The 144179-nt window shown below is 40.3% G+C and overlaps 4 protein-coding genes and 1 long non-coding RNA gene across 8 annotated transcripts; 4 read left to right on the top strand and 1 right to left on the bottom strand.

The window, feature by feature from the left end:
• Positions 1 to 37364: 37364 nt before the first annotated feature.
• LOC134063100 (interferon-induced protein 44-like) lies at positions 37365 to 44771 on the bottom strand. 2 transcript variants are annotated; one of them, XM_062518860.1, is made up of 9 exons: positions 44718 to 44771; positions 44020 to 44103; positions 43559 to 43613; positions 43259 to 43292; positions 42489 to 42687; positions 40708 to 40860; positions 40366 to 40579; positions 39929 to 40029; positions 37365 to 39467 (listed from the first exon to the last, which is right to left on the bottom strand). In XM_062518860.1, the coding sequence occupies exons 3-9, from the start codon at positions 43599 to 43601 to the stop codon at positions 39261 to 39263; spliced, it is 951 nt and encodes a 316-aa protein (XP_062374844.1). In that variant the 5' UTR covers positions 43602 to 43613; positions 44020 to 44103; positions 44718 to 44771; the 3' UTR covers positions 37365 to 39260. The 2 variants fall into 2 exon arrangements, with proteins under 2 accessions (XP_062374844.1, XP_062374834.1); XM_062518850.1 differs by lacking the exons at positions 44020 to 44103; positions 44718 to 44771 and having other exon boundaries at positions 43559 to 43738.
• A 2212-nt stretch (positions 44772 to 46983) lies between these two features.
• LOC134079129 (uncharacterized) lies at positions 46984 to 75153 on the top strand. The gene is made up of 17 exons (XM_062535347.1): positions 46984 to 47120; positions 47412 to 47543; positions 47715 to 47805; positions 52385 to 52441; positions 52612 to 52645; positions 56456 to 56654; positions 58973 to 59125; positions 59401 to 59614; positions 59710 to 59814; positions 60562 to 60680; positions 67278 to 67368; positions 67474 to 67513; positions 70782 to 70980; positions 71112 to 71261; positions 71390 to 71591; positions 71773 to 71873; positions 74570 to 75153. Exons 2-17 carry the CDS (start codon positions 47454 to 47456, stop codon positions 74729 to 74731), a joined length of 2007 nt encoding a protein of 668 aa, XP_062391331.1. The 5' UTR covers positions 46984 to 47120; positions 47412 to 47453; the 3' UTR covers positions 74732 to 75153.
• A 6326-nt stretch (positions 75154 to 81479) lies between these two features.
• Positions 81480 to 87000, top strand: LOC134082066 (uncharacterized). Its single transcript, XR_009939558.1, has 4 exons — positions 81480 to 81594; positions 83716 to 83749; positions 84041 to 84220; positions 84729 to 87000. It is a non-coding gene; the product is annotated as an uncharacterized LOC134082066 (long non-coding RNA).
• Positions 87001 to 88395: 1395 nt separating this feature from the next.
• Positions 88396 to 95567, top strand: LOC134082012 (interferon-induced protein 44-like). The gene is made up of 8 exons (XM_062537648.1): positions 88396 to 88467; positions 89677 to 89734; positions 90209 to 90245; positions 91146 to 91344; positions 92284 to 92436; positions 92699 to 92906; positions 93947 to 94047; positions 94464 to 95567. Exons 2-8 carry the CDS (start codon positions 89689 to 89691, stop codon positions 94638 to 94640), a joined length of 921 nt encoding a protein of 306 aa, XP_062393632.1. The 5' UTR covers positions 88396 to 88467; positions 89677 to 89688; the 3' UTR covers positions 94641 to 95567.
• Positions 95568 to 97909: 2342 nt separating this feature from the next.
• Positions 97910 to 107316, top strand: LOC134082024 (interferon-induced protein 44-like). 3 transcript variants are annotated; one of them, XM_062537662.1, is made up of 8 exons: positions 97910 to 97942; positions 101434 to 101482; positions 102109 to 102142; positions 102296 to 102494; positions 102656 to 102805; positions 102931 to 103102; positions 103306 to 103406; positions 104663 to 107316. In XM_062537662.1, exons 2-8 carry the CDS (start codon positions 101440 to 101442, stop codon positions 104864 to 104866), a joined length of 903 nt encoding a protein of 300 aa, XP_062393646.1. In that variant the 5' UTR covers positions 97910 to 97942; positions 101434 to 101439; the 3' UTR covers positions 104867 to 107316. The 3 variants fall into 3 exon arrangements, with proteins under 3 accessions (XP_062393646.1, XP_062393640.1, XP_062393655.1); XM_062537656.1 differs by lacking the exon at positions 97910 to 97942 and adding an exon at positions 97952 to 98235; XM_062537671.1 differs by lacking the exon at positions 97910 to 97942 and adding an exon at positions 97952 to 98235 and having other exon boundaries at positions 102277 to 102494.
• The last annotated feature ends 36863 nt before the right edge of the window (positions 107317 to 144179 follow it).

Here is a 144179-nt window from a genome sequence, read left to right as displayed (position 1 = left end):
AGCATTTTTAGCATAACTGCTAGAAATCATCAACTAAATTAGCTAATCAACCTCTTTAGCATAGTTAGCATGGTTAGCATTGTTAGCATTTTTGCATTTACTGCTTAAAATCATTAGCCAGGTTAGCTAATCTGGTAATCAGGTTAGCTAATTAAATTTTAAATTGTCTATCTTCGCACCATCAACTTTCAAAAACTATGAAACCACCATGTCTACCCTAGCAACACCTTAGTAACCATATCTACATGATTTATCTGTACATTTTTGCATTTTCATGCACTCGTAATTTCCTTGGAATTACATTCTCTAGTTATTATTCTTCTAACGCACGCAATTCAGCTTGAACCGTTTAACGTAGAAACTTCATTCAAACTGTGTTACGAAGGTCTTGCTTAGGACATCAGCGCAATGTATTTTTTAACTTTGTAACTTTTATACTTTTTGAACTATTAAATAAAAACTATTAACAATTTCCCCATAGACTTAACATTGCTCATTATGACATCACGGCAGCAATTAGAATCTTACGCCAGGTGGCCAGTCCAGGTGCAGCAGCTCTCTCTCTCTCTCTCTCAGGCTTCATACACTGGCTCTCTTGAGACTACATTTTCTGTTCCCCTGTATCAACTGTATCAACATAAGTCTTCCTAATTCCATCCAACTTTCTATCCATTCATCTTCTTCAAACCATTCACTCATCCACCCATTCTAAACAGTCTGCCTATCAACATCAATTAGACGATCTACATTCAACTTTTAAACAATCTACTCTGTCTCAGGCTTTAAGCATACACTCTGGCTCTCTTAAGACTAGCCAGTTAAATTGATTACACCTGTATCTGTATCCACTACTCTCAGTAGAGAGCTGTGTCTCTCCACTCTACAAGAATATAAGGCACATTCCATCCAACTTTCTATCCATTCATCTTCTTCAGACCATTCACTCATCCACCCATTAAACTGTCTATCAACATCCATTAAACTCTCTGTCTATCAACATTAATTAGACTATCTACATTCTATTAAATTATTTACTCTGTCTCAGACTTTAAGCATATACTCTGGCTCTCGTAAGACTAGCCAGTTAAATTGATTACACCTGTATCAACTGTCAGTTTCTCTGGCTTTAAGCATACAATCTCTCTGAAGACTACATATCCTGTTAACTGTTCCCTCTGTCCACAACTGTTTCAAAATAAAAGTCCTCACTGTAATAATACACTATTAAATCATTTAACCATTGAAACTACTCAACTATTTAACTGTTCAACCATTCCAACTGTCAGTTATCATCAACTATGCCTCCAGTCAACTACATGAAACCTCAATGTACCTAGCAACCATTAAAATTAAGCATTTATGACCGTTTCCATAGCAACCAACATGATTATACTGCAGTAACTTCTTGTTTCCTGATAGTGGCCACCATGGATACCCTAGCAACAAATGTTTCAAAATAAAAGTCCTCACTAGCAAGTTATCTAGTTAGCATGGTAAGCATTGTTAGCATAGCTAGCATTTTTAACATAACTGCAAAAAATCATCAACTAAGTTAGCTTATCAACCTGGTTAGCATCGTTACCAATTCTAGCATTGTTAGCATAGTTAGCATTTTTAGCATTACTGCTAGAAATCATCGGTTAAGTTAGCTAGTCAACCTGGTTGGCATTGTTAGTAAAGTTAGCATTGCTAGCATAATTAGCATTTTTAGCACAACTGCTAGAAATCATTAGCTAAGTTAGCTAATCAACATTTTAACATGAATAGAAATCATTAGTTAAGTTAGAACTGGAATGTTTTAGCTTTAAACTGTCTACCTTCACACTATCAACTCTCTGTAAACTATGCAACCACCATGTTTACCCAAGCTACACCTTAGTAACCATATCTACATTATCTATCTTTTTTTTGCATTTTCATGCACTGGTAATTCCTTGGAATTACATTTCTAGTTATTCTTCTTCTAACGCACGCAATTCAGCTTGAACCGTTTAACGTAGAAACTTCATTCAAACTGTGTTACGAAGGTCTTGCTTAGGACATCAGCGCAATGTATTTTTTAACTTTGTAACTTTTATACTTTTTAAACTATAAATTAAAAACTATTAACAATTTCCCCATAGACTTAACATTGCTCATTATGACATCACGGCAGCAATTAGAATGTTACCCCAGCTGGTCAGCCACCTGGGCACCAACTGTCAGTTTCTCTCAGGCTCCTCTCTGAAGACTACATATTCTGTTCCCCTGTATCCTCTGCGCACAACAATATCAAAATAAGTCCTCCTAATTCCATCCAACTTTATATCCATTCATCTTCTTCAAACCATTCACTCATCCACCCATTCTAAACAGTCTGCCTATCAACAACATCAATTAGACGCTCTACATTGAACTTTTAAACAATCTACTCTGTCTCAGGCTGGCTCTCTTAAGACTAGCCAGTTAAATTGATTACACCTGTATCTGTATCCACTACTCTCAGTAGAGAGCTGTGTCTCTCCATTCTACAAGAATATAAGGCACATTCCATCTAACATTCTATCCATTCCTCTTCTTCAGACCATTCACTCATCCACCCATTAAACTGTCTATCAACATCTATTAAACAATCTGTCTATCAACATCCATTAAACTCTCTGTCTATCAACATTAATTAGACTATCTACATTCAACTTTTAAATTATTTACTCTGTCTCAGGCTTTAAGAGTAGCCTACTCTGGCTCTCTTAAGACTAGCCAGTTAAATTGATTACACCTGTGTCAACTACTCTCAGAGAGCTGTATCAGTGTCTCTCTTAACAAGAATATAAGGCACATTCCATCCAACCTTCTATCCATTCATCTTCTTCAGACCATTCACTCATCCACCCATTAAACTGTCAATCAATATCTATTAAACAATCTGCCTATCAACATCCATTAAACATTCTGTCTATCAACATTAATTAGACTATCTACATACAACTTTTAAAGTATTTACTGTGGGTCCCTCTCAAGCAGCGTTTATATGTCCTCCCTCGCTCCTCGATCCTCAATGATCTACATAAAGAAAGATAGAAGAAGGGCTAGACTATCCCATTGTTGCCGCTCCATCATTCTTTATGTAGATCAGTGAGGAGCGAGAGAGGACGCGTAAACGCTATGAGAGGCACCTTCTGTCTCAGGCTTAGCATACAATCTCATTAAGACTACAGATCCTGTTTCACTACTTCCTCTGTCCACAACTGTTTCAAAATAAAGGTCCTCACTGCAATAATACACTATTAAATCATTTAACCATTGAAACTACTCAACTATTGAACTGTTCAACCATTCCAACTGTCAGTTATCATCCACTATGCCTCCAGTCAACTACATGAAACCTCCATGTACCTAGCAACCAACATAGCAACCATTAAGTGTTTATGACTGTTTCCATAGCAACCAACATAATTTTACTGCAGTAACTTCTTGTTTCCTGATAGTGGCCACCATGGATACCCTAGCAACAAATGTTTCAAAATAAAAGTCCTCACTAGCAAGTTAGCTAGTTAGCATGGTTAGCATAGTTAGCATTGTTAGCATTTTTAGCATAACTGCAAAAAATCATCAACTAAGTTAGCTAATCAACCTGGTTAGCATTGTTAGCAAATTTAGCATTGTTAGCATAGTTAGCATTTTTAGCATTACTGCTAGAAATCATCGGTTAAGTTAGCTAATCAACCTGGTTAGCATTGTTAGTAAAGTTAGCATTGCTAGCATAATTAGCATTTTTAACGTAACTGCTAGAAATCATTAGCTAAGTTAGCTAATCAACATTTTAACATGAATAGAAATCATTAGCTAAGTTAGAACTGGAATGTTTAATCTTTAAACTGTCTACCTTCACACTATCAACTCTCTGTAAACTATGCAACCACCATGTTTACCCTAGCTACACCTTAGTAACCATATCTACATTATCTATCTATTTTTGCATTTTCATGCACTGGTAATTCCTTGGAATTGCATTTCTAGTTTCATTTAAGAAAAAATTGTCTTATTTTAAGTCAATTCTTCCTGAAAATAAGAAAAAATGATCTGCCAGTGCAGTAAGTAAATTTGTCGTAAAACAAGCAAATTTATCTGCCAGTGCAGTAAGTCAATTTATCTTGATAAGACTCCTTAAAATAAGTCAAAGTCTCCTTAAATTAAGTGAAATTATCTTTTGAGAGAGCACTAGGTAAGTATTTTCATACTTAAAACAATACAAAATAGATTATTTACCTTAATATAAGATAATTACACTTGGTTAGATTTCATTTTTTGCAGTGAACGTGCTGTTGGAAAACCGAGGGGTGAAATCGCTCACCCCTCGCGAAGTTAAGTAGCTGTAACCGCCTAACTAACCTGACTTTCGCCAGATCCTGTAGTTCGCTGTCTGCTTCACACAAGGATCTGGGACTTCTCGATAGGAGATGTATTTCTGAAGGCGGGTCCTTGTAAAACATCCTCGCATGTGATTTGATAAACCACTTGCCTGTTAACACTAGAAGCGCCGGGCCGTTCTGACCCACTTATACCTAGATACATTTGACCGCTTTGACGACCTACTAGAAGCGCCGTGCTGTTGTGAACTACTTAAAGCGCGGTGAGGCGGTCAAATGACCGCTGAGTCCTTAGACTGGGACGCTGTCACTTACACATAATGATAGCTAGATGGCGCTTCGTGCACGAATCAAATTTTTTGGTCATAGATTTAGTTTGCACCAGAGCCATAGAAAGAGAGAGTTGCGACACTCTTTGATGTCGCCGCCACGATCAACAGTTCCAAAAAAAACTGTGCTGAATGGCTGAATCGCAGGAGGGTGGGATGTACTTCTGATGCTGGAAGGTGTAATCAATTAACTCATTGACTACTGACCAAGAGATTGGCTGTAAACAGTTCCAAAAGCCCCATAACGAGGAAATAGCCTGGAAAAAGCGCTGCCATTTTTTCCTATGGAGGTCTATGGGAGTGTCGCCACTCTGTTTTATCTACCGCTCTGGTTTGCACTAAAGCCATGTCTCAGACGTGACAAACCGTGTTGATAGTCTGTGGTTGTTTCATTATGACATACAGCACGTTTGAGGTAGGCTATCTGTTCATTTATTTGTGTTGTTTGAGGTAAAAACTCTGGAAGAGTTCTTGAACAAACTTTTTCGTAGTATTTTTATATAGGCCTATATATCTTTCGTTTTTAATAAATATGAATATTAGTTTTTAATATTTTGGAGATTGTTATAAAGATGATTAAATCAATGTCACACACGGTAGTTTGAGTGCAGTTAATCTACGAATAGGCTATAACATTCACCCAGCAAACAATTAACGTTCTGCTAACTTTCACTAACGTTAGCTTTTGGTTCCCCTATGGTTCGTTTTTCAACAACCTACTAATAACGTTTAGAGAACGTTATCTCCAGGTTGTCAAAACAAATAACGTTCCCCTAACGTTTTTACAACTAAAAAAAGAAACGTTATATTTTGGTTGAATCCCAGCAAGCAAATAACGTTAGCCGCTGGTTCTCCTGTGGTTAGTTTATCAGTAACCTTCTAATACCCTGGAGAGAACGTTAGCTCCAGGTTATCAAAGTTTCCCGAACGTTATTACAACTAAAGAAAAAAACGTTATATTCTGGTTGCATTTCTCTTTTCACACAACATTGCTACTTAGTTGTTTTTTGGTATCTTATTTGAATAACCATATCGGTATTCTCTGGTTATGTGCGTGGGGTTGATTATTGTTGATGAAAATCGCCCCAGTGTTTCTATGAGTTTCCAATTGAACACGGCCAGCAGCCACACTGCAAAGTCGGAATAATTTGTTGCAAAATCGACATATAGCCCTATTTCTATTCTTCCCCCCTCTGTTGGATTGATATTCGGCCGACCAGAGCCAGCCCGTCAGCTAAAGGGGCCAGCGCGAGAAGGTTGAGAAACTTCCATCTCGGGTCCGTGAGTTCTGGGGTGTTGGTGTTTTAGCAGACTCAACCTCGCTAACTTTAAGACATTTGGATAACACAATATAAAGTTACTCACGTAGGCTACTGGCTGTATGGTATCGATCACATTCTTCACATCGTTCTCCATGCACTTCCATTAAGTCCAACAGGCTTTTACAAAACACTGTACCGGGTGGAAGAGCTAGCTAGCCATAGTCCCAGGCAGGCACACAACGATTTCATGCTAACTAATCTGAGGAATAGTGTTGGATTAATCCATAATCGATTAGAGTGGCACCTGAAATGCATTCATGTTTTTAAAGCTTTATTTGTTATGAAAATATGATGAGGACTCCAATGAATTCTTTCTCAAACGTTGAGACTGCATCTTAAACAGCACAATGTTCCCGGGGGAGAATTGTTTTATATTAACACGTAGTCCAAGTTATAGCCTATGTTACTGTGCTGTTCACTCAGCCTATCCCACAATTCCCAGTCCCAATTTAAAACAAAATAAACCAAAATCCATCATAATTCTGAACCGAGGACTTTTAATGGCATACGATGCAATAAAAACAGCCAGTTTTGAATGTTGAAACAGTGTGTTAGGCTAGCGCCTGCTCTGCTTATGTTTTGATCTGACTAATCGTCTATTATAGGAAAAGACACCGTAGACAAGAAAGTATTAGACCTAACCGCATTTAAATACTTAGCTGACACGTAATAATGGTAATGAGCCGTATTCGTCGCAGTTCAGCAAGCAGTTAATGGTAAGTGAATTGATATGCGTATAATAAAATGACATTGCCTTAGTCATCAGAGACGTTCGCTCTCCCAAGTTGCAGATAGGCTGTCGCCGCAGACGGCGAGTGTACAGCGGAGCCATGCCAGGATGTCGCGATAATCCTACATATTTTTCCCCTTTACACTTTGTTGCCGGGAGGTTAGGGGAACGTTAATGCAACCAAATATAGTAAAGTTCCCTAAAGGGTAGGAGAACGTTCTGCTAACCAAAATAAACAACCAGAAAAAAACGTTGTATTTTCGTCAAGAAAACTTTCCTGGGGAACCTTGTGGCAACTTTCGCAACTTTCAGGCAACGTTTTCCTAACCAGGAAAAAAACGTTCTAAAAACGTTCTCCTAACCAGAAATTGTTAGCTGGGCAGTTATCGGCTGAAAATAATCAAGTTGTTGCACGTAGTCCGTCAGAACGATCCAATAATATCACGTTTTACACATGCAGTTTAATAAAAACAACTATCTAATCGTAAATTGTTTTTGAACAACAGTTGTAACCGGCAGCTTTAGACCTTTGGACTCCTTTTAGGGGAGTCTAACAACAAAGTCTACCTCCCTGCCCCCACTGAAGTTTCGCTTGCCGTGAATGTTTTGGCCAAAACTTTGAATTTCAGCTGAACATATTTTTTGCACACGTTGGCTGTGTAAAAATCTTGTAGGGATCTTGTAGGGTCTAGCTACCTCGGAGGGGGCAAAGCCATCGATATCTCAGATATCGATGGCTTTGGGAGGGGGGAGATAGAGCTATGCTGAGCAGGCATAGGCGCGAGAATGATGAGTGAAAGATATTCTCCGTTTTGCGAATGTTTCGATGTCTGCTGAAAAAAAGCTATAGGCCTTTCACGCTAACTTCTATGTGAATTCGTGATTCGGGATTGAGACACACATTTTCACTTCGTATGGCGACAGGGCTGTAGCCCACTGGTTAGAGCTTCGGCCTGTAAATCCAGGGGTTGCTGGTTCGATCTTCGACCTGTTCATGGCTGAAGTTCTTTTGAACAATTCTATGCTTTTCTATTCACACAACTAGACGCACGCTGGCGAATTCGAACATTCTGAAACGCGCATAGGCTATGCGATGAAACATGATTGGGCATTCTTCCACGAGTTGCCTAAAGTAAACAGCCAGCCTACAGATATGCAGGCAGGGGACAGAGAGGTGTGGGGGTGGGGAGGCAGTTAATTGTCCTCAATGCCTAGCCTAGACGAGTGTATGGAGGAGGGGGAATGATCGGTTTCCAATAGGCTATGTTTGTAATGATAGTGTGTTATAATGTAGGCTATAGACCCCGTAGCCATTTGCTTTGAGAATAACGGCTGGCTGATGAAGTTTAGTGGCTGGCTAGCTGGCTCAGCTAAAACTTAAATGCTGTTGCAGCCGCCAAAGTTTTCATGCCTGATAATGGCTTTAGTTGCCACTTCATGTCTACAACACATGCAACTGAGTCCTGTGTAGCCTATCGTAGCAACGAGCACAATAGCCTACTGATGTGGTGTATCCAGTGGGAGTCGTTTATAGGCTATCGTTTACTTTTCGCGTGTGTCTCTATGATATAATTATTTTTAGATGCAGAAAGTCTAACAGGCTTAGCCAAAGTTTGTCAGATGGCGGCTCAATTTGGTTTAGAAAATTATTGGCTGGAAATTATTTTTCGTTACTGGTAAACAGTATTGTGATTCATCCGTTTATTTCAGATAGATTGTTATTAAAAACCATTAACAAAAAATAATTGTTCATCGACGTTGAAAATCGGTCAATGTTTCCAGTCAGTATGAGCTACAATATTTCACTTCTACCGGGTTGCGAACCCAGATCTCTGGCGTAGCAGCCAGGGGCGTTAATGCTGCGCCACTTTATATTGTGTATATACTGTAAGAAGATAGGTGTTTGAAGTTAATTAACTCAGTCAGTCCAGCAAATATGTATGTAAGAAAATACTCATACTAGTCTGAGCTTTAAAAGATAGCCTAAATAGAATATAAGATACAACTATGAATGTATGTAGGCATACGCGCCCTATGTACATAAATAGGCTACGACGAAAATATTTTTTACACATGTAGGCCTGCCTAATAGAACAACGTTCTCAAAACAAACTCACATTTTACCACTGTAAATCGCCTCCATAGACTATGCCATGTAAATGAAAAATAGTTATTAAAATAAATCACATAGGCTATATAATACATATTGCACATATATCAACTATATGTTTTATGGTAAAATATTATTCTCATGCCCGACTGACAGGAAACCCTTGCGACATCTGCTGTGAGAAAAGAGAATGGCAGCCTGGACAAACATGGCCGAACGCGAGACAACATGGTGTTGTCACATAAGTGAGCGCAAAATAGCTCTAAACTAGCTTGTACCGGTGTGCTTTTGATCATGTAAAAATTCTGGGTTAACGTAGGGTCCTGGAATTTAATCGAGTGAAAATATTTTTTTTTTGTTTGTAATCACTGCGGTCAAATGACCGCAGCCCGGCAGTTCTAGGTATATCTAGTTCAAACCTACACGGCGCTTCTAGTAATACGCGTCAGTGGTCAAATGACTGGCGCTTGGCGCTTGAACGACGTGCTAGGCTTCTTCAAGCTCTTGCCAAACCCGGTCGGAAGAAGAGTAAAAACATCCTTGCCACCAATAAATGTCTCCAAACTATTCTCTGTTAATCTTTTAAAGAATGAATACTCGATAGATTCGACAAAACGGTTGAAATAGCAGAATCAATGTCAGCACAAGACTCCTCGCTGCGTGCCGCCATTGTTATTTGAATCAAACACTCGCTTCGGCGCTCCTGATTGGTTGCTCATTTTTTTATCACTGGAAGGGGTTTGGATTGCCCTTGCGTCCAGACCCTTGTGTGGAGCTCAGCGAAACGCCTCTGGTGGAGCATGGCGGAACTACAAGGGTCTGGCGAGAGTCAGGCTACCGCCTAACGTAACACTATCGTGTCTGAAGTTATCATATTGAGCACACCCTTGACTGTGAAACTGCGTGTTTCCCCAAGAACTGTTTTCTGCTTAACTGCCTGATATATCCACGTCTGTGTATGCACGGCATTTACTGTGAACCTGCGTGATTTGCAACGAACTGTTCGGATGCTTGTGCCTGCTCTGACATAATATCCCCTGAGACTGTGTAGCCACTATATTGAGCACGCCACTGACTGTAAAACTGTGTCTCAACTAAGAACTGCCTCTCGACATAATATCCCCCGAACTGCATAGCTACTATAGTAAGCACGCTATTGACTGAACCTGAGTGTTGTCTCATTAAGAACTGTTCTCTGCTTGTCTGTTAATATCTCCGACTGTGTAGCTATATAGCGCACGCCATAGACTTTGCACTTGTTATTGCTCCGCCCCTTCGACTGTCCCTGTCATACTCCAGCAGCTTGGCCCTTCCTCTAATTCGTTCACGCCGGGACTGGACAGCGTGGAACTCAACAGCCCAGCCCCTTTGGTGACAGCCTATAGTGACATGTGTGTTAAACACTGTGTAACCCCACTGTGAAGTATGGACATGAATTGTCCCTTGATGTGACGTGCTGTGCTGTGCTGTGCTGTGCTGTGCTGTGCTGTGTTGTGCTGTGCTGTATTGTGCTGTGTTTCCCCACGTGTGGTAACCTGTTACCCCCACCACCTGGGTTGTTGGGCACTCCACTTAACCCTGTCCACCTGTCTGTTTAGGCAGCCATTTCCATCCACGTGTGGGAGACTGGATTAAGACCTGGCCTGCTGCAGCCTCGGATGACCAATCGGTTGGGGATCCAAAAGCTACCGGACCGGGTGTAGTAGACTACACAACAACACACACACACAATCTGGGACCCTCAACTGATTGACCGAGACGGGACAATTGAAGTGGACTAACGGAGCTGGACTTTGACGCCCTTTATCACAGAAGGATATTACCTTTTTAATCGTTAGCTAAATAAAATATTGACTTTTACCTAGCTCTGGTGTCCGTGTGTGCTTGAAGGGTACAGTGGTCTCCCTGGGGTAGATTGTGGTAGAGAGGTGGCGACAGCGCCCCTTGCCTGTGACAGTTGTAAACCGCCCCTGCCCAGACATCCCCGTCAGAGACGGTTTATAAAGCGAGACAAGTCATATGAGGGTCAATTCCGGTCACCCTGTGACGTAGTGCCACTCCCATTTAGGAGGCAAACGGGAGAAATAAACCTTATCTCGGATTATGACCATTCCCTTAACCCTACATTCAGCAATGCAAGTAACGAACCCATATTCTACAAGGCACACGTCTTTCTAACATTCCCACATTGAAATCGTATTTTCCAGCGTGATAAATACATAGAAAAATAACTTTGTTCACGACCTGTCCCTCCTGACCTGACCTGTCTCCGCTAATTGCGCAGGCCACCTGTTATCAACGGCACACTGCTTCTGCTGCTTCTACACTGGTCTAAACCGATTACTCGTCACTAATCACGCCCAGATAGGAGGCGGAAGTGGGCACCATTTAATTCCATTGAAAACCCCCTTTATGATTCATCTTCCTAACTATACGATCTTTGTCCCCGTCTATCGAGTTAGGCCAGAAGGGAAGCCTGGACCTGAACGCGTACTACACCGCAACTTGATACGGCCATGTCCACACTACCCAGAGGCGACTCCCGAGGCAGGACAGGGGTCCGAGACTACACCTTCGATGCCATTGGGATGGGCCTGGGCCCCAGTGACTCCAGGCTTACCAGCCATCATACCCGACCCCGAACCAGAGGCCCGGCGCTCCCAGCGGGATAACCAGGGAAGACCGCCACAAAGGTATGGTGACTGGGCTTCCTAAAAGACGTCCTCGGGACGAGGACATATAAATGGGGGAGGGTGTCACCAGGTGGAATCGTGTGTGTGACTTTTGGTGGCTCACGTTTCCCCAAGGGAAGTATTTTTGTGTAGCACAAGATGGCAGCCTCCTATCCCCAGTACCTAACCTAATGCAATCATGGGATTCAGGTGGGCAGCGTAAGTGGGAAGCTTGTGATTGGGGCTTAACTGGGGGAAAAGTGTTCTTGTACCTGTCTGTAGTCAGATCGGGAGAAGGAACGGACCATGGAGGTATTATAAGAACTGGAGAAAGTGAACAAGTCCCGCCCCCATTCATTTCAATGGGAATGCTAGGCTAGTGAAAAGTGCCAAAATTGAACATTTTTTTCAGGCTTCAACATGGCGTTTCAAAGGGCTTGTTTCCGGTGCCATTTTACTTAGCCAATTAAGTGCCAGGTTACTGATTGACGTAAGGTACAGAAGGAGAGCTCGTGCCCACACTAAGCTTGTGTATGAGCTGAGAGTGGAACAGCCACCAATCAGCATGAGGAAAACGCAGGGAAAACGGCACCGGACATGATGTATTTCTGGAAAATGGCGACGAGGAAGTGCCTTGCTAATCGGCGAAGCTAATCAGTCAAATCCTGACCCCCTGGAACGGACGGACAAGGAGCTCTAGGAAGGAAGCGGTGACTGATGGCAGAGAACTGAAAGTTGAGCCGAGTTGGAATAACAAATTGGAACCTCCACGAAGTAGTGATGGGCGAACGAAGCCTTGTGAAGCCTCTGAAGCTTCTTCCTGATTGTATCGCAAAATGATCCGAAGCATTGAAGCATCGAAGACAACACGGTGACATCTGGTGGTCAACAGAAATGACAGCACTATGAACTCGAGGCAGCCAAATGAGGCACAGCAGAAGAGACAGATATACACATGCATGGCGTGTGATGACTGGAAATTACATACATTAATTAGAACTAGGGTATTATGTTTGAATATCATATGTTCAGCGTTTGAATTTAGGCCTACGCGTGTTCAGTTTTAACCAACTGCAGCAAGAAATGCAGCCTCCTACTGCCTATGGCAAATTGCAATATCGATTTCCTTTTTAATAAATAAAGTATAGGCCTTATACAATAAACTGCCATTGCCTACTCATAACCGAGACGCATTACAGTCTGTTATAGGATAGAACTAAAAGCTGCATTATTAGAAAAAAGTATCTCACGAACATCGTAATGTGCTTGAAATGACGGTGGAGTCGAGGTAACATAGAGGACTGTCAATCCGACGCTTCAGGTTCGATCCCAGAGAGATGCTTGGCGGAAATTTGTTATGCCACAAAAACACATTTCATTTCGAAACTTATTTAGTAACAATGATTGCTGAGTAACTTAAGACACGTAACACAGGTTTTGTTAAATTAGAGCAGTAGGCTAATACAGAGTAGGCTTGGGCTAGTGTAGCTTCTGTCGGACAAACTTTCGATTCCAGCAAAACCTTTTGGTGACACTCTAAGCTTCGCACGTCATCAGTCACATGCTTATGCAAGCTTGAGACCAACTGAAAATGAAACCTGGCGTTTTTCTAGGCTGATTTGACATGGAACTACACTCTCATCTGGCGTAATAATCAAGGCAACTTGCAAACTACTGGCACTACTACTGCTTGTTGTCTATGGGGACTATTTTCAGATGCTGCGTACAATATCACTACGCCTATGGTACGTTTGCAAGTTGCCTTGATTATTACACCAGATGAGGGTGTAGTTCCATGTCAAATCAGCCTAGAAAAACGCCAGGTTTCATTTTCAGTTTTATTGCACTTTCTAACTTGAGAGGAGACACGTTTTAAATGGGAAAATTACCAGAAATCTTAGTCACTTTTAAACATGAAGCTAGCAGGCGAGAAGCTAATGGTCTAATCCGATTCAATGATCTATGCTAGTCTGAAGCTAAAAGTTGTGTCGCCAGACTCACAGAATGGCTGGATGAACGGGAGCAAGGTAAATATCGATTGTTTTGCTCGAGGGGAGGTGGAAAATTACCGTATTTCCAAAAATGGCGGAATATCCCTTTAACTCCCTTGATTCCAACGCAGGAGACCCGGGTTCACAACTCGGCACTAGTGAAATGTTATAGCTCATATTGACTGAATTCATTGACCGTTTTTCAACGTCGACGAACAATTAGTTTTTGTTAATGGCTTTGGTAACACTTTGCGGTAAGGGTACATGAATCATCATGAATTCATACATGAATTCATTCATTATTTATGCATTACTTAATGGCTTAATATCTCATGAATCATCAGGAATTGACATGAGTTCACCATATGTCATTCATGACCTCATGCATGAACAACGCATCAACTAAAGCATTAAGTATGGTGGCTACATCATTATGAATTAATAAACATAATGTTTGTTAAGCATGATCATGATGATTTATTTTTCCGTACATGAATCATAATGAGTTCATGCATGTAAGCCTTCCTGAATTATTTGGAGATTAACTAAGCATTATTTACTATGACTGTTGGGCTTAATTTGTACAAACTCTCTAAACACACTTTCTTAAACTCTTTCTCTAAACACACATCATTATTCACCACTTTAGTTGAGGGGCCACAAACATGATGAACTCATGAGTAACTAATACCTAGTTAATCCCTTGATATTTCAAGAAGGCTTGCATGAATTCATGATAAATTATGTAGAGAAAAAAATATCATCATGATCATGCTTAATAAACTATAGTTCATAATGATGTAGCCACCATACTTAATGCTTTAATTGATGTGTTGTTGATGCATGAGGTCATGAATGATATATGGTGAACTCATGTCAATTCCTGATGATTCATGATATATTAAGACGTGAAGTAATGCACAAATTATGAATGAATTCATGTAGGGATCTGTTTAGGCTTACAGAAGACATCTTTTACTCAACATAGGCTCTTGATTTTTTCCCCCTTATTGAGATCAGTAAAAACACTCTCCGAGAAAGCAATGAAGAGAAAAGAAAATCCATCAAGGACTGAACAGCAGACCTCACAAGTTTGAAAAATAATTTTGGATCTCATATTCAGAGTTCCCTAACACCTTGTGGGGATATACAAAGATTTTTTAAATATTTTTTTCTTCAATCTGCATCACCTCTTCTTCTTAAAAACACCAATTTGACTTGTCGTATGCAAATTTTTCTTTTTCATTTTCCACCCTAAACATGGACAAAATGCACCATTGAGATCAATATGTTTCGTCCCCACCCCTGCAATTTCAGTGATTCAGTGATTTTAGTGGCACCTAGTGGTTACTCTATACAAAACATATCTCAATAGATCTCAATGGTGCATTTTTATAATGGTGCATATACTTTATTGATGCCTTGCTCAAAAGAACTTCTGCCATAGATATATAAACCGTTATATATCTATGACTTCTGCCATACACAGGTCGGGGATCGAACTAGCAACTCTTGGACGTAGGGGCTGAAACTCTAACCAGTGGGCTACAGCTCTGACTCCTCAAGATGTTAAAATGTGTGTCTCAATGCTGAATCACGAATTCACATAGAAGTTAGCTTAAATTGTAGAAACAATAGGCTTATAGCTTTTTTTCAGCAGACATCTAAACATAGCCTACACATTCGCAAACTGTTCATCATTTTTAATTAGCCTACTTCTCGCGACTATGCCTGCTCAGCATAGCTGCTCTCTCTATCTCCCTCCCACTGAGTTAGCTAGACCCAAATTAGAAAGTAGCCGCGGTAGCCTGTAAAATGCGGCATGAAATCCTGGCTACTGTGTAATTGAAACCAGACTAGGTTAGGCTCTTTGTTCCAGGTCCGATCATTTTTGGCGGCGCGAACATAGGCTACCTATTAAATGAATAGAAGTGAATTTGGGGAGTGAATTAGAACTAGCCACCCATTCATTTTAGAGCTTAGATTATCTGCCCAAACCCGAACTGCGGGTTACGGATCTCGAGATCCAACAACACCGGTGTTGGGTCGACATTTTTCATCCTTCCCCTCCCGTCGGGTCAGGCTCCCACAGAACGCATATGCCTCCGTTTTAAAATAGCCTATAAATAACATTTCTAAGTAGCATACAAAATGTAAAAACGAAATATAAAAAAATAAATACTATGAAAAAGTTGAAAGTCAAGTTTGCTAAGGTTTGTTCAAGAACTCTTCCAGAGTTTTTACCTCAAACAACACAAATAACTGAACAGATAACTCAAACGTGCTGTATGTCATAATGAAACAACCACAGACTATCAACAACACGGTATGACAAATTTATGACCAAACGATTTGATTCGTGCACAAAAAACTACTATGCCAGAAGTTATCAGCATGCGTTAAGGTTTCAGAATTACCCAGTTGCCAACATGGGACTTGACCATATTGAGTAAATCAAGGTCAAATTTCAGGTTTTCTCTATTTTGTGATGTGCTTTCATAAAATATACGATTAAAATTAAATATGAGTGCGGGGACGTAGTAAACAAATCAGAACACAACTTTGAACATCAACAATAATACATACAGTATTATTGAATGCCGCAAATGATGATTTATTAATTGTAGGCTACTAAAATTGAAGTGAGACACAAGAAGATGTGGGCTACAATATGCAGGTGGTCAGGAGTGATGATTTGGTTGCCAAGGGCAACTAGGCAACCGTTACAGTCGAGCCCTGAGAAAGACCAAAACCAAAACAGAGAAATAGAGAGATAGAGAGAGAGAGTCAGAGAGAAGAGTCAGAGAGAGAGAGAGAGAGAGAGAGAGAGGTAGAAGGAGACAGGCCTCCAGCAGCACACCAGAAGAAAACGATTGGAGGCCTGTCTCCTTCTACCTCCCCCCCCCCTCTCTCTCTCGCTCTCTCTCTTTCTCTCTCTCTCTCTCTCTCTCTCTCTCTCTCTCTGAATGTGGCTTATTTGCAGCAAATATTTTTAGAAGTGACCATCACACCAGCGTAAGGCCAGAGGCCGGTTGCAAAAAGCTTTTTCCCTTAAAATCTGAAGGCCCCCTTAAAATGAGATTGGTTGCACAAACACCTTTAAGTATTTTCCTTAACATTTTCCCTTAAGTATTTAAGGTTTTCTCCTTATCTTATAAGAAATTGCTTAAACCGTGGCACAAACAACTTTAGCCGCCTAAATAAGGGGAAAAACCTAAGTGACCTCTGAGCCTACCTGAACGTTCCGTATCACAAGGGAAAATGAACTAATACTCTCCAAAAAGTTTGAAGCTGGCTTGATGATACACATCCACAGACACACATTACATACAGTGGGGAGAATATGTATTTAATACCATGCTAAAGTTGCCTATAAAGAGGAATATAAAATCATCATTTGTCAATTGATCCTAAAGCCTTAAGTAAAAAAAATGATAAATGTCCTATGTTAAACTTCCATAGGAGCAGGAGGATTTTTAATATGTTTTCTATTTTTAAAGGCCAGCTATTTCATGGATTCAGGATATTATGTATTCTGATACAGTTCCCTTGGCATTTGGAATTAAAATAGCCCCACGTCATCACAAACCCTTCACCATAGCTAGAGATTGGCATGGTGTTTTTTCCAGTTGGCCTATTAGCCTGTTTGATTTGCATTGAGCTCAATGAGACAGTATAGCGTAATTCCAAATCAAAGTAACAGTAGTAAGCTACATACAATTATATAAATTATATGAATAATGAGAACATAATTACTCAACGAGACACTGTGAACGCCCACAGACACACTGCACTGACCTCGGCACAGCATGCACTTCCTGAACAGCCATGATTTAGCTAAACGGGGAAAAGCTTAATGACAAGACTCTCACTTCTCCTTTACCTTAAAGATTCAGAGCTGAACTAGTTCTGTAATCTACTAACAAGCAAAGACAATCTGAAAATGGAAACACCATGTTTGGAGTCACAAGCAACACGAAGAAAGACGTGTTCCAGTGTGGGGGTCACATGACACGGAATAAGCAGGAAATCAATACAAGGTCAACATTCAACCCTGTAGGTCAAACAACAATAACATAGCCTACAGATTTCTCTCACTGACTAACTACAAAAAGCATTTTAATAACCTTATAGCTGTTTGGGAAGTCATGTATATTGTAGCCTATAAGGAAGACATCAGACTCCACTTCCTGTATACAGTGCAGTATGTCTACCTTGGAAATCTCCAAACCAGCAAGTTCACACGCTTTTGTTTAGATAAATGATTCATTCATTATTATCAAATCAATGATAAATTCATCATTTTGTTGTGTAGATTTTCAACCTCAAACTACAATTGTTTCTATTTATCAACACAATAATTTAATAGACTTACCGTGTACGATCTTTTAACCACCAAAGACAAGCAACTTACTGGACTGATTAATGAGTGAACAGTGTGTTCCCATGGCAACATGTCATAAAATGTTTTACAGTTTAGATTACATTTTAGAACTAAAGTCCATGTCCCATCCTTCAGCTCATTAAGTTAAAGAAACAGTAACATGGTGTTATATGCCTGGTGAGGATGTGTTGCTTAAGAACGTCATTTATGTTTCCACTGACACCAAAGTCAGTAATCTACACAGGCACCATTGATCTGTGTTACTGTAAAGGGTGAATGTCACACAAGGCTGATCAGGGGCCTCATTTATAAACGATGCGTACGCACAAAAGAATGTGTACGCCTCGTTCTACGCAAGCTTTGGTATTTATAAAAAGTGAACTTGACGGTAAAATGTGCGCACCTCCTCGCAAGCTCTGACCCATGCGTACGCACAAAAAAGGGAAAAGCAGAAAGTGCGACCTCAGGAGGAAACAGGTACAACGACCCGAAATTGGTTCAATAATCGAAGTTTAACACAAACATAACATTGTGCAATGACGCGCATCAATGACATGCCTTAACCTAATCCTGTTTAAAATCTAAAACGTGGTTGATTGTTGTTTCGTGCGCCCGTCAAAAATTCCATCTTATTTGATGCGAGAAAGACATGTTGATAGGCTATGTATGTTTTGTTAATTATCCACTTATGGCTTTCATGCATGTTGTGTTATTTGTCAATAATACATCAAGGCTCAAACATGTTGCTTGTTAGCTTGCAAATGGTAGGCTATATACAATAAGAGGGATTTGCCAAGAGGTACCCGCCCGAATCATGCCATCCCAGTCTCGCTGCAAGTGCTGACTTGCATCGGCTTTCTTGCCACTGGCTGAATCGAGAACTGGCTGACCGGACTGAGATAGCCAACCTTCAGACGAAATTTGCCAGACGTGTTAGGAGGTGTAACTGCTTCATCACCAAACTACATCAACTTTCCTTAGACGGTGAACAGGCAAATAAAAACGCAGCAAAATCTAATTTCTCAAATGTGATCCGTACTATTGACTGCAAGCATATTGCTATAAGAGCACCGAGTGAAAATAAATGTGCCTTTGTTAACAGTAAGCATTTTCATTCCCTCAATGTCCAAGTTATATATGTGACACGGACATGTTGCTCACAAATGTTGTCGCCCGGTGGCCTGATTCATATTGAGACATACTGTAGCAGTGTTGGGCGCAGACTGAATGCTGGAGCTGTGCTCAATGGTGGCTTCTACTGTAGGTGCGAATCGTGTTTAAATCCTGTGTGTAAATCCTAAAAAAAATTGTAACAATTTTTAGACCATTTCTAAACATTCACCCTTTACTCATTCAAGTTATGTTGTAGGTGACAGTGGATATCCGCTGAAATGGTGGCTGCTCAAGCCATTTATGAACCCACAAGCAGTCAATGAAGTTGCGTTTTTTGTCTTTCCCGCTGTTTTTGGCATGTTGTGCACAGACATCAATATTCATTAAGGGCGTTTTGCTGAATATTTACAAGCAATTATGGGTGTGTCTTGAGGTACGCAAAGGTGCCGCACATGTAGAGTAGAGCTTGATTTATAAAGGGAAATTGGTGTGGAACATGCGTGTGCACGGTTTATAAATCAGAATATTTCTGTGCGCACGCACTTTCTGAGTTTTGAGCGCACAGCATCTTCTGGCGTACATCCTGCACAAAGTTTTATAAATGAGGCCCCTGGAGTCAGTCTCTCACCTACCACGTCATCAGAGTGACTCCTAGAGGCACACAGCGCTACTGATCTCAGATCTTGTGTGTGTGTGTGTGTGTGTGTGTGTGTGTGTGTGTGTGTGTGTGTGTGTGTGTGTGTCTATTAACGTTGCTAGTTGCAGCGTTTTTCAGGTTAGGAGAATAAAGAAAAGCATGTGAGAAGCACTCAAAAGATCAGTACTACACATGTGAGAATCCAGGGCTGCCAAGTTTCAGAAAATGGCAAGCGTGAGAGTTCGTCCAAATTATTTTTTTACTGTCACACTCAAAGCGTGACACTTGGCAGCTCCGATTGAAGTCGATTTTTCAAGTGTGAACTTATCAAGAAAGAGGCAAATAAATGTTACACAGCTCTGCAACAAGTATAGGACAATGATAGACTTAAGCTGGACATACACTGTGCGATTTTTTCAATCGCGGTATTCTGCTGCTGCTCATACTGTACGAGTGAATTCGCAGGGGCAGCTCACGATTCCTGTTCTCACACTACACGATCCGATGGTCGGATGCGATTTGACTGCTCACACTGTACGTCCATATGGCAACAAGTTGGACTCTTTTATCTGGAACTTTATCAGCTGTGCTGCCATGCGGCTCCGTGTTGTCTAATTGCTTTCAGTGTTGCCAGGTCACGTGAGGAGAAATACTCTGAAAATAAGCCATAATAAACACACAACCCCAAAAGGTTATAGCATCCCCTCCCCGAACCCCTTTTACATCTCTGGGGTGGTCATAGAGGAGTCTACCGTGAGAGTCGACGCAGCTGCATAGCCTATAGGATCAAAATGCCCCCTGTGTAGCGTGTAGGCGCTGCGTGCAACCAGCAACTTCACACAAAATCAAGCCCAAGTCACTTAAATTAAGCAAACTATGGCAACACCGTTTGTTTTGTTGTCCGTATCTGTGTTCGCGCATGTGTAGTGTGACAGGTTGAGGTAAATCGTCTCAAACAGTGCTTCAACAGTGCGATAGACTCACGAGGGGCGACCAGGATTTCAAACAAGTTTGATATTCTCCCGATCGATCGGGAGGTGGTCGGGAGGTGGTCGTGAGGTGGTAATCGCTTCTCGTTACCCCATGTACATGATGCGAGACGCACGACTGAGCCAAAATTCGGCCTGATCCCCAAAACAGTCGCACGACTCAAAAATCGTGGCAAAATGGGCCAAAAATCGCACAGTGTATGCCCAGCTTTAGCAGCCTTAATGTTAACTTGGAAAATCAAGGAGAAACAGCGAATCAACAGTGAACAAAATCTAGCAAGCAGGAGAAAGTTTTAAATCTAATTGTCGGAGTCGGCGCTGTTGTGTTTGAAAGATAAGTTAGAGGCGCCAAGACCCGCCTTATGTTGCTTCTGATTGGTTTATATTTCGTGATGCCTTCAGTGGTTGGTGAGATTTAGACACAAAGGACTAATGGATTGGTTATTGCTGTCAGTCAATCAGAGCTCGAACTACAGCAAGGCAATGATCAAAGTTTATCATCATGAAAAAAAAAAAATATATATAGCGCACTGAATGGGGAAATATTTTGCGTAAGAAATGTCAAGTATGGCGTGTGGTGTGAGAATGGGTCAAATTGCGTGACTGTCACGCTCAAAGCGTGAGACTTGGCAGCCCTGTGTGAGAACCTAGTTGAATTTGTAACTGTGTGAATAATGCTTGACGTTTGTCCTATTAAAAACATTCAGTTTGACCTGTATTTACTTTAACTTATTATACAGCTCTTCACAATGCAAGTAGAATGATCCATTGACTTGAATGGGATTTCCCAAAGTTCTACCGGTCATTATTTCTTGATAGAGGACTTCTGACAAAAATAATGACCGCTGTCAATGGCAACGGAGTCTGTGCTTCTAATTCAGGTCTTTCATATCACTCCGTGTTGAAATTTCGTTGAAAGTGAAAGACGGCTAGTAAGATTTTGCCAAGCAACCTCTAAAACAAATCACAAATAAATCACCTTTCGATAGATGGCCTGGCTCCTGTAGATATTTGATGTCCTCCTTCACATGAGGACAAGCCTCGTCCACTTTTGTCAAGATGACCACGAGAGGGATCTCTGAAGTGAAATAATGATAAAAATGACCTCTGTGTTTTCTGGAGACACAAGAGACTTAAGAAACAGGGCAATGCCACAGATGCATGCAATGCAACAGACATACACTAAGGATTGCATCTCAGAGTAATAGCCGGCAGGCCAACACCAGGAAATGTGCTTAAAAAAACCTTTTGATGGCATTCTTTGTTAAAAGTTGGCAACCATGCTAGAAGTTATTAGAGGGTTCTGAGGTTTCAGAATCCAGTCGTTGCCAACATCATAATTTAAGGTCAAATTTGAAGGTCAAAAGGTCAAAAACAAAGGTGAGTCTTTTTGGGGAGTTCTATTTTCATGGCATTCTTTTTAAAAAGTTGGCAACCATGCTAGAAGTAATTAGTAGAGGCTGAGGTTCCAGAATCCAGTGGTTGCCAAAATCATATTCATAATTTAAGGTCAAATGGTCGTGAAGGTGATCGGCCAAAAAACTTTGTATGCCATGTTTTTTTATTAAAATTTGGCAACTATGCCAGAAGTTATCAGCATGCGTTAAGGTTTCAGAATTACCCGGTTCCCAACATGGGACTTGACCATATTGAGTCAATCGAGGTCAAATTTCAGGTTTTCTCTATTTTGTGCTTTTCATAAAATATACGATTTTGAAATTAAATATGAGTGCGGGGACGTAGTAAACAAATCAGAACACAACTTTGAACATCAACAATAATACATACAGTATTATTGAATGCCGCAAATGATGATTTATTAATTGTAGGCTACTAAAATTGAAGTGAGACACAAGAAGATGTGGGCTACAATATGCAAGTGGTCAGGAGTGATGATTTGGTTGCCAAGGGCAACTAGGCAACCGTTACAGTCGAGCCCTGAGAAAGACCAAAACCAAAAGTGCAGGGAGAGAAAGAGCGATAGAGAGAGAAATAGAGAGACACAGAGAGAGAGAGAGAGAGGTAGAAGGAGAGAGGTCTCCAGCAGCAGACCAGAGGAAATCAAGAGACTTGATTATCTCCAAGAGCAACCTGAACTCCAAAAAACATCTAAATACACATGACCCTCCCAACTGGCCTGCAGATCGTTGGTTGGTTGGTTGGTTGGTTGGTAAAACTATAGGTGTGAGATTCACTAAAGTGTAGTTCTTAGTCTTCAATGCACAGATACACTAGCTAATGATGAAAATGACCAGACTGCTGCCCATATTACATGTATTAATTCAAGACCAAAACATGAATGTCGCGTATTCGTAGCATAAGTGAATGTTAAGTGAATGTGTAACTGAATGGTCGGAGCAAGACGCTCCGACCATTCAGTTACACATTCACTTAACATGAGTCAAATTCAAAGTGAATTCCATCATATAACAGTAGCATAGTTTCAAAACAAAAGTAGAAAAGCACTCAGAGAGCGCAGCTACCTCTGCCTGCATTGTTCCTCCTAGGATGTCATACATTTGAACCTAAACCATTCAGATCGCCACCAAGTGGCCATACCATGCCATTACACCACTAAGCTAAATACATAAACGCCTCTGGAATCCAAATGGAATTACGGATCAGTCTCAAAATGTGATCATTTCTTCCTTGAGTCATGTCCAACCTTCCCTGAAAATCATCGATATCCATCCATTACTTTTTGAGTTATCTTGCTAACAAACAGACAGACAAACAGACAGACAGACAGACGGACAGACAAATGCCGGTCCCTGATGAAAACATATACCTCCTTGGCGGAGGTAAATACGAGAAATTTAAAAGCAATATTAAATCATAATTCTGAACTAATTCTGAAATCTCTGACTTAGTACCAACAAGCGATGGCAATGTGTTAGATTCCAAACATTATGTTTGGAGTCAAAGCGACACGAGGAAAGACGTGTTCCAGTATGGGGTCACATGACACAGAGCAGGCAGGAAATCAGCACAAGAACAACATTCAACCCTTTAGGACTAACAGCAATATACATTAGATTTAGAAAGAACATACAGATTTATCTCCCTGACTAATTACAGAAAGCTTTTTTGTAACCGTACAGCTGATTATGTATTTTGTTGCTGGAATCTATGTTTAGCTTACAAAAAAGACATCACACTTGGAAAATCAGTACAAGGACGACATTTACCCTTTGGGTCAAACAGCAATAAAATACAAAAGTACAAATCTCCCTGACTACCTATGTTTGGGAATTTATGTATATTGTAGCGTACAAAGAAGACATCAGACTCCACTTCCTTATATAGTCTACCTTGACAATCTCCAAAACAACAAGTCCACATGCTTTTGTTTAAATTATTAAATATATTTTTTTATCTTATCAAAATATTTTTAGCAATGATAAATTCATCATTTTGTTTTGTACATTTTCAACCTTGAACTATAATCGTTTCTATTTAACAACAAAATGATTTAATTGTGGACTTACTGAGCGATCTTTTACCACCAAAGACAAGCAACTAGACTGGTTAATAAGTGTTGAACAGTGTGTTCTTTTGGCAACATGTCATAAAATGTTTTACAGTTCAGATAACACATCAGAGCTAAAGTCCATCATTCAGCCCTGAGTTGATTTCCTTAAAGAAACATTAACATGGTGTTCTTGCAGACATTGTTTGGGGGCATCATTAATTACATGTTTCCACCTGCTCACAGTAACATCAAACCCAGCAATCTACACAGGCACCACTGATCTGAGTTAAAAGGGTCTCAGAGGGTGAATGATAGACAAGATTTGACCTGGAGTCAGTCTCTCACCTCCCCCATCTACAGACACACAGCGCTATAATTGATCTCAGATCTACAGTGTGTGCACTCATCTCTGCACAGTTTGTATGTTATCGACATCAATACCGTCGGCAACATCAACATATATTTCTGAATTGCCATATTGAAAGAAGGTACACTCAATTTAACGCCAGAAGGAGGAGGTGAGTTTAGAATGTCATCAGAAACACCCTCCCTGTTGTCCATCCAGCTGATCTGATTAAGCAGCAGCCTTTAACGATTTACAATAAAACACTCAAGAACAACGCATCATGATGCCTGATCTGATTAGTGTATTCAGTTATGAGGGTTTAGAATTTAGCTTAAAGGGATATTCCGCCATTTTTGGAAATACGCTCATTTTCCATCTCCCCTCGAGCAAAACAATCGATATTTACCTTGTTCCCGTTCATCCAGCCATTCTGTGAGTCTGGCGATACAACTTTTAGCTTCAGCCTAGCATAGATCATTAAATCGGATTAGACCATTAGCTTCTCGCCTGCTAGCTTCATGTTTAAAAGTGACTAAGATTTCTGGTAATTTTCCCATTTAAAACTTGTCTCCTCTCAAGTTAGAAAGTGCAATAAGACCAACTGAAAATGAAACCTGGCGTTTTTCTAGGCTGATTTGACATGGAACTACACTCTCATCTGGCGTAATAATCAAGGCAACTTGCAAACTACTGGCACTACTACTGCTTGTTGTCTATGGGGACTATTTTCAGATGCTGCGTACGATATCACTGCGCCTATGGTAGGTCTGCAAGTTGCCTTGATTATTACGCCAGACGAGGGTGTAGTTCCATGTCAAATCAGCCTAGAAAAACGCCAGGTTTCATTTTCAGTTGGTCTTATTGCACTTTCTAACTTGAGAGGAGACAAGTTTTAAATGGGAAAATTACCAGAAATCTTAGTCACTTTTAAACATGAAGCTAGCAGGCGAGAAGCTAATGGTCTAATCCGATTCAATGATCTATGCAAGGCTGAAGCTAAAAGTTGTGTCGCCAGACTCACAGAATGGCTGGATGAACGGGAGCAAGGTAAATATTGATTGTTTTGCTCGAGGGGAGGTGGAAAATGAGCGTATTTCTAAAAATGGCGGAATATCCCTTTAACAAACTGTTTAGATATGTGAATTAGTGTGTTAAAACCAAATGAAAAGTTTTCTTGGAATAAATTGAGTAGCTACAACAAAGTGTTAAGATGTCACGACAATAATGGTTAAAGTTGTTTCAAGTCACTGGTTATTTTGAGGAAAAATAGGCCTATTTGTAATATTTGGTTTTATAATGCTGTAAATTAGTTGGAAACAGTTGAAATGCAATGCCTCATTTGATGAATTCAACTTATAACTGTTGGAACAACAATACTCATGGTGTATTTGTATTATGTTTTTTTTCTATTATGGCATATGGTTTGACCATGTGAAATGTGTAAAATAAGATAAAATACAACAAACAGTAAAATGTATCGATTGTAATGTAACAATTGTATCTGATAACGAGCTGCAAGACTCCAAAAGAGGTGTGGGACACGCTAAAAGGACATTTTGACAGAGATACGTTGGCAAATAAATTGTTCCTGAAGAAAAAATATTTCAGATGTGAAATGAAGGAAGGAGAAACATTAAATGAACATTTAAAACGAATGAAGGAGCTTACTGATCAGCTAGGAGCAATAGGTGCTGTGATTGGAGAGGAAGATCAGATTGTAACACTCCTGAGGGGTATTTCACAAAAGCAGAATTAAGACATCCAAGATAATCGATAAAGCCAGGTTTGACATAGCGTTCTCTAGTCATCCTTGCTAAACTCGTTTCACTAACGCCAATCCAGGATGAACAGGAGCGTCTATGTCAAGCCAGGTGTAAGTTATTCGGGATGTGTGCGCGTTCTCGTTTCTCCCCCAAATAACTCACGGTTGGAATAAAAAAGACGCAAAAAATAGCGTCTTGCACACAAAGTTAACAACCGCTTTTGATATAGACAACAACGAGGTAAAGTTTTACTTTTTTGGATGGGGAATCATGATTATTTCTGTTACATAGCGGGAGTAGGTGTGTCAGACCAACTGAATGCAAATTTACGTATGCACCCACGTGTGAGAGCTTCCTTGTCTCGGCACGCAACGTCATTAAGAAAGCACTTGCCTCCGCAAAGATGCACAAAGTATGACTATATATGTCTTTATTCTGTCTTTAAACCAAATTAGTTGAAAACACCTTCGAAATATGTCCCCTCCACTTCCAATCAACTACTACAGTAGGCTATTCGTCAAACGTCAGTCAAAAAAAGATGCAAACAACGATTTTGTAATTAACTAGATGTACCGCAAAGCGATACACAATATGACCGCCGCTCAGTCCTGCACATTCTCTCCGCAAATATCAATCACGCTTGTGTTTCCATCGCCTACTCCATCCCTACTGCAACTTTTATGTATGTAAATGAGTGTGTGCATGTGTGCGCTTGCTTTTGTGTATGAGTGCTTCTCTGTCTAGTGTGAGTGTGTGTCTGCTTGTGTGTGTGTTTAATGTGTCTCTGAGTATATGTTCACTGTGTTCTCTGCCGTCACTGTCACTCCAATATCAGATAACACACACACACACGCACATGCGCGCGTGTGCACACACACACACACACACACACAAACACACATACACAGGCACACACTCACACACACACACTCGCGCACACGCACACACACACACACACACACACACACACTCACACACACACACACACACACACACACACACACACACAAACACACACACACAGGCACACCCAGAGAGAGAGAAAGAGAGAACACACACAGAATACACACAGATAACACAGACACAGAGAGAGAGAGAGAGAGAAAGAAAGAGAACACACACAGAACATGCACATACACACATATACACACATGCAAACACACAGATGGGCACACAGAAACGCACCCACACACTATAGTACATCACACACACACTCACTTCTCAGCTCCGGTGGTCTCACAAAATGTACTCAAAGATGTGTGTGTGTGTGTGTGTGTAGGTGTGTGTGTGTGTGTGTGTGTAAGGGTGTATGTGTGCATGCGTGTGGGCGTGTTTGTGCATGTGTTTGTATAATGTTTTATGTACATGTGTGTATGTAGTGGTGCGTGTGTGTGTAGGTATGCGTGTGTGTGTGTGTATTTATGTGTGTGTGTGTGTGTGTGTGTTCCTGCATGTTTGTTGCACCCAGAGCAACCATTCTCTTTTAAAACATATTTGGAAACTAGTTGATTAAAGGTTTCTAATGGTGTCACCTATATGTTTCTAGGACAAAAACTAGCAGAGATTGAGATGTTTGGAACAGTTTTTGAAATCCCCAGGGGGGGATTTAGACTCCAGATAATACCACCATCTACTGGCCGATGGGTATACAGTCCTGAATGTACACATAAATCCATTTATTTTATAGCCCCCCATGGATGAAATTCCACAAAACTTGGCATACTCCCAGAGGGTGTCAGGTTAATCATACACATGAAATTTGGTGCAGTTCATAACATCTCATCTGAAGATAGGGGCAATTAAAGCAATATTACATTGCATTTTCAATTTTTACGATGGGGGGGCAAATCACAAATGACTGGTTATAAGCTAAGTTGATGCAAGCTCTAGAGAACAACATACCATGAACATTTTGTCATCCTCGGTGCCACGGTTCAGGTAGTTATGTAGGAAAAACTGTCATTTTTGGGCTTCGGGCGGGGGCAGCGCGGGGGTGGAGTGACCCCCGGGGACGAAACGAAAATTTTCCATAGAACTCTACTGGGGCTACATGCCCACCAAGTTTCATGCGCTCCGGTGTTACGGTGTCCCGGGAATCGTTGACGAAAAATGACGGGAAAAAAGAATAAAAAAAAAAATAAAAAAAAAAAAACTTTGACAACAACTATATGACCGCTTCGCTAGCTACGCTAGCGGCGGTCATAATTATAAGGCCACCATAATTTAAATGATATCTAAATGGTATTGGGCAGACATTCTGTTGTGTTTTGCGAGTAAATGCAAGTAGCAAATAGTATATAAATGGAATACAGCTCTTTCAAAAATCGCATGCAAGTCTGATTTGAATGACAGCTAGCTGAACCAATCAGATAATGTAATTACCATTAGAATTAACTTATCTTGGCTGTTAGCCTGGTCGGGAGCAGGCTAGCTTCAGAGAATAAATTCCCATGGCAACTTATGTAGCATCTCTTTTGTGAAACCGAGTCAAGGGTAAGTTCATCCAGGATAACCAAAAAATCCCGGCTTAATCCCTTATCCAGGTCAGAGAATGTCTAATAAGGGGAGAAGGACCACTAGCGAAATACTTCCGCATGGTACTGCAACTAGAGGGCGATCGCGAGCAAGTGATGAATGAATGGGTGGCAATGGAGCTGAACCCCCCAGTACCACATTTGTCTTTATATAATTTTTTCTCCTGAAATTGCATTAATGCATGCGATGCAGGATAACTTGACTTGACAATTAGCTGACCAATGCAATTTTATATATGTGTTGTTATTCCTAAAAACCCTTTCAAAGTTTTCATGTCACGTGACACAAGCGAACCACTTTACGGCCATAGACCTAAAAGAAGGTTCAGCTTCACGACGGTCGTAATCGGTCGCGATTGTCGCGAGCATCCATGAGCTAAATGCTAGCATGTTACAGGGAAAACGGCCCATCCTATGAAAAGCAGAAAGGACATGAGTGACTTTTTATTTCATTTCCAGTGGAAAACCTATACTCAGGTAGCTACTACGACAATGTACATTAAGAAATGAAGTTGTCAACTGTGAAAAAAACGAGTTTTAGCCGCCTAGCTCCATATACCACAATTCATTTATCACTTGCTCGGCAGCGCCCCTAGCGGAATTTCAACAGATTGCAGGAACAATCCGGTACAATGGAGTTAATAGGAAGTGGACCGGCTCTCCCTAAAGGGGCTCTGGTCAAACAAAGGAAATTCACATCAGCAAACACAGGAGAACTCTCAGCTCTGGGTCACAAACTGGTAGGCTAACTGAGACTTTGAAATGTTTGAAATGTAAAGTTTACAACAGCCAGTTCATATGATTTGATGCTGAAAATATATGAAGTTTAAATGTGAGCTTACATGCTTTGATATGATCTGAAACAGTGTTGCTTAAAGTGTTGCTGCATTTATTTAAGTTACATTGTAAATGTTTAGTTTGTATATTCTAAAAACTATTAAGTATATTTTGATGTGAATTGATTTGATTCGTTTTACTTGCATTAAGTGCTTCAATTCATGATGTCATTTCGATTTATTTGCAGTAAAAGCTGTGAATTAAATGTGATTAGTTTAAAGTAATTAGTTTAAAATGATGTTTAAAAAGATTTAAAATGGTTTAAAGTGATTTAGTTTAAAAATGACTTTATTTAAAATAATACAATGTATATTTTGTGTTTATCTTTAAGGTTATCAACCTATCCTACTATCCTACTATCCTACATTATCCTATCAGCTAATCCAACAACTGCTATCAATAGCCTCTACTATTCCTGCTACAACTACTACTGCTACTTATGCTGCCATATCAAGTTGTATGTTGCCATATTGCCAACCATCTTGCCAACCATCTTGCCTTCTAAAATAAAGAGAAGAAAGAGGATTGAGTTGTCCCGTGCGTCCTTCAAGGTTGTGAGAGGCCTTTTTCAAGTTTGGGCAAAAGAGTTGAGAGCCAAAAACCTACATAACTTGACAATAGATGAAAAAGATTATTCTATTATTTTTTTTTAATGAAAAAAAACATGTTCAACTATCTTCTTAAACGACGATGTGTCAAACAGCCTACTATAACTAACCACCAGACACACACACACACACAGCTTACTTCAACCTCCAGACACATACAAATAGGCAGACATTTTGTGCAAGTTCATGTAAGTACATTATATTTCTCAATTATAGCCAGCATCACTCAATGCTCCCAAAACATTGCACAGTTGTTAGAAAAATGTGCTTAGATTTATGAGAACGTTTTGTGAATTGTGTCTTCATGTGAAATGTGTTTATGATATTGAAAGATTATGGCTAGATTTAGTAAATGTGTTTAGACAACTGCTCATTTGGTTTAGAGGATTGGCTTTTGTGTTTTAGCGTTTGAGAAAAACTGTAAAGGAGAACAATGCAGTTTCTTTTAACATAATCTTCTTTAATTAAAGGTATACTATGCAACGTTTTTCAGTTAATCAATTCGTTCCATACTGTTATATATGATTAAATGAGTCATTACCGGTCGAACGGTGTTTTTTTTGGCCGCTCTAGTGGTCTGTAGCGGTAAAACCACACTTGCAACTTCAGGAGACACCGGGCACGCACCCATGCTCTACTCCAGGAAGTGTCATGTAAAGTCTCATGAAAAGGCACGGCAGACTGACCGATTGAGGACTTTTGTCAAATATACACGCTAAAGCTGTAGGGGAAGCTCTGCAGAGAAATATGCAAGCATAAAATGAGCGAAAATGAAAAGTGAAAGCGAAACCGGCGATGAAATCGCCAATCCTGCATAGTATACCTTTAAACAGCTTCGTACACTCTAAACCCAAATTAGTTGTCATTACTAGATCATTGCGTGGAAACCGATTGCCTTAAACCATTCTAGTTTTGGCAAAACATAAAACTAAACATGTTAAGTTGTGTCAACAAAGAATCTTATGTGGATGCTGTAGACCAATTAAGCTACATTAGTAGTCTGTACTTAAAATCTTTAGTTCATTTGAATGATCTGTTTCAGGAATTGCAGTTGTATAGATAAACTAGATGTACCGCAAAGCGATACACAATATGACCGCCGCTCAGTCCTGCACATTCTCTCCGCAAATATCAATCACGCTTGTGTTTCCATCGCCTACTCCATCCCTACTGCAACTTTTATGTATGTAAATGAGTGTGTGCATGTGTGCGCTTGCTTTTGTGTATGAGTGCTTCTCTGTCTAGTGTGAGTGTGTGTCTGCTTGTGTGTGTGTTTAATGTGTCTCTGAGTATATGTTCACTGTGTTCTCTGCCGTCACTGTCACTCCAATATCAGATAACACACACACACACACACTCACATGCGCGCGTGTGCACACACACACACACACACACACACACAAACACACACACACAGGCACACACTCACACACACACACTCGCACACACACACACACACACACACACACACACACACACTCGCACACACACACACACACACACACACACACACACACAAACACACACACACACACACACACACACAGAGAGAGAGAGAGAAAGAGAGAACACACACAGAATACACACAGATAACACAGACACAGAGAGAAAGAGAGAGAGAGAAAGAAAGAGAACACACACAGAACATGCACATACACACATATACACACATGCAAACACACAGATGGGCACACAGAAACGCACCCACACACTATAGTACATCACACACACACTCACTTCTCAGCTCCGGTGGTCTCACAAAATGTACTCAAAGATGTGTGTGTGCATGAGTGTGTGTGTGTGTGTGTAGGTGTGTGTGTGTGTGTGTGTAAGGGTGTATGTGTGCATGCGTGTGGGCGTGTTTGTGCATGTGTTTGTATAATGTTTTATGTACATGTGTGTATGTAGTGGTGCGTGTGTGTGTAGGTATGTGTGTGTGTGTGTGTATTTATGTGTGTGTGTGTGTGTGTGTGTGTGTGTGTGTGTGTGTGTGTGTGTGTGTGTGTGTGTGTTCCTGCATGTTTGTTGCACCCAGAGCAACCATTCTCTTTTAAAACATATTTGGAAACTAGTTGATTAAAGGTTTCTAATGGTGTCACTTATATGTTTCTAGGACAAAAACTAGCAGAGATTGAGATGTTTGGAACAGTTTTTGAAATCCCCAGGGGGGGATTTAGACTCCAGATAATACCACCATCTACTGGCCGATGGGTATACAGTCCTGAATGTACACATAAATCCATTTATTTTATAGCCCCCCATGGATGAAATTCCACAAAACTTGGCTTACTCCCAGAGGGTGTCAGGTTAATCATACACATGAAATTTGGTGCAGTTCATAACATCTCATCTGAAGATATGGGCAATTAAAGCAATATTACATTGCATTTTCAATTTTTACGATGGGGGGGCAAATCACAAATGACTGGTTATAAGCTAAGTTGATGCAAGCTCTAGAGAACAACATACCATAAACATTTTGTCATCCTCGGTGCCACGGTTCAGGTAGTTATGTAGGAAAAACTGTCATTTTTGGGCTTCGGGCGGGGGCAGCGCGGGGGTGGAGTGACCCCCGGGGACGAAACGAAAATTTTCCATAGAACTCTACTGGGGCTACATGCCCACCAAGTTTCATGCGCTCCGGTGTTACGGTGTCCCGGGAATCGTTGACGAAAAATGACGGGAAAAAAGAAAAAAAAAAAAAAAAAAAAAAAAAAAAAAAAAAAAAACTTTGACAACAACTATATGACCGCTTCGCTAGCTACGCTAGCGGCGGTCATAATAAATATTATAGGTTTGAATATTAAAAAGGCTCATTAAAATAGGCTGTAGCCTACACTTAGTTCTGTATTGTTGTTTCATGTTGAGATTACTGTATTAAATTAATTGTTTTATTCAATGTTGAAGAGAAAGAATTCATCTCAATGTAGGAATGTTTTTTATTATTGATAAATTAACAACCAGCATCAAAACTCGTAAATAGTCCACATCCACTGTATCTCGCAGATGAAGAACCTATCAAACAAAAGAACACAAGAAAACAAACTGTTAGTCCATGATTGTTTACTCCGTTTAAACAAGTCTGCTAAATCATCACCATGAATGTAGCCTACTTCAGCTAACGTTAGCCAAAAGCTAACCAACGTGTGCTGCTATTGTTAGGCAACTGTCTACAGACTGAAACACCAATTTCAACGATAAAGTCTGAGTTATGCTAAATCTAAAGCAGCAAGACAAGTACATTTACACAAAAATACACGTGTTAATATTATAAACTATGATCTGCCATACACACCAATTTGAATGTTAGGGTAGCTATGAGCTAACATCTAACCGAAATACCTAGCATGCTATCAACCAAGCCAACTTTACTGGAGTTTTCTCACAGTTTGTAAGTTAATCACACAAACAAACATTTAGGTAACTATCTGTCAACTGAACAGTATTTTGGATAATTTATCATAATTTGTCACAAAGTTAATCAGAAAGTTCACCCACCATTAAATGTTGTAACAGCAGCAGATGAAGATACAGAGTGTGATGACTCAGACGTGTTTGAGTCGGGACTCGGGAAGAACGGTTGGTGGCATGGAGGGCAGAATTTTGATAAGACCCCTCCTCCGCCTTGCAAAAACATAAACTTTATAGTTGTCTACACTTAACATGATCAGTGCACTGCATATTTCTCTTAAATATTACAATCAACTAATTTGTTTTAGTTATGACGGAGAGTTTTCGCAAAACACACAAACATTAATATTAGTAATGACAACCTAAAAGATTAACGGAGTGATTATTTGCACCCGGGTGTAAATAGTGGAATGGAGGCATTTTCTTATTTGCACCCAAACCGGAAATGCGTGCTATCCAACATAGCGGGACCATCTTGGCAGGAGATGGCCTACCTAAATCTAACAAGTTAGGATTATTAAAACTATATTTGAGATGGGAAAGTGGTGCTAAATTTCCACAAACTTTATTCAGTGAACGGGTAAAGCCGTCCGTTTGCAAGCAAAATCAAGAAACACGATCTTTTAGTTTTGTTTACCGTTACCTAGCAACCCCAAGAAGTGAGTCAATAATTAGTATTCTCACATTATTTTTCAACGGTGCGCAGTGCAGCGGTAAAGTGACTGGGTTACCATGCTCGAGGTGTTGGGTTCGAATCTCAGATGATTATTGTTTTTTTTTTTGCCTGCCAAAGTACGCACCATGACTTCTTTTTTGAGTTTGTGCTTTTTGAACCTGTCAAAGATTGACTGGTTATGAGTACAGTTAAGTAGAAGTAGGCTTCAGTAGTTGTTAGAAAGGTTGTGTTTTGACTTTGAGCCCTGGAAGGCGCTTAGGCGTGGGTTAAAGGGATAGTTCGGGTTTTAAGACACGAAGTTATATGGGTTCCCTGTCAGCAACGTTGTGCATCAGCACTGACTTACCCCCCGACAGCGTCCTGTGAGCCGAGATCCAGCCGGTTTTTGATCGTTTTTGATGCCGGACTATTTTCTTCAGCAGGTTTCTGGGGTCACGAAAGTAAAGTGTTTTTCTTCTCAAAACCATATGCGTTCAACAGAGTGATATATTTGCACCACAAAAACGTTGTCCAGCTGTCAGTAGCGCGCAGTGATAGGAATCGCGAAAAATAAGTAAGTGATAACGAGGTTTGAATTTTTCCTGGACAACGTTTTTGTGGTGCAAATATATCACTCTTTTGAACGCATATGGTTTTGAGAAGAAAAACACTTTACTTTCGTGACCCCAGAAACTTGCCGGACTACTTTCTTCACCATCAAAAACCGGCTGGATCTCGGCTCACAGGACGCTGTTGCGGGGTAAGTCAGTGCTGATGCACAACGTTGCTGACGGGGAACCCATATAACTTTGTGTCTTAAAACCCGAACTATCCCTTTAAGGACGGTTAAGGTTAGGGTTAAGGTTAGGTTAAGGTTAGGGTTAAGGTTAGGTTAAGGTTAGGTTAAGGTTAGGGTTAAGGTTAGGAGTAGGATTAAGTGTTTTTAAGTCAACAGTGGCAGCGCTGCCTGGAAGACAACTCAGAAAACAACTCTTTAAAGTAGCTTGTCTTTGATGAAGCTACCACATGACCACACATTACCCTAATATTTGTATAATCACTTCCAAGTAACCCAGACATGGCAAAACAGCTAAAAACTGTTCAAAACTAAATTAGGCCTAGCCTACTGTAGAGCTGGTAAATACACAGGCCTATTGACAGAGAACATGGATGTTAGACATCGGGTGTAAATAGTATTGTTGATTATTACACTATTTACACCCGGGTGTAAATAGTAATGTTGATTATTACACTATTTACACCCGGGTGTAAATAGTAATGTTGATTATTTGCACCCGGGTGTAAATAGTAATGTTCATTATTTACACCCGGGTGCAAATAGTCTCTGCCAAAGATTAATTAGAACTAAATCTGGGTTTAGAGTGTAGTCATTAGAATGCTTGTGTGCATTTTTCTGGTGTGAATGGTGGCCTTCTCGCTTCCCCCAGTGTCAGTGTGCAGAACAAACGGGCCCCTGGACTCAGAGACGATCATGCTTGTGATGTAATGAATTGCTTTTACTGCACTACACACATACAGTACACGCCAGACACTGGCTAGAACAGTAGCAATGGAGTTTCTCAGACATTCGTCATGGCAGAGCCAGTGAAAAAAAGCAGAAAGTGAGTAAACCGATGTCAGATAATCCACCCATATTAAAAAGTATTGAACACGCCTACTAAATTTCTTACAGTTTTTCTCGGTTGTTTACACACATTTTCTTTCTTTCTTTTTTTTTTTTTTTTTTTTTTAAAGTATATTTTTTGGCTTTTTGCCTTTATTAGTACAGGACAGTGAAGTGGTATTACACACATTTTCTGAGAGCATGCCTCATACTCTCAGAACTCTACACACAAATCCCAAAACACACAATTAATGGGCAAAACCCTACAATTCTCCTGCAAAATGACACTCTACCTTCAAAACAATGTAATTTCTCCTCAAAATGGTCTTTTGTTCTCAAAAGACACACACAAACCATCATATATCAAGACATTTATATGAACCAGTTGAATACTGATGTGCTCAATGTAAAACACTATGAAGAATTGAAAACACTTCTACTCCATTCATCATAATGACTTAGGCTTTTTTTGTTCAGTGTTACACTACAAACAGTACTACAAACAGTAGATAATATGATACAGTAAGTTGATACGCTTACCCTATCAATATTTTGATATATCTCATTGTTTTCTATTATTTGTCCTTGTATTTTCTGTAATGTTATGGTGTTATTTTCTAAGACCATGTTCATGATTTCAGTTTCCTGTTCAGGAGACAGAAGCCCTTGTGTTGGTAATCGTTCAGCTGCCAAAGAAATAGTAAAATACTGTACTGTGTAGGGATACAAAGTAGGAATACTTTTCCCAAATACTTCAAACATACTTTATATTTACAGTCCTACAGAACAGCCCAAAGGCAAAACTGTACTACTGTGCTCATTGAGCTGTACTGTACTGTATTGATACACAGCACTGCAATGTTCTAATGGCTTGGATCTCATCAGAGATTATGGTCCTTGGCCTCCCTGTCCTCTTCCTCTTCCTCTCACTCCTCTGGCTCTGCCTTACCACTACTGTATACTAAAGCTCTGATTGTAAATTGTAAAACTGTGTGACAGGTGTTTGCCCATGTGATGAGTCAGTGTGGATGGTAGGGCAGTTAGCTTTAGAATTTGAATGGCAGTGTGTTCCTAGTGAAAGCAAGATATTTTCTTGATGTATGAATTTCTTCATGCGAATTGTATCACACTAGTAACAGACTGATGCACTTTATAAAAAACACTGCCATCTTTGTGTTTATTTTTTTCATATCATTTGCTCATTTTCTCAGATCTCATCTTCTGTTAAACTCAAATGTAGAATTTCTGCAGTAATCAAACAAAAGTTTTTACAGAAATAAAGAGGCAAAGTCAAATATAACAAAACAAAAGCACAAAAAAACAATTACTGGATCATTTGCAATTTAGTGTGTGTGTGTGTGTGTGTGTGTGTGTGTGTGTCCATGTGTCTGTGAGTGTGTATGTGCATGTGCACATGTGTATGTGGTGGGAGCAATAATCACACACACACACACACACACATGCAATGGAGGGGGGAGGGGGGGGGGGGGCTCTTCCATTGCCTGCAGAAGAGGCATGCGGCATGAAATAATTCCTCAATAGGATTTACATGTAGAAAGGGGCTGTAAGGGGCCAGGTATACAATTTTGATTGCAAATTTCTCAAAATGGCTTACCGGAGGCCTTTATGTTGTTAAGGTTCAGACCGATTGGTGTTCTGTTTTCTGTGCAAGTGTTTGTGTGGCATTGCGGAGAATTGACTACGCCACCCCAGGTGTTAAGAGGGAACCCAGGGATATCCCTTAGAATCAATAGGACACACAGCTTCATTGGTGAGGAGGCAGAGACATGGTTTCCCCATTACATATATTTTAATTACATAACGGCTAGACATGTACACAGACACACAGAAATCAGGACACTAATCAGGCTGTGACTTAACACGTAACCCTGCTAACGGGCGCTGTACCCCAAAAGGCAATCAAAAGTGCTCCACACAGGCACAACCACAAGGTGGACTAACAGTAGTACTAGCTACATTCAACACAGCACACGAAAAGGGGAGTGGCGACCACCACAGGAGTTCCCCCAAACAAACAGCCCAATACACCTAATTATCACACATGCAAGGACAAAACAAATACACAAACACCCAACAGGCCATTGACAAATGGCAAACAAAAGACAAACCTACACTTACACCTATACATACATACACACACACACACAGAATGCCATCAGCAGACGACAACGGGGCCAAACAGGAAGCTGGAGCCACCCGAACAGACTTCACTGGCTGCCGCTGGGGTGTCGCCGGAGGTGTGAGGAGCACAGGACAGCACATGCAACATGTGTGCGCACACGCACACACACACACACACACAAACAGTGTTGATAAAAAGCGCAGAAACAGAGCAGCCTCGTCTGTCGGCTTCCACCCGAGCTCAGGCCTACAAGAGTGGGGAACATCATTATAACGAGCCACTCAGTCACTGAAATCATAAAATAAAGCTAAAAGGAACCTACCACGTTGGTCAACATGGAGTATATATGACAAGGGAGCAGGCACCATGGGGCAGGGTGCTTCCAGCGGTCCTTGACGGACCAAAGCAGATCCAGTGCACAGGGCGAGTGAATCCAATTGCTGGCTTGCTGCAAAACAGCCATAGTGCTAGCTGACCAAATGCTATAGGGACAGAGCCCATGGAGCTGGGGTGAGAGCCATCCGGGGATCACGCATTCAAGACCCCTTCCAACTCGGGTTGTGTCTAGAAGTCAAGCGTGCACGCTGGGCAGTGTGCATTTTCCGGAAGTTACGTCAGAATAGACTGTCCGAAAGTCAAGCGCTCTCACTAGTTGGCTACTTCGTTTGGCGTGATTTCCAAGCGTGCATCGATGCATCTTTTTTGCCCTCAGGTATCCCATAATCCATTGCGCAGCGCAGGTCAAGCTCCACACGTCATGCAAATCGTCAACACACCCCCCTCCCCGAGTCAGGTGACGCCAACTAGTTAGTGCTGTCCAAATGTAGGTAGGGACGCATACTGAGGAGCAAGCTAACTAATACGCTACTGGGAAGAAGGTACTACCCAGCGTGCTTGACTTCTGGACATAACCATGGCCTCTCTTCTACCCCCTTTATAGGGATCTGAAGGCCTTTTCAGGTGCAAGCAATTAAGCACAGGGGCACAAGGAGAGCAAGTTAATTGCTACCCATTTGGAACTAAGCAGTGTGCGTCCTGCTACATATGCTTTAAAGAAAAAAAAATGAATTCATTCTTAAGATTATTTGTCCTGGTTAGATTTCTATAAAAAAAAACAAATCAACGAGTAACAAAACTAGCAAAGCCAATTGTAATATAAAGTCTTGCATTGCCATGTGTGTGTGAGAGTAAACCAAGAGAGTCTGTATCAAAACAAAAGGGTAAAAGAGAAAAAAATCCATTCATGAAGTTAATTTTTTAAATGTGCTTTTCAGACTCTTTCTTTCTTTCATCTCTGCCACGTGGTCGTTGGCGAAGGTCAGGATGTGTTTCAGTGCAGACAGCAGCAGCACGTCCATGTCCTTGTTCAGATCAATCTCCTCATGGTAGTTCTTCACTGGGAAAATGTAGTTCAGAGGAACTCCTGTATTTCCACTGCAATACTTAATCTGGAAACACACACACACACACACACACACACACACACACACACACACACACACACACACACACACACACACACACACACACACACACACACACACACACACACACAAAAAAAAAAGAGCATCCACTTAATTTGGCATTGCAACCATCATATGTACCCTAGCCACACCCTCATTACTATATCTGTATAATCTGTTTTAACTCTGTATGATATTTTACATCATATTTCCATGCACTGGTAATTCCTTGGAATACAATTTCTAGTTCAAAAGACAACCATCTTTCAATAATCTTTCCCAAAAACTTGTCAAAGTCTTCTGGTGTAAAGTTGGCTTTAGGCTCATTCAAGCGCTGCACAAATCTGGTTGAATGTGATGCATGCTGGCATTGTCTCCTCAAGATAGTGACTATAGGTAGAGAGTAAAGGTTTTGTCTAATAAGACAATGAAAGAGATATTTTCACCTTCTCACGGATCACTCTGCTTCTGTAGATCATCGTAATGTCCTTGTTTACCTCACGGCATGCCTCATCCACTTTGGACAGGATGACAACTTGAGGGATGTCTGAAACAGAAAAACTCACCAATTTAACTTTAAACATTTTCCTTCCAATTCGAAAATTAAATAGATCTGTTTGAGAGAGCTTAACCCTTTGCAGATTACCTATTTTAAATTTGAAAAAAAAAAAAACAGATTCAGCTTGACAAACTGATATTTTCATGTTTTTTGAGGGTTGAATTTTGAAGATATTAATCAACAATTCTGCATGTTGCCCTCACACTTATTAATTATATTTTATACAACTGTAATGAAAGGTGGGTCTATTTTTATTTCTGTATAATGTGGAATGTTCCTTTTAGTCTTCAGTCAGGGTTTATGGTAAAAAAAAAAATCACTTGCCCATCGTGCTGGCTTGTGCTCTGACATCTTTGATCTTTTTGATGAAGGCTTCATCCTTTTCCCGCATGACATTATTTAAAACGCTCTTGCTGTCAGCACACCAGAGGACACTACTTGCTGGAATAACAGTGACCAGACAGTGGATCTTGTCATTCAGATTTGGATCCTTATTGTACCCCTTTTCCTCCTGTTGACAAGACTTGGCAGAATTGAACTGTATAGGGGAGAAAAAAAGGGACCAATGTTCTGTAGTTAGTAGCAAGTTATGCTTAGCCAAAAAGCAAATCTACTGTACTGTATATGGGAGACATTAATAGATTGGACACCACTGTGTGTGTTTACCTTATAACCTTCTTTAATGTGACCCTCCAAGATTTTTATCAGGTCATCTGTTAGCACCCCTTCAGAATCGCCTCTTTCCTGGCCCATGGCATCATTGATGACAAATGGTAAGTAGGATCCGTATTCTCCATCTTTAATTTTGTTGGTTTTATACTGATATATAAAATGATAGCATTCGCATTGTTATAAACAGTTCACAGTAATGCCCACAAATACCACAGCTATACAATTAACAGATTGGGCCATATCTCACATCTGGCACAACACAACTGTCTGTTCATGGGTTCCATCATCTTGTGACAGTGCATATTTTTCAGCCGTGCTTTATATGCATCGTTTGCTATAGGCCAGGTTTTCCTTGGTCAGCATAATGATAAGTGAGATAAAAATGAAAATATTGTTGTAGATGTGTTTACTGTAAATGTCAACCAGTAGTGACCTCTGAATTCTCTGGTGCTGTGACCAAGATCGCAAGTGAGGTTTAGAGGGGTGATAGCCTGATCTGCGGGGACCAATCATAAACTTATCCACTTGGCACACAGGTCTGGATCGTTGGTCTGACTGGTTGAGGGACTATCCAAATGCGTTCAGAGTCATCTGAACTATGTCTGTTGATCACGCCTCTTTTGCAGTAGAAAATACAGAGCAGACTACCCAGACTAACCCTACAGTCACACAGGCTACAAGAGACAGCGACAACTCCACGAACTTGCCGTTGAGTGGGGAGGTGATTTGCGAGTGATTGACGGCTAACGATTGCTACATGCTAGCTGGCTGACCGATAGCTCGTACATACCTTCAGATATATTTTTTGGTTACAAAACCTGGCTTTTTGGATTTTAAAGTTCATATTCCTCACTAGAAGTAGCAAAATATAAGGCAACAAACCCTGATCTTACTTGTTAGTACAGAAATACTGCCTTCGATTAGTTAGCTCCGCCATCTTGGATAAAAATTTCAACTTTACTTTCAAACAAGGAACGTCACGCTGCCTTCACTCCGATTGGCAGTCGCTTTGTCGCTTCGCTCAACATTTGCATAAAATAGCCTGCTTGTCTATTCTAGCCCCGCCTTGCTCGCGACAGAGGCAAGCTTGTCGCTTGTCTCTGGCAAAAGTCTACTCCCATTGAAAATGAATGGTACTCTGTGGCTTTGTCGCTGTCTTTTGTAGCCTGTGTGACTGCAGGGTAAGTGTTACTCTGGCGGAAATTGACCAAAGGGTGTTTTGAGCGTTTTGCTCATCGCCCTTACCTAATCCACTTTTTGCAATGTTGGCAATTATCTTATGCCTGTCTTAGCCAGTGCTTGATCAAGGGAAAAATACTGTCTCCACGGCTTAGTTGATGACAAAATCACCCTTTGGTCAATTTTTTGGACAGTTGTGTGCCTGCCCGGTGTACAGTAGCATCCCTGTAAGAGCAGGCCTACTGTCCCATCTACCAGGCATCACTTCTCCCTCCCAGAGATCCTGGAGTGTGATATGTGTGTTATGTTGGTGTGACATAACGTTTTATACGTAGTTTTTTGGCGTTCAACCAAACTGTATAAAGCAGCAGTTCTCTCTGCTTGTATGGCAAAGACACAAACATATGCCCACAGACACAAACATGCAAGATGAAAAGGGCTCCGGTTTCTGTGTGTGCGCTCCCATAACTGATCTGTACAGTAAAAATACAGAGCATACTCCCCAGACCAATGCTCAACCTTAAAAGACTGAGCTTGGTCTGGTGATAGCCAGGCTAGAGGGCCGAGTAATTCAAATAGATTCAAACTTCACTCACTGTCCTTGTGCAGCTGTGTCCAGCACATGCTTCAGCTGTGGCTCCGTTGGTCATGCGCCCCTGGAAGATGGAGTCTAAGGAGTTGATGAAGCTGGACTTCCCTGCTCCCACTGGACCATGGACAAGGATACGGAGATGCTTCACATCTTCATTGCTGATATCCAGTTTCCTCAAATGGTCTTTCATCTCATCCCTTTTGCTGGACATTTACATTGATGTGTGTAAATATTGTGGACTGAGTTTTGACACTACTTGATCTACTTTTTTCATTGACACAATTATGTTCTTGCTGGAGGTTTTTAATCAATTGTTTATATGCAAAATAAATGTTTATCTTTTAAATTGACATACAAGTGACCATTTATAGGGCATAGTTTAACATTCATTTGGCATCAAACATCAGCACTCAACACACAACAAGACAAACCACAAAGCTTGCATCAGTATAGACCCTTTCGGTCTTTTCCAAAAGGGTTTCCAGTTGAAGCATTCAAAACCGTAGATACTTTGAAAGGAAAAATAACTAGCTGAGTCCTCTACAAAATGTACATTTGTCCTTAAGTCACCAATAGTATTATTGTTGTTTTATGTCCTATTGGATATGGTTTAGGAATGCTTGTTTGTTTATGCTGTTAAGAAGGTCTATAATGTGCATGGTGACACCACACACACACACACACACACACACACACACACACACACACACACACACACACACACACACACACACACACACACACACACACACACACACACACACACACACTCACCTCCATTCCAGTGTCCTCCAGGGTTCTGGCAGCACTGTGAAACACATAAATGATACTAATGATTGAAATAAGAATCACAAAACACCAAATCCTCACAATGACAGAAGTATAGTTCCCATGAACAAAACATCTGGGATTAATCAGTTTTATAGCCAGACATTGTTAATATTTCATGCTTTTGAGACAGTGTCTCATACAGTAATTTGTTCACAATGTTGGAGGAGTAGGTAAATGGTGGTTATGATTATTGTATCCACTAGGGGTGCTGGTGGTTTAGTGCAACAGGAAGTGTGCCCTTACATGGAGATCCGGAAGGGTGCTCCTTAGATTCTGATCCTCCCATGTCTGGCTGTTTCTGAAAGGGGAAAATAAGACTGCTCATGCTTACTACTTTTGATTCTTAAGGACATGAAACATTTTACAAAAGATATTAAACATATTTTACAAAATGCACAACCCTTAAGAACAACATATCATCAACTCTACTTAAGCCTACTAGTGGCACTTCTCATTTTGTGAACCTGTGGGCAATCTTCATATTTGTAATCACCTGAGCCCGTATACTCCATAAGTAGTACAGATATATAAACTGTTTGCTTTTTTTGCAAGTCCGCATGTTCAGCAGATGTGAAGCAGTTGGGCTGTATATCTAAACAACATAACCACCTATTTGGAATTATTCTGAACTTATGAACGGCTGTTACACAGCTGTCTGACGGACAATATCTTGTGTCTGAACAAAACAAAAAAACACATTCAACCTGTTAGCATTATATCTAAATCATCTGAGGGGTCGGACCTCCGTTTTGTCAGTTCCATATTGTGGAGGATGTGTTTGAAAGCAGCTGTGGAGAAATATAGAGTATAGAGAAAAGTAGATAGAAATTATGCCATCATTAGGGACCACCCTGCAGACCACCATTTAACATGGTCTGTGATGGGTTGGGGTCACGTGAGGTAGAGGATTGTTGTTACATTACTTCATCAATTTTCATCAATTTGTCTGCATAAGGGGGTTTAAACACATCATAGTGATTTTGGTCGACCCATTTTTGTTACAGCAACTAATAAAAGCACCAAGCTCAGCTGGTGAAAACATGTCTTTAAGAACCTTGATTTACAAGGCTGTCGATAGTCAGCCTAAAAAGCATCCTAGAAATGTTATGATTTACTGTATTCATTTATTTATATATATATATATATATATATATATATATATATATATATATATATATATATCAATCAATAAACTTCTGCTCCAAATCTAATATAATCCTGGGAATATTCACATGTAATTGTGGACATGGTCAGCGTTGTGAGATAGAAAATGACCAATTAATACTATCTTACAAGGTCCAACATGTTAAGGTATTTTCAGGCCACACATTTCGAAAACTAAATTTACAATGTTTTTTCGAACCCAGTAAAAAAGTTTCTTATTTACATTGTAAGAACGTACCTTTCTGTGTCAAGATATCACCTCTTAAGGTCTGCTTAGAAATGTTAGATATCCTCGCACACAAGGAAATGAATGAGCAAGAGCAGAGGGATTCCTTTGTTTAAGAATGTTATGATTTGATGTGCTGTGGCATCAGATTTCAGGGGGGTATCTTGCGCATGTTCGGTGGGACACAAGATGGCAGGGATGATAAGATGAATCCTTATCTTTATTTTCATTGCACTTGGGGGGCAGGTGTTGAATGTCGAGCTGTAGTCTGTGCATGAGGGTGGCATGTATGAGGTGGCAAAAGTATTTTTGCTGTTCACACATATGCAAATAGATGGTGTATAGGCCTACCTTGTAAAACACATCAAAGTCATTGACCTTTACTTGTAGACATATTGCTCAACAAACTCCTGACCAATGATTTAAGCGGCTGTTTGGATGTTTGTACTGTATATTGCACTATGTTTTTTATTTCATGGTTATGATTGGGTGAAGAGCTCTACAGTAGTTTCAATATGTGAAGTTGTCTTTTGTAATCTTTAGTATTATATGGGTGGTGGGCTGTTTTATGTTGAATGGAAATTACCATGAGACATCAGTTGGCAATGATTCTTGTAGTGCATTTTTTATGAATTTGTTCCTGGTTCTTTTCTCTGGGCAGCTATAGGCTAGCTTCAAGATTTGCTTAATGCATCAACATGGAAGGTGGCTGCCTGATAACCTGAGTGAAAGGCCCTCGAGGACTGTCCTGTTGGGGATGTTTTTGTTAATAATTTGTGATTTGTTAGATTTTGATTATGGCAGAAAATAGGCTATTGTAGATTGCCCACTGTGTGAAATCCCCTATAGCATGAGGAATATAACATCTCTCCAGTGTATATTTGAAATCAGTCATCTGTGTTTTACCTTTGTATTGTGTATACTCGCATCAACACTTCATTGGCGTGTCTTTGGTTCCTGCCTCTTATTTTCGTCTCTAAAAACAGGATCCAGTGACTGAATGAATGCCAACATGTCAGTTGTGGTTTGCAGCTCAGGGAAAACAGGCACAGACACTGAAGCCCTTTTCAATCTATTTTACCAACAGCGGAACTAATAAAATGGCATAAGCTAGGCTACCAAACTTAAAAAAAAAAACTTTATACAGAAGTGTCGTTACCTTTTATTTATATTAACAACTAGCTAATGCAATCCCATTTAAAGTTAGTTCCACTGATCCCATTTATATTCAGGCTGTCCTCAGTCATCTCCACAACAACACAAAATAAACATCAGACATTTTTGAAAATAGCTCACAGTTGGGCTGTTTTTAGGATCCAGTTATAGTTGTTAGTATCCTTGTCATTCAAGCAGAGAGAAATGCTGCTGCTGAACTCCATAAAATAACAAATAAACATGTCAGAACATAACACACATCAGCCTGTAAAAAAAACTCACTGTCAATCAGCTGTACCTGCGCTCACATGACACAACGTGAAAAAGTCGCAACAGGCCCTGACATGCACAGCTTAGGGAGAGAGAAATGTGATACCAGAGCACAATATCAAGTCATATCATGCATTCTTAGTCGCGCTGCTTTTTTGCATTTGTTATCTTGTGAGGATGTTTAACGCTCCTGTCAATACCTCTCCTGTGTCAATTAGACTGAAGCTGTTAAAAATCCTTTATTGGACTATCGGGGTCTTCAACTTCATTCCCGGTCATGATGATGACTATTTGTCCAGAGCAGACCCCTGCTGTGTGGCGGTGTGATTTAGCTTCTCCCATACAAATCTATGCAGCTCAGGTAGGAAACACTTACTTCTGCTGTTTATATGTGTTATTTTCTGAATAGGCACCTCAGCTGGCATTTCATCACTACTATCTTTATGCTTGTGAACATTGTGAGGCACAATTATCACTGTTGTATAGCTTTCTATCTGAACAGCCAACTCAGCAATTTCCTCGCTACTATCAAACATGTTTCTGTTTGAACAGTATTGTGGCACAATTGAGCTGACCAACATATACAAACTCATTTCTTGATATGTATCAACCAGCTGACTGTGTATGATATTGTAAATGGTTTTGGTTATGGTCGTCACAGACTCAGACACATTGAGTCCTTGCTTGTAATCATTGCCTCCCTCAGGACTGCTTTTGAGAGGACCAACTGGGGGTCTTTGACCATCAGGACCTGGAGGTGTTCACAGACAGTGCTCTGTGCCACATTAAGAACTGCATAGACACTGTCACAGTGCACAAACACATCCCAATCAGAGGCCCTGGATGACACAGGGGTCCAGCAACTAGGAGAGGAAGGAGGTGCGGGAGGTGCGGCAGGTCCAGCAACAAAGACAGGGAGGCATCAGAGAGGCGAAGGCAGACTACAGGAGGAGGATAGAGGACCACCTGAACAGTAACAACAGCAGACAGGTGTGGCAAGGAGTTCAGCGACTGGCATCTGTCTCTTCTTTTAAACATCAACCTACCAGGGACTGCAGATGGAAAATAGTCTTTGACTAAATCTGTTGTTCCAACAGACATTGGGACATGTTGATTAATGTACATTGTCCCTCTCTTAAATAAATAAATAAATAAATAAATAAATATCAGCTGTCTGGAATCTTCACAAAGATCTTCAACCAGTCCCTGGCACAGCTCATTGTTCCACCCTGCCATGCCCAAAACGGCAAAGCTTAACTGAATTTATATGTCTGTCCTTAGGCAAAGCATGGCAATATCAACTGCCCCAACTCATTCACATGAATGGGCCTGCTCATCTGTGAACTTGAGCTCCTGGAGTATGTGGGTGTGTCAGAGCCTGTTATCAGCGTTTGTATCAAGAGCAGAAAAACAGTGAGTGAATGAAAACAAGTGGAAATGAGGCCTTCACAGCCTCACAGACATGTTTAACTATCCCACTCCGCCCTCCCACTGTCAACCACCATTTCTGTATTCCCGTAACTGAACTCCAAACCACAACTTCCATGTTGGCATTTGTTCAGTAACTGCATCCTTTTTTTTCAGACAAAACATATTTATGAGAACAGGAACCGAAGACATGCCAATGAAGTGTTGATTGCCAGCACAACAACACACAGAATTCTCCAGCACAAAGGTAAGATAAGGATAACTGACATCATTAACATAAAGGCCTCAATGGAAAGAAAATAGGAATGTGTTAAAATAATAGCAGCTTGAGTGAAATCCCATTAAAATTATATAATTATGTATCTTGAGCAATTTCTTTCAAATATATTGATTGATAATGACATTCTCATTGTTAAAGGGAAGTTACAGAGTTAATCCGAGGAGCTTTTAGCTTGACGTGTTTGTTTGAATTAGCAACACAATGGTTTATTGCGCATTGCAGAGTTAATTGGAGGAGCTTCTAGCTTGACATGTTTGTTTGATTTAGCAACAAAATGGTTTATTGCGCATTGCAGTATGCACATACACCACATTAAATCCTTGTCTTATCTTTCCTGTATACTTTGCAATACTTTTGTTTATCTGTAAACACTATGGGCTCTATTATCAGGATCAAATGGGCATTGTCACTAGTCACTCACGTAAGTTTCTTTGGGGGCGGTCCTAGCGCAAAAGGCCATAATGACTGCGTGAAAAGTGAACATTGCGCTCGGCGCAAAGTGAAAAGGGGTTGTCTTAATTTAGTTAATTAGTCGTGGGTGTCTTTTGGGCGTAGCATGCAATAAACCAATTAGATTTCACGCTCTCATTCCCTTTATAAGCCTGGCGCATTGTTCAATGGTCTGTTGGTATTATCATGGTGGAGTTACCTGGGCGTCTACTCCAGAAGAGACCGACTTGCTCGTGCGTGAGGCATGGGTGGCGCGTAATGGAGGCTTGGGAAGGCTAAGCCTTCCCAACTTTTATGCTGGGAAATTGTGAAAATAATGTACATGATGTGTGAATATTATTTTCTAACACGGATAGTTCCGGTCCTTGATGATGATTGGCTGAATCGCGTTCGATGCTGTTATAAAATCCAACACAAACATACACCTTGACCGCATTTCGTTAATGCACTACCACAACTTGCACACACGTTAAAGTGGCTGCGTCTCGATGTTGCATGGCAACCATTCATATTGGCGGAAGAATGATTATCTATGAACACATCGTTACATTTGTCGTTGCTGTGCCTTTGTTTCATGAAATCAGATCGACATATTACCGGTTTAGAAAAGCAAGCTTATGACTTAAATAGATGATTTCAGAATGAACGCAGTAGCCAGAAGCCAGTTCTCACTATTGATCATTATCATTATTACATTTCCCTTGTGTGTGTGTGTGTGTGTGTGTGTATTCACACCAAATTGGCATGCCATACCGTACCCACCCAATATGCACAGCATCCCATTAGCTGCCTGACATCAGGCTATTTACAATTTTCTATTTTAAGAAAAAGTCAGTCAACACGTTATCAAAATTAACTTAATGCGCTATTGAGCTATATCCACGCGCAAATTTCGTCTGAACAGGAGAGATTACGCACGCAGGCGCGCAACTAGGCTACTTGTTGTTTTCTTTTACTCCGCTATCAGCACACAATGTGAAGCTAATTCACTAACTCAATAGCCTACTCATCATGGATATCGCAAGTTCTTTAAACAAACAAAACAGAAAGGATGGAAGATGGAGGCAGCTAGAGGAGTTATTCCAGATGCAAGGTAGACAGTTGTCAGAACGCTACAGCTGTTTAATGCAAGACGTTAAAGGTACCAGAACAAAACTAAAGGTAACTTAGCCATAGGGCTGTGTAATGTTGTCTAAATGAGCAGGTCAGTGTTAGACGTTATTGTTGTATTGCATGTGGTTGTTGTTATGCTATGTATGCAACTTTTTGCTGACCAATACACGAACCTAAAACCGAGAAACGGACAAATATTATTTAATTATATTCCAATATTATTTAATTATATTCCGGCTGCACGCTCCTGCTGATGAAAGAAGTAGGGTGTGTGCGCGCACGGTGCAGTCTTCCATATCCCCAAGCCTCAGGCGCTCATAAAATAGCCTTTCAGCTATGCGCGAGTGATTTCCGACTAGGTTTTTCCTGGTCAGTGGCGCACTTACTTTCTGCATCCATATATTAGCGACTGGCGAGCTTTGCGCCGGACCACACCTCTTCTCTTCACTGACACGCCCGTTAGGGCGCAATATCATCTCCTATTTAGAGAACGTACATTTGCGCTGGAAAAATGAAGGATGCGCTCGCAGAGAATAGTAATTATAGGTCGCGCAAGTGGCGAAAGCTCATTGCCCGGTTGGCAAAATAGGGCCCTATGGATACTATCACCAAAGTGGAAGGCTATTTTGAACTTTGTCAGTGGTTTGAAAATAGCGATTTATTTTGATGTGTACAGTACATGCCTGCACAAAAGGAAATTAGTCACTTGCACATACAGTATGTCATTGCAAAGACCATGTTCTAGTTGTGCAGGTTTATTATGATAAACACACTGGGAAATTAAAAGTTAGGCTTCATACTTATGACAGAAACATTTTCAACCTTCATCCAGTCTGATGTTGCATGTGGTTATTGGTTGTTGTTCAGTTTTGACCTGGCCTTAAGTGATATGTGTTGAAAATCAGTCACAAACTCTTTCTTCGATTAGCAATGTTTCAATTGTCCTAATCTAATGATGTAGAAAACAGAGATTTGACTGGGTGCCTCTCAACATCTCTCCTCGATCATCGATGTTCGATCCTAGAGGGGCGTTCCCACTGATCTAACTAAAACTGGATAGACTATCCCATTGTTGCCGCCCCATCATTCTTTATGTAGATCAGTGAGGATCGAGGCCTGAGGAGGGAGGGAGGATGTTTAAAAGCCGAATGAGAGGCACCTTATAACTGCTCTTCCAAGAGATCACCTGATTGTAATTCAGCTGATTGTGTGTGATGTCTTGCTGGCTCTGTAGCAGCTATTAGGCGTGTACAAGTTCAACCCCAACTGACCTCTTGCAGCAGCGAGATCTGCCGGTGACAGCAGGGGCGGGGATACAAACGCTGCTATGAAGTTGGACACTCCCTACTTTCCGTAGTCTAGACGTGACCACGTGACGAAACATGAGGCACGGACCTTTGTGGATATGAAGAGGCATCTAAACACCTGCACATACGTCAGGGATGTAAAAGCCAATTAGGGCAAAGTCCTGACGTCATGAAGGCAAGGTCTAGGCTCCGCAGTACCTAGAGAGCTGCTGCGCTGCTGCTCAGCAGCCGCCTTGCCCCGCCTTGCTCCGCCTTGCTCCCGCGATAAGTTGAGGCCATGTGATATCGACTGCAGAGCCGTAAACACGCCCATCTAGACCATCGTGGACATATTTTTAACCACGTGCATCTTGTGCTGCGCAGTTCTGCGCAGCGCTGCTCGATGCTGAACCATCACAAACTCACCTATTATATGCAGGCAGGATGTGGTTGTGCCAATCCACAGGCTTCTGTAGCATCTCACAGCAGGGGAAGATCACACATACATTTTTAGTGCCACTCAGCAATTGATGAACCAAAATATAAGAACAACTTGATTTACCGCAAAGCAGTCTCTGCGCAAAAATAAAGGCTCGTCAATTTCTTATTCTTATAATGTTATAGTTGGGGTAAGGATTAGTTCTCACTATTCCTTTGGGAATATCCTTTATGACGAGACAGTCCAGCCTCTTTTAGTTTGTTCTTTAAACTGCACAGACTAATCCTTATCCCATGTAAGGTGGCCATCATGTCAACTATGACATTAGAAGAATGGCCTCGGTTGAAGTAGTAAATTAACTAAAGAATAGCAGCGTCTTCATACATTTTAACAACAACTACCAAGAGGGAAAGTTTGATATAGCCTACACTACTGTAGATCACACTTTGGTTTATTGTACCTACCCTTTCTGTAAAAATGTACATTTCTTTCAAAACTTGTACAGTAAATTTGTTCACTCATTGTACATTTCTTTAAAAAATTGTACATTTGTTTTTAATCTTGTAAATAAGCAATTACCTCCGCCAAGGAGGTTATGTTTTCATTGGGGTTTGTTTGTTTCGTGTGGATTTGATGTGTTTTATGTGCCTCTGTGTGGATGTTCACTTGTGAGTGTGTGTGGTTAATGGGATGTGTGTGTGTGTGTGTGTGTGTGTGTGTGTGTGTGTGTGTGGGTGTGGGTAATGGGATGTGTGTGTGTGTGTGTGTGTGTGTGTGTGTGTGTGTGTGTGTGTGTGTGTGTGTGTGTGCATGCATGCGTGCGTGTACGTGTTCATGTGTGTGTGCATGCAGGTGTGTGTGTGTATGTGCATGCAGGTGTGTGTGTGTATGTGCGTGTGTATGCCTGTCTGTTTACTCTGAGTGTCTTTGTGTGCGTGTGTGTGTGTGTGTGTGTGTGTGTGTGTGTGTGTGTGAGTGTGTGCGTACCTGTCTGTCTGTATGTGTGTGTGTGTGTGTGTGTAAAACTGTAAAACTGTAAAAATTAGCATGGATTCAGAGGATGTCACAATGATCCTAAACTTCCAGTTCCACTTCGTGCAGTTTTGAGCATGTCAGCCAGAGATTTCTGTAATTAAATTTTTGCTTATGCATTTGCTCATTCATTCAAAGTGTATTAGCCTTTAAGTTTAAGTCTTAGGATCACAAATGAAACAAAAAACTGTCCTTAACCAGATTATCTAATTTCATATACCGCCAGGCATGGGAAGATCACAATCTAAGGAGCATCCTCCTCCTTCTCCTCCCTCCTCTCCACGTAAGGGCACTCTTCCTGTTAAATCACCACCACCCCTTACATTTAGGATTTATTCTTCCAACATTGTGTGCAGATTACGATTTCCTGGTTTTATTCCAAAGGCATGAAACACAATAGTTTTAGTCATTCATTAGTCATTTTCATATGTTTAATTTTCATTTGTTTCATAGTGCTGCAAAAACCCTGGAGGGAACTGGAGTGGAAGTGAGTTTACTTTCAAAGATTCAGATTAACTTACAAACCAGCAAGAACAACTTACACTGTCCTAACTGAGTGTTTCTCAAGTGTCTCAGGTTGATTCCTTTTTTTTTTAAATTAGATTGATTAAATAATGATGTGTGTGTGTGTGTGTGTGAGTGTGGCCTATTTTGTTTTGTTTGTATTAAATGGTATAGTTGATGAAAGACATGATGTAACTGAGGTGCATCTTTAATGGCTTCATGTTTACAATTGTAGATGAATGTTCCGGTGCTGCCTGAGCCTTTACTGTATGTCAACAATGAATGAAAATGAGCTTATTATCAATTTGTGCGAGTAGGCTATGCTACACACATTTCCCCCTAAACATACAGGCAATGAGCAGCCTTGAATGAATAGTTTTTTAATGTATCAGACAATACTAGGCTACTCAAGACTGCTAGTAGACTATAATTTTCAAGACAATTAGGGCAGGATTTGGGATTCGGGACAACTGCTTGTCATAACTGGTCTGAATTTTTCGGGACATCTGCTCACCCTACTCCAGTGATAAGAAAATTCAAGTTTGCAGTGATTACAAATCACTTTGCCTCTCGGTGCCTTATCGGTGTTTATTGATTGATGAGTTAACGTGATTATAACCCGTTAACTTGCCAAGCCCTAATTTTTAAACCTTTTCGGTAACACTTTACAGTACCCTCCAGAATTATTGGCACCCTTGGTAAAAGTTGACTAAAAATAGGTATAAAAATAATCTTTAGGTGATTTATTGTACTCCCACAATGAAAACAATGTGGAAAAATATACCCTGCAAGGCAAGCAAATTTATTCTGAGAAAAAGGAAAATCTCATAAAGAAATAAATATTTTTAACAAAAACAGCTTGCTCACAATTATTGGCACCCCTGAAACATATTACGTACAACATTTAACAGGAGCATTTTCCTATGTAAATGCAACGTTTTAAAGTAAATCAGAGTGTCTGTGAACTTTCAGAAGTAGTTCATGACGTTCTTTTTCACTATGGTATGAAAATGAAGTCACTCAGAGGCTAAATCCTCTAGTCATTTTTCAACATTGGAGAGACAAGAGAATACACTAAATTGAAATAAAAAGAAACTGTGTTGACATTTGTAAGTAAGAGAATGTCTATGGAAACTAGGTATTTTGTTGAAAATGCCTATATTTCCAGTTAAAATGATGAATAAAAGGTTCTAATCATCTGGAAATGTGGCAAACATGCTTGGACAAAGACCCATGGCTATTTTGCTCCCACGCACAGTATGGAGGATGGTATGATAGGCAAAAAAATCCATAAGAACCACTGTTGAGAGTTACAGACAAAGCTATCATCTTGGGGTCACCAAGTCCCCCCAAAAAATCTTCAAAAGTGACCTCACTGCTAATAGATTATTTATACAGCATGTCAGGTTAAAGCCAGTAGAGTCATTTAATGAACAATGTAAATGGCAGGAATTACTGAATGGTACCATGACATGTCTGGGAGTGTGGTCTATTGTCAGATGAAAATAAAAGTATGCTCTTTTGCTAAAAACACTTAAGGTGTCTTTGGCATACATAGAAGAATGACTATACTAAAAAGAACCCCATGCCTAATCAGAATTATGGTGGAGGGGCTGTGCTATTGTGGGGCTGTTTTAATTCCCAAAGGCCTTGGGAACCTAATTAAGGTGCATGGCATCATGAACACCAAGAAAAACCTGAACATTTTCAAAGGAAATCAAACAATCTCTGCCAAGGCCCTAAAGGTTGGTCATGATTGGATCATTCATCAGGTCAATGAACCAAAACAAATGCACAGATCAAAACAAATATGGTTTACTGAACACAAAATCAAGCTTCAGACATTGCCATAGCAGTCCCCTGATCTAAACTCCATAGAAAAACAGTGGGATGAGTCAACGAGAAGAATGCACAAGTGTGGACCTAGCAATCTGGACGATCTGGGGAGGTTTTGTAAAGATGAATGGTCTTAAATCCCTTACTTTGTATTCTCAATCTTAATGGGGTGTCAGAGAAGAATATTACATGCTGTTTTATTGACAAAGGGAGGTTTAAGAAGGTATTACAAGTAGGGGTGCCAATAATTGTGAGTGACGTGTTTTTATTAAAAACATTTATTTATTTATGAGATTTTCCTTTTTCTCAGAATAAATTTGCTTCCCTTGCAGGGTGTATTTTCCCTCATTGAGTTCATTGTGGGAGTACAATAAATCACCTAAAGATTATTTTTTAGACCTATTTTTAGTCAACTTTTACCAAGGGTGCCAATAATTCTGGAGGGTACTGTATATTAAGACACACATATTCACCATTAGTTAGCTGCTTACTAACATGTCTATTAGTAGCATATTAGCCATTTGTTAGTCATTATAAGTCACTAATTAATAGCTTATTCTGCAAGACCTTATTCTACCCTTATTAGACCCTTAATTAAGAATTTCTCCTATGTAAGCTCCTAATTACCCCTTATTCATAGTTATTAGATAAGTTGTTCCATATGAATTATGACCTTAATATGCATGCCTCAGTATGGGGCTTGTAAGGTGGTAGTACCACAAGAACAGTTATTCACCCCTAATAATACTTATCAAAGATGGTCTATTTGAATGGAATTAAACACTAAACCACCAGTGCAATAGTGTACCAATAGTGTACAAATAACTCATAATTAAGTCTTTGTAATGCCAAATATGTTCCCTATTCTAAAGTTGGGTCATTGTTCACATCTAATTCACAATTAATTTGGCACTTATTAACCCCCATGTGTTCCCTAAACTAAAGTTGCCTCCTATTCACACTTATTGACTGTATTACAGCACGCAGTAGGCTACACAACAAGCAGACAGCCAAGTTGGCACAAATAAAAAGAATATCTCTTTCATAATGAATAGGAGATAGTGAGAAAGGCAAACCTGGATGCATGTGTATGCTAACTTTCTTGGCTCCTGAGTGATCAAAAGTCTCAACCTCAAAACATTTTTTTTAAAGTATAGGGTCACATGGTAAAAAAGACATCCGGTGTGAATCAATCTATAGCTCTGCTGTTTGAGGTCACAGACTCAGAATGAGAAAATTTGATTTAACAAAGACCTATAGTTAACAGGCAGCTAACACTAACAGAACGGGGCATAGAGACTCGCTTTCAGTTTGATTTACCTATGCCCCATTCAGTTAGTGTTAGTTGTGGGTTTGCTATTTGGTCTACTGTATGTTGTATCAAATTTTCTGTTCTTTCCCCTACGGACAGCACTTTACTCTTCCCTACTGACCTCAAACAGCAGAGCTAATTGTGAATTAATTGTGAACAAAGATCCAACTTTAGAATAGGGAACATATTTGGCATTACAAAGACTTTTAGTTATTTGTACACTATTAGAACTTGTGGTTTAGTGTCTAGTTCAATTTAAGTATTATTAGGGGTGAATAACTGTTCTTGTGGTACTACCACCTTACAAGCTCCATACTGAGCCATGCATATTTAAGTCATAATTCATATGCAACAACTTACTTAATAACTATGAATAAGGGGTAATTAGGAGTTTACATAGGGGGAATTCTTAATTAAGAGTCTAGTAAGGGTAGAATAAGGTCTTGCAGAATAAGGTATTAATAAGTGACTTATAATGACTAACAAATGGCTAATATGCTACTAATACATATGTTAGTAAGCAGCTAACTAATGGTGAATATGTGTGTCTTAATATAAAGTGTTACCACATTTTCTGTTGAAATAGCGTACTGACTGAGACGTCATGTAACATACAGTAATGAATTAAAATGTTTAAATGCACAGCAAAAGGGATGAGCTGATAGACCATTTAAGAAGATTTCAGATCAGCAACCCAGATGTGAAGCATCTCCGTATCCTGGTCTATGGTCCAGTGGGAGCAGGGAAGTCCAGCTTCATCAACTCCATCGACTCCATCTTCCAGGGCCGGATGACCAGTGGAGCCATAGCTGAAGCATGTGCTGGACACAGCTTCACAAGGATCGTGAGTGATGTTCATGATATTTCATTTAAAGGAACACTTCACTGTTTTTTCATATTAAACTATGTTATTTCCTTTATATTACTAAGACGAGTGCACTTTCAGTTTCCCTTTGGAGTGAGGATATTACTAACTTCATCTCTATTTGGATCCTAATGAATGAACTGGGCTAGCTAAGTGCTATCAAAGCGCCAGAGCCAGTGAGTGCACACATTGAAATGTGAGAGGTATGTATCAACTCGTCTTAGTTAAGGGAATAACGTAGTTTAATATGAAAGAAAAAACGGTGAAGTGTTCCTTTAATGTGTCAAGTCTAGAATATGGGAAAAGTTCATTTAAATAGGGGTAACATGTTACGTAATTATAGAAATCATACTTTTAACACTTGGAGGTCCGGGCCTTTTCAGGCACTTTGAGGCAGTCAGGAAGTTTTTTATCTAACTAAAAACATCCATGCAAAAGTGGCACATATGGTTACATTCTGATTATATGGGAGTAAAGTGGATGTAATGAAATTACTTTTTATTATAATTCAGTGTAAACACAACTATTTAAAAACGATTTTCAAAGGTTAAAGGTCAAAGGTAAAAAAAGACACTATAGATATATCGAGCTAAGACTTTTGAAGTTTGAACCTTGAAAACAACGGTGTTGGCTCCATATAAGTAAAAAGAACATTCAAAAATGTTATGCAGATTTACTACAAATTGGAAAAAAGTCAGGCTAAATGGGTCACTTAGTGAGTGTCTCTTCAAATGCAAATTAAGTTGAATGGGCATTTTGAATGGGCCTGCTGCAGGTGAGAGGACTGAAATCCTAGGATTTTCTTTTATTGTTTTAGTGGCATTGATACATTCTCTTTTAAACATATATATTTGAAAACTAGTTGATTAAAAGTTTCAAATGGTGTCACTTATATGTTTCTAGGACAAAAACTAGCAGAGATTGAGATGTGTGTTTGGAACAGTTTTTCAAATCCCCAGGGGGGGATTTATGTCTCTTTTCGACTGCCAAACTAGTCCGATTCTACACGGTACGGTACAGTGCGGCTCTACACGGCACAGCACGGTACCAGTACTATTTGCCTTTCCACCTAAACCGTGACCTGGAAGTGGGTGGAGTCGGCGGGGTTCCCACTGACGTGACGTCGGTTTCAGGCCACTAGAAGTTGTCACGCCACAGTCAGTTAAAAGTGAACACAACTGTGGAAACTTTCTCTCTTAATAAGCAGTAACCGCATACAAACACAATTGTGATTCTAATGTTACTGTCTAAAATCATCCATGATACCAATGAATCATTATATAGGACACGGAATGAATAATTTAATTAGTCTGTGAACCGAGCTGGCTAGAACTAGCTCGCGAACGCTAGCTTAAAAAGCTAACAAGTGAATGGCATAATGGCAATACAGCAATGTGCTACCAGGTTACTAACAGTTGAGGGACTTTGCTTAAACTGAATATACTGTTGCAAGTTCACTTGCGTATAAACTACCCATTTTAACTAACGTCACTATAATGTTATTCAGGTAATTGTCACTTCAGAGACATTACACTTCTCCGTTTAAAATGTTACCTTAGCTAGGAGGCTAGCTAGCTCGCTAGTAACCAGACAGTAACTGGCAGCAGAATTGTCTGATATTAAGTTATTTTCTTAACAAATCCATGCACTGACAATTACACTAGGCGACCATGTTAGGACACCGCACACAGTCGTTAAAACGATCGACCATCTGTGCAACAAACTGCGTCCAGCTAGGTCTCATTCTAACTGCAGTTCAAATGGCATGCTAATCGCGATTAGCATTTCGCTGCTAGTTGGTTTTAACTTTGCAGAGCTGTTTTAATACTGATTGCAAGGCAGTGAAAGGTAGGCTAATTAAATGCATGGTCCTAGCGGAATGAGTGGAGAGTGTCCTGTGTTACTATTATCGTTTATCGCAACTCATTGAGCTAGCAGTCAAGCACTGCATAGATAAAACTGGTGGCTCTGGTCAAGATCCCCGAGCTTCCTTGCGCATAACGTAATTTATCTGACCAATCAGTGGACAGCACTGTTCACGTGACATTTTAGTATCGACTAGTCCCGAGTAGACCCACCTCTGAGAAGGTACTAAAAATAGTAACTGCTCCACCCGCTAATCCGCAGTCGAAATGCTCCCAAACAAGGTAGAGTCGCACCGAGCCGTACCGTACCGTTACGAAAATGCCCAGTTGAAAGACGCTATTAGACTCCAGAGGGTTAAATGTAGCTAAAGTATTTGTGGATGTTATTGTGAATTGGTTTAAATTAATGATAATGTTTATTATACGTTTAAGTATAAGACCCACAAAATCAAAGATGGAGAATATGGATCCCATTTACCATTCGTCATCAGTGATGTTATGGGTCTGGAAAGAGGAGATTCTGAAGGGGTGCAAACAAAAGACCTCACAAAGATCTTGAAGGGTCACACCAAAGAAGGTTATGTGGTAATACACACACACTCGCACACACACTCGCACACACACACACACACACACGCACACACACACGCACACACACACGCACACACACACACACACACACACACACACACACACACACACACACACACACACACACACACACACACACACACACACACACACACACACACACACACACACATGCCATAACTACAGAAGAAGGGACAAAACATACTAATGACTTAAGTGAATGACAAAGAATCAGTAATACCAGATGTCGCTCTCTTGTCCACCTTCAGTTCTATCCACCACCACGTCTACCGGAGAAGGACAAAGATTACAACAAAGCTCCAGGTCTGAGTGACAGGATTCACTGTCTGGTCAGCGTCATTCCTGCAGACACCCTCCTCTGGTGTGCTGACAGCAGTAAAATTTCTGACCATGCCATGCGGGAAAAGGATGAAGCCTTCATCCAAAAGATGAAAGATGTCAGAGCATATGCCAGCATGATTGGCAAGTGTTACACAACAGACAATCAGCTTTTATCAAACATCAGTTTAATTTCTTATAAAATTTCTTATAAAATGTCTTATATATTTTTGTTTCAGGCATCCCTCAAATTGCCATCCTGTCAAAAGTGGATGAGGCATGTCCTGAGGTCCAGAATGACATTAAGATGATCTACAGAAGCAAAATCATCCGGGAGAAGGTTTGTATATCTTTCACAATTAAGTCAGCACAGCTAACACTGGCCTTATACCATGCAATTTTCAAGCAATTTCACAGTTGGAGACTGAATTCAGAATGAAATCGTTTTACGGGAGTCACAGCATGCTTCCTTTATCTAGCTAATTTAATCTAAGGTTGCAATCCTAGCAGTCAGACCAAGTCAGCCGTTTTCTAATCTTGGCATTACGACAATATATATAATAGACCTACAAGTCTAACCAGGGTGAGACCCCATTTATCTCCCATTAATGTCTTATCAATCGCTTGTCATGATAATAACAAAAAAGCCCACCAATACTGTATACACAAAAAAAGTTAACTAATTGTGAATTGTATGCCCACAGCTGAACCACAAGCGCAGTTGAATGTTAACTGATTGCGACATTAAAAATAAGCAGTTTAGCGATCATACATGATAATGAGATCTCAACAAGGCTCTCCCAGGCTGACAAACTACGCTCTAATGCAGCCTGGGAGAATGCTTTATAAGGGGCAGTGATACAAGTTCACAAGAGCTGAGATGCCAAAACTCTTCTTTGCACTCAGACCAGAACCGTTCACAAACAAGGTCATCTGTAATTGACACTATTTCCTGAACTTTCTTTCTTTTTGTAGTGCTTAACAATGCTGTGTGTGTGTGTGTGTGTGTGTGTGTGTGTGTGTGTATGTATTTCTTAAGATTAAACTTTGTAGTTTTAATGTGGGAGTTCCCCAATACTGCATCTTCCCAGTGAAGAACTACCATGAGGAGAATCGTCTGAACGATGATATGGATGTGCTGCTGCTGTCTGCATTGAAAGAGATCCTGAACTTCGCCAATGACCATGTGGCAGAGATGAAAAGAGAAGAGGTCTGAAAATCCCATTAGAAAATTACTACCATCACTTTATGATGTCTTCCAACGTCATGCTTTTAAAAACATTGTTCTGTCTTGTTCTGATACTCTGTGTTCTATACATTATTCCACTTATTTTAGGGCTTCTTGCCAAAATGAGAAAATAAACTCCTCCATAGTTGCAACTAGCTTTGTTCACCTTAATTGGTTAATCTGCCAACCCGGGTATCAAAACACCAGCTGTGTGATAAATGATGAAATGATGAGCTCCATATTGCCACCTACAGGCCATTGGAAGGAATGACACACAGGAGCCTATGACAAGAACACAGAGCAAACGTCAGCAGTAAGAGTAGATGTGATGGACCGACTAGCAGGTGAACTATAAATAGCTGTGTCAGGTAGCTAGCATTGCTACAACTAAAATGCTGAGCTGTGTTTTTACTCAGGGTTTTAGGTATTTAGTTTAGTTTAGTTTATTTGAATTTCAGCCATTATTGCAGGTTCATAAGGACACACAAACAGCTGTCATCATAAACACTGAATTACAATATGCTGTTACAATAAATACATTCATTAAAAAACATTATATACATAAGCTAAAATATGTCAAATAGGCGACATCTGCAATCCATTGTCATTTTAGAGTCCATTTAAGAGTCCACACATGTATGGGATTGATGATTTTTTGTATCTCTCGGTTCTGCATGTAAGAATGGACAGTTTATTTGAATTTCTTGTTTTCCGATCAGTTAGCGTTTCTCTAAGGGGAGGTAGCCAGTCTCTGTAGCTGGACTTCATCAGCTTTTTGGCAAAGCCCAGACATAGTTGAGTGCGCCTTTCTGTTAATGTGCACAGTCCAAGGGTAGTAAGGGCCTCTGGGTACCCCGAGTACCTCCGACCAAGGATAATTTTACAAGCCCGTTTCTGGATACTTTCTAGTACCTTTTCTTGTGCTGTTGTCAGTGAGCTGTGCCATACCGGGGCAGCATATTCCAGCACAGGCCTCACATAGCCTGTAAAGATGGATACCAATTCAGAGTCCAGGACTCCAAATTTCTTCAGACGTCGAAGGGCAAAGAGCTTCCTATTGGCTGAAGTGAGCATATGGTTCACTTGACTATCCCACTTTAAGTTCTGTTGGATGGTGACCCCCAGGACTTTAACTGTTTCAGAGCTGTCTAGGGTGTTCTGATCAATGAGCAGAGCTGGCAGAGCAGGAGGGTTTCTCATATGGGTGACATGGACAACTTTACATTTCTTCGGGTTGAGTTTCATTTTGTGGTCTTTGACCCAGATGTCAAGGTCATTTAGGGTCTCTTGGAGACTACAGGGCTGCTGGGGTGTCCAAGACTGGGCCAAGGTCATGTCGTCCACATATTTCCAGTGGTGTTTTACATCATTGAGGGCACTGTTTATCAGTGCTAAGAAAATAATTGGCCCCAGTACAGTTCCCTGTGCAACCCCACATGTTGGATATTCCCATTCAGAGAAATGCCCATGGTAGCGTACTCTCTGACGACGGTCAGTCATGAAGTTGCAGATCCATGGAATCAAGGCAGGCGTCACATTGAGCTTCAAGAGGCACTGCACTGCAGATGTGTGATCCACAGCATCAAAGGCCTTTGCAAAATCAGTTGTAATTAGGGTGCAGACTGAGCCCGGCTTGTCACATGTCTTGTAGGCAAAGTCCATCAAACTGACCAAGTAGTGTGTTGTGGAGCAATTCTGTCTGCTGCCAAACTGCATTGCGTCTAGGTCTGGTGCAATGTCACTCATGATCCAATTTGAAGCAAACTGTTCACATAACTTGGCCAGTTGGGCTGTTAGTGAAATTGGCCTCAGTTCATCAATATTTGGTGGAGAGGTTTTGGGGATAGGTACCACAACAGCCTCCTTCCACTGACTAGGGACCACCCCTTCAGTGAAGGACTGGTTAATAATATCACAGAAAGGGATGCTGATCTCACATGCAAACTCCTTCAGTAAGCTTTGTGGAATCCCATCTGGCCCAGGGGATTTGTGGCAGTTGATGGTGGACAGTTTCCTATGCACATCCCACACTGGTATGGTAGGCAATGGAAGTGATGGCAAAAAAGCAGGTAGAGCCGAGTAGTCAAGAGGTGGGAGGGATTGTGATACTCTTACAAATGTTGTGTTTATTGCATTAGCAATTGTCACAAAGTCATTGGGGTTGATCTCAGGGGCATTTATTCTATCTTCCTTTTTCACAGTTTTGTACATTGATTTAATTCTGTTATGCCAAATTCTTGGGGTGGCTTTATCCATGCCTTCCACTTTAGACTTGTAGAAGTGTTTCTTTGCTTTATGTATCTCTTTTTGTACCTTGTTTCTGTAGAACCTGACCAGGGCACTTGATTTCCCAGTCTTAAAAGCTTTCTGTCTCTGGTGGATCAAGTGTTTGATTTTGGGGGTGATCCATGGTTTATCCGAGTTATATAGTTTCACTGTCTTCATTGGGAAGTGTCTGTCTATTTTTGGTAATATGGTATTATAGAAAGCATTTGTTTTTCCCTCAGTACTAACCGCTTCTTTCACTTCGTGCCATGGATGTGAAGTAATCCACCTGCCAAATTCAGTCAAGCCAGGCTCTTTTATAGGACGCACAACCCTTTTTGTGCACTCAGGGGAGGATCTTAGCTTTGCTTTTGGGCGCCAGAGAACACAGTTGTGGTCACTGGAGCTGACGGGAGGGAGAATGTCAGGCTTCTCATACGACGCCTTCATGTTGGTAATAATCATGTCAAGGATGGCTTCACCTCTGGTCTTGCTCTGAACGACCTGGCAGAGATTGTTATCAAGGCAGATGTTATGCACTTTGAGGTGATTGAAATCCCCAAGGATTGCTAGTCCAATGTCTGGATATTTTGTACGGAGTAGGTCAAGTGAGGTTATTAAGTGTTCAATTAGCTCATCTTGATGTGGTGATTGTGGTGGAGAATACAATGCACAAACTGCAATGGAAGATATGTGTCGTGGGAGCTTCTGGGGTCTCACTCTTAGCCATAAGCATTCTAGATGGTCAGGCACACTGATAAAGGTGAGAGGATATGTTGAGATGTTGTCCCTGATGTACAGTGCTACACCTCCACCACGACGAGTAGTTCGGCATTTGGAAAACAAGGTATAGCCATCAATGTCCAACATATCCAGAGGCATGTGGGGAGCAAACCAAGTTTCAGAGATTGCAGCCACATCTATATGATTTTTAGTCAAGATGGGCTGTAACTCATCAATTTTGTTCACAAGGGATCTGGGATTTGACATGAAGAAAGTTGGTAACATGCTGGGATTGGTTTGTCCATTGTAGACTGTCTTTACTCTGATTAGGTTTGATTGTGATTTGTCCATAGTTATCCAGGATTCAACCCGTGGTCTTATGTGGTCACATCTTCTATTAACAACAGTTCTAATCTTGCGCATGGTATTCTTACCCCCTCTACATCCTCGTTTCTTCTTTGATGTCCGTTGCACCCCCTCTTGGCTTAGTATCTTTTTCAGCTGTGGGTTTTCCAGAGAACATTGTCTTAGGCTCTTAAGAAATTCCATGGTATATCTCTGAACAGGTGGCATTTCTTCTGTTTCATTAAGAAAACAACAATACTGTGATTAAACTGATCCTTAGGAAATTGCCAGTTAAGCACTCTGTCACTATCCAACGGATTGCAGATTTAAAAAGAGATATTTAGTGGATTCTAGTTCCGCTTCTCAGTGCACAAACACACAAGGCAGCCATCTTGGGGCGCCATCTGAGTACGACACGACGCCATCTGAGTACGACACCACGCCATCTGAGTACGACACGTAATCAGTGTTTTAGTAGAATAGACTTTTCTGCTTGGTTAAACTTCATGATGATTCTAATAAACAGGGTAATTTGAATGATGATTGTTTGTGTCCAGTATTCATGTCATTACCTGTTAAAATATAACAGCAGTACGAGCATTGAGAATAGCCGAATGGCTGAAACGTCTGCACACCCAGTAAAAGAGTTTTTTCTTCAGCAAAGACTTTGTCTATATTTTTTCAGAGTGCGAACCCTCACTACCATTTCAAAATATAACAGCAACAAATTATTTGTCACAAAGCAATACTGGTTCATCTTATTATTGTTCCCAGAAGTGGGTACCTTCTGCTGCACAAACACTAAACCACACGGTGCTTCCTGCCAGCACCACTTCCTGTCTAAGAAAGTCTATCTGTCTCTGCAAGTTGTTGGCATTCAGACTCAGTAGCCTACACAGTGATAAAAACACAGATCTACTCTTCTCACAAAGGTAGGACAAACACAGATCATACTTTAATACGGTTTCCAGGTGTACTGGCATGCATGCAAAACAATGAAACATATACAGGCTGTGTCATGAAAATACTACTGTACTACTACACTACTATATATATATATATATATGTGTGTGTGCGTGTGTAATATATATATATATATATACAGTGACTATTTGTTGCTAAGACTTGGACTGCTGTTGAGCCCTTGTCCTCTTGCCAGCATGTGAAGTATGAAGCCAATGGCTGTGTCAGGTTATTTAGTGCATTTTGATATCACTTCATCCTAACCGTGAGAGTGAATAAAGCTCAATCGCATTCCGTAATTAAGTTATTTATTTTACAACATGTTATTTATGTGTTTGTTTGTGTATTCATCAACTTTCAAATCAATTAAGCTGACCATGCATTCATTTTAACAGCAACATTTGTTTATCTGAGTCAGTGACTCCTCTGTTTGTATATGGTTGTTTTGAGTGTTTGATCTTGATTGTCGATGAGGAAAGCCATCAAGATGCACAAATATCCTGTTTGTCGTGCCCATCTGTTATACCTCTATTTCACCAATCCCTACTAGGGGGCGCTTGGGTTCACCTGGCTCAAGGGTGGAATGACACAAAAAGGCCACCTAACCACACTCAGCGGATATTTTACGAAAAGTCATTGATTACGTTAATGAAATATTGAGATACGTCAAGAATGGTCAGAATGCAAGTCAGAATGTGGACATGTGTGCAAATGAAATCCAGGGAGAGCCGTAAATTCAGATATATTTGCTTCATCCACTGCCAACACTCTAGTGCAGGTCAGACAAAGAGTATGCTGACCTGATTTCCTCAAAAGAGAGAGACATTCAAAGGAGAGCCATCAGCCCTCTACAGCATATATAGACAGATGAATGCCAGCCACAAGCCCACACAGTCCTCCCTTGAGAGCTCCACATCCCCATCTAGAGGCCATCGGAGGGGGTGACACACAATAGCAAGAGCAAATGCCGGTCACAAAAGTAGGCATGACGGACCCAACACAGACTAGCAGAGTAAAGTTATTGTTGCTTTAGTACCTAGACCAAGCCTGAAATGCTGGGCTGAGTTTTTAGAGAATCAGTGTCTTACAATGGACTTCTATTTGGGTGATAGAAGAACTCTGCTTCCTGTTTCCATAAAGCATAATGATTATTCTAATGAACAGAGAAATTGGAATTTGGTATTAGACATGAGTGAATACTGTGTGTGTTTCCCTATTACAGCAATAAAACATTTGTCACAAAGTGATACTGGCCGATTTTAATATAGTTTGTTCACACAAGCGCATACCTGGTACAGCACAAACACTAAACCACAAGCTGCTTTGTGCCAGCCACCACTTCCTGTCTATGAAAAAACTATTTCATGTAAATCGCTGTGTATTTTTTTCCCAACTGGTAACACATCTCTTCATGGATTTGATAGTGGATCTGAAGTTTGTATTCATGTCATTACTGTATCTTTTGGTCTACACTCTGTTTTCAGGAGTTAAACCGCTGAATTTTGCATCTATGGTGCTTTCTGTTTGTCCTTTACTTTCTTGAATTGTAACGGAGCAATGCCATCCATAATGTTTGCCATTTTTACATCAAAGTGATCCAATAAGTCTTCTACTGAGTTTGACAGTTGGTAGACGTCTATGAAAGTGCTTGCTGAAAGAGAGCACTTGTCTGATCATTTATGATTCTCCATTTTACCATAATAGATCTGTTTTGAGTGTGTGAGGTCATAGACACACCAAAGAACACGCAGAAATGATCAGATAAGGCCAAGTCTTTAACAGCTGTAGAGACAGTGAGTCCCTTTGTGATGACAAGGTCGAGGGTATGGCCAACAGAGTGTGTTGGCCCCTGCGAAAGTTGCCATGAATTGTCATTGCCATGAAGCTCCTCTGAGGTGTGTCATTTGCCAATAAAGTAATTGACTTAAGTCTGATGAATTTGTACTCCTCTATGGTGTGAGATTTGAACTGGTTGTGCACGTATTGAGGCTATTTATTACAGTTTTTTTCAGTCGCTTTGGTACATTTCTCGAATCATCCTTGAGATTTGCTAAACAGTAAGTGCATTTCTCAAAACTATTTGTACAGATAGCAAAACACCATGGATTACCTGCAAAATCCAGTTTCTTACAGTGTACTCTGGAGGGATGTTCTAGCTGAACACACACACACACACACACACACACACACACACACACACACACACACACACACACACACACACACACACACACACACACACACACACACACAGGCACACTGTACAATCTGATCAGTTGATATAGACACAATTCACTGTGTTTTACTCTGCAGGGGAAAATGGGGCTTTTCTTTTCCAACCAACTACCACCACCTGCTGATCCAGAATCTCCATGTAAGTCCCCATCCAAACATATTCACAAAAAAAACATGTACATGTACACTGGACTCAACACAAACCATGTTGCAACTGTTTACACACGTTTTCCGTGTCTTTCAGTGATGGACAATAGCTGGTGTGAAGTAAACTGGGAACAAAAGTAGTGTATAATCTTCACTGTCTATTCTTCTTTGATCCTTAAAGGTGTTCTAAGCGATGTTATACCATTAAAAACACGTACTTTTTTGTCACTTACAGCAAACGCTTTATTCGGTACCGGTCTGTTCTCTGAACACTCTGTAAAAAACACAGTCTCTGTGGACAGCAGGGGATCAAGACCGTGTAGGTTAGCTTCGGCATGTAAGCATGCGCCATTTTCAAGTATGGCGCTGCATGGAGCATTTAGAACCAGCTCAGTGCACGAAAATCCGTGTTGGGCACAAGATTTTGATAGTGACATCTAGTGGACAAATGAATGGACTGCTTGTGAAATTAAAAGAAAACTATGCAGGTTTGTTTAAGCTTAATTAACAATGACTTAACAGCCATTGGAATGGTTATGTGACTTTCCGGGTTGAATGGTGGCCATCTGTGACTTGCAACTTTGGTCTGGCGGGCCGCCAGCCTCAGAGTCAGAAAGTCTTGCGATCTCATGACAAATTGGCACCAGCTAGAACAAGGTGGTGATGGAGTTTCTCAGACAAAACAAAGAAGACAGCAAGTAAACCGTTGCCAGAGGACCAGGGAAAAAGAAAACAGTAGGCTGACCGAGTGAGGAGTGTCATAAAATCTATATACCCTGAAGCTAAAGGATTACACATTTTGTATTGTAATCTGGGCTGATTTTAGTCACTTGATCTTTGTCTGTGGTAATGGTAATGGTGTTTGACAGACACTTTGTCCAAAGTGACATACAAATAACAACAATACAACAGCTCAATTTAACAGTAAACTATTTAAAAGTTGGAAATACTATATTAAAGAGGATAGCAATAACAAACAACAATGTCAATTCAATCAATAGCTTAATGAAAATAACTAAATACTATAATATACAAACCATAATGCATAAAGAAATGCTTAATGAACTAAGTGCATGTTGAACAGATATGTGACTCTCCATGGTAAAACCAGTTGCTTGTCGCAACAGACGTTTCTGAGAAAAATGAGAAAAAAGTTCTGACGTTTCTGAGAAAAATTTATGTCACTTGTGCTAAAATCGTGTATTTTTTAGTGTGTATGTTTTGAAACAGTGGGAGTCTACACTGTACGGCCGTGAATACATTTCGCCGAAAAACTGACCTTTTCTAGTCTAAAAACGTGAGTTTCTTGAGGTGAGAAAGTTAGAGGAAGCAGGAAGTAAGAGGCGTCTCGTTTTTGCCGCTCTATTCTAATATTTACGGTAAATGCACTCATTGACAACCACCAAGCCATCCGCGTGCTGTGTCGTTGATACAAGTACCGTAAATTTTGTAATAGCGGCGACCTTACAAAGCGTTCGTGAGTGTTGAGCCGACGGTTAACTTTAGAGTAGTGTTGCCACCTGTCCCGGTTTCACCTGATTGTCCCGGTTTTTAATGGTCTGTCCAGGGGGAAAATAATATTCTCCCGGGACATTGAATGTCCTGGTTTTTTTATGTTGTCCAAACTACGGCCCGCCACGCACTTTAATGCAACCCGCCGAGCATGCATTAGTTTATCATAGATCTGGCCTGCCACACTTAGGTTATCATTGGTTGTTCGCTATTTCTTTCCAGCAAAGACGTTGTGGTTAACATTACTGCAAACTGCTTTACCCTCTTCTTAGAGAACGTTTAAAATGTCAATATCAAAACAGCATGTTACGTACAGCCTACTCGTTGAAATATCTATTGCAGCAATTCTAATTTGCGTTATGTTAGCCTACTCATAACGTAATTGAGAACGCGTTTGAGCGCGCACGAAAGGGAGAGAGAGCGCCAGCTGGCTTGTCATTGTTGATAACTGATATCTCATTTTTATAAGAAACGTTTAAAAGAAAACTGTGAAGAGTAGTACTCCGAGCATTGTAAATTGTGAGCGCCACTGACTGTCAAGAGCCTTAAAGTGGCAGTGCACCATTTATAAATGAATTAAACAGAATCATAATAACCGCATTTAACCAAATTACTTTGTCATTATTATCTATATCATTTGAATACTATATTCATATAGCCTATATAATAATAATATATATTGGACAACCCAATCTATATGATGCGTAAAATTAACCTTTTACCTGTGCCCACCAAATCAGCCAAAATAATAAAGATTAGACATATTATTGAAAGCAATTAACCCTTGCAGATGAATACTATTACAATTATATTACTAATAAAAACAAAATAATATAAAATAATAATATCATAGTAATAATATTAGTAAACACATCTGTTTCGCTGCAGTGAGACAATTTTTGTCATGGGTAGATGTGTGAAGGTCCCACTGCTTATAAGTAAAAGGCTTGATTGGGTTGGCAAAATGTCCAGGATTTTGGTCAGACATAGGTGGCAACCCTACTTCAGAGGCAGATTTTTCCGTTTTTCTCTTGGCATGACAGGATGAACTCAACTCCTTTGAATGTTTATATTTCAGTAATATGACGTTCAAGTCATTAGATATAGGTATCGTTTTGAAGGTTGATTATACCCCTTCATGAAAACGTAATAACTATGATTTTGAAAATGTGGACAATGTGACTGATTTCGCCGTGGAAGGTCACATATGTATTTAGACCCCAATTGAAAGACCCAACACTGTCAGAGGAAAGGAGAGCACTGGGCATCTCATTCCACCAACAAGGAACCACTGAGGAAAACACAGCCATAGAGGAGTCTTACAGGAGAATTACCGCTCTGCAACTTTCAACATTTTAGCCAAGAGACAAACAGGAAGGGGGTCTACAGGACCAGGCTGTGGGAGCTGATTCTGCATGTTGCCTGTGCAGGGGCCTCTATAAGCCCCACTGTAGGTGTTGTGGCTACTCACTCACTCACTTGTCCATATCTTGGGGGAATATTCAATGTACATGGTTTAGGTACAAATCTTGTGTAAGTTACTTCAGAGTAAGTGGTTAACAATAGAAAAACTCTATTGCCTCCTTCTCCTAATGAAACAATGACATACTGTATGGTTGTTGTTGTATGAGGTTTACCACTGACATTACCCGGATTTGTCTCTAAACCAAGTACTTGGAATACCCACCTGGACCATAAAAACAGAACAAACTGTTCCAGCCAATCACCAATGAGATGCGCGTTTCAATTGCATGGGAGGGATGGGGAGGGAGTAAGCTTACCCAACATCGCTTAGAACACTTTAAATGCACCTATATGAATTTGTTAAAAATGTACCACATATTCTGCTGCATACATTCATACTTAGACAAAATTATTATTTTATATATATAGTCAAACCATGATGAAGGACAGTTTGAGGACACTTCAAATTAGGAACCCTGAAGTTCAGCATCTCCGGATCCTTGTTGTTGGCCCTGCTGGAGCCGGAAAATCCAGCTTCATCCATTCTATGCGAAGCATCCTGCAGAACCAGATGCTCAACTCGGCTCTCACAGTTGCATCAACCTCAGTTGAAAGCTTCACAACAACCGTGAGACGAGTTATATACATTGAGTGTAGTATAGATGAAATTACTGACTTAAATCAAGGGGCGCTATTGATCATTACATTGTTAGCAAAATGCACAACAGTATTGCCATCTTATGTGTGTCTCGCTATTAGTACACCACCAGCAGATTTGAAGATGATCGTGGAAGGCCTTTTCCATTTGTTACCAGTGATGTCATGGGCCTGGAGCCTGGAAAGGTTGCTGGAGTCCAGCCTGAGGACATTGTCAACACTTTGAGAGGTCACATCAAAGAGGGCTACACGGTAAAACTACAGACAAAAGGACAGACAAACACTTCCGAAAAGAGACACACTTCCTAAAATGTTTAATGTCTCTCTCTCTCTCTCTCTCTCTCTCTCTCTCTCTCTCTCTCTCTCTCTCTCTCTCGTAGTTTAATCCCAGAAAACCATGCTCAGAAAGAGATACAACATACTGGAATAGCAACCCAAGTTTGAGTGACATGGTTCACTGCTTGGTGTTTGTCATGTCAGAAGAACACTTCATCTTAAATTGCAGCACTGATCAAAACACAAATGCTCACAACATACTTTTCCAGAGGCTAGAAGAAATTCGACGAAAAGCTTCCGATTTGAGTGAGTATCTGATAATACACTTATTCTTTCTCATAAGTCTGAAATGTAATGCTATTTCGTGTATATTGCATTAATCAACAGTGTTCCTTTTATTGCAGTTTCTTGGACTCTTAATAGAGATAATCATAATGTATGAGCTTGTTAATTGCGATTAATACTATGAGTTATCATTTTACTTCAGTGATCCCTCAAATAGCCATCTTGACAAAAGTGGATGTGGCTTGTCCTACTGTGAAGAAAGACATCAAACTGATCTACAAGAGCAAGTCAATCTTCCGAAAGGTCATTCTCTATGTGTTCTCTCTGCAAAATACATTTTGAGTATTAACCCCACCTCCTTGGTGTAACAGGTTCACCCAAGGAAGAAATGATAACATTTTGGAAGTGATCCGTATCACTGTCTTCTGGATCCAGGAGGCGTTAACGTTTTTTGCTTGGCAGTGTAATGGCATGGTATGGCCACGTGGTGGCGATCTGAATAGTTCAGGTTAAAATGTATGACAACCAAGGAAGAGGTAGGCTACAGTTTTTTACAATCGCTTTGCAACTATTTTCAGAACCTTGATGTCATTTTTCACAACTCTAGATACAAAATTCACAACCAATGATCAAAATGCACATTTTTCAAAACTCTAACCCTTTTCTCAATTGCTTGGATACAATATGCATACAACTTGGATCATTTGTTCATTCAACAAAACGCACCTGTTCAATATGATACAACTTAACATCAAAGTACTACTATTTCAAAAAGCAATTCACACATTACATTTCGAATGAGTGTCTATTCATTTCCTTACAATGATCTAACTATCAATTGATACAACTGCCCAAAATGATAAGTAACTGTTGCATTACTCTAGTCTTAATGCGTAGTTGTATGGAAACAGACACACAATCTTCCATGTTTACTGCAAATCATGAAAGTTTCAAGATACTGTTGTGTATGAACGTGGAGCATGAACCAATTAGACTAGAATATCCATGGATGTAGCCTAATATTTTACAGTATATCTTTATATACGTAAAATAAAACATATATATTTTTTTTTTTTTTTTTATTATTATTTTTTTGGGCTTTTTATGCCTTTTAATTGGATAGGACAGTAGAGAGAATGACAGGAAGTGAGTGGGAGAGAGAGTCGGGGTGGGATCCGGAAAGGACCACGGGGTGGGAATCGAACCCGGGTCGCCGGCGTACGGTGCAGGTGCCCCAGCCAGTTGCGCCACTGCCGGGGCCAAACATATATTTTTTACAGTATATTTTATCTTTTCATCAGGCTGTCTTCTCTTTTCTATTCCATAGCTAATTCAAATAAACCTATGTTGTGATTGCACTGTTTTGCATCAATATATTACAAACTTTGTTTGATGATTCCACTTTGTCAGTAGTATTCTGTCTACTACTGCAGTAGTTTTACAGAGATGTGTTTACTGTACTGTACATGTAGTCCCATAATGAAACCTGTATCACCTATTTTGTTCTACAATATCTAATGATTGTACGAACAATGACACAATGAAACTATGGGTTGCTTGTGTGTGGGTGATCTATAGTTATGTTTCAGTGGTATTTCACAGTAAATTTGTTTTTTGAACCAATGATTGTGCAAGTGCAAGATGTCTTTGAAGATGTGAATGCACAATCCAATGTTTTGAACATTAGACAGCCTGTGTTACAAGTGATAACCGTTGTGAGTTTTGTATTTAGAGTTGTGAAAAATGACATCAAGGTTCTGAAAATAGTTGCAAAGCGATTGTAAAAAACTGTAATAACAAATGTTATCTACTTGCATCCTGATCATTGTGTCCTTAAATATAGAGTTAGAGGGACAATAGGCCTACATGGTGTCAGAAGCTCATAACTCACGACAGTCTAGAGGCACAGATATCGTGCTAGAGATTTTTTTTGCTGTGGAGGAGTGAAAATGAGTGATCTGTGGAGCAACAGAGCAGCTCTCTCTCTCTCTCAGGCTTTAAGCATACAATCTCATTAAGACTACAGATCCTGTTTCATACTTCCTTTGTCCACAACTGTTTCAAAATAAAAGTCCTCACTGCAATAATACACTATTAAATCATTTAACCATTGAAAATACTCAACTATTTAACTGTTCAACCATTCCAACTGTCAGTTATCATCAACTATGCCTCCAGTCAACTACATGAAACCTCCACCTACCTAGCAACCAACATAGCAACCATTAAATTAAGCTTTTATGACAGTTTCCATAGCAACCAACATGATTATACTGCAGTAACTTCTTGTTTCCTGATAGTGGCCACCATGGATACCCTAGCAACAAATGTTTCAAAATAAAAGTCCTCACTAGCAAGTTAGCTAGTTAGCATAGTTAGCATTGTTAGCATAGTTAGCATTTTTAGCATAACTGCAAAAAATCATCAACTAAGTTAGCTAATCAACCTGGTTAGCATTGTTAGCAAATTTAGCATTGTTAGCATAGTTAGCATTTTTAGCATTACTGCTAGAAATCATCGGTTAAGTTAGCTAATCAACCTGGTTAGCATTGTTAGTAAAGTTAGCATTGCTAGCGTAATTAGCATTTTTAGCGTAACTGCTAGAAATCATTAGCTAAGTTAGCTAATCAACATTTTAACATAAATAGAAATCATTAGTTAAGTTAGAACTGGAATGTTTCATCTTTAAACTGTCTACCTTCACACTATCAACTCTCTGTAAACTATGCAACCACCATGTTTACCCTAGCTACACCTTAGTAACCATATCTACATTATCTATCTATTTTTGCATTTTCATGCACTGGTAATTCCTTGGAATTGCATTTCTAGTTCCTTTAACTGCCATATAGTCATATTGTGTGTGTGTGTGTGTGTGTGTGTGTGTGTGTGTGTGTGTCTGTCTCTGTGTCTGTGTCTGTGTCTGTGTCTGTGTCTGTGTCTGTGTGTCTGTGTGTCTGTGTTTGTGTGTGTATGTACTGTATGTGTCTGTGTTTTAGGCACAAGCATGTAGTCATGCCTTAGGAGTCCCTATGAGCTGCATCTTCCCAGTGAAGAACTACCATATGGAGAAACAGCTCAACCCTGATGTGGATGCTGTGCTGCTGTTCACACTGGGAGAGATCCTGAGATTTGCCAATGCCTGTGAAGGACATCAATAAGCATGAGGAGAAGACGTCAGGAGAAGAGGCATGAACTCTCTCACTGACTTGGCAGTGGGGGAGGACCAATGTAGCACTGGCACACAGTAAACCCTGTAGATTTGTGGTCCATGTAATAATTCCTTATATTGAAATTAGCCTGTGTCCTGTATGAATCACACAGCTAAATGCGTACAATATATATATATATTCTTTTAACAAAGCATTTTTTGGGGGTAATCGTGGTGATTTTATATTACCTACAGTACTACCATGCTAGTGTTTATCAAGTTATAATCTTGCTATCATGATCAACAAATAAACATGTTTGTCTTTTTTGTTCTGCTTGTATTATGCATTTGAGCCAGCACAATTCAGGGAAATTAACATCACTCCTCTTGTAGACCTCTTGATAAAGATCACAATTACATTTTTTTACAAGATATTGCTGTCTCTCCGTCTCTTATTCAAATACATTGTGTTCTCTGCCAAAATATAATATCGGGCAGAAATATGGCATCCGTCTCTTGAAAGTGACATAAATGGTAACTTTGAATTATGCCTTGGATTGCTTAGACTACTCCCACCATGTACCTCTCTCAAATGATATCCTTCTCTCTCCATTCCCTCTCATCTTGTGATGTTAACCATGTTACTTTGCAATGCGATAACAAATAGCCTAGACATTTTTAGTAAAGTAGTGCAGCCTAGTAGCCTGGAAAACCAGCGCCAACTGCTGGACGGCAAAATGTTTTGCCTGCATTTGGGTCTGGCCTCGGACCACTGTACATTTTGAAAACACTGCCCTGAATCTGGCAGATGGCAACTAAACCAATCACAACGCAGAGATGTGTTTTGAATCAACGCGGGCGGGGCAGAGGGCTCTGGGGCGGGGTTTTGAGGGAGTGACGACAGAGTGTTGGCCTATAGGCACAGACACGGTTTGAAAGACAACGGGTTGTGCTCATCAACAATGTTCCATTGTATCCATTCATCGGAGCCAGACTAAATTAGACATCCAATCCATTTAAGCTGGTTTATCAGGCTAGCAGCCTAGTGAACAGTGTTTACTGGCCATGACGGATGTGCCCCCACCGACTCAATTGACTGATTGATTGATTGAGGAGTGGTACACCTGCAGCCTAGCCTGACGAGCCAGACCCACATCAAGATGTAGGGTCTGGACACTCACCGTAGACAGGGCTCAATCGGAGGGGTGGGATAAACAGTTGTCTTTCAAATTCCCTCCCCGCAATAGGATAACGCTAAACGAATCATCTTCTTGTTTTCAAGTAGCAGCAGGATGCGTAACCTTCCCTCTCCACGCAATAGGACAACGCTAAACGAATCATCTTCTTGTTTTCAAATAACAGGATGCGTTACCGTCGCAACCTCTGGTCGCATGTCAGTCACCATTATGTTAAGCCCTGTGATTGGCCCGCTGGTGCTGGGGGTTCTCAGCTCCCTGCCTCAATGGATCGTGCCTAGACTGCCCCGCCAGCCAAATTACATTTGCTGCTGCTAGGGGCGTCTAGATTTCTAGGCTACCTGCAGCCACAATGTCATGTATTAATACTTGCATTGATTTGAGTTTGATTTTTAAATAATAAAAATTGAAAAAGCATACTATACAAATTCTTACATCTCACCACAGCAAGCTGACAACTCAACGTGACTTTCATGTTTGTGTAGGCCTGACTGCCCTGAAAATGGCAACATATAAGAACCATGTACAGTAGAAGGACTTTGGGGCTGAGCAATTTACATAAATTGGTGGTGTGCGCCTTACAGAGATACATGGCAATTTTTATTTAGTGATGAAAAATGGCATTTTGACACTTTTTGGCTCCATATTTGTGACACGAGCTGATCTGACCTGACTTGTTTGCTTGGTAGCACACATGACGTGCACACATGATGAATTATTACAATATTGGGGGATTATTACATTATCAGGACCTGCGAAATGAAGGCTAACCTGATAATGTAATAACCTCCCGTTAATGCAATACATTATTACATTATTGGTAAAAAGTGTATTACTGTACATTATTGGGAAATGCACTTTATTACATTATCGGGAAGTTATTACAGTACATTATCAGGTTGTATTACATTTTCAATGGATTCAAGTTTCAAGGGTTATTACATTATTGGGGATGTATTACATTATCAGGTTCTATGCTCTCTACAGTTCAAAAGGCCAATAAGTAGGAAGGTGACCTGGTGGAGGTGTGGCTGACTGGGACCTTGCTTGCTTGCTTGCTACCTGCTGGATCAACTTTTTATGTTCTAAAGCTTAAAGGTATACTATGCAGGATTGGCGATTTCATCGCCGGTTTCGCTTTCACTTTTCTTTTTCGCTGGTTTTATGCTTGCATATTTCTCTGCAGAGCTTCCCCTACAGCTTTAGCGTGTATATTTGACAAAACTCCTCAATCGGTCAGTCTGCCGTGCCTTTTCATGAGCCTTTACATGACACTTCCTGGAGTAGAGCATGGATGCGTGCCCGGTGTCTCCTGAAGTTGCAAGTGTGGTTTTACCGCTACAGACCACTAGAGCGGCCAAAAAAAAACACAGTTGGACCGGTAATGACTCATTTAATCATATATAACAGTATGGAACGAATTGATTAACTGAAAAACGTTGCATAGTATACCTTTAAGTTTTAACAAAATCCAGTCTGTCTAATAATTCACACTGTAATTTAAATTATGGACATAATTTGGGTTCAATAACAGACCATCTATTTTTCAACTTACTCTTTTGGGTATGTTTTTGATTTACTGGAACAAACAAGCATCAAAGATTCCCCTAGCCAAACACCATGGTGACAAAGGAACAAACTCACGACAAAACATCTGCTAGAAATAATAGAAACTAGATGCACCGCATAGCGGTACACAATATGACCGCCGCTCAGGTCTGCACATTCTCTCCAAAACGAATTACGCTTGTCAACTTTCCTGTATCTCCGATTTGTGCAATATACTGTATGTATATATCTCCTACTCTTGCAGCTCATGTGTATGAGTGTGTGCATGTGTGAGTTTGCTTGTATAAAGATGTGTGTGTGTCTGTCTGTGTGTGTGAATGTGCATGTGTGCGCATGTGTGTGTGTGTGTGTGTGTGTGTGTGTGGAATCCGTGGAAGTGTGTTTATCTGTGCGTGTGAATCTGTTGATGTGTGTGTGCGAACTTAGTTACTTTTTAAACTGAGCCCCCTGCCTACTCAACATAAAAATGGCAATCGGTTTTGCCAATAGCCTACTCACTATATTGGAATTTAACAGTTACGCCATTTTAACAGTAACTGTGCGTTCAGACCAAGACTGTCAAAAGCGTCAAGAGCGCTGGAAATCATTCATTTTCTATGGAGAGTCGGCGTTACCGGCGTCAAAAGAGTTCTGGGTGTGGGCGTGGCTTCATGAGCTTCACAGGCGTCAAAAAAAGGTTGAGCCTCAGTTAACTTTATGGTAATGAGCTATGACACGGTTCGGCGTCAACTAATCAGAATGTCAAACTCGCAGGATTGCTGCTTGTGGTTTGTCCGAATGTTTCATGTCATGGCTTTGACGCTTTCGGCGCCGAACTGGGTTCCACCGGCGGCTCAGAAGCGGCTCCAGATAAAGGGCCACCGTTTTGCCGCTTACCCACCAGCTTCTAATTGGCCTTATTTATGGCCATAATAATGAAAATGATGTACTAAAATAGCAATTGAGCTGAATTTACTACCTTTTCACTACCATCAACATGTTTTCTACTAAAGCAAAAGGTGAGGAGTAATGTAATGCAATACCTTTCCAAAACACAATAACACATTTAAGAACAACAGGATTTAACAATGAAAAGCTACTGGCATTTGAACAGGGGTGTGTAGGCTGTCAATAGGCACTGTATTTACCGGCATGGCTGGAGTTGATAAAGCTTGCTGGGTGGTGGTGCTGGCAAAGGTAGTGGTCTGACTGGCAAACTCTGTTGAACAGATTGGATATGAAAAGACGTATTTAGTGAGATGATTACTGCAATGGTATGACACCTGGCACATGCTAACTAGCGCCTAAAGTACAACCACTTCTAAAGGATATTTCCACTTAATTTTCAGACAAACCAAGCAAGGGACCACATGTACAGACTCTACAAATACTAACCATGATATCCATTTTTTATTTAAATGACTTGAAAGAGATCGTCAGGTACAAATGCACCATACAGTAGTAGCCAGTTCATTCATTCAGATGCTGTTACATGCTAACTAGCGCCTAGAGTACAAACACTTCTAAAGGATATTTCTACTTAATTCTCAGACAAACCAGGCTAGGGACCACATGTACAGACTCTATAAATACTAACCATGATGTCAGTTTTTTATTCAAATAACTTGAAAGAGATCGTCAGGTATAAATGCACCATGCTAGGGGCCAGTTCATATTCATTCACATGATGTTACATGCTAACTGGCGCCTAGAGTACAAACACTACTAAAGGATATTTCCACTTAATTTTCAGACAAACCAAGCTAGGGACCACATGTACAGACTCTATAAATACTAACCATGAGGTCTGTTTTTTATTTAAATTACTTGAAAGAGATCGTCAGGTATAAATGCACCATGCCAGTTCATTAATTCAGATGCTATTACATGCTAACTAGCGCCTAAAGTAAACACTTCTAAAGGATATGTCCACTTAATTTTCGGGCAAACCAAGCTAGGGACCACATGTACAGACTCTATAAATACATTTTGGAAACAGGTGTTGGCTAGAATTACGCTTTAAATACAGTTTTTAAAATGAAAATAGTAGAGATATTAGAGAAGAGATGTTTTACTTACCTAGTCCTAAGCCTGCTACTGGTGGTTTGAGTACTGACATTGTAGGCTATTCGCATCTGCTTGGATGAGTTTGCTTGATCGTTTCTAAACGTAAAGACATTTACCAACTTCTTTATCAGTCTGACGGTTACACAGTTACGTGCAAGAACAACAAGTCACGTAAGAGATGAAATCGTTTAGCCTACTGCAACATGAGAAATCAAGTAGCGTGAAACTAGCATAGACAGTAAAAGATAGGAAACTAGCGACAGTAAAGAAAATTCCAATATGGCCGCCATTCGGAACTGAACTCCATCTTCTTCGTTTGTCTTCTTCTCTCTGATCTGATCTATCACTCACTGAGCAGCGCCAGCGCCACACACCAGTGGCAGCAGGCTGCAGTGTTTGAACGTTGTTGCATTAGTTCTGCTTTTGACGTTCTCATAATATAAAATCGTAATAAATACATAATTGATTTATTTGGTAAGCACAGGGTAGCTACGGGGGTGGCCAGTGACACAGCTACATGGGGCACGGGACATCCTAGCCTTCAGTGTAGAACAGCCACGTTGAGGGACCATTCACTAAATGCACACATAAATACATTTTTTATAGCCCCCCATGGATGAAATTCCACAAAACTGGGCAGACTCCCAGAGGGTGTCAGGTTAATCATACACATGAAATTTGGTGCAGTTCATAGCATCTCACCTGAAGATACGGGCAATTAAAGCAATATTACATTACATTTTCAATTTTTACCATGGGGGTGCAAATCACAAATGACTGGTTATAAGCTAAGTTGATCCGAGCTTTTGAGACCAACGTACCATAAAAAATTTGTCATCCTCGGTGCCACGGTTCAGGTAGTTATGTAGGAAAAACTGCAATTTTTGGGCTTCGGGCGGGGGCAGCGCGGGGGGGGAGTGACCCCCGGGGACGAAACAAATTTTTTCCGTACAAGTCTACTGGGGCTACATGCCCACCAAGTTTCATGTGCCCCGGTGTTACGGTGTCCCGGGAATCGTTGACCAAAAATTCAGAACCGATGACGGAAAAAAAAAAAAAAAAACTTTGACAACAACTATATGACCGCTTCGCTAGCTACGCTAGCGGCGGTCATAATTAATTGAATCATATGAATCATCATATGCAATTACATTTTTAGATTGTCAAACTTATATTTACACTCACCCTTAATGACATATAACACTGCCTACTGTTAGCCTGCCCTGTATTTGTCTCTTAGCCAGAATTTACAAATGCATAGGCTAAAGGAGTTGAAGCACAGAGACCTTGTGAAAATGCCTCAAGCACTGTTGTCTGTCATTTCAGAGAGAATTTTCAGAGAGAATCATTCATTTGGAGTATTTTTCTGGATTCTCTTTGGCCCCATGCATACACACATAGCCGGATATTTGCTTAACAAGGTATTTGTCTATGTTTGGACCTGTCATCCACATGACAACGCATATAAAAGAATGTTTAAAAAAAACTCCGGGCAAAGTGAAGATCTGCGAATGCTCCGTTTATAAATTGGCGTGTAGCCAGAGATAACCGGAAATCTATGGTTTCGAACGTCAGAATATGTGCCAAAACCACAACAAATCTGCTCTGACGTCAAACGTGCGACCTTTGTTCACTGCAGAAGCATGGATCTGAGTGCCTTGAAAACAGAGATGTCCGGTTATGTGTGGAAGGTTTTTTTTTTTTCAAAAATGAGGTAATGTGGATAAATTTATTTTATAAACAGGGGTGTTTTTCACTGGGCAAACTTGCAAAAACTGTGGGGAGGATGTCAGCGCCTGTCTCACTGTGTGGAGAATGTTTGCGCCTGTCTTTACCCTGAGTAACAAAAAAAAAAAAAAAAAAAAATACACAAGAGAGGGAGCTTTTTGATACAGACACTGATTACAGGCCCTGACATGCACATCTCATCCTCCAGGAGCTCTTGACAGAGAAACCCCGCTGAAATCTGCCATACAGATGCTGGACCCTTACAGTCAGAAAGTATCTCTCTTACTTTTGTTTTCTTGTGAGGATATCTAACGTTTCTCAGCAATACGCAAAGGTAGGATGTCTTACTTTCTCACAACCTATAGTGTCCAAAAAGATACACTTTTTATTACCTCCAGCAAGGAGGTTATGTTTTCATCGGGGTTTGTTTGTTGGTTGGTTTGTTTGTTTTGTGATTTGTATGTTTGTCTGTCTGTCTGTTTGTTCGCAAGATAACTCAAAAAGTTATGGATGGATTTCGATTCAGGAAATTTTCAGGAAAGGTCTGAAATGACCTAAGGAAGAAACAATTAATTATTATTAATATTTTGGGAGTGATCCCTGTCTGGATGCAGGAGGCAGTTATGTGTTCGCTTGGCAGAGGTACGCGCTCTCTGAGTGCTTTTCTAGTTACAGAATGCTGTGGATCTTTTAAAAAAGTTTAATTTTTAACATAAAGCGTCTTGTAATGTTGGGAAATATAGGATGGTAAATGTTACTGTTGATTTGGAGCATGAGAGCATTGCCCAGTTTATAGTTTTATTTTTCCACACCGCTAACCATGTTCACAATTACTAGTGTGTAGATGGAACATGTCCTGAGAGATGCTAAAGCTTATTTGTTGATATCAAGCATCATCATGACAGAGCCTTTTTAATGGGGGCACCAAAATCACTTCATACAGAATGTGTGTGTTTCCCTTGCTTCTATAGACACTTCTTCGAATCTAATGCTGCTACTGTATGTGTGATTTTCATTCTGTTGATAAAGAAATGCTTGGCGGGTAATGCAAAGAGGAAATACAGCAAAAGCTAGGCAAACTTGGAGTTAATATACACACAGGGGAATTTCTCTCTCTACTTGTAGCTAAATAGCCTGATGATATGCACAGTGTGTACAGCTGCACACATGCAGACACCGTTATCAACCTAAGAATCCTTTTTCCCATAAGAACCCTCATGTTTTTCGTACAGTTGTGAGTCTGACCGTCATTATAGCGTCACTCCGCCTCAAAAAATCCCCACTACACCACTGCACGTGCGTGTGTGTGAGTCAGATGATATTGATAACACGCCCTGACATGCACATCACATACAGTATTCCAGCATTCCAGCACCTCTGGGAACCGCTCCTGGAATTTGATGCCACAGTAAAAATCATAACATGCATTCATACACAAAGTCAAGTCAAGTTCATTGCAAATTTCATACACAGAGGTCATTCAATGTTCTTTCCATAAACACAAGCTAACAGTAATAGCAGATATAGATGAGCAATAGTCAAAGAATAGTTTAAAAAGTGAAGAATAAAAAAGAAAACAAAACACACAAAGTAATAGTACAAACGCATAAAAGGGCAATAGTTTAAAAATGAATGAAATGAAAAGTGATAATTAAAAGTGATAATAATTAAGACATAAACAACAACATAGAATGACTAAAAGACAGAGTGCAAAACAACATATTACTGTAACACCACAAACAACTTATAATGAAGCTTATAGCTAGTGAATAGTAGTCCTCTATGAAGATTAGCCCTAAACTGCTCACACACATGCATTTCATTTCAGGAACAAAAACACCTGACCAATTAGGGCCCAATTGTCCAAATACCCACCCAAAACCCAAATAGTAAACACTATTCACTTGTGTTAATACAATGAATACACCTTTTTAATAACTACTATTTAATCTAAGTACATGACAGTAAACCTGTATTGGAACCTTACTAAAGTCATATTAGGCAATTCTCTCCACTTAAGGGCATTTAAAGGGAATCTATTTCGGGCAGAACTGCAAATGTGTAAGGCTTCACAACAACAACCTAGCTCAAGGAGCGAGATCACAACATATGATTACAAGATGCACCTTTACCAGATGATGTGTCTAATTTTCCTTCTCAGAAATACGTGAGGATATGAATCTATGAAGATTCCTCCTCCTCTCCCCTCTCCATGTAGGGTTAAATCATAAGCACACCCTAGTGGACACTGTAATCATAACTGTCCATACTTCTTGTGTTCAGGTTCTGATTTCCATTTCAATAGCATGAAACACTAACAATGTTTGTCTGGCCATCTATCTGAATAATCACTTGCAATTTTTCCAAGTAGGATTATTTTGTATTTGTGTCATTATGGGTTGTTGATGTTAGAATCATTAGTTAATACATTTAGTATTGTTCATTTGTTTCACAGTGCTCCCAGAGCCCTGGAGGACACTGGACTTGGAGTGAGTTCACTTTCAACACAACATACACTGCATCAGTGACAAAATCAGCTTTCCGTATTGAATGAGAAAGACCTAACTGGCTGCAATGTGACACATAATTGTGTTCTCTGTGTTGAAATGGCAGATCAGAATCATTTGGAAGGATTGTTTAGGGTTAGGGTTATTTTTTTTTTTTTTAAGTAGACTCATGAGCTTTAGAAAATATGAGCCATAAACACTTTACTTCAACAATGACCATAATTTCACATGATATGCAATTTAGCATGTTTATTCCTTTATATTCATGCACAGCCAAAGGCGCGTTATGAAAGACCATTAGCAAATCAGCACTCAACATGTTGAGCATCCTGATCCATGGTCCAGTGGGAGCAGGGAAGTCCAGCCTCCTAAATAGACCGCATCCTCCAGGAGTGCATGACCAGTGGAGCCATGGTAGAAGAGGCAAATGCTGGGCACAGCTGCAGGAACACAGTGAGTGATGTTTATCACAGTCGTATGCAAACGTTTGGCCATGAGGTAGACATGGTGTAGGGTATGTGGTGATGTGGGCCTCTTATAAATCTAATAATGGGGGGGTGGTAGTGTAGTGGTTAAGGAGCTGGGCTAGCGTGCAGTAGCCTGAAAGTTGTTGGTTCAAATCCCGGCTTCCACCCTTGTGCCTTTGAGCAAGGCACTTAACCCCAGGATGCTCCGGGGACAATGTAATGACAATGTAATCCCTTGTAATATAGTTGACATATCTAAGTCACTTTCGATGGAAAAAGTGTCTGCTAAGTGTAACGTAATAATTCCAAAGGCCAAGGGAACTGTATCAGGATGCATAGTATTTATGTATTTATCTATCTATCTATCTATCTATATTTCACGGCGGATGTACTTCCTAATTGCCTCATATTTGTTTGTTTTTGTTTTGCTTATCAACACTGTGTGTGAGCGTGTGCATGCATGTCTCCAGATTAAACACTGTAGTTTTTTTCAGTGAGGAACGACCATCAGGAGATGGAACTGAGCAGCAAGATGGATGTGCTGCTGCTGTCTGCACAGACACACGTCCTGAACCTCCCCAACGGCCACGTGGCATCTCTGGCCAACAGGAGAAGTAGCATGGCCACAGGCATATGCTTTACCAAGGATGGCACACGCCGTACACATAAACCACAACAGGCTCTATATCGAGTGTACCCAATGCCCAATGTCCTGCTGTTAGCTGGCCCCTCAATGTGTGGGGATCAGGGCCCTGTAACTCGAAGCACACGTTAGCTGCTCTTAGACCTTACGCATATCTTAAGCCTATCGTAAAAAGATACGCATGTAACTCAAATGATTCGCAAGTCTACGTGTAACGTAACTTAAGACAAAAGTTACGACTGCTTCATACCACACGCAACGCTGTCTTAAGTGTCTGAACAACCTAGGATAACCAAGGCTACTGTCGCTTGCATTCATGCTTGCCCTCTTGCATTCTCTTCGCCTCCGTTATTTTGGCAATTGAGCATTTGTTTCCTGCCATTTATAGTCGCGTCTTGTGTGCTCCTCACCCAGCTGTTTACGGTTTCTGTTTTCACGTCCCAAATCTTCTTTCTAGAATGTATCTTTGTGTTCGTCAGCTTGAGAATACATATATATATATATATATATTAAATCCCTAAGTGACAGTTATTTCATTAGGCAGCTGTAAGAGCTTCCATTCCTCAGCTGTAAGAGCAGCTTGGACGAACAGCATTTTCAAGTTGTCAGGGGGGAAACGGACGCTGATTTCCTCGTTACTACAACATTTACAGTGGTTGCTCTTTCGAGTTACAGTTTAAGTTGCGTGCATCTCACGTGTGACTTGCGACAAGTTTCAGTTACACCCGGATCGTTATGATTTACGAGTTCGTAAGTCATGCGTAACGTAAAGTTAAGTTTGATTTTTCGAGTTACAGGGCTCCTGGTGTCCAGAGATATCTGTGGTAGGGCTTTGAGACAATACTTAGCCACAATAACTGTAGCTGCATTTTTTGAGTAAGCCCATTAATACAGTAATAATGTGTTTGAGATGCATCCTGAACATTTCTAATAAATTTGACCTATATCCTTTCCCGAAACCAATATCTTCATCGTGGGACATCTCTTGAAGGTGCAGGCAGTGATTGCACAGGAAGTTGAGATTCTTGAATCCTTAAAACTCACAGCATTTCAGAATCAGAATCAGCTTTATTAGCCAGTTTTGCTTATATAAACAAGGTATTTGACCCCGTTTAGTCTTAGTACACAACAATCACTTTACATATGAAGAATAAACACACAAAGGATAGTAATGAATATACAAAATACTGTTTAAAGTATGCAATATAACAACACAATAAATTAACCAAAAAAAGTAACTATTGATGACAATAACAACTAGGAAAGCACTCAGAGAGCGTAGACCTCCGTCTGTATTGTTCTTCCTTGGTTGTGATACATTTGAACCTGAACTATTTAGATCGCCACCACGTGGCCATACCATGCCATTACACCGTCAAGCGAAAAACATAATCGCCTCCTGAATCTAGACGGTGATACAAATCTCTCCCAAAATGTAACCGTTTCTTTGGGTAATTTCAGACCTTCCCCGAAATTGCCATCGAAATCCATCCATTGCTTTTTGAGTTGTCTTGCTAACAAACAGACAAGCAAACAGACAAGCAAACAGACAAACAGACAAACAAACAAACCCCGATGAAAACATAACCTCCTTGGCGGAGGTAATAATAATAAGGGGAATGTTTTTTTTCCCTACATTTCAGCGTTAAAATGTGCAATTTCCCAGCATATCACGGTGAGAGAAAAAACACTTTCTTTCTCTTAACACTCTAGAATCATTGTTACACCAACAATTAATGTTACAAACCGATTGCTTGGTAAACAGAACATCTTTATTAGAACATGTCCATCATCCTTATCAGCCATCCTTATTCCTTATTACCATTCAGATTCCATGTCAAACTGAAAGTGAACACCAAGTGCACTCAAGTTTGGGTTTGTGCAGACTACTTTCAAATCTTTAGGCTATAGACTACTATATATGGCTCTCATGCACATATGGCACTGCCACAGGTTTATGAATCATTGATGTGTCATGTAATAGTTTATTCTGACATCAGCAATCCTCAGACTGTTTGAAGGGCTCTGCTATTTAGTTTTAACATTAACGTTACAGTGCAACTGTTCTTTAAGACACTGCTCTTATTGTGTTGTTCTTGTGGTTTGTCAATTCTCAATTAAAGGTCTCTTTATTCTAACCTTGCCTCGCCCTGTGTTTGAGTCTGACACTTCCTGTAAACTGTAACAAGAACACCACTGTCTAAAATGTATATTAGTATCTTGTGCGACAAGGAAATCCAATCAGGGGACACCCAGACGCATGGTGTAGGCCTACACTGCTTAATTTGCACAGGTATACAGATATTCTGTAAGTGGCTGTGCCTTCATACATATTATATACATATTCAAGCAGTTTGTATAGCCTATACACTAAAATGTCATATTTTATAATTGTTTCAGTCGGCTACTGAAATGTCTATGACATGGTTATTCCATGGGTGTTCCCATGCTGCCTTGCGCGCAATTTCATTCATGTTGCTAAGGCAGCCCGGAAACTACCACCCTAATTTTTGCCTTGGACCAATAGGGGACCAATCACAGAACAGGGAGGAAAGCAAGATGATGAGTTAGATGAGTATGCACATCAATTTCTGCTATGTTTTTAGGCATAAAATGTCATACAAATCAGGCTAAAAATAATATATTATAATACCTTCTGTAAAAACCATGTAAATATGGTCAGGTATGAGACTGAACAGTTTACTGTAAATGCTATGCTATGGAGATTTTGTTCTCAGAGTGAGAGAGGAAACTCATCCATGGGTGCTCTCTCTCTCTCTCTCTCTCTCTCTCTCGCTCACACACACACACACACACACACACACACACACACACACACAGAGGCAACACAGGCAACACAAAACAGTGTAGGCCTACCTCACATATAGCCCCCATTATGACCCAGGTGAGGCGGGGCTAAAGTGTTTGGCTGGCTACCTCTCTCCTCCCAAGCCAACTGCTAAGTTTCGGTTTCCTGTAAACCAGCCGCTAAGCTGCTAACCAGCTGTTATGCTGCAGGTTTGGACCTGTGGGCAGAGGTAGTAGCCTACAGTGTGTTTGTGTTTTGCATGCAGAGGTAGTAAATCTTTTTCTACTTCCACTAAACAATGTGTGTTTAATCAGACCCAAATACTGTACGTGAGCTTGTAAAAAAAATGAGTTCACCCCAAAAAACTTTAATTTTTTTTTTTTTTATTCACACACAGGGAGAAGGTGAGCTTGATGCAGAGTCTGATAACAGGCCCTGACATGCACTAGGGGCAACTGAAGGATGGTTTAAACAAGGTCTTGCCAAACCCAAATGCCACCCCAGTTAAAAAATATAATAGCATTAACTCTTTCAGCGGATTTAACATTAATATGACCTCTAGAGTGTAAGTGGACCTTTTGAGAAGACATCCGTGCGTAGTGCACATATAGGGCGTTTTGGCTCTGCCCCTGCAGGCGAATAATCCCACGCCCCCCGAAATCTGATGCCACAACATCAAATCATAACATCATTTTTACACAAAGGAGTCACTCTGCTCGTCCTCGTTTGTTTTTGTTTTTCTAACGTTTCTCAACGGATCTTACGAGAGGACGCAAAAAAGGTAGGATGTCTCTACTTTCACAAATCTTATGTTTAAAAAAAATGCAAGAAAGAAGTGCAGATCTTGCAATCCCAAGGCCTACAAATATATTAAAATGTTTTGGAAAAGTAGGAAGGCAGGGACTGCATTTAATTTGCAGAAAAATAACTGATTGTTTTGCTCAGTTTATTGTTATACCTGCCTACCCCACAACACTGACCATTAAAAGAAGATATTTGGGACATACTCCATCTGCTCTGGAGAACAGGGGAAACAGAGATGCAAAAGTGTAATTGATGATATCAAATATAAGTCACGAGATTCCCTGGATGCTTCTTTCTACTACTGGCAGCCTTGTAAGGGGATATTATTTATTTTTGAAAGCCCTACTTAGTTCCATCACCTGAGCTTGGTGCTTTTTGACCACAGCAAAACATGAGTGAGTGAAAATTACTTTATACAAATATACAGTATTTCCCTCTGTCTGTGCATTTCTTTACATCTAATGCTGCTACGTGTGATTTTTGTGCTGTTGATGAAGAAATGCTTGATAACAAGTAAAGAGGTGCTACAGTTTCTCTGTGGGATTGAGTTTCTCTAGCGAATGAGCTGTAATTGAAAATCTCCAAGCTTGCACTCAGATGTGCTTTGGTTGATTAGATCACTAAGTGGTCAGCTCTAAATATGAATGCAATGTGATCCAATCTCTCAACCCACTTGACAAGGCGGTCTGAGACTTATTATTATTTTTTTTTAAAGGTTATTTTTTGGGCTTTTTATGCCTTTAATTGGACAGGACAGTAGAGAGAATGACAGGAAGTGAGTGGGAGAGAGAGCTGGGGTGGGATGCGGAAAGGACCACGGGGCGGGAATCGAACCCGGGTCGCCGGCGTGCGGTGCAGGTGCCCCAGCCAGTTGCGCCACGGCTGGGGCCAGACTTATTTGACCACATATCTTTAGTACAGTAAACACTTTTTCTGCGTTCTGATGCATTCTAATCTTTGTCTGTTTAATTGACTTATGGTGCATTAGGGCTGAAGAGGTACAAATAGATCCCTTAAATATACATATTTTCCATAAGTTCAAAGGCATAGAGGAAGTATGTTGTTGTTAAGGGTTGCATATTCATTTAGGATGTTTGATATATTTTGGAAAATGATTAATGTCTTTTGGGATCAAAATTACTTTTTAAAAAAAACCCAGATAAACGGTCTCCTTCTTCTCTTTCAGAAACAGCCAGACATGGGAGGATCAAATTCTAAAGAGATTCAACATCCCCCCGTTCCATGTAAGTGCATATTTCCTACTACACTAAATCACCAGCACCCCCTAGTGGGTACAGCAATCACAAGCACTTTTAAGACCTATTCCTACAACGTTGCATAGGGGAGAACTTGTAACACTGGCAGATTTGCAACAGTGTAATATAGGCCTAGTGGTTTGGTGGTGATGATATAAAGTAAGACCGTCATCTATAGCACAACACAAGTTTGGATGACTTGCAAAGCCAAACAGCAAAAGAGTGTCAAATCGACTTTTATTGTTGGTCAGATTAATCTGACATCAAAATGCACGGTATGGCCACGTGATGGCGATCAGAAAAGTTAAGGTTCAAATGTATGACAACATAGGAAGAACAATACAGGCGGAGGTCTGCGCTCTCTGAGTGCTTTTCTAGTTTTGTTTTGTGTCATTATGGTTTGTTGGTGTTCTCTGATTCATTAGTTACTTCATTTATTAGTATAATTCTTTTGATTCACAGTGCTACTAGAGGAACCCTGGAAGACACTGGACTGGGAGTAAGTTCATTTTCAACTAACTGACAGAAATACAAATTAAAAACCTACAGCAAGAACACAGCTTACAGTACATAACAAAATCAACTCGACTACTTTGTTATCAAAATAACCGATTTACCTGCAACACGACAGAGAACTGTTTCTACTTTATTTTAGTTTAAGTTGAAATGGCAAATTGGATGATATGAGACAACATAGATGAATGTTCAATAAATCCAAAGGATAATGTAACAATGTAACAAGCAGTAATTGATTGCAGCAGTTCACTTGAATGGTGTTAAGCAGGCCTACAGAAGCCCCTTTGAGCAACATTACACATGACTATTTCATCGAATTTGAAAAATAGCCATATGAATTTCAGAGGTATTTAACAAACACTTTTTTTCAACTATCTCTGTAGTTTTACATGATATTGTTATTATAGCTCCTCTCGAAGGAATGTCCATAGAAGGCAAATATGTTACGTGAGATATTGACTTTCCTCAGAGAGGAGCCAGTAGAGAACAGTTGGAGAGTTTTCTTAACAGTCTTGTGTAATAAACTCTGGGTTCGCTAACAACGTTGTTGGTGCTGGGACCCTAGGCAAGGGACCCACCTGTTGGAAAGAGACCATGGTTACTATCTGTAACCTAGACGTTTTATTATCGTTACTAGACAGAAACGAAACTCCTAGATAATGTGTTTGCATGACTTCTCACAACGAACACTTCATGGCCTCCCATTATCAGTTGTGTTTGACAGCAACAAACACTTCAGGCGCGAAGTCGAACCCTATTGCACGTAGTTGCATTGTGTTTTCCAAAGTTAGGCCTAATGCACCAAAAACGAATGGCGGGGCTTAAGCACTCAGTGTGTGGGTCCACAGTATTAATGCACATCATTCTATGTATATCTATACAGCAAAAGGGATGAGATGAAAGAAAATTTGAAGGGATTCCAAATCAGTCATTCAGATGTTAAGCATCTCCGCATCCTGGTCCACGGTCCGGTGGGAGCAGGGAAGTCCAGCTTCATCAACTCCATCGACTCCATCTTCCAAGGGCGGATGACCACTGGGGCCATTGCTGAAGCAACGGCCGGCCACAGCTTCACAAAAATGGTAAGTGTTTATGGTTGGTGTCTGGGAAAAGCTAATATACGGGAGGTAACTGGAAAAACTCACTACAAAAGGTTTGCTGATGTTTCCGAAGCTGATAATGATGTTGATGAAGATCATTTGCAAGCACACACACAGGTGGGTTGAATGTCTAAATAATCAACCAAAGATACCTGTGATTACAATGCCCCATTTCTGCTTTTTCAATTTTGACTAGGTGGCACCAAAGCCATCGATATCTCAAAGTTGCGACAGCCGTTGACTTCAATGTTAGAGCCAGATTAGAGCGGTCACGTGGTTAGTGGGTAGCCTCAGTAGTTCCTTTGGTCCCTGGTTTACTATGGGACTGACAGCAGCGATCGCATTAATATCTACGATAAATACTCGATGAAAATTACTATAAACTGCATTTCCACATACATATATTACTCAATGAAAATGCATTATGCACACGACCATAAGTCATGTAGAAAAGTCTTATTATAACACCTGAGATATTCATTCATTCTCCCATTGAAAGGAACCACTGAACGACCATGATATACCAGATGTGCCGCCATTTTTTGTACACGGGAGTCAATGGTTGTGTCGCAACTTTGAGATATCGATGGCTTTGGGTGGCACTATACATTAAATTAGTGGTTGTGGGATGGGTCAACTTGGCCCCTATAGGCCCTACAGTTCTCAAGATATTCACAGAAAACTGTAACCTTCTGAATGCACGCCAAGTTTTGTGGAATTCCATTCATGGGGGGGCCATACAATAAATTCGTTATAATGATACAATTTTGTGCAGTTTTGATCATGTCAGATGCGATAACACTTAATCACTGAGGGTGGAAAAAGAGGAGAATGAAATTCCAATTATCCTGAAGCAATGTTTCTGCATCCACTCCCGCTCCTAGCTACAGTGAATTAATGAGAATATGTCATTATTTCCAGTATAAAATCCACAAAATTAAAGATGGACAATATGGAGCCTACTTATCTTTTGTCTTTGGTGATGTCATGGGTCTGGAAAGAGGAAATTCTGAAGGAGTGCAAACAGAAGACCTCAAGAAGATCTTGACTGGTCACATCAAAGAAGGTTATGTGGTAAAATACTCTCTCTCTCTCTCTCTCTCTCTCTCTCTCTCTCTCTCGCTCACACACACACACACACACACACACACACACACACACACACACACACACACACACACACACACACACACACAGTGACAACAACATACATGTATATATATAGCCCGTAATATAGCTCCTTTCTTAAGCACATTTAGGCTGACCAGACATATGGGAAACTAACAAACTAACAACAGGATACTCTTTGTCACCTTCCTCTCACTTCTCTGGATAGTTCAACCCTGCAAGCCCAAGTTTGGAAAAAGACCACAACAAGGATCCAGGTCTCAATGAAAAGATTCACTGTCTGGTCAGCGTCATACCAGCAGACACTCTCCTCTGGTGTGCTGACGGCGACAAAATTTCAGACCATGCCATGCGGGAAAAGGACGCAGCCTTCATCCAAAAGATTAAAGATGTCAGAGCATATGCCAGCATTCTGGGCAAGTGTTACAGCTATATGCAACCATACAAATCAATTTCATTTCAGACAGGAAACTCTCCAAAGATTAGTATTGTCAATTCAATAATGTAAGTACAAGGTAATATGATTGGTCTTGGAGGACTAGATTTAGTTCATGGACCAGACAAGATGTCAGCGCCACTCAAGGTGGCAAAGCTTACATATAACTTTTTAAAAGATCCATAGATAACATTTCGGCATGATGAAACTTCCTGAGTCACAGCTAAATTACATGACAAATGGCATGCCTGAACCCACTGTAAAAGACAATGCATGATCCCCAACCATTGTGCATATCTCTATATCTATTACGCCCCACTCGAAATAGCAACAAAATAGTGTTTAATCTATAATATATATTGACGTGGACTTTTCTGTTTTTTGTTTGTTTTATTATTTATTTGACATTTGTTTATTTGTTTGTCTGTCTTGTATGTCTTGGTGTCACGGGTACGCTGGCGATTACGCCACTCCGTCCGGCATTGTGTCTTGTTATTTTGTGAATTTGTTTGTTGTGTTGTCATGGGTACGCTGGCGACTACGCCACTCCGTTTCGGCACTGTCTCTGTGTTCTGTGAAGCGCTTTGGGTTGCACTCAGTGCACATTAAATGCGCTATAAAAATAAAAGTACCTTACCCTACCTTACCTTACCTAATACAAGCCATCAACCATTGTTTAATCATGGATAGTTGACAAGAGATGTGACCCATTCGGATTGTGGCAGATGTTCTATGCATTAAGAGTTTATGTGTCATCAAATGATTTTGGAATCTTAAGGTATGTTTAAGGTGTCTGTGTTTTTTTCCTGATGTTTTGGGGTATCTTCCATGGGGGCCCAAAAGACTATATCTGAATGCTTCTCCCTTAAACAAATTAACCGTGTCACTTGGACTGCGAATCCTGTCTGAAACAAATCTCTAAGGAAACACACATTCCTGTTTCGGACAGCAATCTCAGTCAAGAGTATGAAATGTATGAAAATCTTTTTTTTCTTTCAAGTTGTTTTTTGTCTGTTTCAGGCATACCTCAAGTTGTCATCCTGTCAAAAGTGGACGAGTCATGCGCTGTGGTCAACAAGAACATTAGAGAGATCTACAGCAGCAAAACCATCTATGAGAGGGTGTGTACATCACCTACATTCCTCCTTACTTTATCCCTGCACACCAGAGAACATATCATCTATCATCATCTATCAACTCAACATCTATCATCACTCATCTCCAAACAAAACCGATTTGCGAGTAGCAAACTATGTACTATTTGAGAACTAAACAATAGGATGGGCTACGGCAAGTTTTGGATGGGCTTGTGACTGGATGGCAGAGAATAACGCATGATAACTGCTCACAAGAGCTTGGGTGCCGAAACTTCTTTGAGAAACTTTCTTTCAAACTAGGACCATTGATGCATTAAGGCAGTGTCTAATCGGTAAATGGTGTAGCCTACTATTTTGTTATTGTGATGCTTAACAATGCTATGTGTGTGTGTGTGTGTGTGTGTGTGTGTGTGTGTGTGTGTGTGTGTGTGTTTCTTCAGATTAAACACTGTAGCCATAATGTGGGAGTTCCTGAATACTGCATCTTCCCAGTGAAGAACTACCATCAGGAGAATTGCCTGCACAACGATATGGATGTGATACTGCTCTCTGCACTGACAAACATCTTAAACTTTGCCAATGACTATGTGGCAGAGATACCTAAGGAAGAGGACTGAGAGTCCGATTTAGACATGATCAATTCACTTATAGCTTTTGTTTTGACACCAATACTCTGTTTTTATATCTTTCTCTTTTCCTTTCCCTTCTCTCACATGCTCTGTTACCACTTTACTGGACTCATTAAATGTAAATTATGAATCATGACAAATCATCTTGGTGAAACATTAATCTTTTTTTTTTTCGCTGCAGAAGACATATTTTTAAAAGTTGCACACGAGTACAAAGCAAACCATAGAATGAACATGTCTTAAACCATATCTAAAGGCTTTTCAATCCACTCCCTCTATTTTTACGTTTGACAGAGTGACCTGCTTTGTTATGTTGTTTTCAATAGCAACATTTTTTCAGTATTTTTTTGTTGTTGTTTTACTTCTGTTTTGTTGCTGGATAGGTTTGCAAGTGTTTTCAAGTCTGTATGTACAGTAAGTGCCTACAATTGCCAGACTAGTTGTGTATTTTGAAAAAAAGTGTTTAATGTAAGAAAACATAATAGTGTTTCACAATACAGTATGTGTTACAGAATTGCAAACAAAGTGCAAAGTTGACAATGTGTTTAAGCTGGTTTCACAGTAGTTTAAGCATTCTACAAGACGTAACGCTTATGTGAAAGGCTGTAATTTGAGTTCTGAAGCCTACAATTTCATAGGTCAATCTTTATTCCAGAGAATAAGGTTGACATATCAAGTCTGATAACAATCTGAGTCTGGCAACTGGCCCTGACATGCACATCACATACCCCTGGAGCTCTGGTGTAGAGGGCGCCCCTGAAATAATAATAATAATTTAAAAATATATAATTGAACATCAAATTATAACAACAGAGTCGCTCCACTCCTGCTCATTTGTTTTTGTGTGAGGAAACATAATGTTCTCAAAAGGGGCACGGCTAGACCTGCAAAGGTAGCATGTACCATTTTCTACTTTCTAACATACTGTATGTAACTAAAGTGTGCAAAATAAAATAAAATATTTTTAAAGGATGGCGTTATATTGCAAAAAAAAAAAAGTTTCTCAGTTTGTTGCATTTTCTGACCATGTCCACAATTACTAGTGAATATATGGGACATGTTCCATCTGCTCTGAAGGACAGGGGGAAAGATACAACAATGTATTTGATGGTATCCTAATAATCATTCCCAGGATGCTTTTCTCAACCACAGCCACAGCCACATCCTTGCACCACTTGAGCTTAGTGCTTTTCTTCAGTGACTATAACAACAATTCTGTGGAAAATCACTCAATACAGAATGTGTGTAGATACATCCCTGTTTGGACACTTCTTTTAAAACACTACTATGTGTGATTATTGTGCTGTTGATCAAAAATGCATGACAAAGAAGTAATAGAACAACAACCATCCTGCCTTCTTAAAGCCTGTGTTACGTGGTCCAGACCCAAGTGAGATTCTGTCTTGTCCATCACTACACTCCCCAAAACAATGTGACTTACTCAGTCAGCCTCTACATATTGTACTACTACATCCCTGTTTGGACATGTCTTTATATAAAACTCTACAATGTGTGATTATTGTGCGGTGACTTACTCTGTCAGCCTCTACCTAATTATTGTACTACTACTCCACCTACTCCAACATACTGTACATGTACTGTATAAGGCCTCAATATAGAGAGAGTGAGCTTGACGCAGAGTCTGATAACAGGCCCTGGCATGCACACGAGCCAGGGACAGGGTGCTGAGGGTGGTCCAAAAACGTCCTATCTAATAGCATCACCCCTATGTGTACATAACAGAATTGAAAATATTTTCTTGGGGGTGAGACAGGGACACTGGAAGTCATTCAGAGTTGACCATCCATTCCATATTATATTCTATCATATTAAATGCAGCACAATAGCGCACACTCAAGCACAAGACCAAACCCCATACCCTAGCCTATTCCAAGTGCCTACCTAAAAGTTGGAAAAGGTCTCACACTCAAGAATTGTTTTAAAATGATGTTAAGTGTATGGTAATACATCACAAGACAACAAAGCTATTGCAATGATCTAATTATCTGTGTGAACAGAGTTGGAGTTAAAGCCTCCTCCACCACAGTAGGACTTTTACAGTGATGTGATCTGGTAGTTTTTCACAAGTGTAAATCCACATACGATATCAAATCTCCTTTAAAGCTCCATTGTGTAGTTTTTTGGTTCGATTCTTAGCAAAAACTTGTTTTCTTCCACAAATATGTGCTCATTCATATGTAATTACTGCCATCAACAAACCAAGGTATTCTCGTTAGCGTTAAATCTGCCATTCAGAATACATACGTGCAAATCGGCTCTATGGCGATAGCCATGTTTCGGCCTCCATTTTTGGAATGCGCTAGCCAAGGAGGGACATACCCACAATTCTAGTTCTGCCTTTGGCAAAACGTATTCTGAATGGCAGATTTTAGCCCTACGAGAACACTTTGATTTGTTGATGGCAGTAATACAAACAGAGACAAAGGATTAGTAAAGAAATGCAAGCACCCACGGCATAAGTGTATCTAAATTAGCTATGTACCAAAAATGACATCTTACCATGACTCGTAGAGCTGTAAAAAGTGTTGTAAACGTTGTAAGGTATAAGTTAATAAACGGAGGTTTTGGAGTTTGCGCACGAGGTTGAACATGATTGCTGTCTAACAACTCACAGGATGAGCTGATTCCTGGTTGAACTCAGCTTAAACTGCCTGGAGGCCGGAAGTACTCTGATTCGAGCGGATGCAGTCTTATCTTAACAGTCTTAATGCATTTCAGGATCTTGGGGGGGATATTTTTTATGACTGTTGTGACTATATGTGCTATAATTGTCAAAAAATGTTGGAAATGTAATTAATGATTAATAAAATGCAAATAATGTTGAAATAATGAAATAGCACTCTGGTGGAAATCTGGAGAAATAGAACATTACAAGGATTAGCAAAAATGATATTAATCGCCTCAATTCAGTCCAACTATAGGCAAACTATGCTGGGGACTGCACCCACATTCCACTCGTTTTCCATGACACAGTGCACTATCCAGCCTTTACAAATCGATGTGGGTAAGACTACTACGTATTTGGTCTGCCTAAACATACAATATTGCAAAATGCATCTACAATTTTTTTTTTTAATTCGCACATAAAGGACGACACAAAGGACTGATGTTCGGAAAACAATCTGAGTCTGGCAACTGGCCCTGACATGCACATACCATACCTCTGGAGACTGCCCCTGAAATATGATGCCAGCATCAACTCATAACAATTGCGTCACTCTACTCCTGCTCATTTGCTTTTGTGGAAGGATATCTAAGGCTACGCAGAGGTAGGATGTACCGTTTTCTGCTTTCTCTCAACTACAGTGTGCAAAAGAAAATGAAAACTTTTTACAGATGTAGCCTATTGTATGGTGTTATTTGGAGCAAAATTTGATTTGGAGCAAAATAACTGCTGTTTTTGTTTTTGTGTTGTTTCTCAGTTCATTGTTGTATTTCACCTGCTTTTCCCATAACAACTAGAGAACAGATCTGCCGGTGATTTTGATTTAGCCCTGCAGCTCAGGTTGGAAACCTGAAAGTAATCAAAATACCCATGTTAGGAAGGTGATTATGTTAGAAGGTGAGACATGTTAGAAGACATTTAGATTGTGAAAGTCATCTGCTGCTGAGGTGAAATACAGTTCTGAAGAAATGGGTAGACAGACTTTAAGCAATGTGTGGAGGAGCTGAGATTCTGTACCGTTTTGTCAAGTGTTTCATATTCTATCAAGCTGGCCAACTTTCAATTTGAAGACCCCTGTGATTGGATGTGTAGGCAAATAGTGTAGGAACTTGATTTCTGTGAAGAAATTAATCATATATGTACATTTTAAAAGTTTTTGAAAGAAATTGCGAGTAAAATTACTTCTGCGTCTCAAAACCGGCCTGACTAGACGTGACTTGGGGAAAGGTGAATGTTATCTCTTTGTAATGGAGTCTGATAGAGAAGAGCAGGTTACGCTCGACTCTTACTGTAGTACAGTATATCTCAAGAATGATCAGTAGATCTGATAAGAGGCGCGTTCAAGTTCAACTCCAAATGACCTCTTGCAGCAGCGGGAGCTGCCGGTGGCAGCAGGGGAGGGGTTACAAACGCTGCTATGAAGTTGTACACTCTCTACTTCCCGTAGTCTAGACTTGACCATGTGACGAAACATGAGGCACGGACCCGCAAGGACATTTGTGGATATGAAGAGGCATCTAAACACCTGCACATACGTCAGGGATGTAAAAGCTAATTAGGGCAAAGACCTAACGTCATGAAGGCAGGGTCTGGGCTCCGCAGCACCTGTAGAGAGCTGCTGCGCCGCTGCTCAGCAGCCACCTTGCTACGCCTTGCTCCCGCGATAAGTTGAGGCCATGTGATATCGACTGCCGAGTCGTAAACACACCCATCTAGACCATCGTGGACAGATTTTTAACCACGTGCATCTTGTACTGCGCAGTTCTAAGACCAGCTTACAGTCGACTCTTACAACGGGCCATTGGCCTATAATTATGAGCCGCCTAAACGAGAGAGGGGTCAGGTAGAGATTAGGGGAAGGGTGAATGGCCAGAGGAGGGAGATAGAGTTGTGGTGTGAGGAGAATCGGTGGAGAATTGGGCAGGTGTCTTGGTGAGTGACCACGGGCTAATGGCGGCTAACGTTGTCTTGTTCACGGTTACGGTTATGTTAGCAGACGCTTTTGTCCAAAGCGAGATGCCTTGTTTATCACATTGCAGTGTTTTTAATAAATCATATGTAGCAAATTCACTGTCGACTTTGTTTTTCAAGCATCCATGTAGATTGTCACCATCTAAGCCGCATGTGTAGTAAAATGTTTATGATCCCAGATTTTAAATCTACTGTGATTGTCGGCTAGTCTGGGGATAGAGATATCTCAAAATTGTTGAAATTCATCTCTGATTTTTAATCAGTCGCTGCTTTCAGACATGCTAGGCTGCTCCTTGGTATTGTTGTGGTTATTGTTAGTTAGCAGGCGCCTAGGCTTTGTCCAAAGTGCGTTTACAAAGTTGTACGTAACCTAGCACCCCAAGAGGGCAGATCACAGCCAAGGGAAAACACGCCTCCTGGATCCAAAATGTAATAGTTTCTTCCATTGGGTCATTTCAGACCTTTCCTGAAAATGTCCTCGAAATCCATCCATGACTTTGTGCACAAGTTGTGACTGACAGGTAGCGATTCCTCCCCCCTAACGTGATTGCTTAAACAAAATAGGGAGCAGCTTTAACACAATATAAGTTTGAGGCTCAGGCACAGCCTCGTTTGGATAAAGTTACAACTTCAAGAGTATAAGCTGACGGGCTCTCGTGCCTTCATGGAGATAACTTCACCAGGCTATCATCATTCCAGTCAACAAAAGTTAGGTTAAGACTACTCTACTATTACGCTGACAGAAAGAAAACATTTGCAAAATGACATACAGGGCTACATTTCCATGCACGATGTAAAAGCTCCCTTTCCATACTAACATTGCAGTTATGTTTGTAAGCTTTGATTTGTCAAAGAAAACCAAGGCAACTTCAATGTAACTTCTAGAAAACGAATATTGTAAGAGCATTACTTGGACACAGTATCAAATAAATCAGTTTATTAGCACAATAAAATAAGTGTCAGGAGGCAGGTGCAGCCTTGATAACATAACAAGCTAACGGTAGCTAGGCGGGCTATTGGTGCTAACTTATAGGCTATCATTATTCCAGTCATCAAAAATAATGCCATGACTAATCTATTATAACGTCGAGAGAAAAAAAACATTTGCAAAATGACATACAGGGCTACATTTCGATGCAAAAATCTGTATAAGGTATTATAACTCTTACTGTGCAAATCTCCCTTTTTAGGCGCGCAGATTCTCGGCTAGTGCTAGCGTTAACGTTAACGTTAACGGTAGACTCTTCATTCCCGCCAGACCTTGATGGTGGATTATCATGTAGAGATGGTCAGCTCCATTTGCCAGCCTAACTCACTCTCACTCCCAGGCGAAATCCCATAAGATCTCCTTGGTTGTAGCTGTCTGGTGTGAAGTGTTTTTCACACACCACCGTGTGTATCGTCACCGAGGAAGCAGCAAAATTGCTTCTCTTTGCCTGGACAAAACGTACCCAAGCACGGAACTCTTTGTGTTTCTTGTTTGGAAATCGGTGGACCCGATGGCCAGACAAGTTGGAGTTGTTGCATCCATAACAAACACAAGAATTCACCATTGTGACAACTCAAACCTACTCAACTATAACGATAACGACAAGCTCTATTTTCTCCTCTGATCAGACTACATAAACCCACAATGAGAGCAAGGGCAGCGGCGCCAATACCTGCCCTTACGTCATAAGCGCGTTCTCAAGGAAAGGGTCGGTTTTTGGTAGCCTAGCTTAGAATAGGTACACTTTCTGCTTCATTCCTGCCCGTTGGTGTTGAAAATTGTATATATGCTTATGTACAATTCTTCAAATTGACATCATCATACAAGATTCGGTATAAATTAAGTTATACAATTAACTTGAAAGTTGGCCTTTAAGTGTTTATGTATATATCATGATATTTGACATTTTTATGTTAAAATGATCCAGTAAGTCTTCTACCGAGTCTGACTCTTGACTTGATGTCTGAAAACGTATTGCTCAAAGGGAGCACTTGTGTGATAATTTCTGATTCTCCTTTTTAACATCAGAGATCTGACACACACACACACACACACACACACACACACACACACACACACTCACACTCACTCCAATCAATTCCTATAGATGTACAAAATTCACTGTTTTATTACAGCTGAAAATGGGATTATTTTGGTCTAAAACATCACCTCCAACTGATCCAAGTAAGTATCCAATAAGTTGTAAGCCCCCTTCCAAATATATGAAGAAAAATGCACACACACACACACACACACACACACACACACACACACACACACACACACACACACACACACACACACACACACACACACACAACTGTGCTGTGGACACAACACAAGTCATGTCACATCTCATTGTCACTTTGGTCAGTGTGAACTGTTGTTAACATCCTTTATGTAAGGGATAATCAACAACGCACCGTGCGTTTCTAGGAAAAAAAATGTACGTTCGAAGTGGTAATAAGGACCCGACGCCGCAGGCGTTAAGTAAGTGCTAAATAAGTGCATTATTTTCCTAGAAACGCACGGCGCGGAGTTGATTATCCCGCTTATACCACTGCTACTATCATTTTCGTTTATATTGCCGCTGTCTTAGATACAATGTTGCTGTTTTTACCGTTACATTCACATTGGCGAATTAATATTCAAGTCTAATAAGCCCAAAAGAAGGGAACTACTTCATAGCCGTGCGGTATATCGAAAAATAATGCACGTTCCAAATAGCACATCACAATAGGAAATTTGACCAAGCAGTGGTATAAAAATAAATATTACTTACTTGTCATTTGGTCTTCTATGTCTTCTAGTGATGGAAACTGACTGGTGTGAAATCAACTGGGGGTACGTGTAGTGTATCATCCTGTCTGTCTATTACATTTTGATAGTTAATACATTTGTGGATTTGTTTAGAAATGGAACACAACATATTCTGCAACATTCCTGCATATTCAGGCGGCTGAATTGAATTTGCCAAGAACATAATATGTTTTATAGACAAAACAATGAGATGAAGAGGAGTCTGAGGAAACTTCAGCTTAAAAATCCTGCTGTTGATCATCTTCGGATCCTTGTGGTTGGCCCAGTTGGAGGCGGAAAGTCCAGCTTCATCCAGTCTATGAAGGGCATCTTCCTGGACAGGATGATCAACACAGCTTGCACAGTGGCAACTGGTGGCAAAAGCTTTACTAAGACGGTGAGACACTTTCGGTGTATTCAGTATTCATGCGTTGCACTGATGTAATGGTTCAGTTAAATGAAAAGTGGTTAGTAATACATCTTATGTAGCAAGAATTGGCAAAATATTTAACTGCCTTACAAGGTTTGAAAATTCCTGCCAATGTGTTTGTTGATTAGTATACTACAAACCAATTTGAAGATGAACGTGGAAGGAATCTGCCGTTTGTCATCAGTGATGTCATGGGGCTGGAGAACGGACGGGATTCCGGAGTGCAGTCTCGTGACATCATCAGGGCTTTGAAAGGTCACATCAAAGAGGGCTACACGGTACAGCCACATAGACACCAGTAGGCTACAATGACTTAAAAAAGAAGACAAAAATGTACAGAATGTTAATATTCAGGGGCATTTTAGTGACACATTCTCCCTTTTTCTCTCTCTTTCCCTCATAGTTTAATCCTGTAATGCAATGCCCAGTGAATGACAACAGCTCCCCAACTCTAAATGACTTGGTTCACTGCTTGGTGTTCGTCATTCCAATAGACAACTCCACAGCTAATTGGTGTATGGAAAACGACCTCATCAGGAGAATGCAAAATATCAGACAAGTTACTTGTGATTTGGGTGAGAAGCTAATAAAATGATTAAATTGAATAAATTAGTAACGACTTTGTTTTGAATTATGGAACGCTATCCTGACCTGTGTGTTTTTGTTTACTTCTGCTGCGTTCTGTGAGCTGGTTTATTTACTTTCTCATGCTTCCTTGAAAATGTTATGACTTGTGACCATGAGGTATGTTGTTTGAGTTATCATTATTTTACTTCAGGGATCCCTCACGTGGTCATCTTGACAAAAGTGGACCTGGCTTGTCTTCATGTGAAGGAGGACATCAAACTTGTCTACAAGAGCCAGACCATCTATCGAAAGGTACTTGGTGCCTATACTTTGTTATTAAATGGGTTTCCATCCAGCTTTTTAACGCACACTTTCACTATTCAAATGTTGTTGTAGCCTAATTCAAGCCTAATTCAAACATAGTTCTTCTCTCTCTCTCTCTCTCGCTCTCTCTCTCTATCTCTCTCTCTCACACACACACACACCGAATGTGCACGAATGCACACACACTCACTCACACACTGACACAAACACAAACACACACATACACATACACCGAATGTGCATGAACGTGCACACACACTCACACACACACGCACGCAGGCACAAGACAGATAACGTTTGCCTAAAGTTACAGTAGTAGGATGGGGAGAGAAGAGCCAGAGGGATGTCGCACACAGACACACTCACATTACGTAACGTTACCCCGAGATAGTTCTCATTACTGAGTCCAGTAGGCTAATCTCCCGTTAGCGCAACTGTATTTGTCTGCCCCAACGCCTGCTCTACTTTAGACTTCTCAGTTTCATGCAAATTCTCAATGCGGCTAATAATAACTAGTGCTACGATGGTAACTCAGTTCACATCGACAGTACATGCAGATAACTTTGCTCTTATCAACTGACCCTGGCAATGTCTTAAAACTAAACTTTCCATTCATTAGTTTGTTAGCAGCGTCCACTTTAACGTCTTCAGCAGTTGGACATCTAAACAATGCCATTGTGGGGGGGGGTCACAGGTCAGAAAGAGTGTTAATCTTGCGATAAAAAACAATAACGCAGTTTAAATTATTTTGAGTTAACACGTTAGTAACGCGATATTTTTGACAGCACTGTTTTTTACATAACATTGGCCATTGCTAAGACAGTAATTCATCTAGAATACTTTTATAATAAATCATGTCAACCTCAAAATTAAGTCTATATATCTATATAAGTTAATATATTTTAGAAAAATGTCACCTGGGGTGAAACTCCACCTGCAACCCTGATTTGCATTTGTATAGCATTCCCTAGAATTAGAAGGAGGGGGTCATGGGGGGCAACTGCCAAGCAAGGCCCATGTCAATTTCTGGCAATGCACGGCAGTTTTCTGCATTGCCTGCAAATTGCCTTGAACATGCCATAAGCCTGAACTTCCACAACAATCTAAGACGAGAATCCCACTTTTCATGCAGTGGTTGTGGGGGTGGGGTTGGTGGTTGCAGAGAGACTACTGTACATTGTAAGATCACTGAAAAGAGATGTACTGCATGTCTGTTTGTGTGTGTGCATGTGTGTGTGTATTAGGCGCAGGCATGTAGTCATGCCTTGGGAGTCCCCATGAGCTGCATCTTCCCAGTGAAGAACTACCATGAGGAGAAAGAGCTCAACCCGGATATGGATGCAGTGCTGCTGTTCACACTGACACAGATCCTGGACTACGCCAACGACTTTGTGAAGAACATCAAGGAGCCTGAAGGGGATAGCAATGATTCTTTTTTCTCCATGTGAAATAGATTTGGGTCTTGGTAAATGTTTACAAAAACACAGGCATGCTCTGCAATACAGCTTATTTGATAAAAATGTAACCAAATGTTAATAATCTGAGAAATCTAATTGGTATCGTTTTCAGAAAGCCAGTGTGTGGAGCAAATTTGTCGTAAGACCTCGTAAAATAAGTCTAAGTCTTCTCAAATGTAGTCAAATGATTTTATGATAGAGCACCAGGTTAGTAGCCTGGCAAGCCAAACTACACAGAAATGTATTGTCTGGGGTTGGACCATTCACCGAGCTGAAGCCTGTGGGTGGGACGAACAGTTGTCTTTCAAACTGCCTCTGCACGTAATAGGCCAGCATTTGTGACCAATCGTGGCCAGTCGGCAAAATGGTAAATACATCCTTCTTTAAAACTAATGACTTGAGTGCTTCTTTCTGCTCAACCTTCAAAGAAAAGCCCAAGTCTAACTCTTCCAAAGCAGATTCAAAAGAGCGCGCTTCGTTAGCCTCATCCATCTTTTGTTTTTCTCTATGGTTGTTGAACACGGTCTCACACCCAACTCGTCGAACAAGGACGCATGGTCCAGCCCCCTGGCGTCAATAGGCGCGTTCAAGTTCAACTCCAAATGACCTCTTGCAGCAACGAGAGCTGCCGGTGACAGCAGGGGAGGGGATACAAACGCTGCTATGAAGTTGGGGCAGCCGTGGTGTACTGGTTAGCGCATCGGGCTTGTAACCGGAGGGTTGCCGGTTCGATCCCCGACCAGTCCACCACGGCTGAAGTGCCCTTGAGCAAGGCACCTAACCCCTCACTGCTCCCCGAGCGCCGCTGGTTGGGCAGGCAGCTCACTGCTCTGGGTTGTGTGATTCACCTCACTGTGTGTTCACTGTGTGCTGTGTGTTCACTAATTCGGTTAAATTGGGTTAAATGCAGAGAACTGAATTTCCCTCACGGGATCAAAAAAGTATATATTCTATTCTTTTTTTTTTACACTCTCTACTATCCGTAGTCTAGACTTGACCATGTGACGAAACATGAGGCACGGACCCGCATGGACCCTTGTGGATATGAAGAGGCATCTAAACACCTGCACATACGTCAGTACCTAGAGGGCTGCTGCGCCGCTGCTCAGCAGCCGCCTTGCCATGCCTTGCTCCCGCGATAAGTTGAGGCCATGTGATATCGACTGCGGAGTCGAAAACACACCCATCTAGACCATCGTAGACAGATTTTTAACCACGTGCATCTTGTGCTGCGCAGTTTTTGATCTTGAACGCGCCTAATATCGGAAGCCGAAGGTGAGCTAAGGCAGGGTCAAAGACTCCGTACACAGATAGAGCGTTCTGATTGGCTAGGCTGGCCTGGAGCCTAGCGCAGGCTTGGCCTCAACGGTGCGACCCTAGACCATCCCGCTAGGCAAAAATATTTTTGCCCACTAGGGTGCGTCTAGATTTCTAGGCTACCAGGTTAGCGTATTTACACCTGAAAGCTGCTATCTAGTAAAATAATAATAATAATAATAATAATAATAATAATAATAATAGTAGTACTAAATAGTTTGACTTATTTTAAGAAGTCTCAACAAGAAACAAAGAAACAACAAACAAGAAAAGCAGTGCAATGAGCAAATTTGTTTTGAAAAGACTCATTAAAATAAGTCACAGTCTGATGGATGGATGGATACTTCATTCATCTTAAGGGAAATTTCACAATTACTTAAATTAAGTCCAAATGATCTTTCTTAAGTCAAAATGAGTGTCTCATGACACTCATGCTCACATTGTGACAATGGCAATTACCAATATCAAAGTTTAATGGTCTGGGTTTCAGTTGGGTCTTTTCAACACAAAGCAAAATGTGCCTATGCCCCATAAGAATTAAGCTGTACAACAGTTGAAAAGTTGTGTAAGTTAAGTGTACAGGTAGTGGTCAATGGGTCTTCTGGCCAATCAATTTATGTTTTTTTCCGGCAATATGTTCGACCAAGCTAATAAATACATCAAAGTGCAATGAGTGTCTGTAGCCCATAAGCATCCCCTGTAGACTCACAAATTGCTTTGCCACCTCAGTTTCCAGGTGGCCCTGAGTCAGTGAACGCCTTATTAAACCAAAAATAGTCGGATGGTCTTTACAGAATAACCTCGGTGTGAACCAAAGTTTTTTGAAAGTGTGATTTATTCATAAGACATACAGTCTATTTTTGATACATCTCTTTTATATCCCTCACAACACTTTCCAAGGCCGCCATTGATAACAAGTAGGTTGTTAAGGCTCACTGTATGTTACCAGCCAGCCTACTCAAATACTGAATACTCATTGTGTTATTCTTGAAATTTAAGACTGTATTTCTGTATTTGTATTTTAATGTTTTGAGACTGATTAGGAAAAAATGGAAAACAACTTGATTCTCGTATTTCAATTTTGTATTTTAAAATGGAAATCAAATAAACCTTTTGTTTTTGTTTGTAAATGTTCATTTTTGAAACAGAAATAGATTGGCCAGAGGATCCACTAAGGTCCCTGTACCTCCCGTTCATCATTATTAATATTTATTTTTTTTTTGTAGTGAAATCGAAGGCAAAAAAAAAAAAAAACGAGAAACAACTTTTTTGGTATTTTCCGTTTTGAAAAACAAAATGGGTTTCCAATGTGATACAAAGTCATCTGCTGCTGAAAAACAGTTTTGAAGAAATGGGTAGGCAGAGCTTAAGCCATGTGTTGGGGAGCTGAGATTATGTACCGTTTTTGCTAGTCTTTCATATTCTTTCAAGTTGAACTCTGACATTAAATTAAGTTTCCTAACAATCTCTTTTTAAAGCTTAACTGCTGGACTTTGTTTCTATAATGCTTTCTGTTTGACCTTTACTTTCGCGCACGCACGCACGCACGCACACACGCACACACACACACACACACACACACACATTTGACTCTGATTCCTCCTCTTTGGGTGATATCCTTCAGTTTGCACTGTATTGGCCTTTTTAAGGCCAATGATTCAAGGAAAATGTGGAGTGTCATGAAAAACATGGCAGGGATGCCAAGCAAACAACACAAGCCCTTCACAACAGCTGATGAGCTAGCGTCCGCCGTGGAGTTGAACTCTTTCTTCACCAGGTTTGAAGTTCCTGGTACTGAGGAAAGCTGTACAGACATCCTTAAGTCAGTCACTGTGCACCCAGATGACAGAGTACATATACTGTATCAGTACAGCAGGTAGCCCAGGTGTTTCAACATCTCAACGCACGGAAGTCCAGGGGCCCAGACAACATCACAGCCTCTGTCCTGAAGACGTACAGTAAGGAGCTGGCTCCTGCGTGGCAGCCCATCTTCCAACAATCACTTGACACACACACTGTCCCCACTGCCTGGAAAACATCACATGTGACCCCGCTTCCAAAGAAAACGTGCCCAAAGGAGTGCAATGATTTCCGACCAGTGGCTTTGACGTCCATTCTGATGAAATCACTGGAACTAATCATCTGTCCCTTGCTCTCCAGGTCAGTACAGGGCAAACTGGACCAATATCAGTTTGCCTACAAGTGTGGCCGCAATACCGAAGATGCCGTTGCTACTCTCACACACCTTGTTCTAAAACATCTTGACTCACCAAACAAACCATATGCCAGAGCACTGTTTATCGACTACTCCTCTGCTTTCAACACCATCAGACCGGACTTACTTCTCTCAAAAATGCAGCAGTTGGACATTAATCCATACCTCATCCATTGGTACCACTCTTTCCTAATCGGTAGGCAACAGCTGGTCAGAGTAAACAACACAGTCTCCCCTCTGGTCACAACAAGCAGCGGAGCACCACAAGGATGTGTGAGCTCACCACTGCTCTTTACAATATACACCAACGACTGCACCATCAATACCCCTGGACAGTATCTCATCAAATTTTCTGACGATACGGTACTGGTGGCGCTGATGACAGAGGAGATGCAGCCTGACCTCTACTATGAGAGTGCGAGGAGAGTGGTCCAATGGGCTGAACAGAATGCCCTCACTCTGAATGCCATGAAAACAGAGGAGGTCATTTTTGGCACAGTTCAACACACACCCGCACCAGTTATAATTCAGGACAGACCCATAACACAGTCAGCATCCTTCAAATATCTAGGGGTATATGTGGATAGTGTCTTCTCTTGGTCACACATGTAGACTTCATTTGCAATAAAGTTCAACAGAGAATATACTTTCTCAGAAGATTAAGATCTTTTGGAGCCAGCAATGACATCCTACATCAATTCTTCACATCTACAATACAAAGCGTTCTACAGTATGGGGGGGGGGGGGGGGGGCAGTTTGGTTCTGTGGCCTCTCAGTCCAGTTAAAGAACAGGGTACTTAAACTTTTGAACATTTGCTCAAAGTTGGTGGGCCACACTTTGGAGGGGAATTTCTTGGACAGCTGCACTAAACACACTCTCAAGATGGCTGACAAGATTGCTCTGGACCCCTCACACGTGTTACATCAGGAGTATGAGCTCCTCCCATCTGGAAGACGTTTTAGAATGCCTAGCTGCCGGAGAAACAAATACAAACACTCTTTTCTCCCTCATTCTGTATCACTGCTCAACCACAGAAGAATAAAATAGGCCAGACCCCAGAGACATTAATGGATTAACTCATTGGACTGTAAATCGCCCTGACTGTCTAAGGACTCTCTAATTGTATGTTTGTATGTGCTGTTTTTCAATGTGTGCTGTTTTTTTTTTTTTTAATGGCTTTTTGTATGGATTGTGGAAAGGTGAAATGCAAGACAAATTTCTGTGCAAACAGACATTATAGTTTTATCTTATCTTATCTTATCTTATCTCTTATTGCACATTCCTCAATAGTTTCTGAAATGATGCAGTATTTCACATTACTGTTAACAATAAAAAACTCAAATGGATTGTCCTGCACTGTTAAGGGAGAAATCTGGCAAGTTTTCACATAGATCTCCATTTCTCACGGTCACGAGTGCAGTTGGTGAGTCCCTTCTTGTTACATTACTGTGCCTCAAGTCTGTGTGATTTTTCCTAGGTCCTCTGCTGCCACCTACCGGATAAAAGCTAGACAGCAACTTATTTAATGTTTGCCTTAGAGTTCAGTGATATCTTACACAAAATGAGTGTTTTCTTGGTGTAACCCAAGTTGAAAGTTGGTTATGAAGACCATATATAATGGTCTGAGTACATTAATTAATATATATATATATATATATATATATATATATATATATATATATATATATATATATATATATACATACATATATATATAGCCTATCAGATCAGAATGTCAGATAGCCTAAATTAAATTCAGGCTTATTCACAGGGTGCCTCTCAGCATCTCAATCCTCAATGCCTATTAAGGCCTAGGCTACCAAAATGTAATTTAGGCTATTATAAAAGTGAAATGGTTGGTGGCCTCAGCGGCGTTAGTTTGACTACATAATTGACTAAGTCAATGGGACCTGTAAAGTGGTAGGTCAAATGACAAATACATGTATGGTGACAAAATTATAGTGTGCCGGATAGCGTGACCGCGGTGTCTGTTTGCACCTGCCTGTCGGCCAGGGTAGGGGTTTCTCAAACTTCTTTGCTCTGGGGCCCTGTGATGTCAAGGCCCTGCATAGGCGTCTGCACACCCTCTGAACACCCGCCCATGCCCCCAACTTCCACCGCCTGCCACCATGTACGCCTTTATAGATAGCAGGCTTGTGCACAATTCCGAATTTTAGAATTGGCCTCCATTCAATTCATGAATTGGAATTTGAATTGAATTGGCCCCACCCCACAGAAAGTTTAAATTTAACCTGAATTGGAATGACAGGAAGTGGAATTCAATTCATGGCAATTCAATACAATTCCACAGTCTCATAGAAGAAGAATGTGTTGAATCTACATTCAGTTTTGGGAAGGTTACTTTGGAAATGTAATTGATTACTGTTTTCAATAAATTGTGTGTTTGTTGCGATCATATCTGATATTTTGTGAAACTTAATTGTTAAACACTACCCTTAAATTGTGTATATGAATTTTTTTTTAATTTCATTTCTTCTTTAATTCAAATTTGAATTGTAATTCTGCATCCTGTTTTTGACCTCAATTCAAATTCAATTCAAACTCAAGAATTGAATTGGAATTTAGGAGTCATTCTCAATTCAATTCTGAATTTTGCACAAGCCTGATAGATAGATAGATAGATAGATAGATAGATAGATAGATAGATAGATAGATCATTTATTATTATTATTATTATTATTATTATTAGCAGTTAAGTAGTAGGCCTACACATAACATTTCTTTCTATTGCTATTTTGGATCCTGAAATGGCATATCAACCATCTGCCATGGCTATATCATAAACAGGGGTCTGAATACAACTTCTGTTGTGAAAAATACATTATTTTGAAGTGGGGGAAATGGGTAGGTATGAAAAAATGCAGAAATTTGATGTGATTTCAAAAATAGATTTCTCGTGATTACCGCTAATTATACAGATACATTCTATATGCCATTGGAATCAGTAGGATCTCCTGTTTATTTTGATATGCAGTTTGCCATAGGGCAGTTCCGAAATCATGAGATATTTCACAGATAAAAATGGGTATGACCTGAATGTGATGTAGCTGTAATTTTCAACGCTAATTATCTCGCGAACCGTTCGTCATAAATGCGACCACTAGGTGGCACTATTTGCATGAACATCACAGGAGCATTCTACTTGCATTGTGAAGAGCTGTATGATAAGTTAAAGTAAATACAGGTCAAACTGAATGTTTTTAATAGGACAAACATCAAGCATTATTCACACAGTTAGAAATTCAACTAGGTTCTCACATGTGTAGTACTGATCTTTTGAGTGCTTCTCCCATGCTTTTCTTTATTCTCCTAACCTGAAAAACGCTGCAACTAACAACGTTAATAGACACACACACACACACACACACACACACACACACACACACACACACACATGCTGCAGAGATGAGTACACACACTGTAGATCTGAGATCAGTAGCGCTGTGTGCCTCTAGGAGTCACTCTGATGACGTGGGAGGTGAGAGACTGACTCCAGATCAGCCTTGTGTGACATTCACCCTTTACAGTAACACAGATCAATGGTGCCTGTGTAGATTACTGACTTTGGTGTCAGTGGAAACATGAATGACGTTCTTAAGCAACACATCCTCACCAGGCATATAACACCATGTTACTGTTTCTTTAAGTTAGTGAGCTGAAGGATGGGACATGGACTTTAGATCTAATATGTTATCTAAACTGTAAAACATTTTATGACATGTTGCCACGGGAACACACCGTTCACTCCCACATGTATTAATCAGTCCAATAAGTTGCTTGTCTTTGGTGGTTAAAAGATTGTATACGGTAAGTCTGTTAAATTATTGTGTTGATAAATAGAAACAATTGTAGTTTGAGGTTGAAAATGTACAAAACAAAATGATGAATTTATCATTGATTTGATAATAATGAATGAATCATTTATCTAAAGAAAAGCGTGTGAACTTGCTGGTTTGGAGATTTCCAAGGTAGACATACTATATAAAGTGGAGTCTGATGTCTTCCTTGTAGGCTTTACATGACTTCCCAAACAGATACGGTTATTAAAATGCTTTTTGTAGTTAGTCAGGGACAGAAAGCTGTAGGCTATGCTATTGCTGTTTGACCTACAGGGTTGAATGTTGACCTTGTATTGATTTCCTGCCTGTTCCGAGTCATGTGACCCTCACACTGGAACACGTCTTTCTTCGTGTTGCTTGTGACTCCAAACATGGTGTTTGCATTTTCAGATTGTCTTTGCTTGTTAGTAGATTACAGAACTAGTTCAGCTCTGAATCTTTGAGGTAAAGGACAAGTGTGAGTCTTGTCATTAAGCTTTTCCCCGTTTAGCTAAATCATGGCTGTTCAGGAAGTGCATGCTGTGCCGAGGTCAGTGCAGTGTGTCTGTGGGCGTTTACAGTATCTCGTTGAGTAATTATGTTCTCATTATTCATATCATTTATATAATTGTATGTTGCTTACTACTGTTACTTTGGTTTGGAATTACGCTATACTGTCTCATTGAGCTCAATGCAAATCAAACAGGCTAATAGGCCAACTGGAAAAAACACCATGCCAATCTCTAGCTATGGTGAAGAGTTTGTGATGATGTGGGGCTATTTTAATTCCAAATGCCAAGGGAACTTTATCAGAATACATAATATCCTGAATCCATGAAACAGCTGGCCTTTAAAAATAGAAAACATATTAAAAATCCTCCTGCTCCTATGGGAGTTTAACATAGGACATTTATTATTTTTTTTTTTTAAATTAAGGCATTAGGATCAATTGACAAATTATGATTTTATATTCCTCTTTATAGGCAACTTTAGCACGGTATCAAATACATATTCTCCCCACTGTACCTACTGTGTGTCTGTAGATGTGTATCATCAAGCCAGCTTCAAACTTTTTGGAGAGTATTAGTTTTCCCTTGTGGTACGGAACGTTCAGGTAGGGTCAGAGGTCACTTAGGTTTTTCCCCTTATTTAGGCTGCTAAAGCCGTTTGTGCCATGGTTTAAGCAATTTCTTATAAGATAAGGAGAAAACCTTAAACACTTGAGGGAAAATGTTAAGGAAAATACTTAAAGGTGTTTGTGCAACCAATCTCATTTTAAGGGGGCCTTCAGATTTTAAGGGAAAAAGCTTTTTGCAACCGGCCCCTGGCCTTACGCTGGTTTGATGGTCACTTCTACAAATATTTGCTGCGAATATGCCACATTCAGTGAGAGAGAGAGAGAGAGAAAGAGAGAGAGAGAGAGAGAGAGGTAGAAGGAGACAGGCCTCCAATCGATTTCTTCTGGTGTGCTGCTGGAGAGGCTTCTACCTCTCTCTCTCTCTCTCTGACTCAATTTCTCTCTTTCTCTCTGACTCTCTATCTCTCTCTCTCTCTATCCCTCTATCTCTCTCTGTCTCTCTATTTCTCTGTTTTGGTTTTGGTCTTTCTCAGGGTTTGTCCGTAATGGTTGCCTAGTTCCCCTTGGCAACCAAATCATCACCCCTGACCACCTGCATATTGTAGCCCACATCTTCTTGTGTCTCACTTCAATTTTGATAGCCTACAATTAATAAATCATCATTGGTGGCATCCAAGAATACTGTATGCATTATTGCTGATGTTCAAAGTTGTGTTCTGATTTGTTTACTACGTCCCCGCACTCATATTTAATTTTAAAATCGTATATTTTATGAAAGCACATCACAAAATAGAGAAAACCTGAAATTTGACCTTGATTGACTCAATATGGTCAAGTCCCATGTTGGCAACCGGGTAATTCTGAAACCTTAACGCATGCTGATAACTTCTGGCATAGTTGCCAAATTTTAATAAAAAAAAAATGGCATACACATTTTTTTTGGCCGATCTCTTAAAATTGTACCTTAAATTATGAATATAATTTTGGCAACCACTGGATTCTGGAACCTCAGCCTAACTTCTAGCATGGTTGCCAACTTTTAAAAAATAATGCCATGAAAATAGAGCCCCCCAAAAAGACACACCTGCAAAAATCTATCCTTTTTGACCTTTTGACCTTCAAATTTGACCTGAAATTATGATGTTGGCAACGACAGGATTCTGAAACCTCAGAACCCTCTAATAACTTCTAGCATGGTTGCCAACTTTTAACAAAGAATGCCATCAAAAGGTTTTTTTAAGCACATTTCCTGGTGCTGGCCTGCCGACTATTACTCTGAGATGCAATCCTTCGTGTGTGTCTGTTGCATGCATCTGTGGCATTGCCCTGGTTCTTGAGTTTCTTGTGTCTCCAGAACACAGACGTAATTTTGATCATTATTTCCCTTCAGAGATCCCTCTCGTGGTCATCTTGACAAAGGTGGACGAGGCTTGTCCTCATGTGAAGGAGGACATCAAATATCTACAGGAGCAAGACCATCTATCTACAGGTGATTTATTTGACAGACTTTTACCTTTGCTTATTAGCCTGGCTAGCGCCTACCACTTCTCAAATGAGACGTGGTCTGGCAACCAGGCTGTCATTGCCCAGATCAGTTCATTGGGCGCCACGGATGTCTATCAAATGCGTCTGTGCATTGCTCACATGGAGGTATTATAAGAACTGGAGAGAGGGACTAAGTCCTGCCCCCATTCATTTCAATGGCCGATGCTAGGCTAGCTACTTCAGCCAAAAAAGTTTGAAATTGGCCGCAGCCATCTTTGATAAAATGGCGTTCCATGGGTGTCCATTTCCGTCACCAGCTAGAATGAGCCAATTAGGTTCCACGTTACAACGAGACAACATAGGTAAATCGTTGATGAAGATTGGAGAGTGAGAGAAGGTGTTCGTGAACGCGCTCCTATCGTTACAGGCGCAAATGTATTTAATTATTTGAGTTGGGATGGTGGTGGAGAAGTTTGCCCCTTGTCTCGAAATCCTATAATGTGATATTCATATGTCATGATATAATAAACATGGCGAGTCAATATTGAGCAAGAATTCACTTAGCATACACATAAATATGATCCCCACAGTAAATGCTTTGGACTGTAGCCGTTATGTGCGCAATAAGCTGTCTACCCGACGAAAATGACTCTTAATAAGTAGACATGGGATGTAAGAAACGTGTGGATACCAGATATGCTATTTGTGCTGCACCCAGTGTGAATTTGCAGTTTAAACCTACATTTGTAGACAGACGAAATGAAGCCAACGCATATTATAGGCTTACCGGTAGAAGCGCGCATCCATGTGTTATGTTTCGAGCAGCATGCATTTTAAGTCTGCTGTCACTGTCGGAAACTTTTGCCGTTATCTACTGTAGGCTGTGACCCCCAACGCTGCCTTGTTATGAACTAGGCTACAGGTCTGCAGCTGAGCGTTTTAAAATAGTTTTCATAGCCTAGCCTACACGACAGCGAGTAGGTTAATAATTGGGTTTAGTTAGAGAATTTCTTCGCATTTCCTAGAATGTCTTATCATACCTTGCCAACGCATACATAGTCTAATGCAAATAATAGTAACCTATTAGAACGACATTTGCTTTTTTCTTTTATTCACAAAGCCTGGTATAATGATAATCCACAGGCATCAAGTATCGGTAACTTAATCCTAGTCGTCAGTCATTTTATTTATGTCTTCTAGAATACGTTATCAACATGGACGCGCGAGGACGCTCGTACCGAAATCGAAACTCGTGCATGAGCTGAGACAGCTCGTGCATGAGCTGTCTCGTGCATGCGCTGGTGCCGGATATGGTACAACCATGGAACGCCATTTTTTCAAAGATGTCGGCGGCCAAATGACATGCTAACTGGCTGAAGCTAACCCTCCAAATCCTGACCCCCTGATTGCTCATCATGGTCTTGCTTTCTCCCCTGTTCTGTGATTGGTCGCCAACATCCGGCGAAAATGTGGGCTAAGACTGCCTTAGCAGCGTGAAAGAAATCACGGCGCAAGGCAGTATGCCGGGAACACCCAGGCTATTTGCTTATACCATGTGCAGAGAGATTTTGGGGGACAGGGGCTCAAAGTTAAAATAATGAGAAAAAAGTTGAAAGTTTGAGATATACAAGTCCTACAAGTCAAAATAAACTGCAACATCCTAGCAACCAGCAACATCACTTCCTATGAGGCACTAGACTTAGGACACATACATCCAGGATCCAGAATGTAGCCCAAGGATTGGATTAACAGAAGTATTATAGTAACTATATTAGTAACAGAAGTATTAAACACTATCATGCCACTCTGCGCGCACACACACACACACGCACACGCACACACATACACACACACACACATACACACACACACGCACGCACGCACGCACGCACGCACGCACGCACACACGCACGCACACACGCACACACACACACCCACACACACACACACACACACACACACACACACACACACACACACAATCCAACCAGTTGATATACACTGTGTTTTTAATCTAACAGGAGAAAATGGGAGCTCTTTGGTCTTATGTTTTCTCGACTCCATCACCTCCACCTGATCCACTACCTCCTTGTAAGTTCCTTCCACAGATATTTATTACATTACATTACATGTTTTAATATTTTTTAAAATATTCACCAATGTGCACACACATACATGTATTCTAGACACAAAGCATGTTCTGTCTGATGTGTCTTTTAGTGATGGAAACTGGATGGTATGACATCAACTGGAAGTAAGTGTATCATCTTCACAGTCTTTTAATTCGTGATGAACACTGGTATGTGAGTTTGTTGAGAAATTCAGCACCCATACTTTTTCTGACTCCTGAATTTACTTTACAAATTCACTCCGATCAATTGTATAAATGTGTTCGTAGACAAAATCATACGATAAATATTCTAACACTCTGTTTGTAGACAAAACCATAAGCTAAAGAAGAAGTTGAGCACACTTCACCCTAAGAACCGAGATGTTCAGCGACTCCAGATCCTTGTGGTCGGTCCTGTTGGAGCTGGGAAGTCCAGCTTCGTCCATTCTATAGACAGCATCCTCCAGAACAGGAAGCTGAATGCAGCTACCAGAGTGGCAGTTGATGACATAAGTGCTACTAAGACAGTGAGTTGCTGTGTATTTAGCATCATTCAGAACGCATGAAACATAAAGTGTTGATGTAATGGTTCATTTGAATTGGATGGTAATCAAGATTATGTAACTGGAACAAAATACACAACTGCCCTGCTCATTGTTATCAATATTTTTTAATGTGCTTCTGGATGTTATTAGTTCACAACCTACAAATTTAAAGATGAGAGTGGAAATCGTCTACCATTTATCATCGGTGATGTCATGGGACTGGAGAGTGCAGAAGATTCTGGAGTGCAGACGGATGACCTTGTCAATGTTTTAAAAGGTCACATCAAAGACGGCTACACGGTACAACAAAACACATTGACGGACACCTACTGTATTTTTCAAAAAAGACAAAAAAGATTTTATTGATTTTTTTTTTCTCTCTCTCTCTCTCTCTCTCTCTCTCTCTCTCTCTCTCTCTCTCTCTCTCTAGTTTAATCCTGCAAAGGCATGCAGTGAAGACGACAAAAGATACAACAGCAGTCCAGCTCTGAATGACAAGATTCACTGCTTGCTGTTTGTCACTCCAGCAGACAGCTTCACAGCTAGTAGACACGCCAAAAAGAGTGTTCTTGTGGACATTGAGCACATCAACAAGATGCACAACGTCAGACGGAAAGCTTTAGATCTGAGTAAGAGGCTATTGAGAATATTATAATAATAATAATAATAATACATTTTATTTGTATTGCACTTCATATTAAGGACAATCTCAAAGTGCTATATTAACTAAAAAAAAATATCTAAATGATTAACCAGATTGTTTTAAATGACTGAATTACTCTGAAATGCAATCCTTAGTGTATGTCTGTTGCAAGCAACTGTGGCATTGCCCTGTTTCTTTAGTCTCTTGTGTCTCCAGAAATACTCCTGACCAGAGGTCATTTTTATCACTATTTTCCTTCAGAGATCCCTCTCGTGGTCATCTTGACCAAAGTGGACGAGGCTTGTCCTCATGTGAAGGAGGACATCAAACATATCTACAGGAGCCAGACCATCTATCGAAAGGTGATTTATTTGCCCTGGAACACCTTAGCTTATAGTACCATGTGCACAGAGATATTGGGAGGCAGGGGCTCAAGTGAAAATGACAATTGTGAGAATGTTCCAAATAGAAATTGTTTTAAACAAGTACAGTATGCAATAGGCTGGGTGAACCCTGCCTGAACTTCAATTTGAATTTCGCCCGGCAGCTCAGACTGGAAACCAGCAGATCTATCTCCTCTGTTTACTGCCAGAACCTTTGGCTCCAATCAGAAACATCCATACTCTAGTCCTGGCACACTATTGGCCGGTGACGTGACGATAGCGAAACTTAAGCGACTCGAAGCAGCAGTTGTGTACACACTCAATCAATGACGTTGTCGCTTCTGCTTTTACCGCCCTAATTTTTGCCTCAGATAGGGGGCCAATCACAGAACAGGGGGGAAAGATAGACATCCGTGGCGCGCAATGAACAGATCTGGGCATTTTTTCAAATACGAGAAAAAGAACATTTGGTTGCCAGACCACATCTCATTGAGAAGTGGTAGGCGCTAGCCAGGCTAATTTAATTTAAAGCATCAATCTTTGAAAATAAATTCAGAGATTATACTTGCTTATTTTTATCTATGGATAGAAATGTTTCTGCTGTAAAATATTTTGCACTTCACAATTTTAACCATCCATACACAGGTGCAATAGTTATGATGATGCCACTTCATAACTCTCTGTCTTTCTCTCTCTCTCTCTCTCTCTCTCTGTCTTTCTCTCTCTCTCTCTCTCTCTCTCACTGTCTTTGTCGGTCTCTGTCTCTCGGTGTGTCTTAGGTGCAATTATGTAGTAAGACCTTGGGAATTCCCATGAGCGACATCTTCCCAGTGAGCAACTACCACGAGATGGATGAGCCTGGTAAGAACCCTGATACGGATACACTGCTGCTGCACACACTGACACAGATCCTGGACTACGCCAATGACTTTGTGGAGAAGATGAAGGAGTCTGAAGCTGCTGAGGATCACCATGATGACACGTCTCCTGATGATGCTATGGATTGCAGGAGGAGGAGGAGGGGGAGAGGGAGTAAGGAAATGGACCTTAACCTTGCAGGGGGATGCCAGCATGACCTTAACCTTGCAGGGGGGGACATGAGTGAGTCTCAAGCTGATAGGGATGCCAGCATGAGCAGCATGAGCACTGGCATTAACTTTGCATAGAATGATTAAAAAACAGCATGAACACTGGCATTAAAGGTAGGGTAGGGTATTCCTAACCCACTTATAGCCACTGAGTTGGAAGCACTGAAATGGAAATTACACACGTCAATCATCTGTGGAACGGGCAGGGCTTGAAAAACTCCAGCCAATCACATTCTTGACCCACTACTATCATTTCACAGCTCGTATGTCAATCTAACGGTCATATTTCAGGAGGTAAAAGCCCCGGTAAGAACCAAACCAGATTCTCTTCAAATATACACACCTATGGCTACTGCGCTCATTAGTGATCTCGAGCCACAGTGACGTCCAGCTGAACCTTGTTAATTTTGACAGCTAGAAGCTGTCATCAAGGAAGGCGGGAGCGATTTAAACGCAACAGACTTCATTTTCGCAGAGAGAACACATCATACTATAAATACATTAATTACAAAACCGTACGACACTGAAATTTGCCCCTTGGAAATAATTTTAAATATATAGGCCTAGGCCTAATTCATAAATGTTGCGTTTGCCAAAGAGAAAGTAATCATCGCCTATGGCTATTCTAAGCCATGACATGTGTCAATATAATATGCTACATTACAACAAATAGGCTGCACATGTACAGGAAAGGTGTTATGTCCATCAATTCAACTATTTAACTTTCTAATGCACCGCCGATTTACTGCTGCGCGATGCTATGCCGCCTGAAAAACTTGCGTACACGAGTTGAGACTAGACGTGAGATTTTTTTTTTTTAAAGTATATTTTTTGGGCTTTTGTGCCTTTAATTTTGACAGGACAGTAGAGAGAGACAGGAAGTGAATGGGTGAGAGAGTTGGGGTGGGATCTGGAAAGGACCACGGGGCGGGAATCGAACCCGGGCCGCCGGTGTGCGGTGCAGGTGCCCCAGCCAGTTGCGCCACAGCTGGGGCCTAGACGTGAGATTTGAGCGTAGCCACCGATCACGTTCACATTGATAAATGCCATACTTTGCGTGGAAACAAGCGTACGTCTGTTTTACGCCTGTTTTTGGTCGTACGCACGTTTCATAAATGAGGGCCATTTTGTTTTGGAATTACGCTACGGTCTTTTGTATGCTAAAATTGTGTGCATGTGTTGTGAATCAACAGGACTTTTAATTTGACTCACTTCACTGTTAAGTGAATGTGAAACTAAGTAATCTGAACTTGCTGCTCCCTCGTGTACTGATGTTATGTCAGTACGTTAGGATGTTTACCGGTTAATAAATGATACTAAGAACATATATCTGATGTTATGTCAGTACGTTAGGATGTTTACCGGTTAATAAATGATACTAAGAACAAATATCTGGATTCTTCTTTAATGGATGGATGAAGACAACATATTGCACATTAACATGGCAGACAGATACTGTAGAATCTTAACAGACGTGAATCAGAAGCACAAAACCCGTTGCCATAGACAACGGCCATAACATGTTTAAGTGGTCATTACATGTGCCATATGTGAAGTCAATGGAGAGTTCTACTAGCATTGTGAAGAGTCGTATAATAAGTTAATATAATGAGACAATTACTTCCAATGTATTGATAAAACATAATGAATGCTTTCATTGGGCTTTATAGATACAGGCTTCAGACTTGTTACCCTCTCTCTCTCTCTCTCTCTCTCTCTCTCTCTCTCTCTCTCTCTCTCTCTCTCTCACACACACACACACACACACCACACACACACACAGTTTACACCACATCTAGCTGCAACTGCTGCTTTAACCACAATTTTTTTTTTTTTTTTTCGGAAGTAGCAACCCATACGCTGGGCCTCTCAGTTCAGCTCTGAAAGAAGCAGGCCTGGAAACCATGTGACCTGACACACCATGTACAATTGTGCACTTACCTGCAGTCAGAAGTCTGGAATGGAACTGATTATGTACAATTGTACAATTGTATACATAGATATAGAAATAGTTATTTTGTACATTTGACATGTTGTCTTTGTCCTTTCTGCAGCTAAATGTGGGTTCACAAGATTTGCAGATCACATTTAGTTTTTTATTTGCATTTTACACAACATCCCAACTGTCTGATTTGGGTTTGTAAAATTATGTGATTATTAAGCACTATAGTTTACTCATTTAAGGATCAGAACTTTACAAAACTCCAATAGTTTATTATGTTACAGGGCACAAAAAGTATCCCCTGCACAAATAACACTGAAGTGAAATAATTACAACAATATGACACTTCGGAGTATGAACCTTCTTCCAGATATTTTGGAAAGTCAAAACTTGTTGAAGCTACTGCACATGCAGATCAGTGTTTGGCTCTCAGGAGCATACAGTAAGTGATGTTTTTTGGGGAACAGAATGTGCTTGCTGTGTCTTGTCATATTATATGGAATTTGCTGTACATTAACTTCATTAAGTAAACAGTGCTCCTCACCACCAGATTGACATCTGAATTGGATGCTAAAGCCTCAGTATAACTGCCCACAGTGTTGCTTTGGTTCTCTAATCGACAGCAACAGGTCTATTTCCTGAAAACCATGTGATCTCCGTCACACACGACACACCCCCATCTGAAAGATGTCACATTCTTCTAGATGAACCACAAACACTGTCTACAAGTTAAGAGAAGGGGATTTGCCGGTCAGTGCCTAAACAGATCACAAATCAGGTAATGAAATACAAATGACTATTCCTATACAGCACATTCTGTATTGTGTTCCTCTTGTCATATTTGACATCTATTTTAATGCTACTTTGCTGAAGCGACTTTGCTTTCCATGAGCAAGACTTGATGTGTCTGTGCAATGCTCCCACATGAACACATTTTAGATCATGAGACTCCTTGCTTGTGGTCCAACTTTGCTCTTTGCTCATCTTCAAATTAAGGCCCTTCTGTGTGTGAGAGTCTGTTCTACTATTCAAATAAATACAACTAAGTTCTAACTACATAAATATTCAACATGTTTCTGGGGTTATTAGCAGATGTGTGTCATCTGTGTCATCTGCAGTAAATCGGCGCTGGATTAGACAGTTGAAGAGTTGAATACATGGAATATCTCGAACATACTGCAACACTTTTCCTGCGTGTGTAGCCTTGATGTATACTGTAAAATCTGACAAGTTAATTGAACTCAAAAAAATTGGTGAAACCGATTACACAAAATATTTAAGTAATGGTAACTTGATTTTATTAAGTCAAATATATGTATTATAATGTAGACTATTATGTTGACACATTTGATGGCTTAGGATAGCCATATAGGACATGATTAGGCTACTTTCTCTTTAGCAAATGCAACATTCATAAATTATATATTTTTAATTATTTTCAAGGTGAAATGGCAGTGCCGTATGGTTTTGTAATGTTTTGTAAATCTAAGGGTAGTGAAAATGCTCTTAAAACAGCCTAGGGCTCATAGGGTTAAATTATTTTTACATTATTTATATAATTACAATATTGTACACTTACGATATAACTTTTTGATGACAGACTCATTTTGTGAACTTCAGTGTATCTACCCACAGTCTTTCTTAGATTCTCCAAGCAACAACAACAGGCCTGGAAACTGAGACTTGGTGAACCCACTATGCCCATTGATACCTCTTATACAGTAAATAGTAAGTGCACACTGTCCACATTAATGTTCAATCTTAAAAGATTGAGTTTAGTATGGTGAGAGCCAGACTAGAAAACCATGTGACTTTAGTCCACACATGACACACCCCCGTCTGAATGATGTCACATCCTTGTAGATGAAGTATGACCACTGTGTACACTGTATCACAACAGAGCTCAGAGTTATGGGAGGGGGATAGGGTAGACTGAGTACAGTTGGGACAGTTTTTGCTTTCCCCATTACCACTTGAAAGTTTGACTGTAAAAAGCCATTGAAAATAACTGTGTTCTTACATGGTATATCTTTGATCTGTGCACTAAAATAAAACCCAAAGTATATATCCGTAAGTTGTTTAGATTTTTCACAATTAACTCATAAACACAAGGTGGCATTTTGTCTCAACCGTACCCTAATATAATTATATTGAGTACAGTTGAGACAGTAGCATGGTACAGTTGAGACGCCCATTCATGATGCTGGAAGGCTGACTAGCCATTCACTGCAAATGTAGCAAACTTTTTAAAATGTGTAATCTGAGTGTTTCTTTTTATTTTAATCTATTTTTTTTTAATCTAAATTGGCATCAGATAGACATAAAGCAGGGACAAATGTTTAAAGATGAAAATATCTTTTTTTTCTTGGTTTTATCATGGCTAATTTTCAAATTATGATGTAATCCTTAAAATCTTCATGTTATAAGATATATTCATTAATAATATATAGTTTAAATATCAAAAACATTCATTTTATTGACATTTGTGTTCTATATTGCCTAAATGCCATCATAATATGCACAAATAAACACCATGCAATCCAATGGGATTTTATCCGGGTACAGTTGAGACAAAGTGTCTCATCTGTACCCTTCTGAACATCTTGCACATTTTTCTAAATAATGCAACAACCTTGCATGAAAGGATGTCATGAAATATGTCAGTTTGTAGAGCACAGAATGACCTTTGCAATGATGTAAGAAAAGTATAACAGTCACATTGGAGTAACAAGATATTCACTGTGGAAGGAACATGGTTAAGTGAAATTCTCACTATGGTAAAAATACTTTTGCCAATATCTTTGGACAGGAGATATGCACAGTGTCCAAATTTCCCATGATTAAAGAGAACACTAACACACATATGTGTAGCAAAAATCATAGATCAGGCTTGGTTTGCAGGCAAGATATTTAAGGTGTCTCAACTGTACACATGACCCAACTGTACTCAGTCTACCCTATACCAGTCAGTGCCTGAATTGATCACAAATCAGGTAATTTTTAAAAATATTCCTATTCCTATTACAGAAGAGCAGACACTCTAGTGGAAATTACATTTTGTACAGTAATTGTTGTGTCATACCTTGATGAATTTCCTTATCAGCTTTTTTTTTTTTTTTTTTAAGATAGTTTTCTGCAGCTTGTGATATATTGTGCTCTCTTGTATTTCACTTGTGTTAAGTTGTATGAGTTTTTCACATCGCTCCCACATGAACATGTTTTAGATCATACTCTTTTATAGACTCTTTGCTTGTAGTCCAACTTTGCTGTTCACCCATCTTCAAATTAGGGCCCTTCTGTGTGTGTGAGAGTCTGGCAATATTTTTTAGGCAGAGACTATTTGCACCCGGGTGTAAATAATGAACATTACTATTTACACCCGGGTGCAAATAATCAACATTACTATTTACACCCGGGTGTAAATAGTGTAATAATCAACATTACTATTTACACCCGGGTGTAAATAGTGTAATAATCAACATTACTATTTACACCCGGGTGTAAATAGTGTAATAATCAACAATACTATTTACACCCGATGTCTAACATCCATGTTCTCTGTCAATAGGCCTGTGTATTTACCAGCTCTACAGTAGGCTAGGCCTAATAGTTTTGAACAGTTTTTTAGCTGTTTTGCCATGTCTGGGTTACTTGGAAGTGATTATACAAATATTAGGGTAATGAGTGGTCATGTGGTAGCTTCATCAAAGACAAGCTACTTTAAAGAGTTGTTTTCTGAGTTGTCTTCCAGGCAGCGCTGCCACTGTTGACTTAAAAACACTTAATCCTACTCCTAACCTTAACCCTAACCTTAACCTAACCTTAACCTAACCTTAACCCTAACCTTAACCTTAACCCACGCCTAAGCGCCTTCCAGGCAGCGTTGGGGGCTCAAAGTCAAAACACAACCTTTCTAACAACTACTGAAGCCTACTTCTACTTAACTCTACTCATAACTGAAATAAAACCAGTAAATCTTTGACAGGTTCAAAAAGCACAAACTCTTATTTGCCGCGAGGTAACGTCATCTAAGAAAAAAGAAGTCATGGTGCGTACTTTGGCAGGCAAAAAAAAAAAAAATCATCTGAAATTCGAACCCAGCACCTCGAGCATGGTAACTCAGTCACTTTACCGCTGTACTGCGCCCCGTCGAAGAAGAAGGGGAGAATACTAATTATTGACTCACTTGTTGGGGTTGCTAGGTAACGGTAAACAAAACAAAAAGATCGTGTTTCTTGATTGTGCTTGCAAACGGACGGCTTTACCCGTTCACTGAATAAAGTTTGTGGAAATTTAGCACCACTTTCCCATCTCAAATATAGTTTTAATAATCCTAACCTGTTAGATTTAGGTAGGCCATCTCCTGCCAAGATGGTCCCGCTATGTTGGATAGCACGCATTTCCGGTTTGGGTGCAAATAAGAAAATGCCTCCATTCCACTATTTACACCCGGGTGCAAATAATCACTCCGTATTTTTTAATAGTGTGAAAGTCCACAAACAATCCTATAGCATGTTGATTGCTTAACGGTTTAAAGTGTATGTGATCAGATGCACTAAACAGGCCTACAGGATGTTGGTGGCTTGGTTAAAAGTGTACGTGATCAGATACACGAACAGTCATGTCTCATCATCTTACAGACACAGAACACTTAACCACCACAACTGTTTCACTCTTTCTGAAGCAGTGGTATGATGTTCCTGTGTACGTGAGGGGAGGGGGAGGGGGGTTCAGCAATAGATTTGAGAGTGATGGGCTTGGATGAATGTGTTGAAAAAAGTAGCTGGATTATTTTTGTTTCTGGCAGTTTATGGGTGGAAAGGATTATGTGATCTAATGCACAAGCACATATAGAATGATGGTGATTTAGAAGTGTGCGTGAGCATGACTTCTGTAAGTGCAGGAATGACTTCTCACAGGTTCAGTTGAAACCAGCAGATAAAGTCGAATTTTTTTTTTATCATGCATCAGTGAATTATAGCAAATTAGGTTACTAATATGTTATGTTAATTATGTTACTAATTATGAACGCCACACAGGTATAGCAGGTATAGGCTTAGTCAGTTTTTTTTTTTCACAAGCAATTTTCTGTCAAGAATTCCCGGGACACTGAAAGACCAAGATGCACAAAAGTTGGTGGGCATGTAGCCTCTCAAGGATAGCATGGAACCATTGTTTTTCTTCTTTTTTTGTACTTGTAATTGAGTCAGTCAGTGATTTAACGCTACCTCTACTTAATTCGATTTGTTCAGTACTTTTTCAACCCTTGACACACGCACGCACTCACGCACGCACGCACACACACAGCACACACACACACACACACACACACACTCCCCAGCCATTTGATGTATACTGTTTTTTTTATATTAGCAGGAGAAAATGGGAGCTCTTTGGTCTTATTTCTTTCCAAATCCACCAAATCCAGCACCTCCACCTGACATTCCCTGTAAGCCCCCTTCCAAACACATTCGCTAGACACAACACAGACCATGTTCGGACTGATGCTTTTTTTCTCTTTCAGTGATGGAAACTGTGTGGCATGAAAATAACTGGAAGTAAGTATCATGTTGACTGTTTATAAACTTGTGATGCATACCGGTATTTCTTGAGAAATGTAGCACTAAAAGCACAGAGCAGCACTCAGGCCTTTTCTGACACCTGAATTACATTTTTAAAATGCACCCTGATCAAATTGTATCAATGTGTTTATAGTCAAATCGATGAGATGAAGAAGAACCTGAGAGAACTTAAGCCTCAGCACCCTGATGTTAAGCATCTCCGCATCCTTGTGGTTGGCCCTGTTAAAGCCGGAATGTCCAGCTTCGTCCATTCTATAGACAGCATCCTCCAGAACAGGAAACTGAATGCAGCTGAGAGAGTGGCAGTTGGTAACACAAATGGTACTAAGACAGTGAGTAGATAAGCATCATTCAGTATGCATGCATCAGTGTTGTATTGATATAACACTTTAGTTAAAGGAGGCTAATAATCAATATAACAGGAGTAAGCCTAATACACATCTACCCTGTAAATTATTAAAATGACTCCTGATGTGCTTCTTTATATTATCAGTTGACAACTTCTACATTTAGAGATGAAAGTGGGCATCATCTATCATTTGTCATCAGTGATGTCATGGGTCTGGAAAGTGAAGAATATTCTGGAGTAAAGATTAAGGACCTTGGCTTAGTTCTAAAAGGTCGCATCAAAGACAACTATAAGGTACAACTACACAGAACAACACACACACAAAGGACAACCACTTACTTTCAAAAGAAAACACATCATGTTAACAGGCATTTTAATGATAAATGTGTTCTCTCTCTCTCTCTCTCTCTCTCTCTCTCTCTCTCTCTCTTTTTCTGCAGTTTAAACCTGTTAAGGGATGCTTAGACCACAACAAAAGTTATAACAGCTCCCCAACTCTGAATGACAAGGTTCACTGCTTGGTGTTTGTCATTCCAGCAGACAGCTGCACAGCTAGATCTGCAGAAGAGATGACAAATGACCGTATGGACACTGACCTCATCAATAAAATAAAAAACGTCAGACAGAAAGCTTTAGATTTGGGTGAGAGGCTATTAAACGTATGACGTGGGTGGATTTTAGCTAGTTGGATGGCATGTAAGCTAAGTAGTGATCTTTCAAAGTTAATGTTCATCAGAAACCTGAGATATGCCCACTTGACAATGAGAGAGAGAACTAACAACGGCTTTTGGCCGTAGCAACCATCCATTTAGAACTAACTACTGGCCTTTGGCCATAGCAACCTAGCCTGACTCTCGCCAGACCCTTGTAGTTCCGCCATGCTCCACCAGAGGCTGAGCTCCACACAAGGGTCTGGACGCGAGGGCAATCCAAACCCCTGCCAGTGATCAAAAAATGAGCAACCAATCAGGAGCGCCGAAGCGAGTGTTTGATTCAAATAACAATGGCGGCACGCAGCGAGGAGTCTTGTGCTGACATTGATTCTGCTATTTCAACCGTTTTGTCGAATCTATCGAGTATTCATTCTTTAAAAGATTAACAGAGAATAGTTTTGAAGACATTTATTGGTGGCAAGGATGTTTTTACTCTTCTTCCGACCGGGTTTGGCAAGAGCTTGAAGAAGCCTAGCTCGTCATTCAAGATAACAGGCAAGTGGTTTATCAAATCACATGCGAGGATGTTTTACAAGGACACACCTTCATAAATACATCTCCTATCGAGAAGTCCCAGATCCTTGTGTGAAGCAGACAGCAAACTACAGGATCTGGCGAAAGTCAGGTTAATAGCAACCATCCATTTAGAACAAGTAATGGAAGTTTGTTGATAAGTTGTATTATTATTCTACTTCAGGGATCCCTCAGGTGGTCATCTTGACCAAAGTGGACCTGGCTTGTCCTCATGTGAAGCAGGACATTAAACTTGTCTACAGGAGCAAGACCATCCACCAAAAGGTAATTTATTTGACATACTTTGAACTTTGGCTGTACTGGCTGAGACTGGCTCAGACGCAATTTGAAGACAAAAAAATTGAACGTGTGTGTGTGTGGCGATGGTAGGCCCACATGCTGGCATGCTGCACTAACAAACAGAAGTAACATCACACCCATCGTAACTGCCATCGAAAACGCAGAAAGAGCCCATGTGAAAGAGTGCGCCCGAGCTGATGGTTCGCTAGACTGAAGGTGTAAAACATGCTGCTTGGTAGTCAAAATGCTCTTCTTTTATTACTTTAGGCTGCCGGCAATAACAAAACAATAATGTCAAACAAACAAACAAAACACTGGGTCATAAGAAATAAACACAGGGACGATGTCCACACAGAACCTCTGGGGTCTTCTGGCATGACCTCTTGCTAGAGGAATCCCTCCCTAAACAGCCTCAATTTAAATCACAGGTCTCAACCATGTACCCATACAATTGTATCTTTACATTCATTATCAAAGCTCGGCTGCAAACTCTCGTGACCAAATACAACCTCGTTTTCCAAAACCTCATGAACAATTCTGCTTACTACATAGTGATAAAACAGTGATATCCACAGCACATATTCCAAATCGATGTTTAAAGGCCATTACATTACGGACCATTACAAAACGATTATCCTAACTTATGACAGTCTAGGACATGTGCACAGACATGTGCACAGCAGCAGTTAGAGGCTTGCAAATTTTTATACTGACTAAAAACACCTCTAAGCAAATAGCCAGATACTGTTGCGTTTCAACAATCAAAGGCAGTCTGTATGTTTGGAGATGGCAATGCCACCTATCCTTACCATTCATAGCCTACTATATTATTGTATGTATTTATTCATGTGATTGTGACTATTAGCACAATGCTTGTATTGTCAAGGCTCTTTGTCAATATTTGGATGCTGTGTTGTTTTAATCATTATGGGTCATTCCAAATAAAATAATGAAGTGTGTGTGTGTTAGGTGGAGGCATGTAGTAAGACCTTGGAAATTCCCATAAGCGACATCTTCCCAGTGAGCAACTATCATGGGGACAATGAGCCTGGGAAGGACCCTGATAAGGATACACTGCTGCTGTCAACACTGACACAGATCCTGGACTACGCCAATGACTTTGTGGAGAAGATGAAGTAGTTTAAAGATGCAGGGAATCACAAATCAGCCTGAACACCCTTGTGCATGTTGTTGAAAATACTAGGTGCATGATCACAGACTGGTATGTTTAATGAAAAAAACACACAACAGCATGGTGTAGCACGGTCAAAAAACTGTAGCTTCCAACGTCTCTGACTTCAAAGCTAATGAAATTGCATCCATTCAATGATGCTATGACATAGTGCTACTACTACTACTACTTGAAGTTCAAAATTATTATTCCCCCGCCCCACGCACACACACACATACAGAGACCTTTACAAATTTCCAACAATTGATAACCATGATTAACGCTAAATAATTCTCTGGAGGGAGGAGGTGAAGGAGTCTGAAGCTGCCCAGGGTCACATCAGGAGAGGAAACAGCATGGACTTGACTTTGAAGAGAAGCAAAACAATGACATATTCTATTTGCCTTCTATTTCTACACAATAACAACTTTATGAGTATTCTAGTTCAGGTTCGAACAGGAATAATGACTGTTGAGAGTCATGATGAAATTATAGCTTTTGCCTTTTGAGTTTCATATTCATGAGTAGTTTATGTCCTGCTGCTTCTTTTTTAGGGCCCGAGCATCGAAGGTGGCGCTAGGGACTAGCTAGCGCCCCCTTTTGTGATTTCTCCCATGGTATATACTTTCAGTTACACACACACCAAATTTGGTAGGTGTGTCTATCTCCCCAAGATTAACAACTTCCATATGTACAATGCATTAGCCACGCCCAACAGGAAGTGAGATAACTGGGATTTTATGCACACTAAAATATGATGAATTGTGATGCCGAAAGAGGTGCTTCCCATGGGCGAAATTTTGAACATGAAATAGTACAGTGAATACTATGGATAAAGGCTTGGCCCCGGGTGTGACCCAGGAACTATAGCGCCCCCTTATATCACTGTGACTTGTAGGCATATACTTTTAGCTACACACACCAAATTTGAGGAGTAAGTACCTCCCTAAGACAAACAACTTTTATACACACCATTACCCAAGCCCATAGGAAGAGAGGGAATTGAGATTTTGTGCATTTTGGAAATTTTTCGATTTTAACATACTTCTCCTAGACGATTGACCCGAATCATGTCAATGTTGGTCTGCCATGATGCCAAGATGCTGTTGATAGTAAATTCTGAAGCTTTTTTTGATATGTTGTAATTTGACAAAATGGCAAAACTATGAACCTTAAAACCCTTCCACATAAACAATAAATGTGTCATAATTCACCATGCATCGCCTGAAATGTTTTAAATTTTCGCAGGTCAGTGAAAACCATGGTAATGATGTTATCTAACTTGTCCATATTACATATTTACCATAGTGCCGCCACCTGGAAACAGAAAGCATAGCAATTACACTGATGTCACATGATCAATACATAGTCCTCCTAGATGGTTTGTCAGACACGTATGAAGTTTGGCTCAAATAATGCTAAGGTGTTTACAGGAAATGTGTCATAAAGTCACAGTGCATTGAATGAATGGTCTGAAACTTCTCAGGTTAATATTAATTATTATTATTATGCTGATCCATATACCCAGTGGACCTGTTGACATAGCGCCACCATGTGACCAAGCAGGAAAATATGCCAGAAATTGGCAAATCCTTAACTGATTGATCTGAAACTTTACAACACATTGTAATATTATTCTGATGATATTCTCATTTGTAATTCACAGGCCTAGCATACTGCCACCATCTGGCCAAGCAGGGAACTTGTCTGATGAAATCCCAAACTGCTAACCTGGTCTAGTGCCATCAGCTAACCAAATAGGAAATGTGACAGACATTGACAACACATTGGTTAATTGGTCTGAAACTTTCCTAAATATTAGATACTATGATAAGGCTGATACTGACATTTAAAACACAAGCGAGACCAGATAATCAAAAAAAATAATGTTTGAAATAAACACAAAATTAGAGCATGTTCCAAAGGGACATTACAGCATTCCGGGGAATTAAGCCCATTTTCCACCTCCCCTCGAGCAAAACAATTGATATTCACCTTTTTCCCGTTCATCCAGATGTCCTGTGAGTCTGGTGATACAATATTTAGCTTCAGCCTAGCATAGAACATTGAATTGGTTTAGACCAAGACTAGCATCTCGCCTGCTAGCATCACGCTTAAAAGTGACTAAGATTTCCGGTAATTTTCCCATTTAAAACAATTCAGCTTGATCACTTCAAATACTGGTTTTACAGAGGATTTTTCATGCATCTTGCTCTATTTTTTATTGCAAGTAGCAATATATTGGTCAATAAATACATCAACAATTAAATACATCAATACACTGACACATCTCCTGAAGCATTGAATCAAATATTGAAGGATACTTTGCAAAACAGATTGAAGGATAGATTGAGGAATATTAAGAAAAAAAAACATACAAATCGACAAAGAATATGCAAATTGGCAAAACACAAGCAACAAAACACCTTCAGCAATTTGACTTGATATTTGCAATATTAAAAAAATACACTGCAAATTCAGACGAGACACGTGCTGCAAATTTAGATAACACAAAGATTACAGAAATATAATGTACTGCATGTCCTGCACAACACACTCAATTCAGACAACACAACAGAAGTGTTTCCGTAGGATGCAGGATGCATTTACTTGTATTTTTACGTTCATAATAGATGTGAGTGACTATCAGGTATTCCATACATCTCTGCTTAAATAATGAACACATCTGGATTTATTACCAGCATTTACTTGTACTTATTTTAATTTTTTTTGCACTTATCGAGGACGAGTGAAACACAGCTTGCAGTAAAGATACTATCTATTTGCTAAATTTGGATACAATTAGCTCAATGTGCTCCCTCTGTCCTTTGGTTCCCTATGTACAGTTTGCGGTCCGCGTGATGGAACCGGCGGTTGTATGGCTCTCACGTGGTCATTGGCGAAGTTCAGGATGTGCATTAGCGCAGACAGCATCAGCACATTCAAATCAGGTTTCAGACTGCATTCCTCATGGTAGTTTTTCACCGGGAAGATGTTGGTCATGGGAACTCCATATCTATTACTGCAGTGCTGCATCTGAAGATACACACACACCAACACACGCACACACACACACACACATACAGATAGTTACTATTAATGTCTTTTCTACAAACACAGTAACTCTCGGTTTCTCTCTCTCTCTCTCTCTCTCTCTCTCTTTCTATCTCTCTCTCTCTCACACACACACACACACACACACACACACACCTGACCTGACCTGACCTACAAGCCCAACTGTGGTTTTGATGCAATTTCAAAATAATTAGGGTATTTCTGTTTCAAATCCCTCATTAGAGTAATTAGAGAACATACACTCACCAAATCACAAGTGGTCCATTACCAAACGTATGGAGAAATCTTCAATACAATAGGCTTTTCTCAACCTTCCAAATGTTCCGTTTTATACATTTTAAACATGGAGAGTTATCATTATGTTATGTATTTTGATAATTAGTATTTCTTAACATCATTTGATAAAATTGTATTTATTTATTTGTTTAGTTTGTTAGGGACCATGTGCACTATTTAACTTAAATGTTGCCATTTGATACACATGCAGTACCATATTATACCCCTTTTCCACCGCCACAAACAGGTGCTGATTCTCGGCTGGTGCTAGAAGGCTACCAGTTCGGTGCTAGTGCTACCTGCCGATTATCAAAGAACCCGTTGTTTTTCCACAGACTGAGTGCCAGAGTAGTGATGCGTCGCTACGTCACTGTATGCGCTTTTGTTTGTATCCCAAAACAACCAGCAGAAATGGAGACGTAGTGGTGGAGAAACTCATTACGATAGACTTTGAGCACAAAAAGCTCAAATGTCGAGAGAACTGTATCACTGTATCCATTTGAGGAGTAAAACTGAACGTGCCCTAAATGTTGCATGTGTATTTATTGCAGTCGCTAGAAAAACTAGCATGTTAGCGAACATTAACTCTTGATTAGCACCCATTGTTATGGTTATGGCTACACTGCTTTTTTGCTGCTAGCTAACGTTAGCTTTTGAAACGCCATAGAAATCCCGCTCCCAACACCTGACTTAACTGGTTCTTATTTCTGGACCAGCTCAAAGTTAGTGCTGAGTTGGAACCTGTTGTCCTGGCCCAGAGCCAGGTTGTTTTGTGTGGAAAAGCAAAGAACTGGTTCGAGACTTGCCACTGGCTCCGAACCAGCACCAGAACTACGTCGGTGGAAAAGGGGTATTAGTGTGATTGCTTAAGCAGGGAATAAGTAAGGGATAATCAACGCGACACGCCGTGCGTTTCTAGGAAATAAGTGCACGCTCGAAGTGGTAATAAGGACCCGACGCTGCAGGCGGAGGGGACTTTACACTTTGATAAGTGCATTATTTTCCTAGAAACGCACGGCGCGGAGTTGATTATCCCGCTTATATCACTGCTACTATCATTTTTGTTTATATTGCCGCTGTCTTAGATACAACGTCGCTGTTTTTACCGTTAAATTCACATTGGCGAATTAATATTCAAGTGTAATAAGCCCAAAAGAATGGAACTACTTCATAGCCGTGCAGTATATCGAAAATTATACCACTGCTTGGTCAAATTTCCTATTGTGATGCGCTGTTTGGAACGTGCATTATTTTTCTTTATTATATGGCTCTCTAGAATGTTGAGGGAGCTCCCATTCACTTTGAATGGGCCTCTCAACGTTCTACCGGTCCGTTATATCTGCATATTGACCGCTCCGAAGGTATAATGACCGCTGCCAATGGCAACGGGTTCACTCCGCTAGTTGTTGCGGAAGCCACGAAACGGTAGCCAAGTCATTGCTAAAGACACATTGAGATAAGTTGATTTTCTCGTTTTGGCAAGTAGCCATATAATAAGCGCGATAATGTATAGAACGCCGGTCATTATCGGAAAATAATTCCCTTCAGTACGAAGCAAAACCCCTCCGCTGCGCGTCGGGGTTCTGTCCGTCCTGTCGGGAATTATTTTCCGATAATGACCGGCGTTCTATACATTATCCCTTACATATACCGCACGGCTATGAAGTAGTTCCCTACTTTTGGGCTTATTACACTTGAATATTAATTCGCCAATGTCAATGTAACGGTAAAAACAACAACGTTGTATCTAAGACAGCGGCAATATAAACGAAAGTGAGAGTAGCAGTGGTATAAGTGGGATAATCAACTCCGCGCCGTGCGTTTATAGGAAAATAATGCACTTATCGAAGTTTAAAGTCCCCTCCGCCTGTGGCGTCGGGTCCTTATTACCACTTCGCACGTGCATTATTTTCCTATAAACGCACGGCGCGTCGTTGATTATCCCTTACATAACGCACGTTCCAAATAGCACATCACAATAGGAAATTTGACCAAGCAGTGGTATAATATCTTAATATTATCAGTGTGCTTGCTAAAGTATTGTTCTTCTTAACCCAATGAACCCTAGGGTGTTAGAAAACCATTTATCCTGGTCATTGTAAGTGCCATTCACACATGCTATATGCTTAGATTTTTGTCTAACCAACTACTGTTGGGCATAATAAAATAGTATGTTTTGCCATAATACTAAAATATTTCAAATTGTAGAAAGTTCACCAAACAAGTCAGGGCAACATACTGTATGCACAGCAAATATCTTTACAATGGACTCTTCTTCCCCCTCTCATTCTCACCCTCCCTCTTCCTCTTCCTCTCTATGCAATGTCTTCCATTTTTGCTGTGTTCATCTGTTGTATGGGTTTATTGTTTTTATTTTTGCGAAGCACTGATAAACTCCAAAATGTGCTATATTAATAAAGTTGCCTTGCCTTGCCTTACCTGTGGTCTTTTCAAAGTGCTTACTTCCTGATTGAAGTGGTATAAATTACAGTTTTTGGAATGTTTACACACAATCCCCGAGCTGGACTTGGCCTCTTAGTTCCAGTGAAAGGAACTTTGAATGCTCCAGCACTCCCAACTTTGTGAGAACAGCGATGGCCACTTCCTGTTCCAACATTACTGTGTACTAGTGCACCAAGCAAGGTCCATACAGACATGAATGACAGAGTTTGGTGTGGATGAACCTGACTGACCTACACAGTCCTCAGTCCTGACCTCAACCCAATGGAACATCTTTGGGATTAATTAAAGCGGAGACTGAGAGCCATTCTCCTTGTCCAACATCAGTGTGTGACTTCACTAATGTGCTTCTGAAAGAATAGTCAAAATTGCCCCTAAACACACTCCTAAACCTTGTGGAAAGTCTTCCCAGAAGAGTTGAAGCTGTTATAGCTGCTTAGGGTGGACCAATGTACAGTACTGTAGTAAGCCCTATACAATGGATTAAGAATAGAATGTTCATATGGGGGTCAAGGCAGGTGACCCAATACTTTTGCCAATATAGTGTAATTGTTCTATGAGTATCATTTTAGTCTGTTAGCAATTGGGGAAACAACTGATACTTGCATTGATTTGATCTTTAGATTATATAAAAAGCACAGCAAGGTGAGCTCAAAATGCCTTTCATGTGTATGTAGAGTAGAATGTCCTGAATCTGGCAATACAATGGTGGAGGAGGACTGGGGGCCTGATAAAACCTTAACTGTCTGCATTTGCTTTTTTCCTGTTAACATAATGAACATTGGAATTGTGCTGCATACAGTATGAGCAAAAAAATAGAATTGGGTCACATTCAACTGACGGAGAAGACATAGCCTAAGATAAAGACAAATTATGCGTCCATCAACTAGGGAATACTTCTAATATGGATGTTGTTGGATTTAGATCTCACACTCTCTCTGATCCTCTTGCTTCTGTAGACAAGTTTGATGTCCTTGTGCACCTCAGGACATGCCTCGTCTATTTTTGTCAGCAATGCAACCTCTGGGATTTCTACAACAGAAACAGTCACGAGTTTATGGTCATGAATGAACACTAATTTAGGAAAATTAGGAAATGCTCTTACGCACATATTTGATCATAGTGTGTACGCTCAAATTCAGAGCAATGGTCACATACTAAACACACACACACACACACACACACACACACACACACATACACATACAGTATACAGTGGGTATGTATTCACACCCATGCTAAAGTTGACTAAAAAGAGGAATATAAAATAATCTTTTGAGAATTGATTGTAATGCCTTAATTCAAAAAATGAGTAAAAATAAAACCGCTAAGGACACAATTTTCTTTGTGATTGAAAAATGTATCGTAAATAGATAAATGTTCTTCCTTAAATACAGGGAGCATAAGTATTTGACCCCTATGTTAAATTCCCATAGGAGCAGGAGGATGTTTTATATGTTTTTATTTTTAAAGGCCAGCTATTTCATGGATCCAGGATATTATGCATCCTGATAAAGTTCCCTTGGCCTTTGGAATTAAAATAGCCCCACATCATCACATACCCTTCACCATAGCTAGAGATTGGCATGGTGCTTTTTCCAGTTAGCCTATTAGCCTGTTTGATTTGCATTGAGCTCTTCTCTGCCTGGCGCTGGAAGGTGTACGACCGTCATCCCCATCCCCAAAGCAAAAGCCATCTATGTGTTTTGTATTCATACCATCAGTGTGTAGTTGGCACATTGTGTGCTTAGTAGATTATGGCTTGTGTCACACTTCACACTTTCCTTGTGTGTGAAGAGTTAATCTAGCTGTGTTCGCTTTTGCAAGAGAACTACAATGTTTGGATAATTGTGTGACAGGTTTTGTTATTTGTAGAGTTTTGCAAAAATAGCCAATAGTCAATAGAAAAAATGTGCTTAAGCAATCAGAAAAAAACTGTAAAGTAGACTAATGTGTTCCTCCTGATCTGAAAGTGTGTGTTTAATGATGCAAGTGTGTTCATTTTGTCACCAGAGTTACATTTTGACAAAGGTTTTGATAGCAGAGTTAGGTATTGATAGTAGAGTTTCAATATGACAGATGTGAAAGGTACATTTTGTGTAGAGTTTTGGCACAGTGAGCGAAGTTTTGAAAATGTGTTCAATCAACGGGCAAAAACTGTAATGACTCTGCTCAGCCACATGCACTGTTGCCTTCAGGTGCCGATTCTTGATGTTCCCATCCTCCCTCCCTAATCACCACCAGGGTGACGGGGCCTACGCCAAAGACTCTCATTGTTGCTTATTTCTATCCATTCATTTGGTATTCATTCATCGCTTTTGTCTTTTGTAAATCCTTTGACGGATTAAAATATTTGTTAACTTCAGTTATGTCTACCTGAGTATTCCTGGCTGAACTAATGCTCCTCATCAGAGTCACATTTTATAAATGGCAGAGTCAAAGGCTTCAGTCACTTCATTATTTCCAACTATTTCTACACAAGTATTATCCATCCTATATAACTTAATATTCAGTGAAGGTTTGCTATCTGCATCTCAAGTGAATTTCAGCATAACTTTTTTCAGTACAGGTACGCGTTGATGGCCCTACTGCATCTTTGTTGTATCTAGCCGTTATCTTTCTCGTCTACCCTCCATTCCTATGTCTGCTTAATTTCTGCTGGATTTCCTTATGTTTTCATTGCTTTTGTTCTATGGTAGCTACGGCCACGGATAAGACCTGGTCAGAGTGTGGTAGTTGTGTGGGGTGCAAGTTTCACAACAAAGCAGTAGCAGCCTACATCAAGGACACTGAACTGGGGGAGACCTCTCTGTTGAAGTGAAGTTATTATTTACCTTCAAATAATGTTTCCAAAATCATTTCAGTGAGTCATCAACATGAAACAGCCAAGGGTGAACAGCACAATGCTTTGTTCACATTAATACAATTGATTAAACATTAGTCTGCTAGGTACTTACTCAGCTCAGTGGCTTTTTTTCGTACTTCTCTCATCTTTATAAAGATGCCATCGTCTATCAGAGTAACCTTGTCTGCTGGGATGATGCCTACAAGGCAGTGAATCTTGTCACTCGGAGAGGGATTGCTGTTGTAGGATGCATCATGGACAGGGCAGGGGTTTGTAGGGTTAAACTAGAAGATAGGAGGAAAGATGCCCCATTTAATCTTTTTTGTCCAGTGTTATCTTTCTTTCATTTTCATCTTGTCTTGTGCCGTCTCTGTTGTCAGTGATTGAACTAGAATGAGGTGGTTAGTTGTGGGTTGTTACCTTGTAGCCAACTTTAATGTGGCCTTTTAAGATATTCTTGATGTCTTTTTGATGTACCCCTCCATATTTGTCAAAGCCCATGACATCACAGATGGCAAATGACGGGTGTCCAGATCCGCCATCTCTAATTTTGTGGACTTGAAACTAAATAACAACAACAACAAAACAAAATAAGTTGCCAATACTGTGGATTTTTTACAGGTTAAATATTTACTGAAAATGAGTATTATGTTTGAATATATTACACGATGTCAGAACACGCAGGTTATGAAATGAAAAACATCTGCCACAGACCAGAAACATTGTTTGAGGTTGAGCCGACCAGAGCTCAAACAAGCTCAAACACCTGACTTGGGCAATGATGAGAGCCAGTGATGTTTTTATATTACAATCTTGCTGTCATGCAGCACCCAGAGCGGTAGATAAAACAGAGTGGCGACACTCCCATAGACCTCCATAGGAAAAAATGTAGTATAAAAATGGCCACTAGATGGCACAAAATTCCCACAACCTTGACACAGAAAACAAAAACTAGGAAACTCTCCCAAAGGCAGACAAAGTATCAAACCACAACAGATGGATATCTTTGCAAGTGCATTAACAGTTATAGGCTTATGCACAGTAGACTGAAACAATTGTAGTCAGATCATCTGAGAGAGTGGTCTGGCTTTCCCCATACTAAGGTCAATCTTTTAAGATTGAACATAAGTCTGGGGAGGCTGTGCTTTGTTTCTACTGCACAAGAGGCGGGATCAATGGGCATCATTCAAATGACATGTGTCGCTTTAGTTTCGTTATTGTCACATCACCGGCCAATTGTGTGCCAGGACTAGAGCATGGCCGTTTCTAATTGGAGCCAAAGGTTCCGGCAGTAAACAGAGGAGATAGATCTGCTGGTTTCCAGCCTGAGCTGCCGGGCGAAATTCAAATTCCCTGGAAGTTCAGGCAGGGTTCACAAAGCCTACTGAGAGAGCAGAAATAAACTGAATTCATCACAATGTAAAGAGGGTTGGTAAAGGTTAAACAAAGTGTCCCATGTACCTGACAACTAGAATTCTAGACGCCCCTAGCGGCAGCAAATGTAATTTGGCTGGCGGGGCAGTCTAGGCACGGTCCATAGAGCTTTGGAGCTGAGAGCTGGAAAATCAAGCGATCCAATCACAGCGTGCATAAAGTCTAGGGCGGGCTTAACATAATGGTGACTGACATGCGACCAGAAGTTGCGACGATAACGCATCCTGCTATTTGAAAACAAGAAGATGATTCGTTTAGCGTTATCCTGCGGAGGGGGAATTTGAAAGACAACTGTTTATCCCACCCCTCCGATTGAGCCCTGACTACAGTGAGTTCCCAGACCCTACATCTTGATGTGGGTCTGGCTCGTCAGGCTACCTGACAACAGGGTGTGGTGTAGAATTGGTGTGATGTGGAATTTATACAACATGTTAATGTTGTATTGTATTGTATTTTTGTATCTATTTGGTATTGTTTTTATTATGGCAGAGACTATTTGCACCCGGGTGGAAATAATGAACATTACTATTTGCACCCGGGTGCAAATAATCAACATTACTATTTACACCCGGGTGTAAATAGTGTAATAATCAACAATACTATTTACACCCGATGTCTAACATCCATGTTCTCTGTCAATAGGCCTGTGTATTTACCAGCTCTACAGTAGGCTAGGCCTAATTTAGTTTTGAACAGTTTTTAGCTGTTTTGCCATGTCTGGGTTACTTGGAAGTGATTATACAAATATTAGGATAATGAGTGGTCATGCGGTAGCTTCATCAAAGGCAAGCTACTTCAAAGAGTTGTTTTCTGAGTTGTCTTCCAGGCAGCGTTGCCACTGTTGACTTAAAAGCACTTAATCCTACTCCTAACCTTAACCCTAACCTTAACCCATGCCTAAGCGCCTTCCAGGCAGCGTTGGGGGCTCAAAGTCAAAACACCAAAAAACCTTTCTACTCACAACTACTGAAGCCTACTTCTACTTAACTGTACTCATAACTGAAATAAAACCAGTCCATCTTTGACTGGTTCAAAAAGCATAAACTCTTATTTGCCGCGAGGTAACGTCATCTAAGAAAAAATAAGTCATCGTTCGTACTTTGGCAGGCAAAAAAACCCCATCCTTCATCTGAAATTCGCAAAGCACGCATTTCAGGTTTGTGTGCAAATAAGAAAATGTTCCGTTTTATTATTGTTATAATTATTATAACTAGTGCAGTGCCCGTGCAAACAATGTTTTCCAAGAAACGTGTTGCCCAATGACGTTGATGCAGGTAGATCATGTTAGATTGGTAATGAGAATCAGGCCCGTGCTGTTAGAGCTTTTTACTCTTTGCAAGGTAATAAAAAAGTGAAGGGGAAAGGCGTTTGAGTTGCAGCTAATGGCTATTAGACACATTACATACCCGTGCGTTTTTGCTGTTGTTGGGAAATGATAGCCTAAAGCAAACCGCATGCATGGCCCGTCTATGCCATGGCCATGCCAGTGCTATGAAGCGCAAGGCAACCGCGGTTGTTGATGAGTAGCCTATGCAACGTTACGTGACTTTAACAGCCTGCTTACCAACATGGGTGCATGTGTGTCGGACTCAGCATGTTTATCCAACATGAACAATCTTGAAACGGTCCGTTGTTTACGTGAGACATCGTAATTTCCATGAACACAGAGTTTGTCAGCGAAATGGGCTTTTTTGTTTCTATGCTGGAGTAAGTGAGAGTGAGGGGGAGTGGCTAGTGCAGAGAGCGGTAGAATTGTGGGATTGCGGCAGAGTTGTATTTTGTTTAATTTAACGATATCTTTGTCATTTTTTGTCCGAACATGACCAAACTTTGCACTGCACTCACGCATGTCATTAGCAATACATGTGTCAAATTTTAGGTCAGTTGGATGAGTGGTTTGAGAGTTATGCGTAGAACACACAGACAGAGTGACACACAGACAGACGTTCCTTGCATTAATAGATAATAGATAGATGAAGTAACTTTCCTAGCACACTCTCAAAATACCACCTAGACTTAATTGAAGAAAGGTTTTACTTTTTTCTTATTCTTGTTTTCTTATTCTTATTTATTGTCTTATCAATACAAATTTGCTCAATACACTGGCACTTTGCTCAATTGGCTCAATGCACTTTGTTCCATGCAAATTTGTTTGGTTTTAGGACATATTTTCGTAACACACTGGCAGACCGATTTTCTTGTTTTCAGGATGAGATAAAACTCAATAAGTTGTGAGTTTTGAATGCTACTGTGATACTGGAGCTGACTTTCCCCTCTGTCTCCATAAATGCAAGAATCTGCAACAAGGAAACTGTCCTACCATCGTTGTGTAGCTCATATCAGATGCTGCATCTACTGTGGCTGAACTGGTCATCCGCCCCATAAAGATGCTGTTGATGGTGTTGATGAAGCTGGACTTTCCAGCTCCCGCAGGTCCGTATATGAGGATCCGCAGATGTTGGACTGCTGGACTACTGAGTTTAAGCACGTCCTGCACTTTCTGTAATATCCTCTGAGAGTCACTGTCTCAAAAAACATTTTCCTAATTAGGTACATTTCCTGTTCCACTAATGGGACACATTGATCCATTCAGAAAAGTGTGATGAAACACATGTAGATATGCTTCTCATTGTCTTGCTCTGCTCCCGTCTCATCACCACTATCACTGTGTTATTACACACAAACCCATATGAACTAAACAATGATTCATGATTGCCGAATGCACCGATGCTGTGCTTACCCCCATGGCATTTCCCGCCAATCATGTCCCATCACTGCATGAAACATAATGTAAAACATATATCTCCTTGTTGCTATTGTTATTATTACTATTATTATTATTAGTAGTAGTATTATTATAGTTGTTGTTGTTGTTGTTGTTGCTGTGTATGTGTGTGTACACATGTTGTACTCACATGAAGAAGCAGGCACAGGCTTTTTCTTAGAGAACCAAGGCATCTCCTTTTCTATGACAAAATGAAATGGGAAATGGATCGAAGCATACAGTATGATACTAACAATATTAGAAAAGTCCTAAACAAATATGCCCAATGACAAATTTCATGAGGGTATAAGCTCTCAGAAAATATGGTTTAGGTGGTTGTATCAGTTTGGTACAGCCAAAGGTATTAGATGTACACTTTTTTCAACTAAATCCATAAAATACCATAATTTATATGGGAAATTGACTTAAGAGGCTGTAGATATATTCAGCTGTGAGATTGGAAAGTCCATCACATATGTCATGTGGGGGCCTAGACACACCAAATAAAACAGGTCTGGTTTGGTTTGGTGACCTCTGATGGCACAGACCTCTCTACTGGCTCATGGACTCTACACTTTGAGAGATCACCCTCACAAAACTCACACAATCACTTGGTGTTCACAAGCAAGATACACAGTAAAACTTGTTTATCAAATCAAATTGTGTGAGTCTGTTTGTCATCATGAACTTCACTATCAGGGAAATCATCCAAAGTCCACATACCATATCCTTTATTTTAGAATAGAATAGAATAGAATATATACTTTATTGATCCCGTGAGGGAAATTCAGTTCTCTGCATTTAACCCAATTTAACCGAATTAGTGAACACACAGCACACAGTGAACACACAGTGAGGTGAATCACACAACCCAGAGCAGTGAGCTCCCTGCCCAATCAGCGGCGCTCGGGGAGCAGTGAGGGGTTAGGTGCCTTGCTCAAGGGCACTTCAGCCGTGGTGGACTGGTCAGGGATCGAACCGGCAACCTTCCGGTTTCAAGCCCGAAGCCCTAACCAGTACACCACGGCTGCCCCCTCAAGCCCCCTTTTACTCAAGCGCATCGCGGCCCAGGCCTTTATAGGAAGGAGGCCAGAATAAGAATAAGGCCTATTTTTGGGCAAAATGGACAACCAGTAGAACGAATAAAAACAAGATTTTGTGTCTATTTCAACCTAT

Source organism: Sardina pilchardus, chromosome 1, assembly GCF_963854185.1.
Source record: "Sardina pilchardus chromosome 1, fSarPil1.1, whole genome shotgun sequence".
Lineage (NCBI taxonomy): Eukaryota > Metazoa > Chordata > Actinopteri > Clupeiformes > Clupeidae > Sardina > Sardina pilchardus.
This window is presented reverse-complemented; position numbering and strand designations above follow the sequence as displayed.

Coding starts and splice junctions, on each gene's coding strand:
- LOC134063100 (XM_062518850.1), bottom strand. CDS start 43,640: ATGAGCAGTCTTATTTTCCCCTTTCAGAAACAGCCAGACATGGGAGGA. Junction 40,861..42,488: donor GACACAGCTGCACAAGGACA/GTGAGTGAAGTT, acceptor TTTATATATCAG/TATAAAACCAACAAAATTAA. Junction 39,468..39,928: donor GCAGAGTGATCCGTGAGAAG/GTGAAAATATCT, acceptor GTGTGTTTCCAG/ATTAAGTATTGCAGTGGAAA.
- LOC134079129 (XM_062535347.1), top strand. CDS start 47,454: ATGGGCCTGCTCATCTGTGAACTTGAGCTCCTGGAGTATGTGGGTGTG. Junction 59,815..60,561: donor AATCATCCGGGAGAAGGTTT/GTATATCTTTCA, acceptor GCATCTTCCCAG/TGAAGAACTACCATGAGGAG. Junction 71,592..71,772: donor ACGAAAAGCTTCCGATTTGA/GTGAGTATCTGA, acceptor ATTTTACTTCAG/TGATCCCTCAAATAGCCATC.
- LOC134082012 (XM_062537648.1), top strand. CDS start 89,689: ATGGGAGGATCAAATTCTAAAGAGATTCAACATCCCCCCGTTCCAT. Junction 91,345..92,283: donor GCCACAGCTTCACAAAAATG/GTAAGTGTTTAT, acceptor CATTATTTCCAG/TATAAAATCCACAAAATTAA. Junction 92,907..93,946: donor AGCATATGCCAGCATTCTGG/GCAAGTGTTACA, acceptor TGTCTGTTTCAG/GCATACCTCAAGTTGTCATC.
- LOC134082024 (XM_062537662.1), top strand. CDS start 101,440: ATGGGATTATTTTGGTCTAAAACATCACCTCCAACTGATCCAA. Junction 102,143..102,295: donor TGGTGTGAAATCAACTGGGG/GTACGTGTAGTG, acceptor TATGTTTTATAG/ACAAAACAATGAGATGAAGA. Junction 102,495..102,655: donor GCAAAAGCTTTACTAAGACG/GTGAGACACTTT, acceptor TTTGTTGATTAG/TATACTACAAACCAATTTGA.